Consider the following 124,669-nt stretch of genomic DNA (forward strand, 5'->3'; position numbering starts at 1 on the left):
GTAGCCCAGCAGAAGCCGTATGCAATGAGCAGGTACAAAGGAAGGTGAGGTGAGGTGCTAGTTTCTTGCAGAAGTTTGGAGTCAAAGACTTATGAGCAGTGTATTTCAGGTCACCACAAGTTGTGGCAAGACCTCCACACCCAGCCACCTAATTTCGGGTGTGATGGAGCGCCAGGAAACTTAACAAAGAGTCAGCAGAGTTGAATAGGATGTGCAGAGCAGAATCAGTATCTTCTGCTGTTAGCCTTTTCTCATATGAAGTTATAAACTCTGGGTGAGACGAGGAGCAATATTTGCTTGAAGATGTTTGCTTTTAGTTATGTTCAGCCTATTTCCTTTCCCATGGCAGTCCAGTGGCATTTTGCTTCCTTGAACCTGTTTGTGTGTCAGCAAGTCTTCACAGGGAAAACAAGTGATAGAGTACAGCCAGGTTAACGTGATCGTTCCAGGTGTGCTGCGTCAGGAGGGGTGGTTAGCAAGATGCTGCTCTAGTGGAGACCTCCGCACTTTAATTTAAGGTAGTGTTACTGGCAAAAGACAGGTGAATGTGTGCATTATTTTCTGTATAGTGCCATGGTTAGCAAGTGCAGAATGGAGTAAAAGACCTTGCTGAAAGCAAGGCAGTTACTGCGTTTGCTGGTGGCACTCGGTAGCTGATGGAAGGGATGGAAGTGAGCCACAGGGAGGAAAACTTTGTCCAGAAGCCTCTTCCTGAATCACACAACTCTGGCACAGGTTGGACCAGGTCCATAGTGGTGGCACAACTGTGTCGTAGCCCCCTGGAGGCCAGAGATCCCATAGTATGAAAAATATACCACCCGTTGTTTATTGCTGTGGTCAGTTCCACTGGTGCGGTGTATTTCTGTTGTGTGTCTTAGGACAGTTCGGTCTCTATCAGCTCATACTGGGAAAAGTGCGAATGAAACATAGACTATGCAAAATGTCTGCTTGTGAAGACCTTGAGAAGCATTCATTAAACTGTTAGCGTACAACTCCCAGTGCTGGGGTGACGTTTCTGCCTTTGTGTGACTGTTTACTTTATCACTTCTTTAACCACATCCGTGACCTGACCACCCAAACATTACTATCTCAGCAAGCAGAGGTGATTGTCTCCATTTCTGTGGTTTGCCTCCCGTTCTACTCGGATCAGAAGACCTGGAATCAGGCCTTTACAGGCAATGATATAGTTAGAATTTCCCTAAACACCTGAGTAGCCCACTGTGAGGTGGATACGTGAGCAATTTCTGCTGGAGATAACCTTTCTGTGGCATCAGCACTTCCCTCATTTTTCCTCTTGAGGACTGGGGTCTTGCTCTGCCTTTGCTGGTGCACAGATGGATCCCACAGGGTTGCTCGGGGGGCTGAGAGCCCCAGACAAGCGAGCTCCTGTGAGGTTCATGGAGCTGCTCCAGCACGGGGGCGATGCTGTCCCTGAAGACTCGGGAAGACACGCAGAGTGCTGGGAAGGAAGAGAAGCCCCCAGCTTTGAGCAGGGCTCAGCCCTGTCAGGGTGGATGTGGGGAGCTCCAGGCAAGAAATTCCATGCTACAGGAAGGCGAAGGCTGGTGTCAGTGCACGAGCCAATTGTTGAGCGTTCCTTTATGTTTAATTTGATGGCTGACCTAAGGGGAGTGACTTTACTGGAAAAGGGATTTTAATAAGATAACAATGCAGAAGTGGAATTTACTTAATAGACAATGACTCTTTTATTTTTCTAATATGGAGTAAGCATAATCATAATAGAACTATTAGATTTATAATTGGAGCTCCAATATTTTCATTAGGACACGGGATGGGCGGAGGTATTCCATGACACCTAGACGTTGTGCTTCGCTGGCAAAACAGCTGCTTGCAGGTCTCCACATTTGCTGGTGAATTCGGGAGGAGAGCGGCACTACCCGCAGTAGCTGCATCATAGGATCATGGGGTCATTTAGGTCAGAAAAGGCACTTCAGATCATCAAATCCAACCACCAACCTGACACTAGCCAGTCCACCACTAAACATGTCGCTCAGTGCCACATCCACACATCTTTTAAATCCCTCTGGGGCTGGGGACTCCACCACCTCCCCGGGCAGCCTGTCCCAGTGCCCAACCATCCTTCCGTGAAGCCCCCTGTAGGAACGACTTTGAGATGCTGGAGATGCACTGGTCCCTGATACCTGTGGGATGCCTCTGAAGGTGCTACTGGGTATTTCCAATATCATCGCAGGAAAGCAGTCGTGCTTTGAGAGGTTCTCATTGACTGGAAAGAAAAAGCAAGTGCAATGTCCATCTTCAAAAAGGCAGGAGGGCAGAAGGATGCAGGGAACTACAAGGCAGTGAGCCTCACCTCTGTCCCTGGGAGAATCATGGATTCGGCCCTCCTGGAAGCCACTTCCAGGTACAAGAGTGGGACTGGGAATAATCACTGTGGATTAAACAAGGGCAAATTGTGGCTGAACAGCCTCTGGGATGAGCCCATGAATGAAGGGAAAGCAGTGCTTTGTTATTTACCTTCCCCTTTCTAACACAATATCCTGGATGAAACACCAAGATCGGAGGAAGAGGAGGTGCATGATGGATTCCTGCAGCCAGGGGGGAAAACACGTGAAAACAGAGGAGAAGTATGAGGAGGAAGGAGCAGCACAGGGGAACCGCCACGTACCGACTGTAGCCCCCGTCCCTCCTGTGCTGCCTGGGGGTGGCAGAGGTGTCCAGGCGTGAAGGAATGAATGTGAACCTGGGAAAGGGGAGAGGAACAAAAGAGAAATTTCCCCTATTTCAGCCTGTTTTTCCTAGGACAATAATTGGTAAGCGACCTCCTTGTGTTTATCTCAACCCACGAGGTTTCTTTGTCCCACTCTTCCTATTTCGTCCCCCCGTCCTGCTGAGATGGGCAGCGTGCGAGCAGCAGGGTGATGGCTTGGCCGAGGCTAAGCCTCTGTGAGCAGGGAGGTTGGAAGGCTGATTTCCCAGGTCTGGAGCTGAGGTGGGATGGCAGAGCTCAACCTGACAGCGCCTTGGGGACAGGACGTCTGAGCAAGGCTCAGTTGTCTACCTGCTGACGTCTGGTGTCATCTGGGACAGGATGCCCGAAGCATCAGCGAGGATCTGTCAGGTACGGAACAGCACTTACAGGAAACCTGAATCAGTGACCAGAGGCCACTTCGGGTACCTCAGACATTTCGAGACACGTGTTTGGTACCTGAACCTTACCCCGACCCTCTGCAGCCCAATGGGCAGTTTGTGTTTCAATGCAGACGGCAGCAGGTCCCACAGAAGTGACTGCAGTGACTGTCCTTGGGATCGAAGGCAGAGGGTGTGAAGACAGTGGGAACTGCGCTTTCTCGTCATCTTCTCAGGCACAGAAATAAACAGGATCGTGACCTGCCAAACCCTAAGGCGCTATTGTTGCTTCTGAGCTTTTGCTGGAGACATGAACACAATCAGTGATTTTACCTGTGCGTGTCTTGCAATTATACTAATCATGTTAATTCTCATACATGTGTTTCCTGCATCGTTGAATTCCCGGTACTGATTCAAATTAATTCCTATTTGTCACCATTTTGGCACCTCCCTGTCTAGAAGGGAGGTGCTCGAGTATGCATAGGTTCAAGCTGTGGCCGTTTCCTTCTCTCCGTGCCATCTCTGGACTCCTGAAGGCTCAGATAAACAATGACCCAGCATCAGAAGACCAACCCTGGTCAGCTGGAAGATTTGTCCTCTTCCTGTCTGCATTTACCAGGAATGTCTGCGGGATTAGGATTCAATCCACAATGGGAGCAAATTGGAAATGTAATTACGGGCAGGAGGAAGTTGTTTTATCACCCCGAGACTGTGTCCAACACCCTGTGCCAGGTGCTTTTCCCAGAAGCATGCCTCTCAGTTAAGCCTGGTCAGATATACCGGTTCCTTTGTGAACAAACTGAAAAGGGATTGGTTTTCAGATTGACACATTTAGCCCTCGTTGATTAGCAGTGCTGCATAACAAACTAGGAAGGACGACACCTGCAGAATGAGGCATCTACAGTCACCAGCTGCTTTGGAAAGTTTCCCATGTATTGTTTCATAATAGACACGGCTGGCAGTGTGAGTTTTTGGTAGAAATTGCAGTTGGTTTTGAAGCATCTGCAAATAGAGGTGTTGATGTTTTGCTGCGGACATGTCTATGACATTGGAGACACAAATATTTATTTTTTTTTCCCCTACCCCACTAACCAGATTGCTAATATATTAAAAAGCTGTATACGACCAATTTAGTAGGTATTTCAAACCCAGAGCCCCCGTCTGTCAACTGCTGCTTCCCACAATGGGAACAAACACGGGTGTTCTGACTCCTCATCCTGCCTTCTTCTGAACTACCAGACTGTGCAGCCTTTTCTAAGCTCACTACACCAACATAAAGTCTTTTTTTTCCCCACTCCCACTGAATATACCTTAAAATGTGGCCCTTCACAAGCCTGCATCCTAGCCCAGCTTCTAGGACAATGCCATTTCCAGCTCCTGGGTGACAGTAATCCACCCAAGGTAACTGATCCATAAAGTGTCTGTGTGGACGCCTCAGGAATTGGTACCTACACTGTCATAAAACTAATAAATGTGTAGCCAAACCCTAATTTAGAGGAACCTGGGGTGACCTCAGTTACTGTAATTACCCTAAAATGGTCCCTATGGCAACTCTGCCCCCATATGATAGGACAACACTAAATCATATCAACAGAGTATGCCTAAGGCTAATCCATGGGTAACTATAACTTAATCCTAAACTCAGTCTTTTATGTTGCTGGAAATGAGACTCTTAGAGTTTTCATGGCCTTTATCCACAGGTAAATCCCAGCTCGACTCCTATGGCAACCATAAACATAATCTCAATGCTAACCCTAAATTTCATCCCTGGGACAACCCTGTCCATGACTTCTGGCTGTGACCTCTGTCCATGACCCCAGCCTCACCAGGCTGGTGAGATAGGTACTAGCATCCTCCAAGAATTGTCTTTGGCTTTTGGCCCAATACTTTGCTAATTACTGCAAAAACCTCCCACGCTTACCGGACACACTTGATGAGCCAGTTGGCCATCCTCCTGCCAGCGGGAATAAAAGGCTGGTGTTGGCAGTCCTGGCAGACAGAGGGTTCGAGGCAAAGAGCTAAAGTTGCTTTGGCACTTCTTCGCAGGGACTGCAGTATGACAAAGTCAATTCTCTTCTTTGGCTTTCTTCTTGTCTTCCTTGGCCTGACTCTGCCAGGCACCCAGGGAAGAAAGATTCCCCGATGTGAGCTGGTGAAGATCCTACGCAAGCATAACTTTCAGGGCTTCGTGGGCAAAACTGTAGCTGACTGTGAGTATAATGAGCTCCCCCTGTACCTCCCTGCCCATACCACCCTTGTCCTTCTCAGCTTCTTTGTAATCCTCCAGCTGTACCACGCTGTCCCACCATTCCTTTGACAGGCTGTCTTTCATCATTTCTCTTCCTCATCCCCTTCCTTGCCTCCTGTTGCTTACACTTCCCTGCTTATGCATCTGCCCACCCAGACCTTTCTCCTTCTGAACATTTGTGCATCCGTATCTCAGTCTTACAACGTCCACAATTCAATTACTCTTCCAGGTCTTCATTCATCATTGACTCCTTCATCTCTTTCCTCTTCCTTACCCTGAGCATACTTTGACGTTCCTCCTCTGGGCTCTCTCCTCATCCTGCAGGGGTCTGCCTGGTGAAACATGAGAGCGATTATGACACCCATGCTTTTAATGACAACGGGGGTAAGAGCCGGGACTACGGAATCTTTCAGATCAACAGCAAGTACTGGTGTGATGATGGCAAAACCCCTGGAACTTCAAATACCTGTCGTATCAATTGCTCGAGTAAGTGCTGGGGCAGAGCAAAGAGCCTTCTTCACCCACTTGGTGAAAGCACTCTGCTCTGTCCATGCCATCTGTCCAGGCAACTCTTCTGGGCATTTCTGTCCATGTGTCTGTCCTATCCGGAGTAGCTGAGGGAACTGGAGTTGTTTGGTCTGGAGAAGAGGAGGCTCAGGGCAGACCTCACTGCTCTCTGCAACTGCCTGAAAGGAAGGTGTGGGGAGCTGGGGGTCGGCCTCTTCTCACACATAACCAGGGATAGGACCAGAGGGAATGGCCTCGAGTTGTGCCAGGGGAGGTTCGGGTGGGAAATGAGGAGACATTTCTGCTCAGAAAGAGCGGTCAGGCGTTGGCACGGGTTGCCCAGGGAGGTGGTGGAGTCACCGTCCCTGGGGGTGTTCAAGGAGAGGTTGGACGTGGTGCTTGGGGACATGGTTTAGTGGGTGACATTGGTGGTAGGGGGTGGTTGGACCAGATGATCTTGGAGGGCTTTTCCAACCCTAATGATTCTATGGTTGTACGGTTCTATTCATCCAGCTCCTCAGTATCCCATTTACCCTTCCAGATGAACACCTTTCCCTCTGCCCATCTGTCCGTGCTGTTTCTCTACCCCCCTTCCCTCCATGCTGACCTTTTTTTCCCTTCTCTGCAGAACTTCGAGATGATAACATTGAAGATGATATTCGGTGTGCCAAGATAATTGCTAAACAGGCTCATGGCCTCACACCCTGGTAAGGAGCTTTGCAGAGGGAACTGGGGATGGCTGAGCAGAGGAGACAGAAAGAAATCCTGATATCGTCTGGTGGCGATGGGGGGGAGCCCTAGATATGGGGGTGCATTTGGTAGGATTTTAGCACAGCCCTTTTCCTGGAGCTGGGAGAACAGAGGGGTCTTGGATCCCAGTGCTCACCCTAACTCCCTGAATTTCTCTCCCCTTTCCGTGGTGAGGATACACCTCTGTTTTTCTTCCCTCACGTTCTCCCAGATTGAGTACACCAGACTTTTCATTAATTTATATCTTTCAGGATAACCCTGCTTTCTTCATCTAAAACTATCAAAGCCTAATGAATTCTCTATTTATAACCAGTTCAATCATTATCTAACTCCTCAAATCGCATTCTAACTCCTCAAATTACATTATGTATTTCTTTTCCAGGGTTGCCTGGAACAAATACTGCAAAGGCAAAAAACTGGATTCCTATGTCAAGGGTTGCTAATTGACTCTGCAAGCAGCGGCTGTGTTCTCAGGATGACCAACGGTGAAGAGTGAGGTTGTGTAGAGAGCGACTAGGAAAATGGATGGGTGCAGGGAATTAAACGCAGCGTAAGGTAGATGGGTTGCTGGCTATCGCTAATACAATGAGGCTTTGTGCTAATACAATGCAAGTACAGAATTTAAAGGCTGATGGCTTAGTAGAAATGAAACTTAGTGGAAGTGAGAGCATTACAGGTGGATTTTCAGCGATTTACTTGAGTAGTCCTGTCTCAAGATTTTGTTGTCCTGAATGATGACCATTTACGTGTTCTCTCTGTTTTCCTCTCTTTCTCTCTCCCCCTTCCTTCCTCCCTTCTTGCCACCCTTTCCCCCTCCTTCCCTTATCTTCTTTCATTCTTTTCTTCCTTCTTAACTGAGATGAAGAAAATAAGATCATTAATGAATGCTGCATTAGTTACAAGACCTGCATAATGGCAGTTGCCTTGTATCTAGGGCAGTCCCTGGCTGATGTGGGAAGTACAGAGACAGAGAACTGCACTGAAACAGAACCTTGTCCTTAAATTTGTCCTGAACATCTGCTCCTAGCTGATGTGGGAGATGGGGCACTGAAATGTATGGACATCTGGTCTGGCTGAATATGGCTTTTCTTATTATCTTTTGAGGTGTCAGATCAAATACAGTGTAGGAAAGATGCAGAGAGTTCCTGTCTCGGTGAGGAAATACAGGATGGGAAAGCCAATTAGGGCAGGGAAATGTTTTGCCATTTAGATCACAAGTAATTTTTCCAAATGAATGCTGAATCCAGGAACTGCACAAATGGAAGGGGACAACACTTCAGCCTTCAGCCACGCTTGCTTCTTTGTATGCTTTGTTCTGCTGCTTGGTGAGCAGTGACTGCTTTTATGTTTAGACAATAAAGAGATGCTTTCACTTTTGTCTCCAGAGTTTGTGTTAATGTATAAACCAATTATGAAAGGTACGTTTATTCAGATGGCTAAAAAATGAAAAAGAAAACACACACCAAAACCAAACAAACAAAAAACCAACTTGAAGTAGGCTTGCAGAAGAACTTCTTCCTGGCTACAGGGCAGACCTGTGGCTCTTTCCCCTCCCATGACAAAATTAGGGTTCATGACCTCATTAAGTAATTCAAAGAACTATTGCACATGCTGGAGCCCTTAAAATTTTGAGAAAATTCAAGAGAACTTGAATTGAAGCCTGACCTTGTCCTTGTATTCAGCGCAGGTAGTTTCAGTCTATTTGGGGTTTAGAACAAAGCTTATATGGGCTTTTTACTTGTGGGTTGAACTCTGAAGAAGGGATGTTTTCTGTCTAGCTGATAGTTAAGACTATACCTGAGTGTCCAAGGGACACGCTCAACAAAAAGAGATCAGGGGAAGTGAAGGCTGCAAACCACACGTGTCCCTGCTAGGGGCTGCCAAATCCTACCACAGCTCCACAGCCCCAGGTCCAGCCAGAAGTCGGGCTGTAAATTCAGTCTAGCACACGCCAGTCGAATCTGCCATTACCTCAAACCCTGTGAGTATCACATCGGGCACCAGAAAGGGCTGCTGTGGTTTATCCCTGGTGGCAGCTGAGAACCATGCGCCTGCTCACTCAGTTCCCTGCCCTCACCCTCTGCTACAGAGCCCAGGAAGGTTCTTGTAGGGAATCTTAGCAGAATGAGGACTGGCCACAGGCTGGTGGTTATAACTGGAGCTTTATTATGAAACAAAAAAAATTTGCAATCAGCATAGCTTAGTGCTATCTACAATCTCTAGCAGCTAGCACAGCTTGCAGCCACACAGAACTCCCAGCAGTTAGCATCGCCTTCTTGTTTTCCACAGTTCTTGTTCCCTGGATTTTTCAGACAGCTGAACCCTCTGCAGATCGGGTCGAATTCTTAACAATCAGCACACAAAACAATCCTCAGAATCTAGACTCAGACTCGAGTCGCTCGCTCAGTCCTCGGGGGGAGCAGCCGACGGTGGCGGCAGCTCGATCGCCATCCCTTGCCGCACAGCAGCTCCAGTCCAGGTCCCTCGCAGGGTTTGCTGCTGCTTCATTTTATAAAGCAGAGCCCGTGCGTTGTTACGCCTCCCTGGTCCACGAGTGTCAGCCTTCAGGGACCCCTCTCTAACTGTGTCATGTTAAAGCCACGTCAGGCTGGGCTTGCAGCAAGCCCCCGTGCAAAACCCGGGGTGCAGGAAGGCAGCTCCCAGCTCCCAGCTCCTGCCCGCGGGTGCAGAGACCTGAGAGGTTTCTGAGCATCCTCTCCAGGAACTGCTCGCACCGAGCCCGCCGTGCCCTTTATCACCAAGACAGCTTTTCCAGGGGCAGATGCTTCTTCATCCCCCACAGAGACCTCCTGAGGAGGTGCCGTGGGTGCCCTCGCAGCATCCTTAGGGCGAGGGGCCGCAGGTGCCTGGGGTGCTGTCAGCCTCTCGCTGCTCTCAGCATCAGCACCACTAGATGGGCCCCGAGCCCTTGCTGTGCATGCAGCAAGTGAGCTCCAGAAACATAAACTCATGGCTGTCGCCAGGGAGAAGGGGAAAAACAAGGGCGAAAGGAGGAAAGGGATCGTCGCCAGTGGCACGGAGACGAGTCCGCAGCCCTCAGCAGGAGCAGCGTGACTGCGTTGCACAAAATGCCCCAAAAGGGTGGTGGGGTTACTGCAGGGAGACGACTGTCACGGTCCAAAGGGTTTCCAGGCCTGCTGGTGCATAGAGGTCACAACAGTGGGTTCATGGCATTCTGTAATGCACACGGACGAGGAGGCTTTATTTCCTAAAATATCTATTTATTACAGATTACCCCAAATCATAGAATCATAGCAGGGTGGTGGTTGGACCAGATGATCTTGGAGGTCTTTTCCAACCTTAATGAGTCTGTGATTCTATGAAATCACCACTAACTAATATATATACCACTAACTAATATATATGCAATATATGCACAATATATACAATATATACACAATACACAATATATTGTATACAGTATATATTGTATGCAATATATATACAATATATACACCACTAATATATTATGATTAAAAAAAAGGCAGGCATGTATCTGGATAATAAGCCATCATAAATATTGCCAGGAAGTGAATAGATAATCGTAGATAATGAGGGAATAGCACTAATAGTAGTACTTTTCCCAGTAGGGCTGGCTTACTTGTGGCTGCCCCCATCCAGGGGTCTGACCAGGGACTTCTTTGGGAAAGCCCCCCACCGGCTCTCCACCTCGCCCCCAAATTTGTGATGGGGGCACGCATCCCCCCAGCAGCCTGGCTTCTCAGATTGGGCTCGGGAGGCCGGGGGAGCCGGGGAACGGGGTGACCCGGGACAAAGGCACTTTTCTTTTCGCAGAAGGGTGTCCCGGGGCCAGGCAGCCTGTCGCCACCCCCAGCCCGGGTCCGCGGCATGCGAAGCACTCGCCCGCCTCGCAATGCGCCGGGTGAAGGAGCGACAGCTGCTGGGGGCCTTTTGCTGCCTCAGGAGCTGTGACAGCACCCGGGAGCCAGGCTGGGATCTAAATTTAAATCCGTGCTTTGTGTGTTTGGACATGCGAGCGCAGCCTCCAGCCCCCACTGCCCCACCACTCCGCCCGGCGCGCGGAGGAGACGGGCTCCGCAAGAAGGGGGCTCCCGGGGGGCTCCGGCTGGCCGCGACCCGGGCAAGGGGGCGAGAAAAGGCTTGGGGACGAACACCATGGAGCCCGCTTCTCCCCAGGATGACGTGAAGAAGAGGCAACAGAAGGAGAAGTCCAAGAAGCCGGTGCCACCAGCAGCCCCTCGGCCGCCCCGGGCTCTGTTCTGCTTAACCCTGCAGAACCCGCTGCGGAAGGCATGCATCAGCATCGTGGAGTGGAAGTATCTTTTGGGGTGTGCAGGGGCTCGGGAGTGCACGTGGGTGTGTGTGTGCCTGTGGGCAGGGGTGCAGAGGAGTGGGACCCTCGCCCTGCGGCAGCAAGGGAAGGGCTTGGAGGGAGCGGGACAAACCGAGGAGGTGATTGGGGACCCCTGTAGGAGGTGTCAGGGTGGCTTGCCAGGAACATTTAGGGGGCTTGGTGTGTGAGGAGGGGGCACGGTGCCCGTCTCGGGGTGAGGACAGGGCCAGGCAGAGCCGGACAGGGACAGGGAGCAGCAGCCGAGGATGGAGAAAGGGGAGGGAGGTTTTGGGGGGGAGCAAGGCCACGGCGAGCTGCTTGGGATGGCTCCTTGTGTGCGTCACCGCCTGCCTGGTCCTGCAGCTGCTCCGTGACGTAGGGGGGGAGGAGGGGGCTGGAGAGCGTCCCCCAAATCCTTGCCAGCACTGGTGACACCTCACCCCTTTCTCCCATCCCTCCCTGGCACCGCCGCCGCAGGTGAGGGATTTTGTGAGTGACTGCTCAGGGGGACGGCATCTCTGTGCGCCCCTGCTTTGATTTAGGGATGGGATTTTGTTGGTTGCTCCTTGGTCATGTGTTTACTGGGATGTTTTGGGTTGGAAATGGTAAAATGTGGTGTTTCTGCCACCTGGCCAGCAACTATTCCAGGCCGTTAGATGTGGTCTTGTTCACCTGCATTTTATGGAAGGGAAGAGGGTGATTTTACCTTAGTGGGAGTGGAAACATTTCGCTTTGTGTTCAGCAAAACATCTGGGATCAAGTGAAAGTGGTGGGATTTGGGGACATTTCCAGCAAACCCGGTCCTTCCACCCCAGCTTTTCTCATTTCACCCACTGAATTCACGTGCGTGTTCCCAGCCTTGGCAGGGGTGTCCCAGCCCAGCTAGGCTTTGCTCTAAACCGAGGAGGAGGCTTGGTCGCCTTGTTCCTACGCTGCAAAGGAGCTCTCTGACTGTTGAGTAGAGGAGCAGAGCCAAAATTGGGGAATTCTCCATATCTGCTTCTGCTTGGCTTTTCAAAAACGTCCTTCCCAGAGCTGTGTCTGTCTTAAACGTGCAGTGAGCATGGAATAAACTTGCCCATACATCCCAGCAGCAGGGGAAGAGTTGGAAATAGGGCTTACGTCCTCCAGCGTGCTCAAACACATTCCTCATCCTCGGCCAACACGTGTTGGAGAACACATAGCACAGGGGGACTTTACCCACGTTGCTGCCCTGGCAGAGGGGCCTGGGGGGACGAGGCGGGTGTCCCACCAGGAAGGGTGCAGGTGCTTCTGCCCCATGCAGGACAAACGATCCAGGGCGTTGGGTTTCGTCGGCACGGCTCGTGTGCCCGCCTGTATTTGTACCCCAATGCACCTGACCGCCCGCGTTGCAGGGTCGGGATTTACAGGGTCTGATGGTTCCAGCTCCCATGGGCTGCTGCGGGCTTCACTCAGGGCCAGGCAAGCGGCCAAGCGGAGATGAGCTGTGTCTGTTTGCTGGGGGGATGCCTAGGGGTTGGGTTTGGTGTTGCTGTCCACACTCGTGTCCCTTGGGCTCACCTCTGCTGCGCAGCATCTGCTGCCGGAGCCACCAAGGTGCAGAAGTGGGACAGGGTCATTTCCAGGCTGCTGGGCAGTGGGGTCATGTCACTGCGCTCAGCCTATTGTGGGTGAAAGGCTGGCCTGGGGTTGTCTTTATTTTTTTATTATTATTATTTCTTTTAATGCTGAAATTTGCTCACATCTCAAACCCTGTATTTGTTAGTACAAGGAGACTGGGGTACTCTGCGAGGTGGCACGGCATCACACACTCAGCAGCTGGCCCAGCAAGCTGGTGGCTACTGGGGTGTGCCTGGCTTTGTGGTGCTACTGTGGTATTTCAGGTCATTTCGCAGCCAGGAGGACTTCAAGGCAGAAGTCTTGGTTGGCTGGATTTGGCCCGTTGCGTTTCTACCTCGTTACGGTGCCAGATTCGCACACTTGCATGAGACAAGTTCCAGCTCCAATTACAAGAGCTCACCCCCCAGGAAGGCAGAAATAAGCCCGTGGCTGTTTTCCCAGAGCAGGGGGACGGGCCAGCCACGAAGGAGCAGAGAGGGAGAGGGCAACCAGCAACCCCGCGGAAGAGCGATGGACAGGGCTGCTGGACAAAGGGCACGGGGGGTGTGGTAGGGAACGATCCCCAAATCAACCAAATGGGGATCAAACAGGGTCCTCTCCAGCTCTCGCAGATTAGCAAGGAAGATGAGAGAAATCCCCCAAACACTTTCGAGGAACCCAATAAGTTGGGATGCCAAGGGCGATGTGAGGGGCTTCTACAGGTATATCGGTGACAAAAGGAAGACTGGGGAAAACGTGGGTCCTCTGCTGAATGAAACGGGACGCAGGGTGGTGAAAAGGCTGAGGTACTGAAGGTCTTTGCCTCAGTCTTTACCAGCAAGACCAGCCTTTGGGAATCCAGAGACCAGGGTGAAAGGCTGGAGCAAGGAAGATGTACGCTCGGTGGAAGAGGATCAGGTCAGGAAATACTTCAGCAAACTGGACATTCAGAAGTCCATAAGATCCTCATAAGATCCAGCAGACTTTAGTTTTTATTATGCCATCAGGTTAATAGATAGAAGGGTCCAGATAGGGCAAAATAACCCGTGACGATCAGAGAACATGACTGACAGCACTCAGCCAGCTCAGCATGCCGAAACAGAGAAAACACCCCCCAGGTGCCACTTACCCCGTGATGCTGAATCAGGCAGCCCAATGCCATATAATTACATGCAAAGCTGAGCTAAGTAGTTAATTAACCGTGGTGCGGGGAAGTGTCAGTATGGCTGCAGGGCTGAGTTTCAAGGGCTGTGCTGGGCCCTGTAGCGGTATTGCTCTGCGTGGCTGAGCTGCTGGTGTGCCCACGGGTTGTCCTTTGTAGGGTCTGCCCGAGGGGAGGATAGGGGTGCTGGGAAAGCCCGCTTGGGAGTGATAGCAGGTTGGTATTTATAGGTTGGGGTGAGAGATCTCAAAAACAGCCTGTGGGGGTCATGACCGCTGGCTGTGGTCGTAACTGGATGTTGTCTGATGGGACAGTGGAGAGGAGAAGGAGCTGGAGGGGGTGTGCTGGTTTGTGTAGCAGTTTCTGACCAAAAATGTTCATTGTCCCTTTCCGTGCCATGCTGTACCCAGCTGTCTTCTGCCAGCACGAGGCCACCAAATGAACAAAAAAGTCCTCTCTGCTTCCAGGCGTGTGCACGGCTCCGTGGTGCAGTGGTTAGAGCTCTTCGGAGCTGCATCAAGGCCTGGACGTGACCAGAAAAATGATGGCTGTCTTCTTCTGACCACGTCTGCTGCAGGGTACCGCAGGGCGGTGGGTTTGAACCACGCTGGGAGGAGCTGGGGTCCCTGGGGTGAGAGCCCTGCCGTGGGTGAGGTCCTGGAGACGGATTTTGGGCCCTTCTGGGACTTCAGGGACGTGGCAGCTGAAGCTTGACCTCGAGGCTGCGAGGTCTCCAGGTCCTGCATCTCATCCTAAATCCTCGTTTCTGAATTCCTTCCCTTTCCAAGGACCCCAGGAAGGGGCAGGGGCTGGGGGTGTGCAGGGGGTGAGGTCCGGCTTTTGTCTGGTTCCCTGCCCCAGGGGGAGGTTGGTTCACCCCGGTGTACCCAGACAGGGTGGGGGCTGCGCCTGCTTTTCCATTCCCGTCCCCCCTTCCTTAACTCTTCCTCTCAGGCCTTTCGAGATCATCATCCTTCTGACCATCTTTGCCAACTGTGTCGCCCTGGCCATCTACCTGCCCATGCCCGAGGATGACACCAACGTCGCCAACTCCAGCCTGGTAAGGCAGAGCCCGGCGTGTTCCCCAAGCCTCCTCGCTGCGTGGCCCCGCGCCGCATCCCCTGGGTGCAAAACGGGGTGTCTGTAGTGCCGGGGAGCTGCTGCCGCCCCGGGGGGCGCAATCAGGCCTCGGCACTCCACCGAGAGAGAGACAGAGAGGGGCAAGCAGTGGAGAAACCGCTGCAGAAAGGGTCTTCAGAGGGGCTGAAACCGCCCCCAGGTCGGCACCCAGGGCAGCAGGCGGGTGTGTGAAGTGCACAGGAAGGAAGAATTGGTGCCAAAAAAAGGAAAGAATCCCCTCAGGTTTTTTTTTTTTTTTATCCCGATGCTTCCAAAAGGAAACATCCTGTTCCAGAAAGGCTGAAATGTTTTGTTTTAGCATTTTTGGAACAAAGTTTCCTGACCTTTTATTTCTAAACTGTATATTTAACTCTGGGACCCTTTTTTTTTTAAAGGGGGGAAAAACTTCTGTTAAGCAGAGAGGTCACTCTTTTCCAATCAGTAACTCAATTTTTTCCAGTCACTCCATATTGCCTGGAATAAAATATTTTGGTGTGATCCCAATCAATAGTTTTCATTATTTTTAGCTCGCCACCACCTTCCCCCTCTTCAAATCCCTCTCGTGGTTCAATCCACATTGATTTCCATTGAGAGCCAGAGTCTGGGCACTGAATCAAGGCAACCAAATAGGTTGTTTTTAATTAAATGTTCTCTTCTGCTAATTTCAGGACTCGTCAGTGCTGGGGTGGGGTGTTGTGTGCAGGTATTGCTGACAATTTGTGACTTAAACACCGCTCTGTGTTTTGACTGTTCCTTAGAGGCTCTGCAGGGAAAAATATTAAAGCAGTCATAAGATTTGAGGTTTGGAATACAAAGCAAGGCTTTCATCTGAGCAGGTTTTAATTCCTTGAGCTGCTTTTAGCTCTTTCCCTCTCAACAGGCTTTTAGTGGCACCGAAGATGGTGCTTGCTTCTCATTTCCTTGGAGAAAGGGAAGGGGATGCTGTTGCCAGTGTGTTAGGATTTTGAAAATAAAACCAAGAGAGGTCGGCAGAGGAGGGGAATTAAATGTGTGGTGGACATCTGGGGCTCGTTCAGCCTCCTGGCATGGTCCCTGAGCATCTTCTGACCCCTGGTGTGCTCGGAGCAGGACGCGCTGCTTCGGGTTTGTCCCCTGGCCGTGGGGGCACGAGGGGATGGGGAAAGTGCTGCTATCTCAGCCGAGAGATGAAAGAGGGAAAGCGTTAAAAAAAAAAAAGAAAAAAGAGGAGGGGGCAGGGGCGATGGGGGCTTCCCACTGGGAAGGGGTCTGGGATTTGGCTGAGATCAGCCAAAGGATGAGCCCGAGCCCAGCAGCAGGACAGGAGGCGGCCAGGGGGGCACCCACAGCACCCAACACGTGCTACCTAACTGCGTCTACAAAGCCATTTCAGCTCCTTATATTTATTACATATTAGCTTATTTATACGATATCTGATTTGGATTGTTTTTTCAGCCTGTTGCCATGCCAACCGCCCGCTCTGTCAGGAGCCTGGCAGCCCCGGGGCTCCGTTCTTTCAGCCCTGCTCCACACATTTCTTTGTCTCTTTGTCCCCGTGTGCTGGTGGCATTGGCGAACATCCCCTGCTACGAGCTGGGCCAGGCTCAGCACTCAGGTGCCGGGCTGGGCTCTGCACGGGGCTGCAGGTCCTGCAGCAAAGGCTCCTTGGATGCGTTTCTTCCCCCAACAGAGGGATGCTGCGATGCACTTAGTCTCTCCCTGTCAATTTTAATTGCCTCTCCTCATTGCCCAGTTGTCTCCAGGGAGGATTGCTTTTTTCTGAAGGTTTTAAAATAGGTGAGGAGGGGAAACACGTGAGGGGGAAGAGAGCAGGGCAGTGAGGACGTTGCCCCAGATCTCCTGCAGGACCAAGGCTCTCATCTGGGCTCCCCGTGGGTCAGTGCAGGGAAGGGGGGATCTCCTGGGACACTTCTGCTGCTTTGGTCCCGTGTGGCTGGAAAACCTTGTGAGCAGCCACGCTCGTGGCTGTCTTTCCAGGACCACCCAAGGAAGACTTGCATACGGAATTTGCACTAGGTACAGAATTAGTCTCATTGAAGCTTTCTCAATCAAAACTCATTTAGGGTGATGGAAAATATTTGATAACCCCTAAATGTTCTATGAATCTTTTTTCCTGTATCCTGGGAGAAATACAGATGCTTAATTTCAATGTATTTAAATTTTATTCCTTATAGATTAGATTTCATCTATTACAGAAGGTTTTTGTTTTGTAATGCAGATTTTAGAAAATTTTGTGTAGTTCTATTGAAATCAAACTTTTTCAACACTGAAATGTTTTTTGACTTCAAGTCAATCCAAATTTCAGAGCATCTCATCTGCGGCAGCCCCAGGAATGTCATTGGGGTGCCCCACAGCTGTGAGCCCAAGCCTCTGTTCCCCCTGTTTGCTGGAAGGAGACATTGGGGCTCATTCTGGAGGGTCCTGAGCGCCCTTAGGGTTGGGGGCTGGTGCTGCCCAGCAGGCTGGAGCTGTGTCATGTTGCATCGCGGCGGCGTGGCGCACGCTGTTATTTCTGCTGTGCTGTGTCCCCGTTCAGAGCCCGCAGGTCAGGTTACCCCATGTCCCTGAGCATTGTTGAAGCATGTCTGTGTGCAGCAGCCAGCACGCTATAAAGATCTGCCTCTTTTTATAGTGCTTTTCGAAGGCTGGACTTGCACATTCAACCCCAGCTCTTCAGGGCAAAACACCCCTGGCTTCTCTCCGCTGGTATCCAGCGGCAGCAGTAAGTTTGCCCTGGCTCAGGACATCTCTTTGGGGCCACATGGGTTTACTCTCAGTATGTGTTCTGCACCTACACTTATTTGGGGAATTCAGAGAGAGTTTGCTGAGGGGTGACAGCCCTAGTTAAAGGCTGTCCCACCTCAGCCCACTGATATCTTTATAGTCAGGGGCCTGGTTTTCCTTTGCTCTGCTAACATCAGAGCTTGTCTGCAGTTTACAGCCAGACAAGGCTGGGGGAACTGGACCCACAGCTGCAGGACAGGTGATGTGGGGGATTCCTCCAGCCAGCACTGACGGATCCCAGCATAGCACCTTCATACTGACCGTGCCACGAGCTTTCCTTGCACCGGAGGAGTTAGACCAGCAGGACGGACCAGGATGATCCAGTTTTGCTTGTGTGGCTGGCTCTGCAAAGCACAGCATGGAGCTGGAGCTGTAAGGATGTCTGCAGCCTCCCAGGAGGGAGGCGACGCAGCTAGCTAAGGTAGCAGGGGGCTTTTGGGTTTGAAACTCCCTGTCTGGATATACGTGGTGGGCTCCAAATGGCACTGGAGGTGGCCAAAGGACAGTTCATCTGATGTGGGCTTCTCAAGGGGATCACGAAGGAACAGTAAGTCATCCTCTGAATCTGTGCGAGGGGTTTTTAGAAGGGGAGCTCTGCTGGTTGCAGACTCTGGAGGCTGATCCTGCCTTGCTGGGTGAAGCAGGGCAGGGAATTAACAAGGACAGGCTACGGGGGATCTGCCACTGATAAGCGGGGAAGGCAAGCAGCGTTGCCTGAGTGAAAACTCAAAGATGCAGCCCCGATAACAGCCGTAGTTGCAGTGCTTAGGTCTCTGCTCTCACCGCTGCTTCCCACCGATCTAACAAGGGGCTGGCACTGGCATGGGTGGCAGTCACACAGGGACGCTTGGCATGCCCGCCGCTTTTGGCCGCGGTAATTGAGCAAGCAACAGGTCTGTCTGAGCCTTGGCTTCATACATGGACAGCATTTTCCGTTTGGCAAGCCAGATGGCCCCGTGAGGAAGCAGCGCTGTGGCAGCATGCCCTCGGTGCTGCGGCCTCCCTCTGCCTTTCTGGGTGCGATTCCCCATAGAGACCAAGTGGGGGGGATGCTCCTTGCCCTTCATGGGTTGCAAATTGAGGAGAGGGGCCATGGAAAACTAGAAATATAAATATCCCCATCCATTTGACCGCTTCAGAGGCACTTTAATCCCAGCCTGGAAAGGGCCAGCAGCAGTGGCGGCGGTGATCACGGTGACGGGCAGAACCAGGTGGGCACAGGCAGCTTTTGGCCAGGCTCCATGGAAAACGGAGCTATTCCAGGCCCGGTGGCTGCGGCACGGTGCCGAGCCCCTGCAGCGGGCACCAGGCCCTGTCGGGGGGAGCGGGCATGGTGGCGGAGCCCCCGGGCCAGGCTCCTTCTCGCAGCTCAATTCGCCGTGCAGATGTCTGGAGCAGGCTGGAGGCCTGAAGGAAGAGGCCTGGCTTCCCTGGGAGCCCAGGGCGTGAGGGAAAACACAACGCAGCCAACTCGTACCACGGGGTTTGTGAGGTGTCTCCAACATGTACCCAGCGTGTCTGCTGCTGGGGAGGCTGAGGAGAAGGAGCAGTGGGATGAAGGCCCCAGGGGGAGTGGGAGGGTGAGGCAGGGACGTGCACTGCCCTAGATCGGGCACCTTAGGGTGCTGGTTTGGGGGGTGGCGGCGTTCCTGGTGTAGTTTGTAAGAAGCAGGGGTAGGATCCTGTCAGCACGTTGTTGAAGGGATGCAGAGGGTGGCATGTGGTGGCTCAGCGTGCCACCGAGTCCTGCCTGGGACAACCACGGTGCTGCCTGGGAGATCACAGATGGGTCGGCACCAGGGGCAGAGCCAGGGACACATGGCGGTGAGGCTGAGGGAGGTGACAGACTGCTCTAACGGAGCGTTCTCTCCTGCTTGCAACCCCCAGGAGAAGATCGAATATGCCTTCCTGATCTTCTTTGCCATCGAGGCGATGCTCAAGATAATTGCCTACGGGTTTCTTTTCCATACGGATGCCTACCTCCGAAATGGCTGGAACGTGCTCGACTTCTCCATCGTGTCCCTCGGGTAATGCAAGGAGGGGAAGCTGCTGGCACTCGGCTTGTGCCAGGCCTGGTCCATAGCCCATCAGCTACGTTGAGGGTTGTTTTTTTGTTTTGTTTTTAGTGACTGCAGTGGGTTTTTGGGCAATCCGTAGAGTTAGTTCATGGTCTTCTCCCAAGGGCCCCGTTTTCTTTCCCTGACCTCTCCTGAAAATCTCTGTAACTCCCATTTCTTCTTGTCTGACTCCTTAATGCCTCTCGGACCTCCTTGCTCTGGGCTGTAGGAGTGGCATGGTGTCCTCCCACGCTTGGCACGTGGGGAACGGGTCCCGTGGGCATGGGATGGGAGGGCTGTGGGCTGCAGAGCAGGTTGTGCCCAGCCATAAGTGCATCCAGGAGCTGGGCTTAGCCAAGAGCTGGCAGAGTCCTGTCCCTCGCCTTCCTGCCTGCAGAGCTCTGACTCCATCACAGATCCTTGGTTTCCATCCTCATGCCCTTCTCTTCCTCCCCGTCCTTCCTTTTTTCTCCCCTTCCCTCCCTTTCCTGTGCCTTTTCAGGCTTTTCACCATGACCCTGGAGCAGATCAATGCGAAGCAGGGAGGGTCTTCGGGGGGGAAAGGCGGCTTCGACGTGAAGGCCCTGCGAGCGTTTCGTGTGCTGAGACCGCTGCGCCTGGTGTCGGGAGTGCCGAGTGGGTGCCGGGCTCCCTGCCAGCAGGACGGGCTGTGGGGTGGATGGGGCCCTGGGCCTGGCCGGGTGGAGGTCATAGGGCAGGTTTCATTTGCTTCTGGCAGGGATCTTCTTTTCCCATAAGCCGTGTAAATATAAGAAGGGAGCAACAGAGTGGATGGAGGGGCATGAAGTATCCTCCAGCACTGCTCTGCTGGAGTCTTCCAGGTGCTCGCATGGTGGATAGAGAAAGGAGCAAGAAATTGCTCCAGAGATCTCAGTCCCAACACACCTGAGCTTCTCTTCCCTTCATGGGGCATTTCCAGGCTGGCTGTCGGAGGGTCTGGCAGGAATGCAGGGTGCACCCAAAGCAGTTTGGGGAGTGGCTGAGCTCCTCTCTCTTCTCCCTGGTGCAGGCCTTCAGGTCGTCCTGAACTCCATCATCAAGGCCATGGTGCCCCTGCTCCACATCGCCCTGCTTGTGCTCTTCATGATCATCATCTACGCCATTGTCGGGCAGGAGCTCTTCAAGGGCAAGATGCACAAGACCTGCTACTACTTCGGGACAGGTGGGGCTGTGGCAGGGGGGGACATGGTATAGAAGTCTCTGTGTGGCTCCTGTGGGGACTACAGAGCCTCTGCAGGTAGCAGAAAGTCTGGTCCTGCCAATATCAGGCCTGGGAGAGCATGAGGGCTGAAGGATGTTTGGTACAGGACTGGCAAATGTAGATGGTGGGAGGAGGTGGTGGAAGGAGCCCCCTTCGGAAAGCTTCTGCGGGAGGCTGGGAGGTGCTGGGACCTGCTCGCCTTGGCCCAAAATGCTGCTTAGACCATGGCTTCTTCCCTCAGATGTGATCGCCACGGTGGGGGCGGAGAAGCCAGCCCCCTGCACCACCTCTGGCCACGGGCGACACTGCACCATCAACGGCACCGAGTGCCGAAGCGGCTGGCCGGGACCCAACAACGGCATCACTCACTTTGACAACTTCGGCTTTGCCATGCTGACCGTCTACCAGTGCATCACCATGGAAGGCTGGACCGAGGTCCTCTACTGGGTAGGCTCCAGCAGCCTGGGCTCGGTGTCCAGCTTGGCACCAGTGACCGCTGGTTGTGCCTTGCAGCAGGAAACTCCCTCCGGGACCCTTTCATGGGGTTAGGTCTCTCCCCCACTGGCAGACACCCTGCCCTCACCCAGCTTCATGCTGTGACGCACAGCGCATCGTGCACGGGGCACATATCCCACATCTCCGCCCTGCAGACACTGCCCACCATGCCTTTGCTTTCCAGGGTGCTTCAGCTCCCACCTTTGGGGGTGCAGACCAGGCAATGGGGGGCTGGTGGATGCTTCTCCAGCAAAACCCCGTGTTTTGCAGTTCTTGGGAGGCTGTCTTGCTGAGGCTTAGGCGTGAGGCTGATGTTTAAATCTGCTCCCCAAATGCTCTGGCTTTTCCTCCAGTAACAGCAGATGCAGAGTGGTGCAGGGTAAGGGCTCAGCCAGGTTAATCTGCTGCCATCCCAGGTGCTCCCTTTGGAGGGGACAAAGCTCCCAGAAGCTGCTGGGGGGCTTCCAGGTGGCAGACTTCTGCCTCTCTCTTTGCCAGGTTAACGACGCCATTGGGAACGAATGGCCCTGGATCTATTTTGTCAGCCTTATCTTGCTCGGCTCCTTCTTCGTTCTCAACCTGGTGCTGGGGGTGCTCAGCGGGTAAGTGCCACCCTGTCCCTTCTCTTTACCAGCAGGTCAGCGAGCGCAGTGTGGACATTTAACTGTACAAGGAGAGAAAGCCTTGAAAAGTGTGTTCCTTCTCCTCTCCCAATCCACTCCCTTTCTTTTTGCATGCTTGGAAACACAACCTCGAGTTACCTTTTGTATCAGCATCCGTGGCTGCCTGAGGTTTTAGCTCAACACCTAACACAAAAACACCTTTTTCCTGCAGTACTGGCACCTGTCAGCAGATGCAGCCGTGAAACACATTTGAGGTGTTTGCAGTGTGGTTTGCAGCCAAAGGAGCTGAGCAGAGAGCTCAAACCAGCTGTCCTTACCCTACAGCTGTGTCGAGACACCAATTAGTTATATGCTAATTACTTGGATTTGTTAGCCAAGCGATTTGACAAGAGGCAATGGGCACAAACTGAAAAAGGATGGTAACGTTGGGAGCCCCCCCCAGTGACAGACGGATCTTATCCCCATTGCCATGGAGACAGCATCCTGATTATTTGCTGTGTGATGAGCTCCCCTTCCCCACATGGAGAACGTGGGGCCAGCTTTTTGTCTCCAAATAGGGGAGACTCTGCTTGCTCTAATCATGGGATCACAGAATCATTTAGGGTGGAAAAGACCTTCAGGACCAAGTCCAACCATCAACCTGACCTACTGAGTCACTAACCCACGTCCCTCGGTGCCACATCCACATGTCTCTTAAATACCTCCAGGGACAGGGACTCCACCACCTCCCTGGGCAGCCCGTTCCGATGCTTGAACCACCCTCTGCGTGAAGAAACCATTCCCAATATCCAAGCTAATCCTCCCCTGGTGCCACCTGAGGCAGTTGCCTTGTGTTTTTATCACTCCTTTCCCAGTCCCTTCCCAGCTTCGCTGCCCTTCTCTCCACATCCTCGAGCAATTCAGTGGCCTTGTCGTGAGAGGCCCTAAACTGAGGGCAATATTCGAGGTGAGGCCTCACACCTGGACCCACTGCTGGCTTGTGTTCAGCTCCCCCAGGGCCTTTTCTGCTGGGCAGCCTTCCAGGCACCCTTCCCCACGCCTGCCCCATGCATGGGGTTGGTGTGCCCCAAGCGATATGATCCTGAGCAGGGCCGGGGACCTCTGCAGCATCTCGTGGTGGTTGGCCTGCCCGGCCACAGCCTCCTGCAGCACAGAGGTCCCACGGAGCAGCCGGTGGTGGGGAAGAAACCCTACCTGCCAACACACGATCTCCCGTGATCTTGTGTCGTGGAACGGGGCTGAGAGCGAGGAGTCAGCAGAGCAAGCTCTTGGTGGGAGGGTATTTTGGGCTTTTAGCTTTCTACGAGGATTGGTATGGGACAGGGCTGCGGGACGTGGCCTCCGGCTGCCTCCTGAGCCTTACCCTGCTCCTTGCCTCGTCCCAGTGAATTCACCAAGGAGCGTGAGAAGGCCAAGTCGCGGGGCACGTTTCAGAAGCTGCGGGAGAAGCAGCAGCTGGAGGAGGACCTGAAGGGCTACATGGACTGGATCACCCACGCTGAGGTGATGGACAGTGACCGGGCCAGAGGAGAAGGTACTGGCTCTGCCTGGGCAAGGTCCCTGGTGTGAGGGTTGGGTTCCTGACGCTAAGCACCCTGAAGAAACAATGGGGAGAGCTTTGGAGAAGTCACAGACTCATTTTGCCTGAAAAGCTATAAAACAAAATGTTTTGACTTGCCTAATGCAATAACTCTGAGAGGTGATACATGTGTGGAAAGGGCCTTGTAAAACAGTGGGAAAGACCACACCTGTAGCCCGTGTTCTCCTGTTGTTCAGCATTTGCTCATTTGCTGGCTGACCCCAGTTTTCTCTGTGCTGGGGCTGTCTGGAGCTGTGGGGAGCCATCTCCACGCTGCTCTCTGCTCCAGCTGCCTCCCTGGGCTGCTGCTGCCCTTGCTGCAGGAGCTCCTGGGGCCTCCCAGGGCTTTGCACCTGACATTTAAACCTTCCAGCTCGGGCTCCCTCTGCTGTCTCCCTGGGATGGCATTTCTTGATTTCAGTGCTGGGGGGGAAGCTCTTCCAGGTGTTGTCCTGGGAGAGGTCCCCTCCTATACGCTCTTCCCAAGGGCTCCAAGAAAAGCCTGGGATGTCGTTCCCTCCATAGGTATGATGCCTTTGGATGAAGGAGGGTCGGAGACGGAGAGCTTGTATGAAATTGAGGGCATGAACAAGTGGATTCTCTACTTGTGAGTATTCCTGGGCTGCACCATCTGCTGTCTCTTGCTTGCTGTCGTGGCTGGGCCAGGCTTTCTTTTCAGCCACCGGTTTTGTGGGGAGAGCCAGGGGCTTTTGAGAGCCAGATGCTCTCCTGGAGCAAGCAATAGGGAAGGATGCTTGGTAAAGAAGCTGCTGCAAGGGGAAAAACCTCTTCAGCTTGGGTCTAGGCTCCTGGCATCCTCTCACAGCCCATGCAACACATCTTGTGCTTCAGAAGCTGGGCCCGTGGCAGGAAACCAGAAGCCAACGTAGGCCAAAAAGGAGCCAGGAGGCGTTCATGTGAACAAACAGCAAAGCTTGAGCGACTGGGGACGATGCCTGGGGTCAGGGTTATGCTCCTGGTACCTGCATGCCCCCGGTTTGTAAGTGGGGTGACACCATGCATTGCCCCAGCACCGGTGGTGGGCAGCTCAGCCCTTCTGAGGGAAGGGCCCAGGAGACGGGAGCGGGGTGGCTGTGCCTGGCTGTCTGTTAGCATTGCCCCGGGCTGCTCAGGACCCTGTGTTCAGCCCCACTGACCCGTTGGCCTTCCCTGCAGCCGGCAGTGGAGGCGCTGGAACCGAATGTTTCGTAGGAAGTGCAGGGATGTGGTGAAGTCCAAGTTCTTCTACTGGCTCGTCATCCTGCTGGTGGCACTGAACACCCTCTCCATTGCCTCTGAGCACCATTTCCAGCCCGAGTGGCTGACGGTGGTGCAAGGTGAGCAAACAGCCCCAGGGAGAGGGAGGGCCTGGGAAACTCTGCCGCAATGGAGACGTGCACGAGGAGCTCTTACTGTGTGTGCATGGCCTGTTAGACACCCACAGCCTTGCTCATGCACACAAACACAGCCTGCATGCACGTATTCGTACACCATCCACACTGGGCTGTCGCACAATTGCACATTGCAAATGCACAGTGCGTGCACTTACAGGTGCATGGTGAACACAGGGTGTGCATACTCACAAATGTACGTACATAGTTCACTTACGTGCACACTGCATGCACTCACACGGTACGGCCATGCACGTACACACGCAATCGCACTGTGTTCACACACACAGAATGTAGCACACGTGTACACAGCTCAGCCATGCAGCATGCAGAGCCCAGTACACATGGACACAGCACCCGGACACACTGGGTGGACTCACACTATTATGTGTGCAAGCATATGGTTATACATTGCCCTTCTCCTCATCCTCTTCTCCTGAGTGCTCCCTAGAAAACTGCATTTGCTGCAGCTCAGGGCTCGGTGGTAGGCAGAGAAGGGATGTGGGCAGCACTGCCCTCCTTCCTTCCTGCCGTGCCATGCTGAGAGGAAGAGGCCCGTGCTCTGACGGGCTGGATCTCCCACCCCAGACAATGCCAACAGGGTGCTGCTAGCACTCTTTGTGGCCGAGATGCTGCTGAAGATGTACGCGCTGGGCCTGCGCCAGTACTTCATGTCCCTCTTCAACCGCTTCGACTGCTTTGTGGTGTGTGCGGGCATCTTGGAGACCATCCTGGTGGAGCTCAGCACCCTGTCACCCCTGGGCATCTCCGTGCTGCGCTGCATCCGGCTCCTCCGCATCTTCAAGATCACCAGGTTGGGACGGGAGCTCCGTGGGTGCTGGGGGCTGGCTGCCCCCCAGGCATCGCTGGCCTTGTTCCTGGGGAGGGCTGCAGCACGGGCAGAGCTGGTAGCTCCTGGGGTCATGAACAAGGCCAAGCCTGGCGATATCCGTGTCCCCGGGACGTGGTCTGGTATCTTCTGACACCAATCCCGGGGCCAGGATGGAGAAGTCCCAGTGCCCACCCTGCAAGTGGTGCTGGCTCAGAGCCCCCCTTGCTGGGTTTCTGGGACATCGTGAGGGGCAGACAGGGTGCTCCCTGCTCCTCCCTTGTCCTGCCCCACTCCTTCACCTCCTGCATGCTCCTCTCCCCCCTCTCCCCAGGTACTGGACATCCCTGAGCAACCTGGTGGCCTCTCTGCTCAACTCGGTCCGCTCCATCGCCTCTCTGCTCCTCCTCCTCTTCCTCTTCATCATCGTCTTTGCCCTGCTGGGCATGCAGCTCTTCGGGGGCAAGTACGACTTCGAGGACATGGAGGTGCGGCGCAGCACGTTTGACAACTTCCCCCAGGCCCTCATCAGTGTCTTCCAGGTACGGGGCTGTGGCAAGCAGGGCAGGGGGGCTGGCAGACCCCCACAGCCTGGGTTCTCACCTCGGGGGTCTCCTGGCAAGAGCTGGGGTTAGGAGAGATGTGGGTTCGTGGGAGGTGGTGCAGCTCTGAGGATGGAGTGGGGAGGGGAGATGGGGTCGTGGGTGGCAGTGGGGGTTTAGGGCCAGAGGAGGGAGCTGAGATCTGGCAACGGGGCTGGAGCAGGGAGCAGGATGGAGCTGTGGGATTCTGCCCTGCTCTGCTGCGGGGGCTCTCACATCCCTGTTTCCCCTCATGCTGTCTCTGCTCTTCTCCCAGATCCTGACCGGAGAGGACTGGAATTCAATAATGTACAATGGGATAATGGCCTACGGAGGCCCCTCCTTCCCTGGCATGCTGGTTTGCATCTACTTCATCATCCTCTTCGTTTGTGGGAACTGTATCCTCTGACACCGAAGCCATGTCCGGGCGCCCTGTGCCCAGCCCCACAAACTGCTCTGGCTGTGCGAGGCTGAAGGCTCGGTGTGTGTGTGTGTGTGTGTGTGTGCACGTGTTTGTGTACAGATTGAGCACAGGCAGGGATGGGGGCGGTCATCCCAGAGCTCAGCACTCACGAGGATGGGTGCAAGATTGAATCACAGAATCACAGAATCGTTAAGGTTGGAAAACCATCTCCCTACCACCAATGTCACCCACTAAACCATGTCCCCAAGCACCACGTCCAGCCTTTCCTCGAACACCCCCAGGGACGGTGATTCCACCACCTCCCTGGCCAGGGTTGGCTCAAGGGCTCCTCTCCAGGATGGCTTCTCAGACCACGGGCAGCCCTGACCAAATCCAAATGGGAACCAAGTTCACGTCCTTAGTGCTGTCCCACCAGATATCCTCCTCAATGTCTTCCTGGCCATTGCGGTTGACAACCTGGCCGAGGCTGAGAGCCTCACCTCAGCCCAGAAGGCCAAAGCAGAGGAACGCAAGCGGCGCAAGATGTCCAGGTGAGCGCTGCAGTGCTGGCAGGGGGAGCTCCCAGGCCGGGTGTTTTGGGGTAAGGGGACAGAACGGTGTCGCCTGTGCCCCTGCCCTGAGCTCAGCCCTTGCTCTCCGCTCAGGGGTTACCCAGAGAAGTCAGAAGATGAGAAGCAGATGCTGGCGAAGAAGCTTGAGCAGAAAGCGAAGGGAGAAGGGATTCCCACAACAGCCAAGGTCGGTGCTGGTGGGGCTGGGCCTTGGGGAAGCCCTGGTGAGGGATCAGGCACCTCCTGCCACCGGCAAGGGCTGGCAGAGGCTTGGAGCTAGCTCAGGTCTGGACTCTGCTGGGTCACGAATTGCTCCTTGCCTTAGTGTCTTCTGGAGATAGAGGTTCTCTGGGCCCAGACTGGGCCTGTTGTGTGGTGGAACAGGCCCACCACATCCTGGGCCAGCACCCCACTTGCCTGTTGTTGTACAAGGCCAAATGTAGACACCACTGACCCCACAGGGCTTCCAAGGGTCTTTGGCAGCAATATTGGCACACTCACTTGCGTGTCTTCCTTTCTGTCTCTCCCTTGTTTCAGTTAAAAGTGGATGAATTTGAGTCCAATGTCAACGAGATCAAAGACCCCTACCCATCCGCAGACTTCCCAGGTAAGACTTGTCCCCGCAGAAGCTGGGGAAGGTGTGTGGAGTGAGGGATGCCGTGGCCCCTCACCAGCCTGGGGGTGCTGAGGTCTGTCTGGCCCAGAGGCCAGCTCAGGATCACAACATCAGAAGATCTTCCACACGGTCACGTTGCTACTCCCTCTCTGGGTGACCCTTTCCTTTTCCCTCCCTGTGACCATCCTGCAGGTGACGATGAGGAAGATGAGCCCGAAATCCCCCTGAGTCCTCGGCCACGTCCCCTGGCAGAGCTACAGCTGAAAGAGAAGGCCGTGCCTATGCCTGAAGCCAGCTCCTTCTTCATCTTCAGCCCAACCAACAAGTAAGTGCTGAGCCTTCTCCTTGCCTCTCTCTGGCACCAACCCTTCCCAGTGGGACCCTACTTGTTTTGCCATAACCTTCTTCCAGGCTACCACGGCCCCAGCTAACGCCCTTCTGACCTCTCACAGTGTCTCACACCGTTTTTGTCCCCGGCAGGTTTCGGATGCTGTGCCACAGAATCGTCAATGCCACCTGGTTCACCAACTTCATCCTGCTCTTCATTCTGCTCAGCAGCATCTCCCTGGCGGCCGAGGATCCCATCCGCGCCGAGTCGTTCCGCAACCAGGTGCGTGGGTGACTCGGGTGGGTTGGGGTGGGTGGGGGAGACGTCACAGAGACCCCCAGCTCCCCTGTGAGCAGATACCTGCTTGCCAGGTGTTGAGCCTGGGGGAGTTTTGGTAGTTGTGATTTTTTTCCCTCTAAGGGAATTTTAAGCAGGGAAAGGGAATCTCACCGAGAGCTCCCTGCTGCTCTTCTGGTCTACAGGAGGAAAGTCTTTGTGCCTACCTCTTTGCTCTTGTTCTGAATCCAAGGAAGATGAATCTGGGGGACTGGGTTCTCCTGGGTTAATCCCTGCCTCTGGGAGGGCAGGACGCTTGGGGAGGGGAGGCTGCTTGTGCTTCCCATCCAGGGGAAACAGCCGGGACAAAGTTTTACTGCTCCATGTCTAAGGTTATTCCCGGTAAAGAGATCTACCTGCCAGGGTGAGCGAGATTACCTTGGTTTAGGGCTGTGGCAGCTTACTGGGGACAGGGACATCCCATGCAGACTGGACCAGTGGTGTGTACAACACCTGAAATGCTGCCTGCATGGAGCAGGGGTAGCCCCATGGGGTCTAGGCTTGTGTGGTGCCTGGCAGGGGCTGGGGGGTCTCTCAGGGGACAGCTCCCCAGGGTGCCCATTGCTTTCGGGGACCAGAGTCTTTCAGGTGAATCACAGCAAGCATCACCGGCTTGGAAACTGGGAGCTTGGTCCCAGGCTGGAAGCTGGATCGTGTACTGGGGGAAGTTGAGAAAGTGAAGGGAATTTCATGGGTGGTCTCAGCCCCGGGTTTGCAGCCCCTGTTGAGCTAGACAGGCTCCCCAGTTTGCAGGGTGGATGGCAAACCACAGTGCCAGGGCGTTTGAAAACAGTGGTGCGTTTCCCACGTCACCCAAACCTCACCCAGTCCTGGTGCTTACGTCCCCAGATTCTCGGATACTTTGACATCGGTTTCACCTCTGTCTTCACCGTTGAAATCGTCCTGAAGGTGAGTCCATCTGCTCCCATGGAGCACATGCACATCACCCAGGTCTGGGCTGCGTTCTGGCCGTGGGCACGAGCTCCAGGAGCAGGCAGGGAGCAGCTGCCAGCTCATTTGCCCAAGTTTATGGCACCCCAGGGTGCGTGCCCTGCCCCAGGGGCCAGAAGTCCCCTTGCAGCGAGGTCAGGCAGCTGTGCTGTGACACCAGGACAGATGGGCCATGGCACCAGCATTTCTGTCCTGGCATGTCTTTAACAAAGCCTTTGAGAAAGAGAAAGCAACGAAAATCTGTGAAGTAAAACCATATTCAAGCAGCTGCTGTGAGTTGCTCTTGCTGCAAGTCTTTTTGCCCTTCTCCTCTTTGCTTTGCTGAATGACTGGGAAGGGATTTTTTTCTCCACCAGTGCAGTGCAAAGGATTTCCAGCTGAAGTCAGCTGCCTGCCTGGCTGCAAAGCAAGGGCTTTGAGCAGGATGGGGACCCCGGGCCACGGGGAAAGCTCCCTGTGCCCTGCTCGGCCTCTCTCCTAACTCCTCCTGCTCCCCAGATGACAGCCTACGGCGCTTTCCTGCACAAAGGCTCCTTCTGCAGGAACTCCTTCAACATCCTCGACTTGCTGGTGGTTGCTGTCTCCCTCATCTCCATGGGAATCGAGTAAGCAGCTCCACGCTTCCCAGGGTGGGCACTGCTCTTGTTTAGCCTGGCCGGGCAGCGGGGGTGCTGCAGCAGTTTGGGTTGGGTGGGATGGGAGCTGCCAACCCACGTGTTAGTGCCCCCAAAATGTGTCCCTGGATGTATTTTTAGGGGGGACAGGGCCTGGGTGACTGGGAGGCAAACTCCTCGAGTGACAAAGGAGAAGATCTGGGTGGGAATTCAAATGGGAGTCCCTTTTTCCCATCTGGGAATTGCCCTGTCTCAGCTCTGCGTTCCTCCTCAGGTCCAGCACCATCTCGGTGGTGAAGATCCTCCGGGTGCTGAGGGTGCTGAGACCTCTGCGAGCCATTAACAGGGCCAAGGGGCTGAAGGTAAGAGCAAGGCTGGGGTCCTCGGCCCATGGGAGTCCCCACGGAAAATTATGTGGGATTTCATGCCCTGTGGGGTTTGTAGGGTCAGGAACACAATTCCCACTTACCATCTGGGGAAGGAGCCTGCCCTGTCCCATTGCTCTTGGCAGGTTCCCGCTTTTGCCTGCCTTTTTTTTTCTGTTTTATTTATTTATTTATTTTTTTCCTGAGTGTGGGGCACACGGGGGGACCTTGCCCCAGGCATGCTCACGTGTGCTCTGTCCTCGACCAGCACGTGGTCCAGTGTGTGTTCGTGGCCATCAAGACCATCGGCAACATCGTGGTCGTCACGACGTTGCTGCAGTTCATGTTCGCCTGCATCGGGGTCCAGCTCTTCAAGGTGAGAGACGTCCCGGATGGACAGGAGAGACGTGCTGCCCAGGGCTTTGGGGTCTTGTAGTCACAGGGCTTTGGGGTTGGTGTCTCCCGGTGCCGAGGTCAGCACAGACCATGCTGTCAATGCTCTGCCAAGAATGCCCGTCTGTAGCAGACGTCCCAGCAGAAGTGCCTGTAGTGGGAGGAGGGCAGGAAACACCCAGGACATTGTCAGCTTCAGGCAGCACACGCAAAGGGACCAGCTCCCTTCCCCTGCTCACTGCCTCAGTTTCCCCTCTGGCAGAGGTCAGAGCCAGCACGGAGGCAGGGTGGCAATCAACCAGTCTGTGAAAAATCAGAGGGGCTTTTGAAGTCACCACAAAATCATAGCTCCTCCTGCTCTCTTTCTAATGCAGGGGAAGTTTTACAGCTGCTCAGACCCATCCAAGCTGACGGAGAAGGAGTGCAGGTAAGAGCCCAGCGGGCAGCAGGCAAGGAGGGGAAGGGGGCGTGTGGCTGTTCGCGTGTCTGCAAGGGGATCCTGCAGCCAGAAAGAAGGGGCTGGGAGGTCTCTTGCTGCTGTCCCTCGCCCTAGGATAAACGTAGCCCAAGGCCATGCTCCCCTCCCAGGGACAAGCAGCCCTGGGCCAGCGCGGCAGCAGGAGGGGGCCGTGCCAGGTGAGCGCCGCATCCCTTCTGCTGCAGGGGTGATTTCATCGACTACGTGGACGGGGACCCGACGCAGATCGAGCTGAAGAAGCGTGTCTGGTTCCACAACGACTTCCACTTCAACAACGTCTTCTCAGCCATGATGTCGCTTTTCACCGTCTCCACCTTCGAGGGCTGGCCAGAGTGAGTCCGGTGTGTGGGGGCCTGCCGAGGGCCGGGTCGTGCTGGGAGCAGGTCGCTGCCCGCAGGCTGATTGCCAGCCAGGAGCTGGAAAGCCTTTGCCAGGGAAAGAAGAGCTGCCCAGGCTGGGGAGCAGGGCTAGCCACCCTGGTAGGGGCTGGAGAGTCAGCAGGGCGATCCCCGCAGCCCAGTTCCACCCCTACTGGATTTGGGATTTCTCCAGAGCTCTCCATAGCCTGCAAGAAGACAGATGGTCTTCCCCCCCCCTTAACTAGGGTCTCTGTTGCCTCGCTTTCCCTCCTGTAGGCTGCTATACAGGGCCATTGACACTAATGATGAGAATAAAGGCCCTATCTACAACTACCGGGTGGAGATTGCAATGTTCTTCATCATCTACATCATCCTCATTGCCTTCTTCATGATGAACATCTTTGTGGGCTTTGTCATTGTCACCTTCCAGGAGCAGGGGGAGAGCGAGTACAAGAATTGTGAGCTGGACAAGAACCAGGTACTGGAGCTGCTGGGACGGGGCGAGGTGGATCCAGCCCTTAGTGCTTAGTGGGGGATCAGCACCAGGGCAGCACGGCAATCTTTGGAGGCAAGAGGTGGCTTTGGAAACACGGTCCCGGGTGGGGTGTCTGGGTGCCTTTGCAGAGGGCACAGCAGGTACTTGGTCATTGCTGTCCCTGGCCCATGGCACGTGGGGCTGAGGAAGAAGGGGGGATCCGGCTGGTGCTGGTGGGGCTGTGCACTGTCACTGGTGGTGCTGGCTCCGTGCTCGTGCCCCTGTCCCTGGTGTGTGCATCTCCCCAGCTTCACTCCTCCCCTGCTCTCCCCAGCGCCAGTGTGTGCAGTACGCGCTGAAGGCTCGCCCGCTGCGGCGCTACATCCCCAAGAACCCCTACCAGTACCAGATCTGGTATGTGGTCACCTCCTCCTACTTTGAATACCTCATGTTCTTCCTGATCCTGCTCAACACCATCTGCCTGGGCATGCAGGTAAGGGGGGGAGTGCTGACTGCGGGTGGTTGTGCCCCTCTGAGACCCCTGTGCCCGTGGCACCGAGCAGGCTGGGCTCAGCCCTGCTGCCTCAAAGCTGCTGGTGTGTGCTCCGCAGCCCTGGGGAGAAAGGGGGACAGGTTGGATGTGGGGTGCCCAGAGGAGGGGCTGCAGCAGGGGGGATTTTTCTCTTTTGCTGCAAGTTTTCCCAGCCACAGGTCTGCGGTGGGCTGGTCTCCATGCAGCCCGTGCCACTGGGCTGACACGGCTCCTCCTGCCTTCTCTCAGCATTACAACCAGTCTGCGGAGATGAACCACATCTCAGACATCCTCAACGTGGCCTTCACCGTCCTCTTCACCCTGGAGATGATCCTCAAGCTCATGGCCTTCAAAGCCAAGGTGAGGGCAGGGCGCAGGCTGGAGATCAGAGGAGGGCTGATTAATTCCCTCATCGCGCTCTCCTTCCCCTGGGCTCCAGCATCCAGCATCTCCTCCTTGGCTTGATTCTTGGATGTTCATTCCTCTTCTCTCTGGCCCTCCCCCGGCAGGGCTACTTCGGGGACCCCTGGAATGTCTTTGACTTCCTCATCGTGATCGGCAGCATCATCGACGTCATCCTCAGCGAGATCGATGTAAGTGCTGGGCTGCTCGGGCACGAGGGTGTCCCCACGCCCTGTCGCTGCTGGCGCCTGCCCCAGGGCGAGCTGTGGGTGCTGGAGTGGTGCCCAGCTCTGTGGGGCTTTGGTGGCCTCTCTTCTCCCCTCTGCTGCGTTCGGAGGAGGGACAAGCCACGTGGCGTGGGTGTTTGGAGGTCACAGCCGTGCCCCTGTGAAACTTAGGGCACTGTATAAACACAGGGGACCATCCCCAGCCTAGCAACTTGTCGTGTTGCCCCCTCCCTTCCCGAAAGCCTGTAGGGGCTGGGATGCCATGGAAAACAGGACCATGAGCAGCAAGATGCTGCCCCACTCGCCCTGCCTGTCTGCTGTGTGTGCCCACCTCGACAGGTCCGGGTGTCCATCCTCAGACTGGGGCAGGTGGGCAGAAAAAGGGTTCCCCTGCAGCTCCCTGTACCCACAGGGCGCTGCTGACCACATACACCGGGGAACTGCAGCCAGTGGTTATATGCTGATAAATGCTCTACTGGGAGCATTTTCAGAGCAGTGCTTGTAAACCACTGTGCCACAGCACTGGGAGCTCCCCAGACCACAACCAGCTCTGAAAATGCCCCTGTGCGCCGGGAGGTCATGCGCTGCGTTTGGCAGACCCGACGGTAACTGTAGAAGCAGCTGTAGGGTCGGGTAGGTGAGGTTAACCCTCTCTGGTGACTTTGCACGTCTCCTCTCGGGAGCAGGGCTTTATCTGGCAGAGCTGCTGCCACGGCCACCCCCGGGAGAGTCCTGCAGCCTTTCTCCGTGCAGAGGACGAGAGGCTCAAGGGTCCCTGGATGAGTGAAACCACCCATCTTTCTCCCAAAACATTCCTCCCTGCATGGCCCACACCTCGATACTGCCATCCTCCGAGCCTCTGGGCTTCTCAGCCTTGATGATTCCCAAATTTCCTGCCAGTCCCAGCAGCTTTCAGCTGCCACCAAGCCTTCCAAGACCCCATCCTTGGTCCCCCAGCTCTCTGTGCCTGTGACCTGGTTTCCCGTGGCCTGCAGTCCTTCTGTGGCACCTCCACAGTCACCGACAGAAGGACAGTGCTCATCCCCCGCGCCCGTCTTTGTCCACACCTGAGAGCACGGCTCAGGCTCCCCAGGGCTGCCCCAGCCTTCCTCCACGTGCCTTCTTCTCCATCCAGTCCTCATCCCTCCCAGCACTGCCATCCAGCGATGCGCAGTGGGATCAGGACGGGGCAGGGATCGCAGCCTTCCCTCCCCTTCTGGTAACCCCCCTCTCTGCCCAGGGGTCAGGGCAAGGTGGGTCCGTCCCTCCTGGTCCCCAGGAGCCGGTTGCAGTCTCTGCACCCCCACAGGTCACCGTGCAGGTGCGGGCACACCTTGGGGGCTGCAGCCTTTTCGGGAGGGTGCCCCTGGACAGCCGATTTCCATCTTTCTTCTGCCTGTGCCGCCACCTTCTGCAACCTCCCCCCGTCTCTCGTTTCTCCCTCCCTCCTGCTGACTCTTTTATTCTCTTGGCAGACTGTCCTTGCCTCCAGCGGCGGATTGTACTGCCTCGGCGGGGGCTGTGAGAACATCGTAAATATCAGCTGCACGTGCTTGCAGTGGACCCCTTTCCCCTTTGCTGCCTGGGGCCGTCCCAGCCCGCCCGCGGCCGGCGTTTGCGCGTGTCCTGCATGCATTAAGATGCCCCGAGCCCTGCTGCTCTCCTCTGCTGTGCACATCTCGCCTCCAGGAGCCCAAGGGCCAGGCTCCAGAAATGGGGAGAGGTTGGTGGCAGGGTCCCACGTGCAGCACCGGAGCCTGGTGCATCTCCGTGCCCCCAGGGCATCTTCTCGGGGGTCCCAGGGCCCCAGTGCTGGGAGCTGCAAGGCCAAGGTGGCCTGCCCTGGGCGCTGTCCTGGTCCTGCTGGGTGGGGACGTGGCCACTTCCCTGGCCACTGTGCTTGCTGAGCACTAGGAAGGACAAAGACGAGAAAAGGAGGGGTGGAGAGAGGAGGTGGTGGCTTTCAGTGCAGCCCTGGGGACTCAAAAATGCCAGAATGGGGAAATTGGATCTGCTGGAGGGTCAGGGGTGTCTGAGGGTGGGTTTTATTGCCCTGACACCTCTGGGAGCAGGTGGGTTGGGTGATGGGAACGAGGGGGGTCAGCACGAAAGCTCTGGGAAGCCGAGGGGAAGCAGGAGGGGTAGCAGAGGTGCGACGGGATGGACATGTGCTCGCGGCACTTGGTGAGCGAGGCTGGGGCTGTGCTGTGCCAAAACAACCTCCCCAGCGGGTAACTGAGCCCCCAGCGTCTCCCACAGCCCATGTCCCAGGTGTCGCAGCCTTATGAGCCCAGGGCCTCTGTCTGCTGCCTCCCCTCCGCCTGCCCCTTCTGGGACTCCCTCTCAACCCAGCTGTCCCCAGCCCCCGTCCCCGACTGTTCTCCCCCCGGGTTGGGGTCCCACAGCCACCCCAAGAAGCGGAGGCACCGCTGCAGGATGCTCGCCTCCCCAGAGCCACCCTGCCCTCTGTCCCCGCTTTGTCACATCAAAACCCTGCTGGGACGCTTTCAAATCAACTCTTGTGTGCGATAGCAGCCACCTTGAACCCTTCCTGTGCCTGGTGCCTGGCCCAGAGCTCACCTTACAAATAGACCCCAAGGTGGCAGTGTAACAAATACATAGTGTGTGCAGGGTGAGAGAGCAGGGAATGAGCCTGTCCTGGGGCAGCCCTGGGTAGGGTAGGGTAGGATAGGATAGTTGGAAGGAACCTTCAAAGCTGATCATGTCCAACTGCTTGACTGCTTCAGGACTAACGAAAAATTAAAGCATGTTATTGAGGGCATTACCCAAATGCCTCTTGAACACCTCCAGGCATCAACCACCTCTTGGGGCATGCACTGAACGGCACAGCTCTCCCAGCCTGCGCTACGGCATGCCTTTCCCCCTGCCGTGTCCCATCCCTACCTAACGGGACTCCTGCAGGGTCCGTGACTGCTGCCCCCCTCTGTCCGCAGGACCCCGATGACAACTCCCGTGTCTCCATCACTTTCTTCCGCCTGTTCCGCGTGATGCGGCTGGTGAAGCTGCTGAGCCGGGGAGAAGGCGTCCGGACCCTCCTGTGGACCTTCATCAAGTCCTTCCAGGTTTGTGAGGAACACACCAGCACGTGTCCTGGGCTGGCAGCAAGCTCTGAGCAGCAAGCTGTCCCATCCCCATGGGACGCCGGGGTGCTGCCCCCCCAATAAGTCCAGCCCCAACCCCCTGTCTCTGGGTGTCCTCTGGTGCTGGGCTGCCTCTCACCCGAGCCGTGATCCTTTTGTTGCAGGCTCTGCCCTACGTTGCCCTCCTGATTGTGATGCTTTTCTTCATCTATGCTGTGATCGGGATGCAGGTGAGAGGCGCAGGGGGCGGATTTGGTCTTGAACAGGGACCTGAGCCTGGGAGCAGCTGGGGAGATGGGGCAGGGGGGGACTGGGTCCTCTGCACGGCAGTGCCGGGGGCTTTGAGCACAGTGGGACTGTTTTGCCCTGGTCTCCGAGGATGCACAGAGTTAACGCAGCCCGAGCACCTCCTCCCATCCCCAGGCTGCAGCTAAGGCAACCGAGGCACACACCAAATAGCGCTTTCTGAGTCAACAGCATGACGCAGACACGCTGTCACCAGTGCTTGTGCCTGGTTCGTGAGATCTCCTTGTCTCGGGTGCAGCGCAGCATCGACAGGGGCGCTTTCAGCATAGGCAGGGGTGTCCAAGCTGCTCACGAGCCCCAGAACAACCATGTCCCCCCTGGTGTCACGCTCTCTTTTGGAGATACCCGAAGCCAAATAACCAAGACAAAGAGGAACTCCTGGACTGGGGTCCTCTGGAGGGTGGGGATGCCTGAGAAAAGGTGCTGGGGGCCTGATGGTCTGATTTACAGATGTTTGGGAAGATCGCCATGGTGGACGGGACCCAGATCAACCGAAACAACAACTTCCAAACCTTCCCACAAGCTGTGCTGCTGCTCTTCAGGTCGGTACTGCCTCAGGGAGCAGGCAGCTCCAGAATGGAGCTGGGCTCCGAGCTGACATGGGAGCCTCCCGGCTTGGACTGAGGGACACCAGCGTTTCTGCAGCTGATTGATCTCTTGCCCTACAGAAAAAAGTCTGGGGGCACCGCGGCTTTTCTGTTCTGCATGTTTCCTTCCCAGACTTGATTTTAATTAGTGAATTTTCAGGAAAAGCAAGGGGAAGGGAGAGTTCAGCCCAAGGCTTTCCTTGACCCCAAATGCTTCGCTTTGGAGCTTGCAATAGCAGGCTCCCACGCCCTCCCTGCAGCAGTGCAGCGAGCCCAGGATCCTGCCCGCTCCTTTCCCTGCTCCCTTGTGTACGGGGCTGGTCCCTGCGGGCCCAGCAGCCCTCCAGGAGGGGCCGGGTCCAGCGGGCATCCCCTTCTCCCCAGGTGTGCGACAGGGGAGGCCTGGCAGGAGATCCTGCTGGACTGCAGCTACGGGAAGCTGTGCGACCCCGAGTCCGACTTTGCCGAGGGCGAGGAGTACACCTGCGGCACGGGCTTCGCCTACTTCTATTTCATCAGCTTCTACATGCTCTGCGCCTTCCTGGTACGTGGGGCTGCACATCCCCGTTAGTTCCTCCCCGTATCCCCCACGTGCTGCTGCTCAGCCATGCACCGGTGCTGGCTCCTGAGAGGGAAGAGCTGCGTGTGCCGGCCGCATCCTGCCGTGTAATCCCATGGGGTGGGGGGCCTGCCTCTGCGTGGGGTCACCAACAGCATCCCCTGGCTCCAGGGAACCCCGGCACCTTCTTGTCCCTGACCCAACGTGCGTCTGCCTGCGCTTTGCCCCCTCACCGGAGCCCACGGGCTGCCCTGCCCTGCTGTGCGCGGGGTGGGGGGGTTCACGATCCCATTGTGCATGGGGTGGGGGGTCACGGTCCTGCTGCGTGGGGACCCACAGAGGGCCAGGGCATCCTTCACACCCGCCCCTCTGCCCCCAGATCATTAACCTCTTTGTGGCCGTCATCATGGACAACTTTGACTACCTCACACGCGACTGGTCCATCCTCGGACCCCACCACCTGGATGAGTTCAAGCGGATCTGGGCTGAGTACGACCCCGAGGCCAAGTGAGTGACCGCGTGTGCACGGCAGGGGGTGAGGGACATGGGGGGGACGCTCTGTGGGGGCCGGGGTGGGCTGCCCTCTCTGCTGCAACCTGGGGCCAGCAGGGCCGTGCGAGACTCAGCACTGTTTGGCATTTAGATCCTGGCTTCTTAGAGGTGGATGTGGGCTTGTCAGTATGTCCCAGGGTTGGCACAAGCCATCAGGAGTTTTGGGGACACAAGACTCCCGTTTCCCTGCTCACCCAGCCCTGGTGGTGCTGCCAACTCTTCCCATGCCACCTTTATCTGCCACCTTGCCTTGGGGAACAGTTGTTTTCCCCAAGAGGAGCACAGGGAAGTAAAAAGACTTGCCCACCATGCAGACCACGAAGACAAACCCACCCAGCCCCTCCCCAAACCACTGCCCCCCCCTTGTCTGCCACCACGCTGCTGAAGCAGCTCGTTGTCTCTGCAGGGGCAGGATCAAACACTTGGACGTGGTGACTCTGCTGAGACGTATCCAGCCTCCCCTAGGCTTCGGGAAGTTCTGCCCGCACCGTGTAGCTTGTAAGGTAAGAGCCAAGGAGAGGTGGGTGCGTGGACATGGGGCACCTTCCCCAGGCCATCCCCGCATCCTCCCTGGGGAGGCTGAGGACACAAATTCAGCCAGCTTTCCACTTTCATGCTTTATACTCGTGCTCTGACCTCTGGTTTTTAATGGAGAGGAGTCTTCCAGAGGCGAGGAGAGGTGCTGTAACCTGCATGGAGTTGATGCATTTCAGGGTCCTGAAGACAAGGACCTGCCTGTGCTCACCTCCACGCCCAGGGGATGACACCCATGGGCTGACCTCCTGCAGCCCTCGTTGCAGAGGAGTTTCCAAGCTATGCTGGGTGCTCCACATCTGCACCTGGGGCAAGAGGGCAGCGCTGGGGCTGAGTACTTGGCCACATCTTCTGGGCTGTCGAGGTTTGTCTCCAAGGGCTGATAGCACTGAGGGAGCTGGAGACTCTGCAGTCTTGGGCACACTTTTCCACGCTTGGCTCTCTGCACGAAGCCAGGATCTGTACGAGGCTCCCAGGAAACCATGTGGGCAGGAGCTCAGGTTTATACCTCCATGGGTATAAACCCTCAGGGGTCTTGACCAAGCTTGTTAGGGGGTTGATCCCCAGACCCCTCATGGCAGCCTGGTGCGCTTTGAGGGGGATGGAAGGCAAAGCAGCACGACCCTGAGAGCAGCACCGTGTTTCTCCTGCTGGGGAGAGCAGCCAGCCTGCTCTGCTTCGTGGGGACATGGTTATCGATTTGCTCTGCAGCGTCTGGTGTGCATGAACATGCCCCTGAACAGCGACGGCACCGTCACCTTCAATGCAACCCTCTTTGCGCTGGTGAGGACAGCCCTCAAGATCAAGACAGAAGGTACGGGGTGCCCGGGTCTGCTTCCATGGCACGGTGGGGGGACCCTCTCCTTGTGCTGCAGGCTGCCAGTTATGCACTGTTCCCCCCCTCTGTCTGGTGACCTCAGGGCTTCTTGTTGGTGTGGCAAGACCCTCTGTTGCAGCCCCCAGCTTCATACCATTACCTTGTTGGACCAGAGACCATGGGCACGTGCATGGGGCTGCTCAGGCCAAGCCTGGAGGGCATTATGAGTTTCAGGGCTGTGTGTTGCAACCCTGAAGAGCAAACCACTGGCATCCCAGATGGGTAACTTCACTCTGAAGAGCTCAGGAGCTGTTCTGACCCAGTTCCAATCCCTGCCTCAGTGCACAGCCACCGGGCTCCCTTCCTACACCGTTGAGTGTAGCCTGATCTCCCCCTGCGCTGGTTGTTCCAGTTTTCCATCTCCCCGGGTATGTTTAACCTCAGACTGGAATGGAAGAGGGTGGCTGCCCTTTGAATTCAGCTGTGCCGGGGTGGAGTTGCTTTCGCCCTCTTCCTCGCCAGCAGGGCGGTTTGCAAAGCCCTGCCTTGGTAAGAAACCACACCAGCTGGTTTCCGTGCCCGTGGGTCAGGCAGCATCCCCCAGGCAGCCCAGGCAGGAGCGGGGCTGAGGCCAGCCTCCCCCAGCAGCACGGCGCGGTGCCTCCCCTTCAGCCGGGGTGGGGGACACCAGCCTCCAGCACCGGGCAGGAAGCACTGGGAGGATCACAGGAGATCTGAGAGCACGCATGAGGACAGACTGGGCTTGCAAGACAGCAGGAGTGGTAAAGCCTGGGAGAGCACGGAAGGGAGGGTTGGAGCCTGCTGCTGATCATCACAACAGAGACCACGGCACTCATGTTCCACCCGTTTCCTAGCTCTGACTCACCCTGTAGTTAAGGTCTTTTTGCTAAAATCAAAGCCTTATTCCTACAAAGCTCCTGTTTGATGGGTGGTGTCACACCCTGGAAGAGCCTGGCCGGGTTTCCACACGCTTTGCCGTCCTTCACGTGGCTTTCCCTTGGGAACAAACCACTCCGTCCCGCTCGCTTTTCTCACAGGTAACTTCGAGCAGGCCAACGAGGAGCTCAGAGCTATTATCAAAAAAATCTGGAAGCGAACCAGCATGAAACTCCTGGACCAGGTCATCCCACCTATCGGAGGTATCTCACCCCGTGCTACCTCCCGGGGGGGGCAAACAACCCCTGGGGCTCAGCCGCTATGGCGATTCGGGGCCTCGTGGCAGGCAGTGCCATCAGGCTGCTCTCCTCCCTTCCAGATGATGAGGTGACAGTGGGCAAATTCTATGCCACGTTCCTCATCCAGGAGCATTTCAGGAAGTTCATGAAGCGCCAGGAGGAGTATTACGGGTACCGTCCCAAGAAGAACCCCGTAGAGATCCAGGTTAGTGGTGCTGAGAGACCTGGGTGCCTGGTGCACCCCAAAGCACCCCTCATTGGGAAGAGGAGAGGGGACCAAGCGGAGAGGGGCTGATGGGGGTGGTCCTGAGCAGGACCTCTGCGGTCAGAGAAACCTGCACAGGAGCCTCGGAGGATGCTGTCAGGGTGGGATTGGGGAGGAGGCATCTTTGTGCCCGGTCAGAGCAGCAGGGATGTGCCCGGCCTCTCCTGACCTTCTTACAGGGAGGAAATCACTTTGTGGTGGAAAAAAAACAAGGCCCGAGAGTGCCGGGTGAGGGAATGAGCCAGGCCCCTGCTCAGATACCTGTGGGTGAGGGACAAAGGCCCGTCTCCCCCTTGGGCACCACCGGCCCAACCCATTAACGGGCTGCCCTTAACAAACCCCTTTGTGGGGCAGCGTCAGCCCAAAGCTGTTCCCCCAAGCACAGGGCCAGCTGCAGGGTGACCACGGCCTTTGCCCTGTTGTAAGGCCTGGAGACCTCCTGAGCGTGCCTCATCACCGTTCCTTCTCCAAAGCCCCACGTGAGAGGGGTCGTGGGGCCAGGCCACCTCCAGCCATGCCGCCTTCTCCCCACCAGGCCGGGCTGAGGAGCATTGAAGAAGAAGCAGCTCCGGAAATCCATCGAGCCATCTCTGGGGACCTGATGGCTGAGGAGGAGCTGGAAAGAGCGATGGTGGAGGCTGCCATGGAGGAAGGGATATACAGGGTGAGCACAGCCCATGGGGCACCCCACCATTTGGTGGGGGCTCAGCGTGGCAACCAGCAGGCCTCGGAGATGAGCCTGACCATGGCAGGCAGTTTGGGCCACCACGATTATATCAGTGCTTCTGTCTTCTCCCTGAGCATCGGGACATCCTGGCCGAGTCGCCCTGAGCAGCATGTTCATGGTCTGAATTTTTGGGTAGACCTGTGTGGTGCCAGGAGTTGGACTCGATGATCCTTGTGGGTCCCTTCCGTCTCGGGATATTCTATGATTCTATGTTACTCGCCTCGGTTTCCCCGTCTATTTTTATAGACCCTGCTCATGTGCCTGGCAGGGATGCGATGAACGCAGGTTTGGAGGGCCCCATCCACAACTTCTGCCAGGCTAAGGCAGGACAGCTGGGTGCCACCACCACCACAGCGGGGTCAGATCCACTTCTCGCTCCCTGGTGTTCCCACTGGCCCCCAAACACGTTTCCTCCCATGGGAATGGTCCCAAAGCCTCCCAGAGCTCCGGGCCTCCTCTGACGCCCTCCCCGTTGGTTGCAGAGGACAGGCGGCTTGTTTGGCCAGGTCGACAGCTTCCTGGAGCCGAGCAGCCCCCTGCAGCCCCAGGTGGCCAGCCAGAGACCCCTGCAGTTCGCAGAGGTGGGCAGCGAAGACCTCGATTCCCCTGTCTTCCTCGACGAATTCCCCCAGGAAGGCAACACCAACACCAACAACAGCAACTGGCCGGAGGGGTAAGGGCTGGTGAGCCTCGGGTGGGCATGGCAAAGCTGGGGGAAGAGCTGGGGACTGTGCCCTGCAGCTCCCAGGGAGGCTGTGCTGGTGGCAGGCTGCGCGTTGGTCGTGCCCAGGGGCTCCTCATGGGGCCAGGAAAGATCTGGAGAAGGGGCAGGGTTGCAGCAGCGAGCTCCCTGCGCACTGCGGGGAGGAATCAGGGGCTGGATGCCAATGCAGAAGCAGTCCCATAGATGCAGGAGCTCCGTGCAGAAACTTGGCCCTTGAGGTGTGAGGTAGGGGTATCTACTAGATAGTGATGTCTAGAGGTGTTCCCAGGACACACAAGGTAGCTCTAGGGCTGATGTGCAGCCCCACACATCAGTGTGCATGTCTCCCTGAGCTTGTCCTTGTCATTCCTTCATCTCAGCGCTGTTAGCATCGCTGTTTCTGAGTGCCAAGGCCCAGGTAGAGGCCACCAGTGCCCAACATGGGTACAAGAGAAAAGTGTTACCAGTGTAAGAGAATATACTTCTCCTTCTTGGGGTCTCCCCCCTGCTCATCCATCCCAGCTGTGTCCCCCAGGGTGGACAAGGTGGGGAGGGCTGCATCCGTGGGTGGAGCTGGGTGCAGAGTGGAGGTCCCTGCTCAGCTGCCCCGTCTGCCTGCCCCTGCCAGGCTGCAGTACGAGGACGAGGTGCTGAGGAAGACGGCGCCAGCAGCACCCAGGCCTCCAGCACAGGGTGAGTGTCAGCATCTTTCCTGTCCTGGGGTCCTGAGCCTGCTCGGGGTGCTGGTAGCAGGCAGGAGGAGGAGCTGGGACTTCCAGCAGTCCAAAACCCCTCCACATGGTTCCCCTGGTTTCGATAAGCCTTTCCCACCGGGTCCCCTCTGGGTGGCTGTCGTGGCCTTGCCCTTGTGCCTACCCGATGTCCCCTCCTGTCCTTCTAGGCCGTGACCTCCCCTTCCCTTCGGAGAGGCTGCAGCGGAGGCCGAGCGGGAGGCGAGGAGCCACCTCTGGGCATCGCCCAGCGTCAGGGCAGCACCTTCTGCCCCAGGAGGTAACGGGGACGATGCGGGCCGGAGGCAGCGAAGCAGGGAACGTGGGCTGAAGCTCCTTCCCCTCCTGGGCAAGGCCACCACAGCTCCCTGGCTCCCTGCACGCTCCTGGAGCCGGAGCAGAATAAAATGGGGTCAGGATCGCTCCCCCGGTCCTCTGCTGCCCCGTGGCTGGCCCCAGTGCCCCCTCGCCTGGTAATTTGGCTCCTGCCTCAGTACCCAGGCAGGTGGGTAAGGGCTGGTACCCCGCTGTTTGCCCACACTGCCCTGCTGGTCCCTTTGCTGGTGGCGCCCTGGACGCGGGAGCTCCAGAAAGATGGGATTGCGTGTACAGGCTGGACACGGTCCCTGCAGCCCTCACATTTACGTGGGAGAGGTTTTCCGTGGGCGCTGCCCGAGGCTGAGCTGCGGCTCTCTGCTCCTTTCACCCAGCTGTCCAGAGGGGGTGGCGCTGCGACGGGAGCAGCCCCCAGCTCAGAACACCAGCGGGGTGAAAGCGGCGACCCAAGCACTTCTTCCACCCCGGCCATCACCTTCCTCATCCAGGAGGTAAGGCAGGGGCTGGCGGGGGGAAAGGCAGAGCTGCCGGGGAGGGAAGGGGGCTGGCGGGGGCTGCTCGTGGCACGGTGGGGGACTGGAGCAGGACAAAGGCAACGAGCGTGAGCCCTTCTGCTACGGACTGGGCTGTGACCCCGTCCTCTGCTGCAGGCTCTGATCTCCGGGGGCCTTGAGGCTCTGGCCCGGGACCCATCCTTCGTGGCAGTGACCAGGGACGAGATGGCAGCCAGCAGCCAGCTGGAGATGGATGAAGTGGAGAAGGCAGCTGTGGAGCTGCTGAAGGGAAGAGAAGCACCGCAGGACGCCGGCTCTGTCCCCTGGGACACCTCGGCTGCGTCACCAGCCGGCTCCCCGGGGCTCAGCACAGCCGCCTCCCAAAAATCCAGTCCTGCTGCTCACCCGTGAGCCGCCTGCCACTGTGGCCCCAAGGGCTTAGCCCCTTTCAGGACCCCGTGGGGGCTACCAGAGCAACGACATACGTCTCCCCACCTTTTTGGGGCTGTGGCTCCGGGATGCCGGTGACGGGACCGGATAATGCTGTGCCAGAAGGGTCTGGCAAGAGCTGGACAGGTCATTAAAATGTCCCTGCTGTGTGACTCCGTGGCTTCCCCGTCCCCTCCTTCCTCTGCCAGTCCTGCTGCACAGCTCAGGGCTGCTGCCCCAGCCCAGCCTGGGGAGGGGACTGCAAATTAAGGCCCAATTAAGTAGAACTGCAGCGATTTGCAGCCCCCAGCCCCAGTGCTGAAGGAGATCCGACCCCGCAGGTCCGTGCAGCAGCCCCAGGTCTAACTGAGAGCAGAGCTGGCCCCCGCAGGGGAATTTCCATCCCTCTGGGTATCTCCAAACACCACGCTGAGGCTCGGGCACTGCACGCCCACCCCACGGCTCAGCTTGGGCTCATCCAGCCCCTGGACATCATCCCGGCCCCGCGGGGGACAGGTCAGAGGTGCCACAGCCAGGGGCTGGGATCCCAGTGCCTGCTGCCTGCTGGTGCCAGCTCTGCCCAGTGCTGCCCGCTCACGGTCCTCTGCTGCCTGGGCAGTGCTGGGGCCGTGCAGCAGCTGGTTTTATTTCTCTCCAGGAAGGGGTCTGCCCCGGGGCTCGGGTTTACAGACTTCAAGTGCCCCAGGAGGAATTTGGGTGCCAGGCACTGGGGCAGCCCCGTGTCCCTCGGGCATCTCTTTGCAGAGTTCTTGCTTCAGAGGGCCTCCAGCCCCTCCAAAGTGGGCAATTCAGGGCTCTTCCTTGCCTAATATATATTAAAATGCAGCAAACCGATAGGTCCCAGGAGAGGTATTGAATCAATAGCGCTTGTCTGCTCTCCAGCAGGGCATTTTGTTAACTTAATAAAAGGGAAATGGCTGTTGCTGATCTCCATCTGCAGCCCGAGCTCTGGGGAGCCCTTCTGGCACAGGGGACGTGGTGGAGCAGCCCCCTTCCCCCAGGGGATGCAGGCAGGCAGTGGGATCGGGTAGGGGCAGCCCTGGGAATCCCCTGCTCCTGCCCTAGGGCAAGGCTCACAGCCCCTTACGTGATCCTAAACACCTCTGCACACTCCCAAAGTGTGTTTTGGGAGCGGGTTGCTGATGAACGTGGTGTTTTTGTTGGGGGGGCTGTCAAGGATGCGCCTCAAGGTGGGCAGTGGTGGTTTGTGGGTCCTCTGGGGGGTGCAGGGCTGCGTGTGCCCCCTTCTGAGGGTGGAGGGGTGGGGGCGTGCTCATTGGAGCCCCCATACGTGAAGGGTGACGCGGTGAGGGGGTCCTACTGCAGCAACGGTGCAATGCCTCCGCACCCTCTCCTGGGGTCTGGGGCTGCAGGGGGCTGATCTGCCCCAAAGTGGCGTTTGGGGGGGGGTTCTCCCTCAGGATGGAGCACGGGGTGGGCTCTGTGGGGCAGCGCGTGGAGTCACCAGCCCTCCAGCCCCGGGGGGCTCTGGTGGGGGCACCCAGCTCCCTGCTGCCCTGCTCAGTGGGGTGACACCAAGGCTGGGGTGGCACCTGGCCCCGCATGGCCCCGGCACCCGCTTGGTACGGCCTGGTGCAGCCCTGTATGGCCCAGTGCAGCCCTGTATGGCCCAGTACGCCCGGTGCAGCCCTGTATGACCCAGTGCAGCCCTGTATGGCCCAGTACAACCAGTGCAGCCCTGTATGGCGCAGTGCAGCCCTGCACAGCCTGGTACACCCAGTGCAGTCCTGTATGGCCCAGTACACCTGGTGCAGCCCCACACGGTCCGGTGCAGCCCTATATGGCTTTGTACACCCAGCGCAGCCCTGCACAACCTGGTGCAGCCCTATATGGCCTGGTACACCCGCTGCAGCCCTGTATGACCCGGTGCAGCCCTGCACAGCCCGGTGCACCCAATGCAGACCTATACGGCCCGGTTACACCCATTACACCCACTGCAGCCCTGTATGGCCCAGTTACACCCGGTGCAGCCCCATACGTCCCGGTTACACCCAGTACTCCCAGTACACCCACTGCAGCCCTGTATGGCCCAGTTACACCCGGTGCACCCACTGCAGCCCTGTATGGCCCAGTTACACCCGGTGCAGCCCCATACGTCCCGGTTACACCCAGTACTCCCAGTGCACCCACTGCAGCCCAGTATGGCCCGGTTACAGCCAGTGCAGCCCCATACGGCCGGTTATACTCAGTACTCCCAGTACACCCACTGCAGCCCAGTAGGGCCCGGTTACACCCGGTGCAGCCCCATACGTCCCAGTTACACCCAGTACTCCCAGTGCACCCACTGCAGCCCAGTATGGCCCGGTTACACCCAGTACACGCAGGACCGGGGCCGCCGGCCCGGCAGAGGGCAGCAGGGACGGACGGGGGGGGGGGCGGGGGGGGGGGCGCTGGGGTGGGTGCGCGTGTAAGCGGTGGGGGGGGGGGGGGGGGGGCTGCGCGTGTCCGACCGTGCGCGTGTGCGCGCCTGGCCGGGGGCGTGCCCCCGGAGCCCCGCCCCTCGTGACCACGCCCCAGACACGCCCCTCGAGGCCCCGCCCCCTCCGAACCACGCCCTCCCCGCAGCCCCCGCCCCTCCCGGCCCCGCTCGCTGCGGAGCCCCCCCCCCCCCCCCCCACCGGCGGCACCGACCCCGGCGGCAGCGCCCGGACCGCCCCCGGCACCTGGGGCCGCCCGGCCCCACCGCCCCCTTCCTCCTCCTCCTCCTCCTCCTCCTCCTCCTCCTCCTCCTCCTCCTCCTCCTCCTCCTCCTCTTCTTCCTCCTCCTCCCCCCGCAGCCGCGGATGCTCTCGGGCAGCGGCGGCCGCGGTGCCCGGGCGGGGGGGGCATGGCGGCCCCGGACAGCTGCGTTAAGGTGGCCGTGAGGTGAGCGCCGGCCGGGGGGGGGCGGGGGTCCCGGGACGGGATGGGATGGGGGGGGGGGTACGGGGAAGGTGCATCCCCGGGGGGGGCTCGGTGCAACCCCGGGGGGGGCTCGGTGCAACGCCCAGGGCGGCTCGGTGCACCCCCATGGGGGGCTCGGTGCATCCCCGGGGGGGACTCGGTGCACCCCCAAGGGGAGCTCGGTGCACCCCCAAGGGGAGCTCGGTGCACCCCCAAGGGGGGCTCGGTACCCACCTCGGGCTTCCCAACCCCCCCTCAGTCTATTCCCCCTCTCCAGGGCAGCACGGGGGTCCCCCGAGCGGTGCGGTGCCGTGCCAGCCCCTCCCAGCCCCCCCACTCATCATTTTTGGGGCTGCCCCCCCCCCATCAGCTCCATCACTGCTCCGCTGCCCGGCCCCGCAGTGCGGGGGGACCCCCAGACCCCCCCCCCCCCGCGGCTCCTGGCAGGTTTGGGGTCGGGTTGTTTGACCCCCGGTGCTGTGTGTGGGGGGGGGACACACGGGGGGGTCCCTGCGATGTGCTGGGGGGGGGGGCGATGCAGCATCTCCGTGTCCTTTGTGCTGTCTCCGGGCTGGGAACAATGCCCCTCACGGGTCCTGCACCTCCATAAAGGAGCTGCCAGCGGCACCTAATTCATGCCTGGCTGGGGGGGGGGCTCGGGGGGGGCCCGGGGCTGGGTTGCAGCCGGCGGAGCAGATCCCCAACCTCTCCTGCGGATCCGCAGGGGGACGGATGGAGCTCGGAGCCGAGCGGGGGGCTCTTTGTTAGCGCCGTACCCGGCTGGGTGTATTCCGAGCGCAGCCGCTGGGGTCCTGAGACCCGCGGCGTTTTCTTCGCTTCTCTCTCTCTCCCTGCCAGGAAAGGAGGAAGGAGCCCCCACGTCCACCCCACCACCCCCCCCGGCAGAAGGGGGTTAAGACCCCGCTGGAAGCCCATGGTGAGGCAGGCAGGGCTGGTGCCCCCTTGTCCCAACCGGAGCTGCCACCCGGCGTGGGGCAGGGACCGGGCGCTCGGCTTCCTCCCGCTCGCCCCGTGGCTGCCCCGGGTCAGCCCGCGGCTTCCGCACTGTCACGGGTCAGGCCCCGGGTGCGCTGAGCTCCCCTGCAGGCTGCCGGAGCGGGGCGAGGGAAGGATCAGGCCCTCCCCGTCTGGCTGCTCCTGCCTCGGATCCCACCGCGGGGCTGCGGGAAGGGCGAGGGGGTAACCCAGCGGGTGCCGCGGCCCCATGCCCGTAACGGCTCGAGGTGGATGGGGTGCGGGTGGCAGTCTGCAGGGGGGGTGCGTTAGTGCTCGAAGGAAGATGCAGAGGCAGTGCCCTGGGCAGAGCACAAAAGATGCTGGGCGCAGCGTCAGTGGTGGAGGGGGAAATGGTGGGTGTGTGGCTGCGCGTGCCGCCGCCTGCGTGCGGGTGCACCAAGGCACCTGGTGGTGCTGCCTGCTTGGCGAGCTGTTGGTGGGGGTTTTCTGCCTTGTTCCACCCGCCAGGCTGAGAATTGGGGTCTGGCAGGCTGGGGGAGCAGCGGGGAGGTGACAGCAGCCCTCCTGTGTGGGTGCTCCCGCGGTGCCCGTGCAGGGCAGGTCAGGGGTGGCCGTGCCAGGGCACTGACCCGGGAGCCGAGCGATGCCGGCGGCTGCGGGTGGAGATTTCCTGCTGGCCGCACTCTTCCCGTCCTCCATCCTGCGTTTCTCTTGGGATGGAGCCTTGGAACAAAGGCCCGACTCAGGGCCGGTCCCTTTTCCCCAGGAGATGAGCGGGTGCTGTCAGGGATGGCGGCTGCGGAGCTGGTTTTGGGCAGGGCTGTTCCCAACCGAACCCTTCAGCCCCTGCCTGCGCTGCTGTCGGGTGCGCGGGGAGGGGATCAGGAGCAGGAGGTGATCGAAATACTCATCCTTCCCTCCACGGCGTCGTGGTGGGGCTGGGGCATCCGTGGCGAGGATCGGGGTGGGGAGGGAAGGCGCCCATCCCTCTCCCCCACCCCCAGCTCGGGGAAGGGTGCCGGTGTCCCCCTGGGTGCCACCGGTGGGCAGCGGGTAGCGGGGACGATGCCGTGGGTCTGTGAACGGGCAGGACAAAGGAGGGTGGGAGCGAGGAGGCTGCGAGACAAAGCAGGCAGGTCGCAGCGCTGGGGGGGGGGGAGATGCGTGGCTCCTGGGCACGGGAGGGCCGAGCCTCTCTCCCTGCTGCATTTGTGCCCAAGCACAAGCAAGGGTCCTCTCCCACCCTGCGGGGTTTCTTTGTGTGACACCTTGCGGGGGAGCAGCCGGGCTGCGGGGTCCTCCCGGACCCCCACCCTCTGTGCAAAGCAGGTCCCAGCTCCCCCCCCCCCCGGCTGTCTCGGGACAGGGCAGCTCCGGGAAGGATCGCAGAGGAGGTCGAACGCCTTTGGGGTGCGGCAGGATGGGAACAAAAGCCCCAGTTTTGTCCCTTTGTGATACCGTGCCAGCTATGCCCTTATTTTGGGTCTCTGCGTCCCTGCTGTTGGTGGGAGCGAGGGGGGACGTGGGGGGGCTTGGGAGGAAGGTGCTGGGAGCTGCCGGGCGGTGGGCACGGTCCCACTGATGTCGAGAGGTGCTGCAGCCACCAGGACCCATCTCTGGGGCCTCGCGGAGCCCCCAAGATTGGGAGGACCAAGAAGGGGGGGCCCTGGTTCTTCTGCTTGCCCTGCCCTGGCAGGAGGAGGCAGGGGAGATGCTGCAGTGTGTCACCATCGGCCTTAATGTATAAAATAAATTTTCTCCCTTCCCCTCTGAGAGCCTCGGCGGCCCTGTTGGCACTGGGGCCGCGTGGAGCTGGGTGCCGAGGGGGGGGGTTATTTAGGGCACGGGGGTGGTTTTTTTTGGGCTTCCTGTGCGCCACGAGCGAAATGGCTGATGCCTGCTGCAGCGCCGCCGCCAGCAGCGAGAAACGCAGGCCTGGGGGTGCTCCCGGCCCCGCGGCCAGCGTCTACCTGGGGCAGGGACCCACCCTGCGCTCCTGGGGGGCTGGCTGGCTCCTGCCCCACAGCCAGGGTCTGCCTTCCCCGGTGCCGAGCCCGCCGGGTCGCTTCGTGGGCCCGTCGGAGCTCGCCGGCTCTGGCGGACGGCGCCGGGGAAGGAAGCGAGGGGCTGAGCCGGGTGCCGTGCGCCGCAGCACCGCGTTCAGCTGCCGCCAGCCACCGCGGTGCTGAGCGGGGCGACCTCAAAACCTCGGGTGCTCGCTCAGCAACCCCGGGGAGGCAACAACCCCCCCGTTCCTTCCGCAGGTGACCTTCAGCATGGTTGCTGCACAGCAGCTCGCTGCAGCTCCCCGCAGAGCGTCTGGCCGGGCTCGGGGCCCCCCCTGTGTGTGGCACCGGGGCTCATGGTGGGCTCCGGCAGCCTCGGCGAGCCGGGGGTGCTGCGGGGGGAGCAGGGCTCCGGGGCTGCTTGTGGGTGCTGGCGCCCGGCCCCGCTGCACGCGTGGTTTTGCTGTGTCAGGGAGGGCCGGTGGTGCGCGGGAACCCGGAGGCTGTGTGACTCCTTGGCTGGGGGGGGGAGGTCTGAGAAGCCGGGCTGGCTGCAGAAATGCTCCCCAAGAGCCCTTTCCAGCCACCCAGACGTGGTGTTCATCAGGGGGGAAAGCAGCACCCCCCCCGTGCCGGAGCTGCCTGCGGCACCCCAGCGCGCCCGGCCGGCTGCCGAGACTCAGGAAGCAGAGCTTGTGAAATTGGGGAAGGAAGTTGAGTCGGATTTCAAGTTTATTTAAACTCCGCAACCTCCAGTCCTCCGCTGCTCTCACAAACGCTCCCGCCGAGATGCTCCGTGCCCCTGCGCCGGCAGCCCGGGCGCTGGCTGGGTGCTGCCCTGGGAACTGCTCCCACCCCGTGCCCGGGAGGCAGGGCGGGATGCTCAGCATCACGCAGCCGTCGTGGCGTGCCCGGGGGGGGGGCTCGGCTTGGTGCGACCACGGGGGGCAAAGCATCCTGCCGCCGTGCCTGGGGCTCCGCCGCTCGCTGGGGTGGTTTCCGCTCGCACGAAGCCTGCGGGACCGGGGACGGGTGCCGAGGAGGCGGCGTGGTTGCGCCCCTTTTGAACCAAAAGGGCAGGGGCCGTGGGGGCTGGCTCCTCCCGGGGCTGGTTTTGGGTCCAGGTGGGGAGGTGGCATCGGCCTGAGCTGTGTCACGGTGGTGGCACCCGAGGGCGGTGGCACCGCGATGGGTGGCACAGCCTGGTCCCCAGTGCTCGCTGCCCTCGTGGTGCTGCCGTGGCTCTGAGCCCTTTGGTACGGTCCCGGGGTTTTTTTTGGTTGAAGGTGTCCCTTCAAGGGTCCGTAAGGTCCCTTTCATCCCACGCCGCTCTGGGACGCCATGGGGCTGGCTGGTGTTAGGCTGATTCTGCTCGTGGGGCTTTATGGGGGGGGGGGGGGGGGCAGTTTGGGCAGGGGGCGGGCGAGACAAACCCACCCCGCTGCCTGGGGATGTGCCTGGCTCCCAGGGTGACAGCGGGACAGCCCTCCCCGGTGTCATGGCACTGCCCAGCACCGGGACATCCCTTTTCCCCATCCCTTTTGGGGTGTTTCTCCCATCTGCAGGGACTGGGAGCCTCCTTAGCGAGTGGGATCCAAGCTCCGAGACCTGTGTTGGGGGGGGGCAGCATTTTGGGAAGCTGCTGCAGCCGCAGGGACCCTGAGCCATCTTCCCCCATCCTCTGCCTCCGTGCAGGGCATCCCCGTCCCGCTGCCGTGCGCGTTTCCATCCCCGCCCCGAGCGGGGTTCAGGTGGGGGGGGGGGGGCATGCTTGGGGGCAGCGCCGGGGCCAGGTGTGTGAGCGAGAGGGGGGTTTTTCCGTGCCTGGCCTCAATCAGGCGTGCGCCCGCTGGGTTTTACAGCGGAAATGTTCGAGAGGGGCTGGAAACGGCGGCGGCGCGAGGGGAGCGGGGCTGCGCACGGCGGCTCAGCGCGGGGACGTCGCAGCCCGCAGCTCCCAGGGGCTTTTGGTGCCTGCGCCCTACGGGATTTAAATGCTTGATGCCACGAAGCGCCAGGAACCGGGGGCTCTCGGTGCCTTTCCTGCACCTGGAGCGAAACCGGGGGGGGGACAGGAGGTGAGGCTCTGACTGAGAGCGGTTTGCGGGAGGTGAAGCTCCAAACAAAGCTGTCAGGAACACGGCCCCGGCCCCAGGGAGGGAAGGCGATACCCCCACCGAGCCCGTGCTAATCGAGGGGCCTGCCCCGGCCCCCCCCCGGTGTTGTGCTGTTCCTGCTGCGGGGGCTTGCCCTGGTGGTCCCAGGAGGATTTTTTTCCTGCTGGAGGCTGTCAAAACAGTCCCCAGCTGCTGGGTTAAACAGCCGGCGGGCTCGGGGCGTGCTGGATCGCGTGGAGAGCTGAGCTTGGCCCTGTAACTTGTGTAACCCCCCCCCCGGGGGCGTTCCTGCCTGGCTGCACTTCGTGCCCAGGGCTCGGTGGGTGCCGGGGGGGGTTGCTTGGTGCTCCGTCCCCCTCCCCAAGCTCAGGGTTTGTTTTCATGGTGCCACCAGCACCCTGGGTACAGCCCGGAGACTGGTGCCGACGTGTCCTGGGGCAGCGCTGTGCCAGCCCAGCCCTCCTGGGGGGGGGCGAAAGGTTTCATCGGTGTCCTCCTGCCCCCACCAACGGGGCCTTGCCGCAGTCGGGACCCCACGCCCATGGGGTGATGGGCGGTGTTGTGCCCATCACCCCGTGCTCGGGGCTATTTAGGGTGGGCTCTGGGTCTGCAACCCCTTCCCCTCCTAGCGGAGCCCCTGGGTGACCGAGGCATGTGCCACCTGCATGGGCGCAGCCGGCTTTTTGCTTGTGCTGGAGGGGAATGGGGCAGAGAAAATCCCCCAGGGGCATGAGGGCGGCCGTCCTCCCTCTGAGCAAGGACGCTCCCAGCCCGAGTTAGCAGTAGGGCATCCCCCGGGCTGTGGGGCTGCAGCCTCTGCTCGTCCATATTTCATGCTGGACCTTCCCAGGAGGGATACAGGGGCGTAAGGAGCCTGTTGCCATCCCCAGCGTGGGCCCAGCTTTGCACCTGGTGGTTTCGGTGGCTTCGCAGCGTGCCCGTGCCGTTCCCGTGTGCTTGGAGCGAACGGGGCTGCGCGGTGCCCTGCGCCTTGGTCGCTTCACGTGCGCTCCTTGCGCTGCCCACCCCAGGGTTTTGGGGCCCTGCACCCCTTCGTGTGTGACTGCCCTGGGTCTGCCATCCAGAAACATCCTCGTGGCATCTCCCAGCCCTTCCCCCAGGCAGGTCCAGCGTGGAGCCTTTGGGAACCCCAGCTGCTTTGGGGATGGAGAAGGAGGAGCCCAGAGGCATTGCAAACTCGGTGCTCCCACTGCCCTCCAGGCGATGCGTTGGGAAAAACGCGATCCCCTGCTCCCCCTGAGCCCTGCCGAGCCCTGCCTGCAGCCTTGGGCTGGGGTCTCCTGGGTGCCGGGTCCCCGTGCAGGCTGCGCGTCCCCTGGCCCTTGGTGGGTCTCGGTGTGGAGCAGATGGCGCGGCTCGGGGCCGGTGTGCTCCTGCCAGAGCTAATGAGCAACACACGGCGGCTGCCAAGGCCTGATTTAAAGGTTTCCCTAAGCCTGGGAAAGCCTGGAGCAGGAGGATTAGGAGGCCCGGAGGGCTCTGGGGTTGAAAGCAGCGGGGTTTGCCCCATAGGGACCTGGCAGGGAGCATTGCTGTGCCCTCGGTGCTCAGCCGGCACGGAGGCAGGCTGAGCCCAGCGCTCGCCCGTGTTGTGCTGGCTCCCGCTAGGAAATGCCCTGCTATATCTCTTAATCTAAGTGTTTTCCGACCAGACCTGGCAGTCCCAGGGGAGCCTTATTCAATTTTCTCTGATTGCGGAGCTGCTTCCCTGCCGCGGTAATTAAATGCTCAACTTTGTCTTGATTTGGGTCCGGAGCAACCTGTGTGCCGCCAGCCGGCTCTGGGCACGTGAGAGCCCTCTGGGGCCCCGTGCTGGGCTGGGGGCTCGTCCTCTGGGGACGGGGGCAGGTCCCCGGGGGGAGCCTTGGGCAGCCCGAGGCTTTCTGTGCTGGCCTGGGGATGTGGGAAAACTGGGGGGGGGTTGCTCCGATCTACTTGGGGGGCTGCTGGTGGGCACGGGCAGGCCGGACCTTGTGCCAGCACTGTTAGGTGTGCTGTGCATGGGGGCTCCCTGACCCCTAGGGTGTCTTTGGGGAAGGGCACAGCAGGATATTAGGGACGCTCTGTGCTCTCCTCCTGGCTGCCCTATGCTGCTGGGGGGGGGGGGTCACGGGGCAGCAGCAAAGCATGGAGGGCACCTTTGGGGTTGACGTGAGCAAAGTTTTTGGGGAGGGGGGGGAGCAGAGGGTCTCCCGTGCAAGTCTGGGCTGCGCAGTGGATGCTCCTGTGGGTCTGATGCTGGGGAGGCCGGAGAGAGCCTGGGAGCGGGGATGGGAGCGATGTGGGCGCTGTGGGGAGCGGGGATGGGAGCCGGGGGACCGCAGGCACCGTGGGGAGCGGAGCCAGGCACTGCCCGGGCTCGCCCGGCGCTGTCTGTGCAGGTACATCGGAGGCTGCTCGGCTGGCCCCGGGGCTGCCAGCTCCACCCTGCGCCAGCCCTCGCAGCCAGGGCTGCCTGCCAGATCCGCCTCGGAGAGGTGGGAGCTCCCCGCTGCACCGGGGCAATGCCTGGCAGCCTGCGGTCGTGCGGCTCTAACAGGCAGCGAGAGGCAGGGGCAGACAGAGCGATGGCCCCTGGGTGCCCAGCAGGCGCTGGGGGGGGCTGCCTGCACCCCCAGTCTGAAGCAGCTGCCCTGGGCTGGGAAGTGGTGGCGAGTGGACGTGTGCTTGGCCTTGCTGGGGAGTGCCAAGGGCTGGGACAGCCCTGGTTGGAAGTGGGTGATGCTGCGGGATGGCTCTGGGGGAGGTCGGATCCCTTCCCGTTGCACCGAAGCCCACCCCGCTGGCTGCAAGGCTGGAGGTGCTGGGGGGGGGGGCTCCCCGCAGGGTCAGCTCCTGCCCCGGGGCCGGAGGGAGCCCCGAGGGCTGCCCGTGGGAGCCGGCAGCCTCGTGCTGCCTGCCCAGCGCTTGGCTCCCAGCCTGGCACCGAACAACCCGAGCTTTGTGCGTGCCGCGGGGCGCTCCGCGGCGCTCCCTGCCCCTCGGGGTGCGGGACCCGCTCCCCGCTTCTCCGCTTCCTCCCCAGATGCTCGGTCGCCCTGGCAGCTGAGCCATGGAGACGGGCGCTTTCACAGCCTGCCAGCCCGGCAGGAAAGGGGAGGAGAGAGCTCAGAGAGGCTCCCCTCCGCGCCGCCGCTGAGCCTTTGTGTCCCCTTGTGTCCCCTGCGCGGATGCGGGCTTTCCCTGGCATCGCGCCGCTCGTGCTGCGGGGTGTGCGTGCCGATGCCGGAGCAGGCAGGCTCCTGCCGTGCCGCCTGTCATCCCCTCGGTGAGTGCTGCTGGTTTGGGAAGGAGCTGGTTCGGGAATCTCCCCCCCTTGCCTGTGCCTTCCTCTGTCTGCGCATCCGTCTGCAGCCATCCCTGCGCCTCGTGCCTCGGTTTATCAGCGTGGGCACGAGGGAGATGGGGCTGGTGGCGTCCTGGTGGCCCCAGGGCAGTTTGTGTCCTCCCCACGCTGGTGGCTTTGCACCGAAGCAGCCGGGGACAGCCAAGGGGACAGCCAAAAAGCTGGAGGAGCCTGCACCGGGATCAGCCGGGCTCTGCTCTCTGTGCTTGTCCCAGCCTCTTGGGGCAGGGCATCCTGGCACGTTCGGCTCTGTGCTGGGCACGGTGCTGGGCACGGTGCTGGGCACAAGCTGCCTGGGCTGGTGGGGCTGTGTCCCACTGCTGGGATTGCAGGCGAGGGAGCAGCTCCATCAGCCTGTAGGGTGGGCCCTGCTGGCACCCCCCCAGTTCTGCTGGGCGGAGGGGACGCGGTGAGCATCCTCTTCAATAGGGCAGGGCCAAGGAGAGGCAGAGCGCACCCGGGCGGTGACCTCATGCACCCCACAGTTGCTGCTCTGTGTTGTAGAGGAAAGAAACTGAGGCAGGGCAAGGCAAAAAGCTGCCGGCTCCCCCGGCAGCACCTGGTGGGGCTGAGAGTAGGGCCGAGGGGAGAGCCTGTGCCAGCTCTGCAGGTCCCTAGGGCTTGGGAGGAGAAGGTCTCGTGCCTCTACACCCAGTGCCTGGTGTGGCGATGCCCGCCCGGGAGGGCTGGGCTGGGCTGAGACCCCCCGAGGGGCAGAGAGCTGGGGCTGCCCAACGCCTGGGAGCAGGGACGGTGGCACTGGCCTGGGGAAACCTTCGTGGTGAGTCTTGGTGGCCACATAAATCTCCCGACACCGGGTGACAGCCGCGTCCCCCGTCCGTGTCTGCTGGCGCTCGTTGTGCTCATCCCTGCCCTCTGCTCCGCTCTTGTAATGGGGGGGGGCTGATATTTGCTGTCTGCAGCAGCTCCCCGGGGTGTACCCAAGTGGTACGATTAAAAAAAGAACGAAGGATTTTGCTGAAAGCCCTGCTCTGATTTTTCTTGGAGAGGGAAAAGTTTCCAGAAGTGCCCTGGTTCCAGTTTGTTCCTCTGCCCGTCCCTGGGGGACGCTGTCGCCGTGCAAGCCTGGGGATGGGGAGCGCTTCATCTGGGTGAAAAAAAAGAAAAAAAAAAAAGTAATTAAAACTGGGGTTCGTTTTCCTGGAGGAGGGTGGGCCCCTGGGAAGGCGACGGCAGCGAGTCTCGGGCTGAGCACATCAGAAGCTGCTTTCTATTGTGGCTGCTGAGCTAAATATACCCGCGGACACATCGCGCTGTTCCCACGCGCCTGCTGCGCAGCCTCGCAGCCCACCCGCCTCCCACGCCACGGGGGTTTTGCCCCCACCCAGCTCTCCCTCGCCTGCCCCCAGCCCTCCCGGTGAGCCCCCCGTCCCGCAAAGCCTCCGCTGCGGGCGCTGCGGGCTCGGGAGGAATTAATAGCCTCGTTGATGAAGCACCAAGGGAGAGGAGCTCTGCAGTCATTAGCTCTAATGAGAGCCGCTTGCCAGGGCGCTTGGCTCCGCGTTCCCTTCTTTCTCCGCAAGTCCCCGGGGACCTGGCAGCTTCCCGCAGCCGCCGCTTCCCCCGAAACGCGGAGCTGCTGCACCGCCCTGGCGCCTGTCGTGCAGCAGATCCGCGTCGGTGCGGTGCCTGCGGCGCACCCGAAGGGTTTGGGGCGGTTGGATGCAGCGGGTGGGGACGCGGCGGGTCGGTCGTGCCCGCTGCCGGAGCTGCCCTGGTCCCGTCTGCAGCCCGGGGCAGGCACCGGGCTGGGCGGAGGGTTGGTTCCAGTCGGTGGTTTTGGCGCTGGCACCGTCTCGTCGGGTTTTGCGCTTTGCATTTCATTTTGCACTTTTAATTTTTTCGCTTTTCTAAGTGCAGTTTGATCTCGCTGCCTTTTGAGCGGGTGCGCTCACGTTGCAGCTGGCTGTCCCTCGGCATGCCCGTGCCTTGGCGCTCCAGGCTGCTTCGAGGAATTGATCGGTGTCTACCTGCAGCCCGGGGCTTGCTGCCTGGCTGGGGACATGGCGAATAAACTGGTGTGGGAGTGGGAGACTGGGCTTTATTCAGCTGTTGGAGCAAGGGAAGCTGTTGTGAGCTGTGCGCTCCGTACCGCGAGCGGTGGCACTGCTGTCACCTGCCTGGAGCAGCCACGGCTCCAGCGTGGGGCACGGTGGTGTCCCCAGGAGCAGGCAGCGGGGTGAGCCCCGAGGCTGTCCTCAGCCTCTTCCTCCTCCTGCAGGATCCGTCCCCAGCTGTCCAAAGAGAAGATCGAGGGATGTCACATCTGCACCTCCGTGACGCCCGGCGAGCCCCAGGTGCTGCTGGGGAAGGACAAAGCCTTCACCTACGACTTTGTCTTCGACCTGGACACGTGGCAGGAGCAGATCTACACGACGTGTGTGGGCAAGCTCATCGAAGGCTGCTTCGAGGGCTATAATGCCACCGTGCTGGCGTACGGCCAGGTACCTGCTTTGCCCTCTTCTTGGGCTCCGTCGTGGGCTTTGGGCTCTCCTGAGCCACTGGCGCCTGCAGAGGTTAGGGGAAGGCAAAGGTGTTAAAGGTCCTGGGCGCAGAGGGGACAGAGATGGCCCTGGGCTGGGTGGGAGCTGGGGCAGGGGCTGGCCTGGGGTGGGAGAAGGGGGAGACACAGCTGGGGCATGTGTGGGGGCCTTGGGGCGTTTGGGGAGCCCGGGGTGGTGTGGGCGCAGGGGGCATCGAGGACCCAAGCAGCACCCCCCATTGCGGCCCCTTCGCAGACAGGCGCTGGGAAGACGTACACCATGGGGACGGGCTTCGACATGAACATCTCCGAGGACGAGCAGGGCATCATCCCGCGGGCCATCGGCCACCTCTTCAGCGGCATCGAGGAGCGCAAGCGGGCGGCACAGAGCCAAGGCGTGGCGGCACCCGAGTTCAAAGTCAGCGCCCAGTTCCTGGAGGTGGGTGACAGCAAGGCTGGGGCGGCACCCTGGGGGGGGTCCCTTTGCCTTGTCCTGGGCTCTTGGAGCTGTGACGGCACGCAGGAGGCTCAAAGCACCCAGGTGCTGTTGGTCTCACGATGGCCACAAACTGGGGTGGCGTTTCCTTGGGAGCTCCCCCCAGGGATGGGAGCTCGTGCCTTGGTCCCCAGGAGATTTGGGGTGCTCTGGGCTCTCTCGCTCCTATTTGAGGTGTTTGACTGCTGTCAGCTCTGAGTCCTTGGGGTTGTCCCTGCTTGTCTGGCACTCCCTTGGCCCGCCGTGTCCCCTTCCACCCGGTGGAGTTGACCTCGGGACCCGTGGTGGGATTGGGGCTCTGCTGCTTGTGTGGCCGGGGCGCGCGTCCCCCTTCACCCCATCCCTTCTGGGCACGTGTACACCTAGATCCAAGCTTACCCATGCACCACCTCCTCTACATGTTTGTGCATCCTTTGTGCATCCTCTCCTACACTTGTATGCACGCCAGCTCTCCTGGTCATCCTTCCCTGTGCGCACACGCATGCGTCTACGTGCCTGCACCCCCAGCTCTCCTGCGCAGCCCGTCCTAGCTCTGGGACTGCAGCAGCAGAAGGGCACAGGGCAGCACCTCCAGCCCCCCCCCGTGCCAGGCTCCAGCAGCCTCCTGCTCACCGTTACTCACCCCCCTGCCCGCTTTCACCCCGTTCAGCTCTACAACGAGGAGATCCTGGACCTGTTTGACAGCGCCCGCGACCCGGATGCGCGCCACCGCAAATCCAACATCAAAATCCACGAGGACGCCAGCGGGAGCATCTACACCACCGGCGTCACGTCGCGGCTCATCAGCTCGCAGGACGAGGTGGGTTCGGCCCCCGGGGGGGCTGCAGAAGAGGGGTCGCAGCCAGGGATGCTCTACGTGGGGAGCAAGGCGAGGAGGGACAGAGCAGAGCAGCCCCAGGGTGGTGCAGGGGGAGGTCGGGGCTGCCGAGGGGTGCTGTCCTAAATCTCTAAAAGGGTGCTCCAAGGTTTCGTTTCCTCTCTGCCGTGCGTCGTTGCAGCTGATCCAGTGCCTGAAGCAGGGGGCTCTTTCCCGCACCACTGCCAGCACCCAGATGAACGTGCAGAGCTCCCGCTCCCATGCCATCTTCACCATCCACCTGTGCCAGATGAGGGTCTGCGCCCGCCCGGAGCTGGTGAGACACGGGGGGGCTGGGGAGCCTGTTCCCCCCCCCCCCCCCCGCCTTAGCTCTGCGTGGGGGTTCCTGGAAAGAGGCAGGGGTTTAAAGTCTTGCAAAGAGAGCTGGGTTTTTGTTTTGCTTCTCTCCTGTTATTGCAATTATTAACATTTAACGGGAGATGAGCAGCCCCGTTCCGGGCAGGGTGACCCACAGCAAGTTGCTGTTGGGATCCTCTCCCCCGATCCTCGAGGGGCTGAGTGCTGAGGGTGGGTGCTCAGGGCTTTGCTGGTGGCTGAATGTGGCCGAGAGGGTTTCTGGCTGCTCGGGGGTCGTGGCGGTGACCCCTCTGCATGTGCCTGGCTGCAGGTGAACGGGGAGGTGAGCGGTCTCCTGGACGGAGCCCAGCCCACCACCGAGTACGAGACCCTCACGGCCAAGTTCCATTTCGTTGACCTGGCGGGCTCGGAGAGGCTGAAACGAACGGGTGCTACCGGCGAGAGGGCGAAGGAAGGCATCTCCATCAACTGCGGGCTGGTACGGCCCTGGACGAGCAAAGGGGCAGGGGGAGACGGGGGCTGTGGGGGGCCCTGGGACACCTTTAGGTTCTGCTTGGGGCTGCTCCGAGCTGCTGAGTTGCTGTTCTCTCTGCTGTGGGTTCTGCCACTTGGCCCTGGATTATCCGTGACCCTAAACAGCAGCGGTGAGGGCACGGCTTTACTGCTGAGGGTGTGGGGTGGGGGTCCAGCTGGGCACAAGGGTGCAAGCCCCCAAAAGCTCGAGGTCTGCTCATTTGAGCTTAAAACCCACGCCGAGGTTCAGTGTTGCTCCTTGCTGCACATCGGAGGGAGGCGCGTCCCGGGGAGGGGGGCGAATGCTGAGCCTGGCCAGGGAAGCCTCCGGCTCTGGCACCCCACAGCACGCACCCCAGGCCCCAAATGCCGGCCGTGGGGCGGCTGTGTTCCCAGCAGGGGCTGAATTTGGGGCGGGGGCTTCCCTCTGTGTTGGCAGCTGGCCCTGGGGAACGTCATCAGTGCCCTGGGAGACCAGAGCAAGAAAGTGGTGCACGTGCCCTACCGGGACTCCAAGCTCACCCGCCTGCTGCAGGATTCTCTCGGGGGCAACAGGTATGGGGCTGTCCCTCTGCAAACGGAATGAGGGTCCGTGGGGCTTGGGGGAGGTATTTCGGGACTCAAAGACGTTGTGGGTTGCCTGCTGTGGGGTGGGTGCCTCCTGGCAGGCAGAGCGAGACGCTGCAGGTGGGGACACCTCAGCTGCTTGTGAGCACCAGGTGCAAGGGGGCAGCTCTGGTGGAATGGGCTGGTCCCGGGTGGACCCGGGACACAGCAGGAGGCAGTGCCCAGCACGGGGCAGCCTGGGTTCCCTGCCTGCTGTGGGGGCACTGCTCCCTTTCCCCCTCCCTCAGTGAGCCCGGTGCCTGCTCTGGTTTTGCTCCGTGCTGCCTGATGGGACGGACGCATCCTGCTGGTGCTCTGACCCGAGGGGGAGCTGAACCCGGTTCATTCCTCGTTCACAAAACTCAGAGGGGCTGGGACGGGTGTCTGGAGGCACGTGGCCTCGGCTGCATCCCGTGTGCCAAATGGGGGAAACCTCCCCTGACTGCGACCCTCGCCTCCCCCAGCCAAACCATCATGATCGCCTGCGTCAGCCCCTCCGACCGCGACTTCATGGAGACCCTGAACACCCTCAAGTACGCCAACCGGGCTCGCAACATCAAGAACAAGGTGGTGGTGAACCAGGACAAGACCAGCCAGCAGATCAGCGCCCTGCGGGCCGAGATCGCCCGCCTGCAGATGGAGCTGATGGAGTACAAGGCGGTGAGCGCCCGAGCAAAGGCTGTGGGTTGAGACGGAGCCAGGAGCAGGGAGCCTCCTCGTGCTTGCATCGGGGTGATTTTAGCAAGCAAGACCCTCCTGCCCACTGTGCCCCCTCCCCGAGGATACCCCGGTTGTCTCCAGCCCTTTCCCCCAAGAACTGTGTCCCACCAGCCAGCCGAGCTCTGTTCTGCTGTGTCTTGGTGGCACTGGGGTGTTGGGGAAGTGGCATGGCACTGAGAAACAATAAGGCTGGTGCTTTGGCATTGCTGGTGACGACTGCCAAGCTGATGCCTGCCCGATGCTCCCCCGGGGCAGGAGGTTGGACCGGCAGCTCGAGCCTGGGAGGCTCAGGAGACCGAGGGCTCAGCTCCTGCCCTGCCACGGGCAAGTCTCGTGGGGATGCCGAGGCAGAGCAAAGCCTTGGAGCATCTCTCACCCTCTGCCCGTTGGGTTCAGGCCTTCCTGGTCCTTAGTTTTTTTCCCTTCCCCTGCGCTGGATGTGGGTGGGTGCCCGTGTCCCGGCGCACCCCGCGCTCAGGGGCTGCCCCCTGTCCCCGCAGGGCAAGCGGGTCATCGGGGAGGACGGCTCGGAGGGCTACAGTGACCTTTTCCGCGAGAACGCCATGCTGCAGAAGGAGAACAGCGCCCTGCGCATGCGGGTGAAGGCCATGCAGGAGGCCATCGATGCCATCAACAGCAGGGTCACCCACCTCATGAGCCAGGAGGCCAACCTCATGCTGGCCAAGGCAGGTGAGGCTGGGCGCCTCGGGGCTGGGTTGGGACCGTGCCACGGCTCTTCCCGTGACCCACCCGAGCCTCTGCTCCTCCTCCAGGGGACGGTAACGAAGCTATCGGCGCCCTCATCCAGAATTACATCCGGGAGATCGAAGAGCTGAGGTGAGCCAGGCACCGGGTCTCTCGGCTCACCCAGGTCCCCGGGCTGGTGGGTGCTGTTGTAGGGTCCGAGCCCGCTGCTCTCAGCTCCGTGCCCCCAGCATCGTTGGGATGGCTCCTAGACCCCAATGGGGCAGCAGCTGAGACCAGTGGGGCTGCCTTGGTGCTGCTCTGGCCAGCATCGTCCTTTGTGTGGCTGTCGATGGATGGGGGAGATGCTGGTGGGGGTCCCCAGTGTTCCTCAGGGGCTGCTGGCCCCCAGACCCGGGTCCATCGGTGACCCCGGGGTGCTCCCTGTCTGCAGCATCCCAACCTTCTGGGTTGGCGTCCCAAACCCTGGGGACGGTGGGATGTCCCCCCCCCCTTTGACCGCGTCCTGTCTCTGCCTTCCCCCAGGACCAAACTCCTGGAGAGCGAATCCATGAACGAGTCCTTGCGGCGCAGCCTCTCGCGCGTCTCTGCCCGGCCCCCCTACTCCGTGGGCTCATCCCCGGTGCCCGGCTTGGCTGTCCCCGCTGAGACGGAGGCGTCCGACGTCCTGCGCCGGGCCAAGCAGGACCTGGAGCGCCTGAAAAAGAAGGAGAGGAGGCAGCGGAGGAAAAGGTGAGGGCAGCTGCCGTGTGATGCTGGCGAGGCTGCCATCCCTCCTGGGGCTCCCCTATCCTTCCCAAAGCTACCCAGATAAAACCTGGGCACCTGGGTCCCCCCCCCCCCCCGGCACTGCCGCATCCTCGGTCTCCTTTTCACCCACCGTGGACACCTAGGGGCTGATTTTCCCAAAGGGAGGCAGGGGGGCGCCCCGTGGGACCCGTCCCGGTGTTGCCCCTTGCTGGGACCCAGCAGCCCCCCCTTGCTCTCCCCCAGCCCCGAGAAGGAGGCGTTCAAGAAGCGGCCGAAGCTGCAGGATAACGGGGAGGAGACGGACGAGAACGAGGGAGAAGAGGTGAAGGGGGGCTTTGTGTTTGTGCCGAGGGGGGGTTGGTTATGGAGGGCTGTCGTAGCCCCCCGTGGGAGGGGGACTGAGCCCAGCCTGGCCTCGCAAGGAGGCTGGGGGGGTCGGGGACTTCGTGTAGAGGTAGGTGAAGGAGATTTGGGGGATGCGGTGCTGCAGGGATGGATGGGGCACGGAGCTGCTCCTCACCATGGGGTGGGGGGGTCCAGAAATGATGCTGCAGCCCCCTGGGAAGAGGCTGAGCCCCACAGCAGGGGCTGCGGCTGGTTTCTGCGGGGTGAGCTCAGGTTTGGAGGAGGGGGGAGAGCGCAGAGAGAAGGGCAGGGCCACGCTGCAAGCTGAGGTCAGGCACTCGTCTCTTAGGAGGAGGAGGAGGAACAGGACGAGAGCGGCTGCGAGGAAGAGGATGGGCGTGAGGATGAAGACGAGGACTCGGGCAGTGAAGAGAGCCTGGTGGACTCGGACTCGGATGCGGAGGAGAAGGGTAAAGCGCCGAGCTACGCGTGCAGCCCGGAGCAGGGGGGTGCATGTGCTGGTGTCTGCTGGCACTGAGCTCCGGTTCTGGGAAGGGGGAGTCCACGGGGACCCCCGGCCACCTCCTCTCTTGCTTGGAGATGCCCCAGGGGTGCTACAAGGGGTATCAGAGGCTCGTAGGGTGCTGCCACTCCCCAGCAACGTGCCCTGGTCCATCAGCTCCCCCTGCTCCTTCCTTGCTCTCTGGGGGTGATGCTGTCCCCGTCCCTCCTGGCCTGACTGCTCCCCCCCGGCCTCCAGCCGTGAATTTCCAGGCCGACCTGGCGGATCTGACCTGCGAGATCGAGATCAAGCAGAAGCTGATCGATGAGCTGGAGAACAGCCAGCGGCGCCTGCAGACCCTCAAGCACCAGTACGAGGAGAAGCTGATCCTGCTGCAGAACAAGATCCGGGACACGCAGCTGGAGCGGGACCGGGTCCTGCAGAACCTCAGTGAGAGCCGCCTCCCCCAGGGGCCCTATTCCTTTGCGTTGGGTCCCCGTCCCCCCCCCTTTCTGAGTACCTGGCTCGGGGTCAGTGCATCCATGCAGCTGCTGGCTCCGGCACAGTTTCACTGCCCCGGGACCCCAAGGCCGTGCGCGTCTCGCCACGGGAGCTGGAGAGCTCCTGGTCCCACTGATGCTGGAGAGGAGGGGGAAGCAAAGCCCCTTCTAATCCCATACGCCCCTTCCTGGGTGAGCCGAGGTGCTGCGGGGCACGTGGGGACCCCAAAACCTTGTGGTGTGGCTGGTGCTAGGCTCAGCGGGCTGGCACCAGCCAAGCAGGCTGCGCGTGGCTGAAGGCCCAGACTCACAGCTCCTCCCAGCCCAGCGCTTGTGGTGCAACCCACAGCCCTCATCCTGTGCTCAGCCCCCGATCCGTCACCCCCTCGGGTACCCCATACAGACCCCAGCCCCTGCGGGTTGAGAGAAAGCTCCGGCAAGGCAGGCAGGGCGCAGCGACCCCTTGCAAAACCCTCTCCGCGCTCCCCCAGGCACCATGGAGTGCTACACGGAGGAGAAAGCCAACAAGATCAAGGCCGACTACGAGAAGCGGCTGAAGGAGATGAACCGGGACCTGCAGAAGCTGCAGGCGGCCCAGAAGGAGCACGCTCGCCTGCTCAAGAACCAGTCCCGCTACGAGCGCGAGCTGAGGAAGCTGCAGGCCGAGGTGGCCGAGATGAAGAAGGCGAAGGTACCCGGGCACAGCGGGGCAGGGAGGGCACCCCTCGGGACCAGCCTCGGGGAGGCTTCCGTGGGACCAGCCTGAATCCCTGCCCTGCTCGAGGCAGAAGGGATGGTTTTGGTCCCGGGGGGGGGTCACCCTGGCTGCTGGGAGCGCCGGGTGCCCACGCCGTGCCGGCGTTTTTCCCTCCCCAGGTTGCGCTGATGAAGCAGATGCGGGAGGAGCAGCAGCGGAGGCGGCTGGCGGAGACCAAGAGGAACCGGGAGATCGCGCAGCTCAAGAAGGAGCAGCGGCGCCAGGAGGTGAGGAGCTGGCCCTTCTGTGTGTCCCGGTGCCGGGGGGGTGTTTGCGCTGCTGTGGCACCCCAAGATGCTCGTAAATATCAGCTGGTGATGCTCGGAGGTCCCTGCTGTCCCCATGGCCTCTTTAGGGGCTGCTAGCCCCCAGCAGGGCTCACCTGGAGGAATAACTCCCGGGGGCTTCCTGCATCTCCCGGTGCGATGGTTGGAGATGCTGTGAGCTCCCCACCACGCTCCGGGGGGGGATTGTGCCACCAAAACCAGCCCTGAGGCTGGAAACCTGCTCACTGATAGAATCAGGAGTGACCCTGCTCGTGCCAAAGCAACTGCTCGAGGTGATGGGGGGGGGGGTTGTGGCCGTCGCTGGGGGGTCCGGGCGGCTTTCCTTTCCCCATCAGGAGCCAAGTCTGTCTTTCTCGTGCAGTTCCAGATCCGGGCTCTGGAGTCTCAGAAGCGGCAGCAGGAAATCGTGCTGCGGAGGAAAACCCAGGAGGTGAGGGGGGGGGGGGGGGTGCGTCTCTGGGGGGGTCTGGGCCAAGCTGTGGCTCAGCGACACTGCATCACTTGGACGGTGCTGGCCGGGAGTGGGACCCCCAAAGGGTGGGAGGGGGTTTATAGCTGCGGGTGGCCTGGTGGGAGAGGGTTGCAGACGGTGGAGGAACCGAACTGCCCATCTCCTGGGGCAGCTGAGCTGAGAAAAAGGGCTGTGAGGGCGAAGGGACAAAGCTGCCTGCTGTCTGCAGGGCTGTGCGAATGGCTTCGGGGCTCCAGAGCTCTGCTCTTGGCCCTCTGGGGGAGCCGAGGGAGTTGGCGACAGGCTTGGGTTGGGGACGCCCATCTGACACCCTCGTCCCCTCTTCTGGGCAGGTCTCGGCACTGCGCCGCCTCGCCAAGCCCATGTCGGACCGGGTGGCGGGCAGGACGAGCCAGAAGCCGCCCATGCTGGACTCGGGCGCAGAGGTCTCGGCCAGCACCACCTCCTCCGAGCCCGAGTCCGGCGCCCGCTCTGTCTCCAGCATCGTGCGCCAGTGGAATCGGAAAATCAACAACTTTCTGGGAGACCCCTCGCCCTCCGCCAACGGGGCTCGGCCACCCAGGTCAGGGCAGGGGCTGTGTGGATGGGTGGCGAGGCGTCCCGGGGCTCCTATGTCTGGTTTTAGGCTGGTGGCAGGGGCTGGAGGCTTTTTATTGTGTGTTTGGCTGGAGGCAAACCTCCAACGCGAGGCACGGGCTGTGTTAGTGAGAGCAGGGATGGGTGGTGGCGGAGCTGGGCGATCCAGAAGCGACGCAGCCAGAGCCTGGGCATCCTTCTGGGGGAAGCACAGCTTTCCAGACGCGGTGCAGCCACGTGCCTCTGGTCCCCTCATGCTGCAGGAAGAAGTTCCCCAAGAAGGGGTCGAGCCAGACCTTCAGCAAGGCCGCCCGCCTCAAGTGGCAGTCCCTGGAGCGGCGCATCTTCGACATCGTGATGCAGAGGATGACCATCGTCAACCTGGAGGCCGACATGGAGCGGCTCATCAAGGTGAGGGTGGTGGGTTTAGGGATGGGGGGGTGGCCGTGCCAGCAGTGCCAAACTCCCTCTTTTTTTTCCCCCAGAAACGCGAGGAGCTGGCGCTGCTGCAGGAGGCGCTGCTGGGCAAGAGGGCGAAGCTGCAGGCGGAGAGCCCCAAGGAGCAGAAGGGGCTGCAGGAGCTGAACGAGGAGATCGAGGTGCTGGGGGCCAACATCGACTACATCAACGACAGCATTTCCGACTGCCAGGCTACCATCATGCAGATCGAGGAGACCAAGGTGGGCACGGAGAGAGTGGGAGCGTCCCCGGGAGGCGAGGGGGGAAGACCAGGCTGGGGAAGAAACCCGGGCATCCCAGAGCATCCTGCCCCAGGACATGGGAAAGCCGCAGCCTTCCCACGGGGCTGCCGGTTTCTGGTCTCCATGGGAGCCTGCAAACATTTGTGGGATGCTGGAAAATGCCTGGGAAGCCCAGCTTTTTTTTTCCCCGAGAAACCCCATGGGTTCCCGTGTCCGGTTTTGGCACCGGACACAACGGAGGGATGCGTGGCTCCTCGCACCCTCTAGCGGCTGTAGCCTGGGCTGAGGCTCTGCGCTGTCCCCAGCCTGTCCCTGGCTGTGCCACACGGTCCCTGACTGTGGCACGAGCCAGGACCGGGTGGTGCTGGTGCAGGACCTGTGATGCCCGTGCCATCCGCGGTACCTGTGCCACCCATGGTGCCCACGCTGCCTGACCCTGCCCTGCTGCGATGCTCCCTGGTCCCATCCCGTTCCCCTCTCCTCCCCTTCCAGGAGGAGCTGGACTCCACGGACACCTCGGTGGTGATCAGCTCCTGCTCCCTGGCCGAAGCCCGGCTCCTGCTGGACAACTTCCTGAAGGCATCCATCGACAAGGTGCGGGTGCCGCGCCGCCGCCTTGGGGTCTCATCCCCACCTGGGGGCTCCTCCCAGGCAGCGTGATGCTGAGGTCGGCGTGGCTTTCCGTCCTCCAGGGGCTGCAGGTGGCACAGAAGGAGGCCCAGATCCGGCTGCTGGAGGGGCGCCTGAGGCAGACGGACGTGACCGGCTCCTCGCAGAACCACCTCATCCTGGACGCCCTGCGGGAGAAGGCCGAGTCGCACCCCGAGCTGCAGGCGCTGATCCACAACGTCCAGCAAGGTGGGCCTGAGCCCAGCGTCCCCCTTTAGGGTCAGGGTCCTCCCCATGGGGTGAGGCCAGGCCTCCGGTGCCAGGGAGCACCCGGAGGTGCCACCACTGGCATCAACGTGCCCCGGGTGCCGTTCTGGTGGGACATGATGGGATGTGGCCCCCCTCACACCACTCATGTGCCTTCTCCCTTGTACGCAGAGAACGGCTACACCAGCACGGACGAGGAGGTCTCCGAATTCAGCCTGGCCTCGGATGGGAGGTGAGCACCCAGCCCCGTGGGGTGGGATGTCCAGGGCCTCTCACGGGTAGGTTTTGTTGAAGAAGTCCCCACCTAAGCTTTCCTGTGGCCCTTAGCCCTTGGAGAGCGCAGACATCCCATAGACCCCAAGTGAAGATGGGGTTGTTCTTTGGAGAGAGGGAGCTGGGGAGTGGGGGGGACCTCAGGGGTTTTGGGGGGCTGCAGCAGCCTCTCCAAAAGGGCTTCGGCCCTGAAGATCCATCTCTGCCACCTTCTCCTCGCAGCTTCTCCCAGTCTTTCACCATGAAGGGCTCAGCAAGCCAGGATGACTTCAAGTTCAAGGTGAGTTGGCCTTTCTGTCACCAGCTGTGGGAGGAGGGATGGAGGGAGGCGTTGTTTATAGGGCCGTGGGGCTCGGCTTTGAGGTTTGCTCCGCTGCCTGGCCCTCGGGGAGCCAGCCTTGGGGTACGGCTGGGCTCTGGACGGGGTCAGCTCTCGGCAAGGAGCCGTCCGGCTCTCCTGGTTCTGCGGTCCCCCGGGGTACTGGGGGAAACATCGAGCACAGCTGATGGCTTCCAGGTTGGGTGGGCACCAGGAGGATTCCCTGTGCTAGATCCTTTGTGGGATAAAGTGGAGGGAAGCCCACTGCCCTGTGCAGGCTGTCAGATCTGTATGGAAAACTGGGCAGTCATCCTCCTGCGGCCGGTGGGGCGCGAGCTGCTGGCCCTGCACCTCCCCTGAGCCCCGTGTCGTGCTCTAGGGAGAGCCCAAGCTCTCCGGGCAGATGAAGGCGGTGTCAGCTGAATGCCTGGGACCCACGCTGGACATCTCCACCAAGAACATCACCAAGTCCTTGGCGTCCCTCATGGAGATCAAGGAGGACGGGATCAGCTTCTCCATCCGAGACCCGTATTACAAGGAGAAGGTGTCGCGCACCGTCAGCCTGCCCACGCGAGGAAGCACTTTGTGAGCAGGGGGTGCTGGCTCTTGGGGCGGCGGGGGGCTCACGGAGGTTGGGGCCGGTGGGGGGGAAGCTGTGCCCTGTGGCAGCGCAACGAGGGCGAGCCAAAGCCTGCATCCATCCGGGCTTTCCCGCAGCAAGCAGCGGTGGGTCTCTCCAGAAGGACCCCCTCGTGCTGCCCTGGCTTCCCGTCCTTCATGGAGGCTTCTTGGGTTGCCAGAAGTGTCCGTGCCCACCAGATGACTCTGATAGGGTGGTGGGGACACCAGGGCAGCCCCCTTCCCCTTTTGCTCTGCCGGGGGAGGACAAGGGGCTCAGCACGGAGCCGATGGGGAGGAGAGCAGGCACCTACCGTGCCGTTCTGCTTTCCCTAGCCCCAGACAATCTCGCGTCTCGGACACGTCGCCGCTCACACGGAGGAAATCCTACGACCGTGGGCAACCCGCCAGGTGAGCTCGGGAGCCAGGGACTGGGGCAGGGGGAGGCCAGGTGGCCCGGACAAACCAGGAGAAAAGCTCACCGGGTCCTGGGGTGCCGGTATGAGGAAGAGGAGTTTGGCAGGTGCCGGATGAGTAGTCCCCAAATCACGCGTCCCTCTAATCCTTCCTGCCTCAGGCCTCCAGACGTCGGCTTCACGCCCCCCTCGTCCCCCCCCACCCGCCCGCGCAACGACCGCAACGTCTTCTCTCGGCTCACGAGCAACCAGAGCCAGGGGTCGGCCTTGGACAAGTGAGTGCGGGTGTTACGGGGGGGGGCTGCGCGGCGCGGACCCGTGCCGTGACACCGGAGGCACCTACCGGGTCCCACGGCGGGGCGCGGGAGCGCAGCACCTGGGTGGGCTCCAGCCAGCCTCCTGCCACCGTTTTGTCCTCGGCTGCTCCTCTGCAGGAGGGAGGAGGTGCTGTGCCAGGGCCCTGAGGGATTTTTGTCCCCTCCAGGCTGGCCGCTTGCAGGAGCTCCCAGGCTGAACCTGGAGGCGCAGCGGTGCCGGGCACGGACTGGTGGCCGAGACGGTGGAGCAGGATGGGGGGAGGCGGGCTGGGGGCTCGCAGGAAGCCCACAGGCTGGCACGGACCCACCGGTGCCGCCCACGTCTCGGAGCGCTGCCGGCAGCGCCGTGTCCTGACGGAGATCTGTCCGACCCTCACTGCCCTCCTGCTCCTCTGCCCTCTCCGTGTGTGCTTCTCTTTCTCCTTCTCTCCCCTCCTCCTCCTCTACGTCCTGCGCTGGCTTGGATGCAATAACAATCCTCCACCTCTGACTCCTCTGCTGCCTCTTCTAGTCTGGGTTTTCTCTCCCGTAATCCTGCTAATTTTCTGCCCCTAGGTCTGATGACAGCGATTCCTCTGTCTCGGAGGTGCTGAGGTATAGACAACTTTCTATTTATTACCCCTCCCTCCTCTCCTTCTCTCTTTCTCTCTCTCCTGAGGTCGCTCTCCCCTGTCCCTGCATGCTCTGCCTGCACCTCGCTGCTCTGCCCCGTCTCCCAGCCCGTGCGTGCTGTCCCCGTGCTGTCCCCATGCTGTCCCCTCTCAGCACGGTGCCGTCCCCCGGGTTGGGACCTCCGATCCCGTCCTGCTCCGGCCTCACCTCCGGACGCCGCCTGCGTAGCAGTGGCAGCATGCTCTGTGCCACCTGCGGTGGGCTGTCAGCATGATGCCCCCCGTGTCCCGTCCCGTCCCCCGGCTCTCCAGCAGGACTGCGTGGTGCTGGGGAAGGGGGGCGAGCCCCGTCCTGCACGCTGCCGGCATGGTTTTTCTTGCAAGCGGCTTCCCGGGAAACATCTCCCCGTGCCTGGCCGTGCATCTCCAGCACCGGGCTCTGGGGCAGAGCTCTTCACCCTGGGGGCGAGGGTGCTCCTGGGCTTGTCCCGGTGCCGCCTCCTGCCTGCTGGGGGGGTTTCCCAGCACCAGGACCACCTTTCCCTCACCTTTTAGGAGTAGCAGCTCTCCAGCACCCTGCCCTGAGCACCCATAGGTGCTGGAGGGGTGACACCAGACACTTTGTCACCTTGGGTGCTTTGCAGCGAGGCAGCGAAGCCCCCTGATAACCTCTCGCCCTGGGGAGTTGGGGTTTCCACCCACTTTGTCACCTCGAGGCCGGCACAGACACTAGGGGTCGGGGGAGAGCTGTTTAATTAGAGCGTGGTTGCACCTGCTAATTGAGAAAGGAAGATCGTGCCTGTGTGATTTCCAAACCCCGATTAACGAGCCTGCAGCCATCCTGACTAATGCGAGCCTTCTGTGGCCCCGGGCCTGCCCTTCCCCAGGCTTGTGCCTCAGTTTCCCTGCCCGTAAGAAGAGATCAGCGCAGCTCGGGGCCGTGTTTTGGGATGGCAGAGGGGAGGAGCTGTTGGTCGCTGTGCAGGATAGGGCTGTAGCTGTGTAGGGTTGTCGGACCTCAGCGCCCCGAGCACCCCTGATGTGCTGTGTCCCCAGAGGGACGAGCCAGGTCATGCGTGCCTGTGGGTGTCCCGTGGAGGGGGGTTTGGCAGGGACAGGTCCCCTCGGGCTCGGAGCCAGCAGTGGGTGCGTGCAGGGCTCCCACAGCCACTGCCACGGGGATGCTGGGCACAAAGGTTTTAAAACCTTGAGGTTTTAAAAGGAGCAGAGCCCTGGCAGCCTGTAAGGAAGCGGGGCGCTGGATATTAGCATCCTGAAACGTTTATTTATGGCAGAGCTTCAGGCTGGACAGGGTGCAGTTTGTCCCCTGTCTGCCCTGAGGGACGATGAGCTGGGTCTCCTGGTTCCTCAGCTCGCTGCTGGCCGGGCTCGAGAGGCTCAGCAGCGGAGCGGAGGCTGCCGGCCACCCCCTCTCCCAGCCTGGGGCACCGGGACGGGGACATCAGGCAGTGGGGAGATTTCTAGGGTTTCCATAAAGACATTTCCTTCAATGTGCTGAGTTCGGACAGGGGGCCCATCGCCCTGCCAGGCAGTGGAAGATGCTTGGGGTGAGGCAGCTCGTGCTGCCCCGTGCCCCTGGGACGTGTGGTGCCCTTCTGCACGCACACGCACCCCACCACGCTTCTCCTTTCTTTTCCCATGCAAGGGGCGTCATCAACCCGGTGGGAGGCACCAAGAACGCCCGGACGGCCCCGCTGCAATGCGTCTCCGTGGCGGAAGGACACACCAAGCCCGTGCTCTGCCTGGATGCCACCGATGAGCTGCTTTTCACGGGCTCCAAAGGTGTGTGAGGGGGCGAGGAGGATGCTGGCTTGTGAGCAGCTCGGCACGGGGGAGTGGGTGACGTGCTGGGCACTGCGGGGATGCTTCCTCCTGAGCCACTCTCCTGCCCTCAGCATCGAGCTTGTGCCGCCCAGGTTGGCTCCTTTGCCCTGGGGGGGGGGTCCGTGGGGGCTGTGCTCGGCAAGGGGAGTGGTCCATGCCCCTTGGGAGACCCCCACCTGATGCCCACCCCATGGGCACGTTCGTCCTCCCGCAGACCGGAGCTGCAAGATGTGGAACCTGGTGACGGGGCAGGAAATCGCCTCCCTCAAGGGACACCCGAACAACGTGGTGTCCATCAAGTACTGCAGCCACACGGGGCTGGTGTTCACCGTGTCCACCTCGTACATCAAGGTGTGGGACATCCGCGACTCAGCCCGCTGCATCCGCACCCTCACGTACGTAGTGGGGGGGGGGATCCCAGGGGGGTCCTAAGGTACCGGGGGCATCTCTGGCTTGGCAGAAGCTGGTCCCAGGACCCCCTGGGGTCCCGCAGGCTGGGGTGCAAGGACAGAGGGGACCCTCTTGGAGGTGGGGCTGGTCCCATGGTGGCCAGACAGTCGATGATACCTGTAGGGTCTTTCCCAATGTGGGACCGTCTGTGGCATCCCAAACCCATCAGCCCCGTTGGGTTCCGCGGTGGGGCCCCGATATCTGCCTCTGGTCCCTGACTGTGCTTCATCCTCCACCCCTAGATCTTCTGGCCAGGTGATCTCTGGGGACGCGTGCGCCGGGACCACCACCCGCACTGTCACCAGTGTGCAGGGGGAGCACCAGATCAACCAGATCGCGCTCAACCCCACCGGCACCACGCTCTACGCCGCCACCGGTAACTCCGTCCGCATCTGGGAGCTGAGCAGGTGAGGGCAGGACGGCTCGCTGATGCCGAGGGGATGCTGTCTGCTCAGAGATACCCAAAAGGACCCCCCAGGGAAAGGGAAAGCCTCGTTAGCAGTGGAAGTTGCCTGGAATAAAGGCTTTCGGGACCCAAGGGGTGATGAGCAGCAATGGGGCTACTCGGGGTGTGAGCGCAGGAGAAGGGGGGAAGATGTGGGGGATGAGCAGCAGCCCCCCAGGCTGTGCCGTCGCCCCCTTCCCAGGTGGACACCGGCTTGCTGAGCCCTTGCTGCATGCCCCAAGGCTCCCCTGGCATCACTAGGAATTGGGGTGCCCTGCTCACAAGCCCCCTCCCCAAAGGGACCTTCCCCTGCTTGGGGGTCTGTGCCTGGGAGGGGCTTTTGGGGGAGCTTTTTGGGAGATCTGACCCCAGCCCCTGGTCTCTGTAGGCTGCAGCCCGTCGGGAAGCTGAGCGGCCACATCGGGCCTGTGATGTGTCTCACGGTAAACCAGACGGCGAGCAACCACGACCTGGTGGTGACAGGCTCCAAGGATCACTACGTCAAGGTAGGCCCTGGCTGCGGGCTGAGCCGCTGGCATCTCGGGGGGGCCGGGTCTTGGCAACCTCCTGCTGCCTCCATGCCCAGATTTCTGTTTTCACCTCTGCGTGTGGCTTTCTGTGCACCTCCACGCCTCAGATCTTGCCTTTTGTCCGTGGTAGGGATGCAGCTTTGGGTGTGGGGGTTTGTCTGTCTCATCCCTCAGGCTCCGTGCCCGGTGCTGGCGCGTTACGGCTGACCCGGATCAGCAGCTTGCCCCGCTCTGCTCACTTCTCCTTCCTGGTGCAGACGCTTTGTGCCGGCTGATTTGCAGCTCCAGCACAGCAAAAGCTCACCCCTCCGTTTTATTTTTGGCTGGCTGTTAGCAGGTTGAGGTGGAGCTGGCACCAGGGGGATGGGGAGGGAGGCAGGGTCCTGCCCTTCTGACAGCTGCGAGCTCTTGGCTCGGCTCGTGGAGAGGTGTAAAAGCTCACCATGAGTGAAATCCTAGAATCATTAGGGTTGGAAAAGCCCTCCGAGATCATCTGGTCCAACCACCCCCTACCACCACTGTCACCCACTAAACCATGTCCCCAAGCACCACGTCCGACCTTTCATTGAACACCCCCAGGGACGGGGACTCCCCCACCTCCCTGGGCAACCCGTCCCAATGCCTGACCGCTCTTTCTGAGCAGAAATGTCTCCTCATTTCCAACCTCAGAGGGCGATGGCCAAGTTCTCCAAGGCAGAGTGACCTCCATTTATTTCCGCACCCATCTGGGATCTCTCCCCCGCTGTTTTTTTCCCCCAGGTGTTTGAGATTGCCGAGGGCATGGTGGGCAATATCGGCCCCACTCACAACTTCGAGCCCCCTCACTACGACGGCATCGAGTGCCTGGCCATCCAGGGGGACGTCCTCTTCAGTGGCTCCAGGGACAACGGCATAAAGAAATGGGACCTGGAGCAGCAGGAACTTATCCAGGTCTGGGGGGGAGAGCGTGTGGGGGGACCTCAGGGTGATGTGGGGCAGAGCAGCGGTGCTGCGGGGGTGCTGGGGGACGGTTCAGGGACCTGGTGCTGGTGTCCTGTGCTGAACGCACCTGGAGGGCACCCCTGTTCCTGGCAGTGCCTGTTCCAGGTGGCTCTGTACCCCCATAAACACCTGTGTATGTGGATTGGCACCCAGCATTGCCAATTCCCCTCGGCACGCAGGCTTTGCAGCATCGACTGCTGTGCTGAGTCCCTGGGTGCTGGGTTCCACTCTGAAAACAGGATTGGTGCCCCCTGCCCAGGGGGCAAACCGAGCTCTGGGTCTTGGATCCAGCCCCTTGGCGTCCTAACTCCAGCTGATGGAGGTCAGCCCTGGGGTGGTGATGATCTGAGCCCCTCAAGCTGGGTGCACGAGGCTTTTTCGGGGCTGCAGATGATGCTGATCGTCATCTCTGTCCCCATACGTGCAGCAAATCCCCAACGCGCACAAAGACTGGGTCTGTGCCCTGGCCTTCATCCCCGGCCGCCCCATGGTGCTGAGCGCCTGCCGAGGAGGCGTGATCAAGGTCTGGAACGTGGATAACTTCACCCCGGTCGGGGAGATCAAGGGGCACGACAGCCCCATCAATGCCATCTGCACCAACTCCAAGCACATCTTCACCGCCTCCAGGTGAGCCGCGAGCTTTCTGCGCCCCGCAGCCCCCGGGAGGTGGGAGCCCCCTGGGTCGACCTGTCATCCCTGGGCCTGGGGGGGCTGCAGGGAGGGAGGGAAGGGGGGGGTCTCGCAGCTTTCCAGTCCCTGCACTCCTCATCTCGTCTTGCCCATCGTAGTCTGTCCCCTGCCCGCGTGCCGGCGATGCCCTGTGGGTTATCCCCCACGCAGGGACCCCTCTTCCCTGGGGCTGGGCACCCCCTGCTGCTCTCGGGGAGCAAATTGGCAGCAAGACTCTGATGTCCTCTTTTCGACCATGTCCCTTTTCTCCCTTCCTTTTTCTGTCTCTCTCTTCTCTCTCCTCCTCCCCACCTCCCATCTGTGCCACAGCGACTGCCGGGTAAAGTTATGGAATTACGTGCCTGGGCTCACCCCTTGCCTTCCACGACGCGTCCTTGCCATAAAGGGCCGTGCTACTAGTCTGCCTTGACCCTCCTGCTCTCTCTGACTCTCTCTTGCTCATGCACTCTTCTTCTGTCTTTTCCTTTCTCTCCATCTCTTTCTCCCTCTCTCTTTCTCGCTGTTGCTTGCTTTTGCTCCTCTCTCTCTTTCTCTCTCTCTGGTCTGAGCTGCTTCTTAACGGTATGAAACTCTTTTGCGTTTTTCCCCACTTGATAAATCTTTGCTAGGAGCGACTCGCCCCCTTGGTCCCCATCACGCCCCCGCGTTGTTTTGGTTTTTTGTTTTTCTTTTTTCTTTTTTCTCTCGCCCGGCGCCCACATCTGCTGTGGCAGCCACGGCCTGCCCGCACCCTTGCATGGAGACGGGGCCACCCCGAAGCAAGCCCGTGCCCGGGGGAGACCCTGCTCAGCAGCTCCCTGCGGCATCACTTCGACCTAGTCGGAGCTCATCCGAGGGGTGCAGGGGTGGTCCCGCTGTCAGGGTCCCCGCTCCCCTTTGTCCCCAGTCCCTGCCCGCGGGGTGAGCTGGAGGCTGAGCCCCACTGGGTCTGCCTGCTCCCCAAACCAGCCCGGGCGTCCTCGCGCCGAGGGGAAGGAGCTTGGGGGAAGCCCTGGGGGCTGCATGCTGCCAGGGGCTGGGGGTGGAGGACGTCTCCTCGCAGTGCCGAGCCCCCTGCCCCTCTCACGCCGCCCCTCTCACTCCTTATTTCTCAGCGACCTGACGGTGAAGCTCTGGAGCGGGAGGAGGTTGCCCGCTGGGTCCAACTAGGGACTGCAAAGGACTGGAAGAAGGGACAGGAGGGCGACGGCCGGGTACCTCGCCCTTGCTATCGAGACCCCGTCATCGACAGAAGCTCAGCCCAGGGATGGGATTTGTTGTGCCTGGCCCGACGGGGTGGATGAGGCCCCACCTGGTACTTTGAGCACTGATTTTTTCCCGTGAAGAGGCAGCTCCGTGGAGCACCGGCAGCTCCACCTCCCCTCCTGCTGCGGTTTCTCGATGGTTTTCCAGTGACCAGGAAACTTCGTCTCCCTTCTTGCCCACCCTGTTGTACTGCCTGCCAGGACTCCGAGGGGCTGGAGTCCAAGCTGAGCTCCTTGACGCCTCCTCAAAGGAATTTGGAGACACCAAATTCCCTCCTGCCCCTGTGGCTTCCAGCAGCCTCGGCGTGGATGTGCTCCTTTGGTCCCTCTTGGCTCCAGGGCTGGTTCCTGCAGGAGTCTTTCTCCATTCCCCAGTCTCGAGGCTGTTTGGGGTTTGCTGGCCAGGACCGGAGCACGGCGGGGCTGCTTCTTCGGAGACGGTACTTGTGGGACGGCCTCCGTGCTGCGATGGGGTCTGCAGGAGGATTTCCAGGCAGCTCCATCATCCCCCAGCCTCAGCCTGTCCGACCTGGCTCGCCCTGAGCATCTCTGCTGTGCCACAGCCACGGGCGCACGGTGAACCCGGGCACATCTCCATCCATCGCACGACTTCCCAACCTGCTGCGTTTCCTCGCGGTGACCTCTGAAAATCTGAGCCAAAATCTCGGCAGACCCCCTGCTCCGCTCTGCAGCGGGGTAAGGACGGGCTGCTCAGCCCTGCTGCTGGCACCTCGGGTCTCAGCAGGCATTTCTGGTGCGTCCCTGAAGCATTTTAACCCCTCTCGAGCTCAGGACCCCAAGTAAGACCAGAAGTTCCTGGCTGAAGAAGCCAAGGCTGGGTTATTATCTCTTATTTTGGTACAGCTGGGAGCTGGAGGCTCTCAACACCCTGCTCTCAGCCCCTTTTCCTGGGAAGGGACCAGCTCGGTTTTGCCCCGCGAGCCCTGGGGTGCTGGCCGTGGGGCTCGGTGCCCCACAGAGGCTGGGTGAGGATGGAGTTGACCCTGCTGGGAGCAGGGCAAGGAAGGGGTCAGCTGCTGGGGCTGGCACAAATTCCCCGCTCACTGCACACTTGAAGGACAATCCTGCAGGCGGATGATCTTGCACGGTTTGCTCCATCCAGGAGTGTGATCCTGAGGATTCAGCCTCTGCAGCTGCCCTCCTCCTCCCCTGGTTTAAGGGTCAGCAAGGCTCCGGTCCCACGCTGGAGCTTTGATTTCTCCCTCCCCTGGTCCCTTGGGTTGTCCCCTGCCCCATGTCAGGCTTTGTGGGATGGCCGAGGAGACCCCGGGAGCGGTGCCCTCTCCTCCCGTGTTCTCACTTCACTTTTGTCGCAGAAGAAGCAGCATTTGGACTCGGACTTAAGGATTTCCCTACGTGATCCCACCAGTGCTGAACTGGGATCTCGGAGGCCAGGGGCTCCAGGACCTGCCCCGTAAAGCACAGACCATTTTCCCTCTCCTTTCTGCAACCACAGCGACTCCTGGAGCAGCCCCGGGTCGTTTGCCACCAGCCCTGCTTAAAACCTCTCCAGGTGGAGCGTGGCAATTCCTCCGCATCCCAAAGCACAGGAGCATCTCTACTGACTTGATGGGGATTATTTTTTTTGTGTGTTTTTTTGGTGGAAAAAAAAGCAACAAAACAATCCTGCTGGCCTGCCTTGGTGCAGGGCACGATGCTGTGTCACCCTGCCCAGGACAGTGCCCGGGCAAACCAAGAGGCACAACGGCCCTATGGCCACCCGCGTAGCGCACAGAGGTACGGAGCTGGAGGCGGTGACGCCCTCTAAGCCTGTCTCGGAGAGGGTTTCCCTGCTCCTCGATACCTTTTTTTGGGGGATGTGTGTGTCTGTGTGGCTGCAGCCGGGTGCACCGTGGGCGTCGGTGCCTGCGCCAAGGTCTGCCAGCGCCTGCCCTCAAACCTCGCGCTGCTGGAATCGGTGAAGGGGCGCCCTGTGGGGGCGATTTGGGGTCAGATCTGCCTCGCCTTTCTCTCCAGTTTCCCCCTCCACGTAGGCTGCAAAGTGCCTGCTTGGCTTCCCAGGGCTGAGGGGCCGATCCTGGCTGATGCTGAGCACCCATCTGCAGCCTGCAGGGGGGAGGGAGCTGGGGAGCACGGCCCAGCAGCGAGGGGCCAGGGAGGGGGGGGTCTTTGAAGCAGGAGGTGACTGTGATCCCATATTGTGTGTGTGTGTCTGTGTGTGTTGTAGTCCCTGCGTGGGTTGGTGCTGCCCACGCAGGGGAGTGATTTTTGGGGTGTTGATCTGGTTTAGCTACCTCACGGTGCAAGCTGGGTGCTGTTGTCATTGGGTTTCGTCTGGGGGATGGGGTGGGGTTGGGGGGAGGTTGAAGTTTGAATTTTTCTTCCTTCCGTCCTCGTCGTTATGATTTTGATGCTTGAGTTTGTCCCAAAGACGTGTGGCCTCACCTGCACCTCGCTGCGTTTCTGAGCCCCCTCCCTGGGCAGCTCAGCACCCCAACCCCCCCCCCCCCCAGCTCCCACCTCTGCTGATTTCCTGCTGAGATTTGGCTCCCGCTGCTGGAGGATGCTCACACCAGGGCTCTGCCTTGACCCCGTTACTTATGGGGTTGATGTGCAGCCTGGCAGAGGTCCCTCCTGCCCCTTTGGGGGATGGAGAGCAGCCTCTGCAGGGCTGAGCTCAGCCTGCATCCCTGCCCCTGTGCTTGCAGTTAGTCTCTGGGGGTGCAAAGCTCTCCCTGGGGTGATGGCACGCAGAGCACAACGTGGGCACGGGCTGCTACTCATCCCTGTTTTCCTGAGCCCGCCGTGCTCTGGGGGCAGGTGAGAGCCGCAGGGAAGCGCTGCTTTCAAAGCCTCTGCCCAGGGTGGAGGTGGTCTGCGAGAGGGGGGGAATCCCCTGCGTAATGTTAATTTTATTTCTTCCATCCCCAAAATGTAGTTGAACCTAGATCCTGTCCCAGGCACTGAACGTAAACCGGGGCAGCCCCGGGACCCCCCAGTTATCCCCCCTTGGGGCTGGGGGGCTGCACAGAGCTCTGCCTCACTCCCCGCACCGTGGGGTTTGGGGGGCTCGTGGCTCCCAGCCATACCCCCAGGTTTGGGGGGCAGGTCCCCCAAACCCTAAAGCACAAGGTCCCACCCTGCCGGCAGCCTGGTGAGGGGAGGCTCTTGGCCTCTGGTCCTTCAGCTCCTTCAGTTGCTGCCTCTGCCCGCGGGCACCACGAGGGTTTGGGGCTGCACTTCCCCGATTTTACCACCTTGTCCACGTCCCAGAGGATGGTGCCTGCAGGCTCAGGCTGGGGCCGTGGTTTTGGATACACCGAGTGTGTAGGGTAAGGGCAGGAGTGCAGGTGAGGGGCGGAGGAAGCCGGACAGCCCTTTGCTCCTTTTGCACTGTGCTGGGCGCTCCCCTGGGGCTTTACGGGGGTCTCTGAGCCTTTTCCCCCAGCCCCTCCATCGCGGGGCCAGCTTGGAGCTGCCTTCACGCCACGCACCTCGTTTTGCTTCTCCCTCGGTGCCTTGGTTTGTGCCAAGCGTGCGCTGATCCCTGCCCCCCGGGGGGGTCCTGCCCTCGCTCGGGGAGCTGGGTGCTGCTGCTGGTCCTGGGCTCTGCGCCTCGCTCCTGGATCTCCTCCCTCCAGCACACAGGGGCCGGCTCCAGCTCCGGCCTGGAGCTGAGCTTTGCACAGCAGGGATGGAGGTGGCGCAGGAGTCCCAAAGGGCCATGCCCCCAAACCACTGTGAGCCCACCCGGGGAGCCCAGACCCCATCTCCCTCCCCAGCACCCACAGCTCTTATGGCACAAAGTGGGGGGTTTTGGGGCGCTGCGTCTCAGCCCGGCCAGCTGCAAGGAGCTGAAGCACCAGGGCTTGGGGCTCCTCCCCAGCACCTCCCAGCTTTTAGGGTCCCAGTCCTGGTCCTGCAGAGCCACCGCCTGCCCCCAGGGTGTCCTCCCAGTGCCCCCCTTTCCCTGTCCCACACTGGGATGGGGTCCAGGTACGATCCCACGGAGCACGTGTCACTTGCCTTGTCGCTGCTGCTTTGCTCCATCCTGCAGGCACCATGCCCCCCCCCGAGTCCCCTTCTCCCTTTGTGGGGAGCAGGGAAGGGGTCCCCCCAGCCCCAACCCCCCGTGCTGCTCCAGCTGTAAGCAGGAGGGAGCCCAGCACAGCACTGACACCCCCCTCCCAGGCCTTGTTCCTAGAAAACCCATTGCCCTGCGCCTTCCTCCTGCCCTGGGGGCTCGTCCCCATCTCCCCCCGGGACAGCTCTGCCCTGGGACCTGCGCCAGGAGGGGGACAGCCCTGGCTCCCAGCCCCGCGCCTGCTCCATCGCCCCTTCCCTCTGCACAAGTCACAAGCAGCAGGTGCCTTTTCTTGCTCGGAGCTGTTCTACAGAGGCCAGCTCTAGTGAAGGCTTCTTTTATTTTTCTTTTTTTCTCTCTGCTGGGTTGTGCAGCCCAGCCCTGCGGTCTGGGTTTGTCGGAGGACAAGGCGTGTGTATATATTTTATACCTCGATGTGTTCCTGTAAATAGTGTAAGTTATTTCGGTCTCACGATGTACATGTTTGTTTTTTTTTTTTTTTCCAGTGGATGTGATCGTTCCTTGCCTTTTTGTCTTCACGAATAAAGTGTACTGAAACGACCGGGCGAAGCCTCCCAGGGGACGAGCAGAGCTGGGAGCTGCCTGGGCTGATGGACGCAGGGCACACGGGGTGCAGGGGTGCTGCTGGGGCCCTTCTGGTCCTGCCCAGCTGCGGGAAGGCGACCTGCGTCCTCAGGGGCACCGAGTGCTCAGGGGGACAGCGCGGGTGCCGTGGGGCTCCCTGGGTTCTCCCCCAGGACCTGAAGGTGGAGGAAGCACAGCCCTGGCCGGGCTGGCTCTGCCCCTGGTGAGGAGGAGGAGGAGGGTGGGAGCACCTCGTTGTCCTGCTGCAGGGTCCCCAGGCAGGCAGGACAAGGTGTCACCAAGCGCCATCACACAGGGATGTCCCCATGGCTATGGGCTCTGCTGTAGGGCAGTGCCTTGGGTGCCTCCAGCCTGTGATGGTCCCCGTGGTCCTGCCCCGTCCCATGCTCTGGGGGACCTGGGGGACAGGGGGATGTCCTGGGGACAAAGCTCTGGAGGGACAAGAGGCTTTGCAGGAGGATATAGCATGAAATTCGCCAAAGGAAAAGGCCGTCGGGTGCTGCGCCCCGGGGGGGGGGGGGGGGGGCGATGCTGGACGCAGGCACAGCTCAGCAGGAGGGACCTGGGGGTGCTCAGCACCAGCCAGCCGTGCGCCCTGGCAGGTGTGCACAATGTAAAGGGGATGTTAAGGGGATTATTATTTACTACAAAGCTGGTAAAAGCTGGAAGGTGTGTCCTGGGAGGAGAGGCTTGGTGTGCTGGGGGGGTCTGGGCTGGAGGCGAGGCGGCTCCGAGCACCCTCGGTGCTCTCCTCCCCGGGACCGATGCTGGCACCGAGCTGCACGGGGGGGCGGGTTCAGACGTGACAATAGGGAAAAATTCTTTTCAGTGAGGGTGGTGAGGTGCTGGAGCAGGCTTCCCAGCACGGTGGTTGATGTCCTGTGCCTGGCGGCACTGATAATCTGCTTCAGCTTCTCTTAGCCCCGCAGTGCGCAGGGGGCCTTGGCGAGCTCTGCACATCCCTTCCACCTCACCTACCCCAACCCCAAGCCTCTGAGGACACCGGGCAGCCGCGGCAGGACCCCTGCGTCCCAGCCTGGCTGTCGAGGGCCCCCTCCCCGAGCCCGGTGTCCCCAGGAGCGGGTGGCTCTGGGGACAGCCGGCAGGTGGCAGCCCCGGCTGCGGGACCGCGGGGAGCGGCGGCGCTGCTGGGGCCGGGGTCAGCGGGGTCCTCCCCTGGCCCCGGGGGCTGAGGGGGCTGGGGAGGGGGCTGCAGGCAAAGGGGGGGTATGGGGGTGAATTTGGGGGACCCTTCTGGGGGGTCAGGGGTTGCTCTGGGAGGTGGGAAGGAGAAGTGACTGCAGGGAGGGGATGGAGATGGATTGTGTCCCTGGTGCTGGGATTGTGTCCCCAAAACGGGATCCTGTCCCCAAACTGGGATCATGTCCTCAAATTGGGATTGTGTCCCTAAACTGGGATCCTGTCCCCAAGCTGTGCCCGTGTCCCTTAGGGCATGGGGACAAAGGCAAGGCCCGGGGGTGGCACAGGGCAGGAGGTGACCCCAGCACCAGCCCGCGGTGCCCGTGGAGGTGATGGATGGTGGCACCAAGCTGCACCCCCCCAGCCTGTCAGGCAGCCAACCCCCCTCAGAGCAGGGAGAGGGGGCTGTGAGCTGCACCCCGAAGTCTGCAGGGCAGCACCTCAGCCCCAGCAGCCTCCACTTTCTCTTTCCCAGTGGCACTGGTTAGACTGGTCGGATGGAGCAGCTGGGTCCTGGGAGATGCTGGTGCTGGGCTGTGCCTGCACCCACCAACCCGGGAGCAATCCCTCCTGGCACCCATCCTGCACCCACCCTGCCTGGGGCACCCCGTGGGAGATGGGGTCCCTCCCTGCCATGGGTGGCCCGATACAGAGCTCGTCCCGAGAGCGGTGCCAGCTCTGGGGGGGGGCTGCACTGGGGGGGGGGGGGTGACATTACAGCTACCCTGGAATTGGGGGGCTGAGGCGGTGCTGAGCGCTTTCCACGAGGCCTGAAGCAGCGTGGGGGGCAGGGGGGGACAGCGGGCTGGGGGCACAGGGTGCTGCTCTGGTCCTGGCTGGGTCTCAGGAGGGTGCCCAGAGCTGCTCCAGCCCCGTGGCCTGCATACACCCGTGCTGCCGCTGCCAGGGTGATGGGATCTGCGGGGCCACAGCCGGGAGGGTACCGTGGGTCTGGGTTCTCCCCCCAGCAGGGCTGGTGGCACCAGTGGCACCCCCCCCCCCCCCCCCCGGCCTGGTGTCCCACCCACTTGCTGCACCGGGTGCACCTCTCCAACCAGCGGCATCACCCGGGCTGACTGCAGCACCTGGCTCTGTGGGGAGCCCCGGGGAGGAGGATGCTCAGCCCAGTCCCCCCCAAACCGCCCCCATCTGTGCAGAGCTCCCGGGGGCTCCCGGTGCTCCGTGCCTGCCCCTTCTCCCCCCGGCTCGGGGCACCGCAGACCCGCCGTGACCCCGCTCCAGGGGCTGCTGCCTTTTGAGAGTGGGTGGAAAAAGCTCCCCCAGGGGCAGGTTTCTAACCACAACGCTGGAACCCAGCCTGGCAGCGGGATCCCCGGGCACTGCGGGGTCACAGCACGCAGGGTTTCAGGCTCTGCGTGCGCCCAGCACCGGCGTATCGCCCGGTGGTCCCGGCTTATCAAAGGATGGAGCCGGCAGGGGCTGCTCCCCGGCGTGGGGACGTCCCCGCACGCTGCAGGATGCTGTGCCCGGGAAACAAAAGGGCCTGGCAGCACCCAGCACTCGTGACGGTGCCATGCAGGAATGAAGCTGGGGCAGGTGATCAGCTCGCACGACCCGGTGCCTCCCGGAGCGCAGGCTGGCCCCCGGGGCCACAGCACGGCCCCGCAGCGCGGGGTGACGTGACCGCACGGATGGGGCCGAGGCACAGCATCCACGTCGGATGCACCGGTCGGTCGGCACCAAGCCACACCAGCTGGTTTGGTGCCAAGCACTGGTGTGAAGTGACCAGGACCTAGAGGTGATGCTGGGGTCGGCTGCGGTCACCCAGTGCCGGGGAGATTGCTCCAGCCCCTGGATGTGGCTGGCTCAGCAAAGCGGCAGCGCTGGGTAAATGGGTGCTGGGCTCTTGGCCTGGATGGGTCCAGGTCTCCCTCTGCTAGCACAGAGCTTAAAAACCAGCACGAACAGACCCAGACAGGGTCCCAAATCCTGCCCAAAAGCCAGAGAGGGGCAGTGGAAAACAGTTCCCCAAAGGCATTCCCCCAGCCCTGCTTTACCCCTTGGCGTGCGGCCCTGCGTGCATACGTGTGTGCCCGTGCAGTGGTGCTTGTGAAATGGCCGGGGATGGTCTGGCACAGCTCTGCAGCCTGCCCCAGCCACCCCTGGGCAAAAAAAATGTCCCATCGCAGCAAGGCGAGCAGCGACACTTGGGCACCTGCCCTGCCTCTGCTCTGTCCCTGCACGGACAGATCATCACGGCCTCTGCCACGCGTGGTCCCGGGGACAGTGCCCGCGGCGTGGGTGACCCGGGCAGGACTCTGAATGCAGCTGGGGACCCCTGCAAGAGCCCCCCTGCCACGAGCACCGCGCTGCCCCTTGGAGCAGGGCTCGGTGAAGGGAAATCTGCATCGCCGGGGGGCACCTGGGGCAGCCATCCCGGCCACTTTCCCCCTGAAAGAGCCCCCGGGATGGATGCGCAGCCCCTGGGGCTGCTCCGGCCCTCCTGGGCATGTTTTCTTGGCAGTGGGAGCCGAGCGAACCTGCTGCTGCGAGCAAACAACCACGAGCCGGGCAAACGGCGGCGAAGAAAACACCCCGCGAGGCCGGCGCGGGTGAAACTCTGGGCACCGGCAGGGCAAGGGCTCTGACAATGATTAAACTGGCCAACCCAGATTTCCCGGCAAGGCAGCGCTGGGCTGGGACCCGGTGGTTCATATTATGCAAATCACCTGGATCTGGGAGCATGAACGTTTCAGCCTGGAATTCCCCTCGGGCCTCCAGATCGCGTTACGCCGCCCGTGCTATAAAAGAGGAGACGTGGGCAGGATCTGCCCATCGGCACAGCCTGGCCGGGCCCGCAGCCGTGGTTAGCGGCCGGGCAGGGCTCCCCTCGCCTCCCCCCTGGATTAGCTGCCGCCCCGCGAGTGCCATCGCAGAAGGTACCAAAGCTTTTTCCTTCGGGACCTGCTCCCCGACGGCGACGTCCCCCCAGCTTTGCTCCCTTCCCTCTGCATCTTCGCTCCCGCCGGGGATGTGCTCGGTTGGTCCTCGCTCGCCGCGCGCCCGCTGCCCCAGCGCAGCCACCGGCCCTTTTGGGGGGCCAGAGAGGGGCCCCCCTCCACCCCCTGGGCTTTGCCCAGCGACCAGCAAGATTTGGCTTTTCTACCACGGGCTGCCGAGTCACCGGGATGTGCTTTTTGGAGCTGCTGGCGGCCCTGCCCGTGGGCAGGGGGCAGGGGATGTGCCCACCCGCGGGGCTGGGGGCGCATTTGGTGGCCGAGGGTCCCGCAGGGGCCGTGCCGCGCCGTGCTGCGGGACCGACAGCCCCCTTGCTGCGAGAGGGGCTGGCAGGGCTGGGGAAGGGGCTGCCACCTTGTCCCCTGCCCCGGGGTGGCAGGGATTCAGGCCACCGGGCGGGCGTTTCGGCAAAGGTGACCCGAGAGGCGGCGGCGGACGGAGGCAGGGAGAGCTCAGCCTCACCCAGCCCGGTCCCGGGGCTCCCGCGGGTGCTGCGGGTTGAGGGCCGGGGCTCACTGTGGTCTCTCGGCACAGAGCTTGATGGCAGGATCTTGCGAGATCAGCAACATTTTGTCCAAGTACAACAGCACCATGTACCAGCAGGAAGAGTCGCAGCTGGCCCTGGATGTGCTGGGACACCCTGGGGACGACGGCAGCCTGGGGCTGAGCTTCCCCCCGAGCCTGCCCCCGGTAGACACCACAGGTGGGTGGGGGCGAAGTGGTGGTGGGCTGCAGGGGGGAGCCCCTATGTAGGGGAGAAGTGAGGCAGTGCAGCTGCCTTGGAAGAGCACCCACGGTCCCATGGGGGCAGGTCGATGGTTTGCACCATGCCTCAGTTTCCCCAGGGGGGTGATGGCTGGCAGGCTGCCGGAGGATGCGCCGGGTGGCACAAGGTGCCAGGCCCATAATCCGAACCCCATAACCCCAGCTCCATAATCCAAACCCCATAACCCCAGCCCCATAATCCAAACCCCATAACCCCAGCCCTATAACCTCAGACTCATAATCCCAGCCCTATAACCCCAGCCCCATAACCTCAGGCTCATAATCCCAGCCCTATAACCCCAGCCCCATAACCCCAGCCCCGTAACACAGCCCAGGACCCGCTGTGCCCCACGGGACCAACCCACGTACCCAGCCGCTCGCTGCCCAGCCCTGAGCCCCGCTCTCCGTCCCTTGCAGAAACGCCAGAGTGGTTCAGTGAGCTCCCATACTTCTGGACCAAGGTGCAGGTGCTGGAGTGGATCAGCTACCACGTGGAAAAGAACAAATACGACGCCAGCATCATCGACTTCTCCTGCTGCAACATGGACGGCCACACGCTCTGCCACTGCAGCCGGGACCAGATGCGCCACATCTTCGGGCCCCTGGGGGACGAGCTCTATGACCGCCTGCACGAGATCAGTGAGTGTCCCGAGGTCCCCTTTGTCCCCAGGCCTGGCAGCTCCGAGAGCAAGGCTGAGACCCCCCCCTCCTCCACCAGCCCAGGACCCCCGGAGCTGCTCAGGGTGGCGCAGGGGCACGGAGCGGTGTGCGGGGAGGGCTGGGCTCAGCTCCTGGCAGGCGCCGTTCCCCACCGTGCCGAAATAGGGTCACTAATCACAGTCCCCTCACCCCTGCAGCCTCTGACGAGCTGACCTGGATCATTGACTTGCTGGAAAAAGAGGATGCGAATTCCCAAGAGACCTTCCTGGACACCAGCCACCTGGGTACGAGAGGGGCCTCGGCCACGGCTACCCCCAGGGGCCACATGCGGGCGTGGGCAGGGCTAACCCCTTCTCCCCTTCTCTGCCCCTTCCAGAGCTGGCAAACCCCTGTGCCAAGGATTCCCTGGAGGACCTGAAGCCCACAAACCCTTTCCTCTTCACAGACATCACCTGCTCGCCCGACGCCATGTCCCCAGGCAGCTCCGATGTCTCAGGTCAGTGGTTTCACCCGGCTGAGAGCTCCCACAGGGCTGGGAGCGCAGCGGGAACCACGGGCGGGTTTGGGGCCGGTACCTGGCTGACCCCAGGGGCCTGGTGGGGGGAAAAACAATGGGAAACGCCTCCGGGTGCAAATCGCTCGAGGGCTGAGCCCCGTCCCTTTGCCCCCCCAGGGCCTGCCATGTCCCACAGCCCCAACTCCCAGGACTCCGGTGGAAGCGACCTCGACCTCGACCCCGTGGAAGCGAAGCTCTTCCCTGACGGTGAGCTGCGGGCATCCCCCCTGGGCCGGGAGGGCAGAGCTTGTGCCAGCCATTTAGGGACAAGCCCTGAACACCCATCTGCACTGTGGGATTTTTTTTTTTTTTTTTTTTTTTTGCGTGCCCTGGGCGCTATTCTCCCCATTGAGCTGCAGACGGGTGGGAAGGGGCAGGCGATGGCAGCGGGGTGAGGGCTGCAGCCGGAGGTGCTGGGCGCTGGAAGCGTCGAGCCCAGCTGGCGGCGGGACTGGGGACACTGGGGGTGCAGGGAGGCAGCGGGGTTTGGGGAAGGAGCGGTGTGCTGCCCTAAGAATGGAGGCTCCCCTGTGTCGAGGGGGGGGATGATGTGGGAGGGAAGGGGCAGACTCTGCTCCCCGGGGGATGGTTCCCTGGTGCCTGGGCTTGAAAAGAGGGCACAGCCCCTGACACCCCCAGCCAGCTCTCCCCTGCTCCCGAGGGAGACGTCTCTGTGCCCGGGGAGGGGGGGCTGCACGCCGGCAGGCCCCACAGGTGGGATAACACATCCATCCCCTTGTCGGTGCGCGCAGACGGCTTTGCTGGGAGCAAGAAAGGGGACGGCAAACACGGCAAGAGGAAACGGGGACGGCCCCGAAAGCTCAGCAAGGAGAACAGAGACTGCCTGGAGGGCCGGAAGAGCAAGCACTGTACGTAAAACCTCCGGCCTCCCAGGGGGAATGCCTGCCCCAGCCTGGTCCTTGGGGCGGGGGGGGGGGGGGGAATTTGGGGAAGGACCGTGTCCGCTGGCAGGAGGCTGGGCAGAGCCGCGGGCAGGAGTTTCCGTGCCCTGACGGCTCGATCTCCCCTTGCAGCCCCGAGAGGCACCCACCTGTGGGAGTTCATCCGGGACATCCTGATCCACCCGGAGCTGAACGAGGGGCTGATGAAGTGGGAGGACCGGCGGGAGGGCGTCTTCAAGTTCCTGCGCTCCGAGGCGGTGGCCCAGCTCTGGGGCCAGAAGAAGAAGAACAGCAGCATGACCTACGAGAAGCTGAGCCGGGCCATGCGGTGAGTGCCCCCCCCCGGCCCCGACGGGGGTCCTGCTCCCCCCCAGGACTCAGCCTTGGCCCCCGCACCCAGCGGGGCTGCACCCAGAGCCCTGACCCCAACACTTATTCCCCCCCCCCCCCCCAGGTATTACTACAAACGTGAAATCCTGGAGAGGGTCGACGGGCGCCGGCTGGTGTACAAGTTTGGGAAGAACTCCAGCGGCTGGAAGGAGGAGGAGGTGCTCAACAGGAACAAGGAGCTGTAGGAGCCCCGGACACGGGGGCCCGTGGAGCCCCCCCGGGCCAGTCCCGAGCCTGGCTCCTGGCAGGAAAATTTGGCAGCTGCTGCCCCACGCAGCCTGTGAAACTCCAACACGCTCGCGTGTGCTGGCGACCGCTGGCACCGAGGTGTTTAAAGCTAATATTTTGGCTCCAGTAGGTTATTGTAAACCATTATTTCCCTCGCTGGATTTGTACCTCCGACTCGGAGAGGCGGCGACTTTGGCTGTTTGAAAGCCTGGACAGGAGAAAAGGGGGGAAAAAAAAAAAAAAGTCTGAGGTGGCACCGAGTGGGTGTCCTGCTGTCACCCAGCGCCTCATCGCCGATCGGACGGGAGCCACCCCACCGCTGCTCGTGCCGTGAAGGCGCCGCTGTCCTGGCTGCCCTCCGTGGGGCGAGCGGGGCCCCTCTGCAGCAGCGGCAGCGCCTGCCAGGAGACGACGGGAGCAATGCAGAGAGCTCCTCCTGACCCCGCAGAGCCCACAGAGGGGACGCTTGGGGCACCAGGGCCTGTCCGTGTCACCAGCCCAGCTGCCTGTACCTAGGAACAGGCCGTTTCCCCCAAGGGTGGCTTCTAATTTATGTAAAAAAAAAAAAAATATGGCACGGAGTGAATGTACAGATTTATTTTTTCACGAGGAAGATGTTCCCGCGTGGCAGCGTGCTCCCTGTCCTTGTGCAGGCGGTGATGCTCAGCTGGCCTGAGGCCACGTCCCGGGGGCACAGACTGGCTCTGTGCCCCGCAGCAGGAGGGGGATGCCAGCCCACCGGGGGTGACTGGATTCCTCCTTTTGAGCTCGGGAGCATAAAAGGAATAAATTGTTTGTCTGGGTTTTTGTAGCTCCGTCTCCTTGTCCTTGCTTTTCCTCGAGGCATAGCGGGGGCCGGATGCATGTTGCCTGCAATGTCCCCTTGCTGATCCCCTTCTGCCGCCATCCCTCTTGCTTGCCGTGGCCTGGACTCACTGGCCCACTGATCCTGACTCGCTGGCCACCATGGCACGGGGTGGCAGGATCCTCCTGGGCTCTGTCTGTCCCCATGCTGACAGCGAGAGCTGGAGGCCGTGTCCCCAAGCCAGCGGGGCAGGGGCACCTTACACCAGCTCCTCGGCCTCGTTCCCTTCTGAGGACCCCCCCAGAAATTCAGCCCTGGCGTTCGCCTTTGCAGGACGGCTTTTATGGAGTGCCAGCACCGAGGCAGAGCTCAGTCAGCTGCAGGGGGGTGGGAGGCAAAATCCTGGCCCCACAGGCCCCCGTGCACCGGTCACTGGTAAAAGGTCCCTCAGCATCCTCCATAATTAGGTCCCCAGCCAGGCTGGCGGTTGAGGCAGGCAGAAGGCACGGCAATTTTATCTTATTTTATTCTTTTAAGGCTTGCTCGTCTTCCAGTCTGGCTATCTGGGGGGCTTTGCAAGGGGACCAAATCTTCAGGAGCGGGCTTGGCAGCGGGGAGCCCACACGTGTGCAGTGCCGACACCAAACTTCCCCTGCAGCCCCGGCCATGGGGAGGCAGGGAGGGGGCCCAGGGGCTCTGGGGGAGTCCCCAACCCCCGGGCTGTGTCTGTGGGGCAGCCAGAAGGGAGCACGGTGGGCTGGAAGCCGGGCATCTCGGGATGTTTCCACTACGAGCTTGGCAAAGAGCTGTCCATGCCTCGTTCCCCGTGGGCGTGCTTCGTGGCAAAGCTTTCTGAAGCCCGCTGGGCACCACAGGGCTCGTTGCCACCTTGCTGGTGTACAGGACCCTCCTGAACGAGGGCATGCAGAGGATGGGGGTGCCCAGCTCCTGTTCACCCTCCGGGTTTTACCTGGGAACCCTACGCCAAGCTTGGAGCTTGACCAGGTTTGGGATGCCCAGGCAGAAGCAGCGCCGCAACCTGCGGAAAGGTTACGGGGTAGGGAGGCTGTAGGGATGGGGCCAGCCCAGCAGCGGGGGTGAGGGTAGGTTTTGGGATGCTTTAGGTGGTAAGGCTGCCCTGCAAAGCCTCAGAGAAGCCTTTTTGGCAGGGGGACAAAGCTTTTGTTCCCTGCCTGCCCTCCTTCCTGCCAGAGGTGCGGCTCAGTTAAAAATCGCCTGACACTTGCAAGAGCGCGGCCCTTTTCTCTTCCAACCCCCTGATGGCCATAGCCCTGGCACCCCAATTCTCTGCCTGCAGCCCTCCAAGGACCCCCCAGTGTCCTCCTGGAGATGTGGCAGGGGCCCAGAGCTCCAGCAGGAGGCTGTGCTGAGGGCAGGAGGGGCCCTTGGGCCAGGTCCAACCTCTTCTGAGGGTTGGTCAGCCACTGCTTACAGGGGGATTTGCCTTGCTGAGACACCTGGCTCCTGCTGATGTGCCGTGCCATGCCATGTTGTGCTGTGCCATGCCATGCCATGCCATGTTGTGCCATGCCGTGCCATTTTGTGCCGTGCCATGCCATGCTGTGCTGTGCCACGCCATGCTGTTCCATGCTACACCTTGCTATACCATGCTGTGCTGTGCCATGTAGTGCCATGCCGTGCCATGCTGTGCCATGCCGTGCCATGCCATACCGTGCCACGTGCACCCTTGTGGTCCAGCAAGGCACCTCACACAGGGGAACCTGAACTCACAAAAAAATCCTGAGGATGACACCACCCTAGGCCAGCCCTCCATCCCTTCCCTGCACCTGCGCTGCTCCCGGCTGAGATGTGGCCATCAGGCCTCCCCGGCGGTGCGCGGAGAGGTCCCGGCCCCTGGGTGTGAGCTGCGAGCCAGCCCCGGGTCTGGGCTGCAGCCAGAGCCCTGTCACGCTCCTTGCGTAACCTCCCCTGTGAACAGGTTTTCCCGGCTGGAGTCTGCTGGCTCCGGCGAGCGGAGGGTGCTGCAGCCCATCCCTGACCTCCCAGGGCTGCTGCAAGCAGCGGGGACCGTGCCGAGATGCTCGGGGTGCCCACGCAAGCACCGCGCTCGGGAAGGGACCGGGCTGGTGCCCGCAGAGGGGCCAGGTCAGGCAGGAGTTGTCCTTGCCGCTGGCTGCCATCCCTCGCTCAGGGTTTGGGGCTGTGGGCGAGGTGTTTGCTCTCCGTCAATAGATAACCCCAGCAGGCTGGCAGGGAGCGCGCAGCACTTTGTCACGCAGCCTGCTGCCCTGCCAAGCGCGCCGTGTTTGCACAAGCAGTTTCATTTCTTCCCCGCTGCGGTTTGGGTTACCTAACGAGCCCGGGACAATGTTTAACCAGCTCTGGCAGCAGCAGGAACCCCATTGCCTCGCCGTGCCCCCGGCGTCCCCACTGCTGCCACCGCTGGCCAGGAGGCTCAGGGTGGAGGCCGGGGGTCTGTGTCCTCCCCCCCGGCTGCACCTTCCCCGTGCCAGAGCAGGGAACGAGGACGTGGAGGCAGGGGAGTGCGGGTAGGGGCTGGGGACCAGGTCCTGCAGCCTCCCGTGAGGCTGGTGTGAGCAGAAGAGGCGGGGGGGGCCGGGAGCAGGGTGTGCAAAGCCGCACACACGCGCGTGCACACACACTCACGGTGACCTCCCCGGTGACCTCCACACCTGCGCTGAGCCAACCCCGCGGAGCCTCCCGGCGCCCTGGCACCAAAAAGAGATGATTTATTTGTTTTCTTAATCTCCCTGGAGGTGCCCAGATCCCGTGGCTGTGGCGAGCCCTGGCAGAAAATGGAGAAGAAGCTTTGCCACCTCACCGACACTGACGGCTGCCCGGGGACCCTGCCCACCAGGTGGTCCCGAGCTGAACATGGTTCTGGCACCCATTTTCCACGGAAATACCTTAATCACCCTTCATGTTTGTGCATTAAAATGGGTTTTCTGTGCCCTGAGAGCTCCCCAGAGGGGCGCAGGGGCCAGTGCTGACCCCAAATCCCAGCTGGGGAAAAGGAGGGCGGTTAGCCCTGGCCAGCTCTTGCCTGGCCCCGTGTCCCCAAAGCAGGCCGCTGTGGCTGAAAGGTGGCAAGCGCAGGGGCAGAGGAATGGGGAGAGGGCAGAGGTTTCGTCCCACATCCCGTGCACCGGCCCATGAAGCGGCCCCGAGCGCAGCAGCACGACCTGATTTTCCAGCCCAGCCGGACCGTGGCCATCTGCAGAACGGATCAGGGCCGGGGGGAACGTGGTGGGGACAGGGACAGCCTGTGGGAGGCTGGGACAGACCCCTGGGGACCTTAACCCTGCCTCCCGCTGCCCCTCCACCACGCTCCCCGCAGCCTTCGCTTGCTTTCATCCTCTCTCACCTTCCTGGCCCTTGCTCAGCACATGGGGAGGAGAGGATTGAAACCATGCTGGGAGCAACGGGGGGGCTGTGGGGTCCCGTCTGCCTTCCCACTGCAACGTGCCAGGGAGCCCCCAGTAGTGCAGGGACGGAGACTGGCCCAGGTCCATGGCCCAGGGTGGCACCTGGCCCAAAAGGCTGGCCCCAAATGTCTTCTTTCTGCAGGGAAAGCATTTATTTGGTGGGACGTTTCATTGGTGGGATGTTTCTTTGGTGTGTTTCTCCCTGGGGTCCTGGTCCGGGGGAACTCAGCCCTTCAGACCCTGGGAACAAAGCCTGCAGAAAGAAAAAAGGTGCGTAAATCACTGGGCTTGGTCCTGCTGGAAACACGCAGGGGAAAAAACCTTGGAAACCCGTGAGAGACATTTATTGCAGCTGGACCTGTCCAGCTGTGATAAGAAACACTCTTCCTGCTGGATTTCACCCAGCGCTGCCCTCCCCAGTCCCCGACCAGCCCTGGGCTTGCTTCATGCAACCCAGGCAAAAACCTCCCAGCTTCCAGGATGGGTCGTACCTGGAGGAGCTGTGCACCATTTGGCACGGGCAGAACCAGGCTCCGGAGCACCCAGACTTCCCCGAGAAAATTGCCAGAGGGCAAAAGCATGTCGCAGTTTGGGCTGCCCAGCTGCCTGGGGGGCTTTTCTGGCAGTGGGCTGGGTGAAAAGCTCAGCTGGCATAAACGTGCGTGGAGAAGTATGGGGGGAGCGAAGGGGTGCGGGGCTGTGTTGCGGTCCTGGGAGGGGTCTCATGGGTGCAGCTCTAGGGGCTGTGCTGGGGGCAGGAGGGGGAACACGCTGTAAGGACATCGAATAGTTATATATATATATATATTTTTTTTTTAATAGAAAAAAAAACACGCTTATGGTGACACGGAGGGAAAAGATATTTATTGCCCAGGGGATGTGGGTTCTGTAGGGGCTGGGGGGACGTGCTGCGGGGGGCTGTGCCATGGCAGGAGCGAACCCAGCCCGGTATCGGGGTTGAACTGGCAGCTTGGGGCTGGGCAGGTCCCCGGGGCTGCGTCCCTCTGCCCGGGGCTGCCGCCGTCACCGGGGTGCCCGCACAACGCTCCCCCCTGCCTCGCAGCCCGACGCTTCCTTCTGCTAACCGCCTCCAGCAGCGGCTGCCCCGGGGGTGTCTGGCTCACCCAGGAGAGCTGCCCGCTGATGGTAACTGGTCTGTTAAAACCCTGGGCTGTTTGGTTGTTAAACAAGAGGGCGGCTGTTCCCGCTGTCGGAACGGGGAAGCCGCAGCGGTGGCTGCCTGGAACCAGAGGCAGCCGGCTCGTCTCCGTCAGCCCGTGCCCACCTTCCCCCTTTTTTTTTTGCTGTGCCCCGCGCTGCTGCCAAGCTGCTCCATCCCACCCGTCCCTTGCCCCCAGCCCAAGCTCCTGGGGGTCTGTCCTGTGCTCTGTCCTGTGCCCTGCTCGCTGCTCCACGGCTCAGCCGTGCAGCATACGAGTGGCTCCGGCTGGCCACAGGGCCTGGGCCATGCTCCTCGGGCACAGACGTGGGACGTGCTTCCACCCAGGACTGGCAAAACTGCACCCATGCATCCTCCCCAGCTCCCTTCCCTGCTCAGACACGTCTCCTCCTGCAGAAAATGCCGTGTCCCAGAGTCCCCAGGCGGGGACGGATGCTCAGCCCTTAGCTTGGCGGCCCCATTGGTGGCCCTTTTTGGGTCGATGTCCCCTATTTTCCTGCCTTCCCCTCCCTCCACCACTGCCACCAAAAACCTCAGTTCTGTTCCATTGTGTAGCAAAACAAGATTTTCACCGCATTCTTGTTTCCCGGCCAGCTCTACCCTTTGTTATCCACCAAGCACCGAGCGGAGCCTGGCGCAGCACCAGCCCGCATGCGGGGTCACCGGGCAGCCCAGGGACCCGCGGCCCCGGCCGGGCTCTGGCACCAGGCTGGCACACACAAAAACCTTGTCCCAGGGCTGCTGCAGCTCGATTCCCATCTCACGTGCATTTCACTTCGACACAATGAGCGCCTGCTGAGGTTTCCTGCTTTCTCCCACACCTCCAGCTCTTCTCCCCCTTTCCTGCTGAGCCGACTGCGCCCAAGCAACCCCAAAAGGCTCAAGTCCTCCAGGGGCTCGGACGGGGACACTTGCAGCCTCTTCAGCTGTGGGATTTGGGGGATGGAGCTGCGGTAACTCGTGGGCTGCAGCTCCCAGCCCCTATTTTCCTTCCTCCACCTTGCACAGATTAATTTCATGGAGAGGTCCCCACTAACCCTGATCTCCTCCACTCGTTGCTCATCTCCCTACCCTGGCCTCATGCTCACCCTCTAAGCTTTCAGCTGAGAACCCAGGTAGCACATTAAGGTTTTTGAGCCCACCAAACCATTTTGGCTGTGTCCTGGTCCCTTGTTCAGCAAGGCGCTGGTCATTGAGCCCCTCTTCTCCCAACCTGGCCTTGCCTTTCTGCTGTCCCCGCTCCCTGCGCCCCGACCACGTGCAGTCAGAGGGGAAGGAGGAGGGGAACGAGATATTGGAGAGGGAGACAAGATGGGAGTGGGGGGCAGAAGATGACTGGGGGGGCAGAAGCTGGCTGCCCCAGTGCAATGCCATATTCTTGGGTGCCTACGGAAGCCAAGCAGGGGATGATTTGCTGAGCGTTTTGTCTTGGCCACCATGTCTGGAAGAAGAGCGCAATATCTCTCTGGGAGACCCCAAAACTGATCTGGGGAGCTCTGGACTCCAGCACCAGCTCCTCACCACCAGCCAGATGTGGCTTGGGGGCAGCTGGTGGCCAGCGATGGTGCAAGGGTCCCCAGGATGAACGTGGAAACTGTCAGCTGCAGCGGGCCAGGGCAGTCAGGACAGGTGATGGAAGGGGATGTCACCCACCACCCCCCCATGGCTGCTTCTGGGAGGGCTCAGGGGGCTGCAGAAGGATGGCAGACGTACAATGAAGTGCCCAGTGGGGTGTCCTATTTGCCTGCTGGCCCCCAAGTCAGTGGCTGGGCCACCAACATGAGAAATTCCCAGCTCCGGTGTGTCCGTGCCTTGGGGTCGGGGCTGGCGGTGCCCTGCCGAGTGCGGCACACCTCAAGCTCCTGGCGTGCGCCGGCAGCAGCCGAGCCCCAAGGCAAAGGTCTGCTGGGGTGGGGGTGGCAGAGCTCCCTCGGCCTCCAAAGGCTGGGGTGACACAGGGTGATGGCTGAGACGAGCTGTGGGTTCAGTCCCGGTCATCCCAACACCAAACCTCTACGGCGCCCCTTCACTTTGAGCTTGCTTGTGGGGGCAAATCCCCTTGCAGAGGCTTTCCCCCTCCGGGGAATTTGGGTCCCCGAGGTGGCAGGGCACACAACGGGGCAGGGTGACCCCTCCTGCCAGCATGTTCGGGTGGCCGTGGTGCTTTCTTGTGCCCAGTCCCAGCAGGGATGTACCCAGCTGGCCCCGGTGCCGTCACGGTGGGGTCACGGTGGTGGCAACCCCGGTGGGATCTGCGGGCTCCCCAGGCAGCGGGCGCTCCTCTGGTTTCTGCTTTCAGGACTGTAGGCGAGCAAGTCCAGACCTGAGCCTGTTTTCGGGCAAAGGGTGGGTCCTACAAGAGGATCTCATCGCTCCAGGGCTTTCTGAAACCAGACGGGTTTCAGAGCACACATTGAGGGAACCACCTCAGCCCCGGCCACCAGGCACGACACAGCTTCAGGGCCAGCAGGCTGGAGGTGGCACTGGCCCAAGCCTTGGGGTCGTGCTGCTGAGCTTGCAGGGGAGATGAGGATTTGGGGGCTAGGACCTGCAGGATGAGACCCTGGAGCTGCGCTGCCCCAGGTGGGCTCTGCACTCACCTGTGCCATGCCCCTCCAGGGCACCCTGCACCCACACCGAGGACAAAATCTGTGCTGGAGGCTCCGAGCGCTGGTCCACGAGCAGCCTGGCACAGCAAAAAGGTGCAGCACGGCCAGAGCCTGGCAGATCTTCACCAGCTTCCAGTGGGTGTTCCAGTTCCCTTCCCTATAAATCCCCAGTGTACCCAGTGGGCACCAGACCTCGCCCCGCCTGGCACCAGGCTCCTGCTGGGTCCTTCCCCAGGTGCTGCCCTCGTCAAAGGGAGCAGGGTCAGAGCGGGCATGGGGTCCACTGGGATGGACAGAAGGTGTCTGGTCCTGAGTCAGACTCTGCTGGTGGCCGGGATGGTCAGGATAGGGTCTGCAGGGGCGGACAGGCACTGACCTTGCAGCCCTTCACCCTCCCCACCCCAACAGGGTGCTGGGTGCTGAGTGAAGGGGGGGGGTTCCCATGGGCCACCCCAGGCCCTGGGGATGTGGCTCAGTTTGGGACACAGCAGGAGAAGAGACGGGCTCATGGAGAGGGGCTGTCTGTGTGCTCCCCTCTCCTTGAGCACCCTCCAAGCTCTCAGGGGGCTCCCGGGTGCCAGGACCCCTTCCCAAGCTGTCCCCGGGGCTCCCCGCAGCGGCCTCAGCCCCGAGGGAGCGGAGAGCCCAAGGGTCGCTCCAAGCCCAGCCGTTGCCTGCCGGCGCTGGGACCCATCCCTCTCGCATCCTCCCTTCCCAGAAGTGACGGTGGCAGGCGGCCAGCCCCACCTGCCCGACAGGTAGAGCAGGGGTGGGGGCAGGCTGCTGGCACCCGACGGGCTCTGCCCTGCCCCATCCCGCCCTGCCAGGCGCTGCCCCAGCACCGGGACACGAGGAGTAGGGCCCCCCCAACAGCACTGCCACCCCAAAAGGCACGGGGGGGAAGCCTGGGGGCTGCGGGGTGCGGATCCCTTGCACCTGTGGGTGTTACCCACGGCGTGTTGCACGGCTATAGGTGCATATGTATGGGTAGAGGTGCACGCAGGGACGTGCACGGGGTGTTGTGCTGCTGAACATTTCCAAACACAGATGCTCGGCAGGTGCACACGCAGCACGGAGCAGGTACACGAGCAAGATGCAAGCGTGCACAGATACACTTGCATAGTTGCATGCTGCATTATGCGTGCATGGTGGTGTGCAGAGGGAGCCTTGTTTGGGGGGGCAGGGGGCACCCCAGCAGCCTGAAGGCTGCTGAAGCCACACGGTGGCATGGGGGTCCCATGGGACATGGGGGTCTTGTGGGACACGGGGGTCCTGGAGCGTTGTGATGGAGCTTGTGTGGATGAGAGCAGCAGGCAGCTCTATGTCGTGGTGCAGGGGCTGGCCGGGGTTCAGGGCAAATGGCTGCAGCGGGGAGGCGAGGAGAGATGGGGGTGCAGCAAAGGGTGAAGTGGTCTGAAATCTGAACTTCTGAAATCTGAAATCGGGCTGGATGCGGTCTGGGCAGCCTGCTCCAGCGGGAGGTGTTGTGCCCGTGGCAGGGGTTGGAATTAGATGGACCTCAGGGTCCCTTCCAACCCAACCTCAGGTGGTCCTCGAGGCCCTTTCCCACCCAACCATCCTGTGATTCTGCAATTTTACGGCACCCAGGATGAAGCATGGTGCAAGGAGCAGGGAGGTCAGGCGCTCGCCCTGGACCTACAGCAGCTCTTTGGGAATCCTGGCGTAGATCCTACAGCAGCCTCCACCCTGACTGTCCTCAAACACCGAGAGCAAACCCCACTTTATCCCGAGGAAAGAGGCACCAAAAGCACGATGGGGACGGGGAAAGGCGGAGGGGCCGGTGGCCGCAGCTCCCCTGCCCCCAGGGCTGTCCCTGCTGTCCCCGGGCTGGCGCTGAGCTCAGCGTGCTGCGGTTCCCTGCTCGCTGCGTGCCAGCTGCTTCGTCACGAGGCAGGAGGAGTGGGAACAGGTTATGCTAGGTCTGCCTGGCCCAGGGCGAGCGCAGGTGAGCGCGGGGAGCTGGGGGTGCAGGGCAGGCAGGCAGCGTGTGGATCCCCACGGCTCTACCCCAGGGAGAGCCCCCCCCCTCCCCCCGGCTCTGCTCGGGACCCCCACCCCCAGCCTGGGCAGCGTGGCACGGCCGTGGGGTGAGGATGGGGGGAGCAGGATGCGGCCCCCACCCGTGAGGTGTGGCCGAACTGAGCAGTCTGCGGGGCGTAATTATCGTCCCGGGCCGGAAAAAGCAGGTTGGGGTCAGGACAGGTCACATTCGGGTCAGATCTGGAGAGCTGGCCTTGGTTCGGAACAACACAAGGCCCCACGAAAACAGCCCTGGGCATCCGCTTCCCCCCACTGGGGTCCACGGGTGGGGTGTCCAGCCCCAGGCAGGGCAGCTCGAAGCAGCTCCCTGTGGGTTTCTGCAAGCCTGAGCCTCTTCTCTGAAATAAAATTCATATATATAAGGGAAAAAGAGGGAGGGAGAACCCCGGTTACCACACTGCCCCCCACAAATGTCCCTCCCTGCTCTGCCCCTTGGGCTGGTGCCTCGGGTGTTGGAGGGGGTCTTGGACCTGCCCCAGGGGGTTCCCCTTGGGGGAGTCTGGGCTGGAAAGGTCAAAGCCTTCGGTAACCAGAGCCTTAGCCCTCCGAAGTGCCCAGGGAGTGGGACTCACGGAGAGGTGAGGATGCTCCGGGCGCCTGCCAGTGCTGTGGTGCCCCACGGCTGCCCCACGGCTGCCCCACGGCTGCAGTGCCGGCCCTGCCATGAGCAAAGGGCCGAGGGCCGGGGCAAGCATTGCCTTAACACGGCGCCTGGCCCTTGCTCCAGCCTGGGAAACACACAGCTCCTCCCTGCCCCAGTGCTTGGCAACTTTCTCTTTTCCAGCTGAAATATGGCCACAGACACTCCCGTACACCTCTCCTGCAACCTTTGTCCGTAGCCAAAAGAGCTCTCCCCCCTCTCCTGTGAACCGGCATGGGTCCATCAGACTGGGCCAAACCCAGCCCCAAGACCTCTGTACCCCAGGGGGATGCCCGGACCCCCTTGGGACAGGGTCCCCATGCAGACAGCTCCTGGGGCAGCAGCCCAGAGCGAAGCAAGGAGGGTTTGGGACTGCTGCAAACCTTCCCCACCAGCACCCCTTCGCTCCCCTCCTGCAGGCACAGCCCCCTGGGGACCACCTGCAGCCCCTTGGGGACCACCTGCAGCCCCCGGGGACCCCCTTGGGGACCACGGGCGGTGCAATCAACCCGGTGTTTGTGCTGTGGGAGGTGTGTGTGTGTGTGTGTGTGTGTGTGTGTGCACGCATGGGCAGGGTCCCAGCGCGGAGCCGAGCGAGGACGTGACGCCAGCCCGGGGTGCGGCACCGCCCAGACATGGGTTTGGCAAGCACACGGAGCTGGGTCACGGACTGCACAGCTGCACCCGTGGGCCCTGCCAGCACCGCGCTGCCCGTGGCCAGGTCACCCCAGCACCGGCAGGGTGGAGATGGGGGAGCCAGGAGCCCCCCTGCAGCTCCCAGCGTGCTGCATCTCCCCAGGGTGCTGAGGCGGGCAGGATTTAGCTCTGCTCAGCCCCGAGCTGCAAGCCTGAAAGCCCTGGGTCCCCAGCATCACTCCTTGGTGTGGCGACAAAAGGCAAAAGCTGGGCAAGGCAAAGTGCTTGGTGCCCCTGCGGGTGTTGGGGGGGCATTTGGGTAATGCCCTCGGTAACGTGCTTTAATTTCGTGATGTGCCCAGGCAGCTGGGACCTGATCTTTGTGGGTCCCTTCCAAGTGAACTGAACTGTCCTGTCCTGTCCTGTCCTATCCTATCCCATCCTATCCTATCTTACCCTGTCCTACCCAATCTGTCCCATATTTACGGGCACAGCTCCCTCCCCGCAGCCCCACGCTGTTATTCTGCCTTCTCATCCCGTCCACCCTGCAGCAGGGGACAGCAGGGCAAGTCCCAGGCTGGGCGAGATGCGCACCCCGTGGGGCTGAGCCAGCGCAGGATCGGCCCCTGCCCCTCTCTGGCACTCCAGGGAGGTCTCTTGGCTGCAGAGGGCATTTAGGGAGCAGATCCAGCTCTGTGCTTGTGCACACCACGGAGCAGCCGAGCCCTGGCCGTGGTTCCTGTTTGCCGTGGGGCAGGGGCCCACTGGAGCTGGGGCAGCCCCTGCCAGCAGCACCAAGCTAGGGGCAATGGGTCTGCAGGCTCTGGGGAGCTCGTTTCCCTTTTAAACACATACTGCTCCTGAGAATAACTCGCCCCCAAGCCATTTGCTCACAGAAATAAAGAGCAGCAATGACGGTGGCAGTGGAGACTCCCACCCCCCCCCAAAAAAAACCAAAATAATCTCCTTTCCCCGCTGAGCTCCAGCTCAAGCAGCGAAGCGTGCCGCGGCGTTTGCAGCTCCATCCCCAGCCCTTTGCTACCTGTGTGCCGCTGACTCACGGCGTGACCTGCGGCCGGCCACTTCGTCACCTCCCTGTGTCATCGGGCTTCCCGAGGAGAGGGCTCGGCCGTGGAATTTCCCCACCTCTCCGTCCCCAGGACCTGCCCCACCGCGGGCACCCGCAAACCCGGGGGCTCTGCCCCGGCTGGCCCCCGGCCGACCTCGTGCCCTGCCAAACCCCGGCAGGAGGAGGCTGGCTGCAGGCATTGCAGGCGAGTGCCAGGCTCCTGCTCTTTGTTTATTTACGGAGGTGAACGCTGGCAGCTTGTTTGGAAACAAGGCGAGCACCTCGGGGCCCCGCACGCCCTTGACCTGCTGCGGCCGAGGCCGGGTGCGTGGCTCCTGGCCGGGGCTGGGCACGTGCCCCGGGGGGGGGGAAGGGCTCTGAGCGCCCCCGTCTCACCCAGCCCCCCAGCGGGGGTCCCGACCCGGCCTCCTGCAGGCCGAGCAGCAAGGCTGAGGTTGCAGCAAGGAGAAGGAAAAGGGAGCAAAAGCCCCGAGCCTGGGGTGCCTGCGGTGCTGGACCAGGATGGTCCCCATGCAGCGCTGCCCCATGGCCAGGGCCCACTGCAGACACCACAGAATCGTTTAGGTTGGAAAAAGAGCCTTAAAATCAAGCCCAGCCGTCAACCTGACCTACCAAGTTCACGACTACATGTGTTCCTAGGCACCACGTCCATCCTAAATACCTCCAGGGGCGGCGACTCCACAGATCCCCCGGGCAGCCCCTTGCAGTGCTTACCCACCCTCCCACGAGGAAATTCTTCCTAACGAAGCTCATGTCCAGGGCCAGAATCTGCCCCAGCCCTGACCCGGAGCAGCCCGTGGGGTGCTGTGCCCGGGGTGGGCAGCTCCTGCCTGCCTTTTGGGCACCCCGATAGCAGAGATGCAGCAAAATGTCCAGGGGACAGCGTGATGCCACGTGTCCCCAGCATCCCCCCTCGCCTGGGACTGGGGTGAGTGGGCAGGAAGGCAAATGGGAGCCAAAATAAGTGAGGCCAGGGTTAGGAAAAGGAAGGTTATCGGCCAGCTTTGGGTTATCCTAGAGGCACAGGAGCTTCGTGTCCACCTAAAGCCTGAGCTTGGCTGTCAGACTTTGCTCCCCCTGCCTGGGCAGCAGCAGAGCTCCTCACCACACTTGGCCGTCCCCATGCTCCCCACCCTGCTCTCAGCTTCCTCCTGCTCGCCTGCAAAGCCTGGCTGCAAACAGCAGCACCCGTGTGTTTTGAGGGGGCAGAAAGCGGAAAGTTTGCTCGAGGGAGCCGGGCCCTTGCGTGGTCCCTGGAGCCGTGGAAGGAAGCTGCTGAGAGGTTTGGGTTCCCCAGCAAGGCTGGGACGAGTCCTGAAGCTGCAGGTGGGATTTAAGCTCGTCTCCAGGAGGAGATGGTCACCAGCAGGGCTTCACGATGGGGTTGGGGAGAGCTGTAGGAGAACCCCAACCTTCTGAAGCTGCTTCTTGGAGTGCAGCTCGTGCTGGTCACCGCGTGCCAGCCCTGGCCACCTCCACACACCCACTGCTAGCCTCAGCTGGCCGGGAGGTGGCCACAGGAGCTTGGTGACCACCTGGGACACCCCGGCTGTGCTCGTGACCAAGCGTGCGTTGACGGGCACCCCTCCGGCGTGGGGCTGGCGAGCCCACGTCACCGCGTGGATCGTTCCAAGCGCAGACCGAGGCTTCTGCTGATGGTGCACTGGCCGCCTGCCAGCTTGGCTCAAACCAGCTCCCGGGTGACATCAAGGAGCACACCAACCGTCCCGGTCCTGCTGGGAGAAGACACTCTGCCAGCGCCAGCCAGTATAACTTTACTGCCTCCGCTTCGCCCCGCACCGAGAGCAGGGTGCTCCCGCTGTGCCGTCACTGTCACACGGATCCCGGTGGACCCGGAGAGCTCAGATCAAACCAAGCCAGGCATTTGATCGAGGCAGTTTCTGAGCAGGGACATGCATGGGAGCAGCCTGATGAGCCCGTCCCCAGGCTGGGGGTGCCTGTGGGTGCTCCCCAACTGCTAGCCCTGCCCGGCAGCGTGTCCGCGGCCACTCAGGGGTGACAAGGATCTCTGACAGCGAAAAGCCCCGTTCAGAGACCTGGGACAAGGATCAGGGGCGGCACAATTTCAGTACACGTGGCTAGATTGCTATAGACCCTGCTGCACCTATGGCATCCCCCCCTGCTGTGGCTTGGATAAATTCTGTGCCATCGTCATCACCACGAAATAGGGGCACCAGCACCCACGGGGCAAGGCAGACCCACTGCCCCGTGAGCCAGGCGGGTGAATCTCTCCCCGTCCCTGCAGGCTGCCTGGCTCCGGCAGCCCCGGCTCTCCCCACCCTGCAGCCTCCTGGCTCAAACTGGATCCACATTTTTATTGCAGAACGGGGGAACACGGGGAGGTGGCCGTGGGGACACGGTGAGCTTGGGCCCTCCCTGCCAGCTGCCCGTCTGTCCCCACGCGCTGTTTGCTCAGCGCCGCGTGCCATGGGAAGGCAAACACGGCCGTGCAGGAGGGAGCAGAAACCAGGGCAAACAGAGGCTGGTGCAGCCCTGATGAGCAGAGTTTTGGGGTTCCCAGGGTCACAGCAGCCTCGGGATGAGGGAGCACAGCTCAGAGCACAGCCTGCACGGACCCCGAGTGAACCCCTGTCCCAGGAGGGTTGCTGCCGGTCCCTCGACATGGGAAACCTCGCTGCTGCAGCCCCAGCAGCACCCAGAGTGCTCAGTCCCAAGCAGCGCCCAGAGGTGAAGATTTTAAATATCCCCTGCTGGCCTGACCCTGCAGGTGGGCTCGGGGGGACCCTGCCTGGCAGGGCTGAGCACCCCGGGGTGCCTCAAGGTGCCCGTGTGAGCTGACAAGGACCGTGCTGGGACCCTGCGCATCGCTGCTCTGCGACTCGCAGCCACGCCAGGGCTGACCCCAGTCCTGGCTGACCCCAGTCCCGGCTGACCCCTGGCTGTGGAAGCCTCTAAGCCAGCAGAAATCACCTCCTCTCACTGTAACCAGCACCACAGCTTGCCGGGGAGCTGTGCTGGTTCCCCGTACGACCTCCCAGGGCTGGGCACCCCCCAGTTTTCCTCCTGACACCTTCCGAGCCCACCATGCTGGGGACACACCGCACCCATCCCCTCCGCTCGCACTCTGGGAGCCGTTCGCACCTCTCGAGAGGAACCCCCAGACATCTCCTCATCCCCCCCGACCCAGGAGGCTCGGGAACCCCTGCCATGCCAGCGCTGATCCGGACGGGAGGGCTGTGGCCCCGGGAGCGTGGCCTGGTTGCATCAGAGCCCCGGCATCTCCAGGGCCACCGCTGCCAAGCGGGAGCAGACAGAGCAGTGCAGCCTTCGCGGGCTGATAGCCGCGCAGAGGTGTGTCTGCAGATAATGACAGCCGGGTCTGAAGTCCGGGAGATAAGAGGCTGGGAAAAGCAGCCGAAGGGAGACGTTGCCAGGAGAGATGTCAGGGTTTTGCGGGAGAAGCAGGCTCCCGGTGCTGGGACAGGGGAGGTCCCCAAGGGTCGGAGCCGGCGGAGGGGCAGGGGGATGTCCCCGCAGGATGGGGGGGCTGTGGGGCTGCTGGAGGTGGCTGCAGGACAGGGCACGGCCAGGCTGACGTGGGCAGCAGGGGTGAACGCTGCTCCAGCAAAAGCTCCCAAGCTCTGCACAAGAGCCTTTTGTCCGTGCCCCATGTCCCTGCCACTGCTCCCTGAGCCAACGCCGGAGCCCCGTGGCCCCGGTGGCTCTCAGAAGCAAAATGAGCACAATTAGGAGGTGCCTTTTATTACAGGTGTCTCCGAGGGCCTGGCAGAGCCAGGGTCCGGGGGGCCCTTTGATCTCGGCCCTTGGAAGCCCACAGCCGTGCTGACAGAGCCGCTCTGTGTTCCCAGCTCGCCGGGATGATCATTTCCATGCGGGACAATGAGCTCTTTGTGCCGCCCTGCGTGCCGGGCCCTCCCTGCGCCCTGCCTGTGCCCAGCGGGGCCGGCGTGCCTCGAGGCCCCGTCCCTGCACCGCGATGGGGTGCAGGAGCCTGGGGATGGCAGCGGGAGCAGCCCCAAGTCCCCGGCTCCCTGGGGACAAGCCTTGCCATCACAGCATCCCCACCACGTGCCCCACGGGAAACTGGGGGGGTTTTAGCGCCAGGAGGCCAAATTTCCCCCCGTGGAGCCCCTTGGAGAGGACGTCATACCCCCAGGATGCGCTGTGAGATTTTCCTGCTCCCCTGGGGACAAACCCTGCGTGCCCCCAGCCCCTGAGGCTGATTCAGTGCTCAGTGCCTGGGGTGCCAAGCGGGCGCAGGGCAGGTTTCTGCACACCCATGGTTTCTGTGCATTCCCAAGGGGCGAGGTGCTGCAGCACTGCCCCTAAAACATCCCCTCCTGACCCAAAACCCCGCAGTAAATCTGTGTCAGGGGAAGAGCAGGGGGGAGGCACACCCAGAGGGGAACTCACCCATCCCCAGCATCCCCCCCCACCTCACCCAAAGCCCCTGTGCTCGGCTCTGAGGTCTGTCTCTGTGCCCCTTCCAGCCCCACAGCCTGCCCCACAGAGGTGACAAGGACACCTTCGTCTCGTCTTTGGCGTTGCCTCCACCGCTCCGTGGGTCCCAGCGTGGCATGGGGCTGCCGGAGGCTGCGATTTGCACCTGCCTTTGTCCAACACCACACTGCTCTGCAGCAGCAATCAGGGGGACCAGTCGTGCAAGCTGCCGCGGCTGCGACAGCTTTTCCTGGGGTCTGAGGCAAGATTTTGAGTAGATGACCTCTGAGATCTGCTCCCTGGGGAATGTGGTGACCCCACGAGTGCTCTAGGGCACCTATCTGAGGCACATCAGGGGCCAGCCTGATCCCCTGGGGGGTTGCTTGGGCCACGACTGTCATTCCCATACGGAGCCGAGTATCTCCTGGCTGTAAACCAGCCGGAGGCATGAGACGAGCCCTGGGGAAGGCAGCAGCACCAGCCGCTCCTGTCTTACACCGAATTCCTCTCTCCTGTGCCCACGGACGCCGTGCTGAAGCCCGAGCCCAGGTCCTACGGCCGGCAGCTGCTCTGCGGTGGCGACGCCTGCCCCGGCCGACCGGCCGATGGATAACGCCAACAGAGCCAGCAGTGTCCCGGCGGGCGGTTTCTGGGCGTTTTTTTGCCCTCTCCTCGCACTGGCTGTCACCTTCTGGTTTTGCAAAGCAAATCCCGCTGCGGGGTGGCCACGCAGGGGTGGTGGTGGTGTGGGCCATTTGCTCATTTGCCAGGTAAATTCCCCGGGGAGCAGAGCATTCAGAGCAGGGCGCCCTCCCTGCCTGGCCTCACCGAGCTGACAGTGGGGTTTGGGGGTGCCCGGCTCCACGCCACCCCCTGGCAGCCCAGCATCTGCTGCTCGCTCCCTTCTCCAGCAGATCCACCTCCAGGTAACCCAGCCAGAGCAAGGAGCGTCCCTCCCCTGCCGAGCTGGTGCCAGCGCTGGCACATACCTCGCATACCTGGCTGCAGGCATCACCAGCCCTGCTAACCCTTTCCTACTCTCCTACAGCAACGCCCGCCTGGCCCTGGCCTCCCCCGGGTGCCGCCAGCCTCCTGACCCAGCCCTGCCCCCCCCCCCAGGATCCAGGCACCGCTGGCACAGCCGGCACCGACACGGGCACGGAGCCGAAGGAGCAGAGGTGGTGCCAAAATTTGTGCTTCGCCGCCTCTGCTGCGTGCGAGCCGCTCTGCTCCACCAGCAGCCCAAAGGGCAGCTCGCAGGGTTTGAGCCCAGCTGCCCACAGGCTCTTTACACCCCCCCCTTTCCCTTCCCTTGCACCTCCTTCCCACAGCCCCCAGGCAAGGATGCTCCAGCAAAGCAGAAGTAACGGTGTGTAAAGGTATAAAGGCTCCAGGCTCTGTTGCAGGAGGTGAGGGCTTGGCAGCAGCTTTTTTGACCCCCCTGGGTGATCCAAGAACTGTCCTGCACCCCTGGCTGTGCCTGCAGGGCTGTTGGGAAGGGAGCTGGGGGACAAATCCGTGGCTGTTTGTGCTGGGTAATTGGTTTGGCACAGACTTCGCAGCCCACTCCCGGCAACACACATCCCTGGAGAAGGAGGGTCGCTTTGCCTCTGAAATCCAGCTGAGGCCGTGTGTCAGAGCAGACCCGAAGGGCTGCCTGTGCGCTCCTGGTGCTGTGGGTGCGTTTGGCACGCAGGTGGATGTGTGCCTCTGCGTGCGTGCCTTGATGGGTGGCAGTCTGCATGCGACTGGGTGCCCGAGCTGCAGGTGTCTGCATCCCTCCTGGTGCAAGAAGGAGGGGATGAGCTTTCGTCTGCCCAGTCCTGCTCCTTCTCCACCGGTTCTGCTTGCAAGGAGCCCGTGAGTTCTCCTCTCTCTTGTTTCACCCTCCCTAAGAGCTCCTCCTGCGCCCTCCCTCACCCTGCTGCCTGCCAGGAGGGCTCCGTGCTGCAGGGGGTGAGACCTGGCTGGAGTAAATCCCCCGAGCCAACCCGCCTGTCCTGGCCGTGTCCAGACACACAGAGCCCACATCCAAACTCCCAAGCCCCCTCCATCCAAATGCCAAACTTCATGGGGAGGTGGCTGGGGTACCCTGAGCCGTGCAAGCTGCCCAGCCTCTCGACTGCTCCGTCAGTTCCTCAGAGACCTGTGCGGCCCATGGTGGAGCAGGAGGGATGCAGAATGGGGCAAAGCCCTCAGCAGGACGTTTTGTGCCCGAGGAGTTTGTGCCTGCGCAGTCCCAAGGCTTGAGCAAGGCTTTAGAGACATGGGCATCCTGAGCAGTGCCGCCAGGACCAGCACGGCTGCTGGGGGTTGCACTCGTAGCATGAGCAGAGCCATTTGAAAGCCACTTTGAAACCCCAGCAAATGGTCCAGAGGAGAAAAGGGGCAAGCCAACCCTGAGGCATGCCGTGAGGACATGCAGGTGCCTTTGGAGGACACCAGAGGTGAATTTTGGGTCCAGGCAGTGCTTGGTGCACGCCATACTGCCAGCCCCTTGCTGGGCAGGAGGGTGGGATGGAGCCTATGCTAACTGGGGCCACGAGGAGATTTGGGGCTGTTTCCTGAAGGGATGGGTCCCAGGACAGAGCAGGGACTGCCAGCCAAGGCTCACACTGGTGCTGGGTCCCGCCTGCTGGCCCTGTAACCCCAGAGGCTCTGCCAGGCGCTGGCTGCCCTAAGCTGCGCCAGCCCGGGCACGGCGCAGTGCCACCGGCACCCCGGGGCTGGCGGTTACTTTTCGGGTGACTAATGGCAAGTGCCCAGGTGACAAGGCTGGCACCGGTCCCCGAGGGCAGGCTGGGTTGGCTCGAGATGGAGATGTGAGTGGCAGAGCCCTGCTCCACGCCTGGCACTGAGCCCTGGGGGCACAGCGCAGGGACGAGCAGGGGCAGCCCGGCAGGGCGCTCAGCGCACGGGGAGCAGAGCGCAGTCTGGCACCTCCGCTGGGTTTCCATCTCCCCAGGTGTTGTTGCCGTTCCTGTATTGCCAGCTCCCGAGCGAGAGGAGTTGAAGGAAACCGCAGCTCGGTGCTGAGACCAGATTTAGATCTTGCGGCTGCCGCAGGAAGCCCGCTCCGGGGCATCTTCCAGAATCTTGCACCCAGCCTGGAGCAGGCTCCCAAGCTGCCGGGTGCCCCTCTCAGACCCAGGCAGCATGCCTCACGCTTACCGAGGCTGCCTGCACTCCTGGGGCAGCCCCATGCTGGGGAAAGCGGTGGGGTGAGCGTGCCTGGGGTGGTGCACAGCAGGGTGCACAGAGCATGGCCACACTGCAGCGCGCCCGGCATCCCCCAGCAAGCAAAACTGGTAACACAGAAGGGGGCACGGCTCTGGGGCATCCCCCAGCAAGCAAACCAGTAAGGGGGAAGGGGGCACGGCTCTGGGGCTTATGTGGCCGAGCCAAGACCACCTGGTAGCCCTGGGTGCTATGCCCAGGGCAGCTCTGGGATCCCCTGAGGAGCCACGAGCCTCCCCACCTGGCCGGGAAACCGAGATCTGAGCCTGGGTGCCGCGTCCAAAGGCTGCTCACACCCTGCCCCGCGAGCCTTGGGCTGCTGGCGAGTTGCACAATGGGCAGGGCCCAGCCCTGGCACCTGCTCCGCGGCTGCCAGCCCTGGGGCGACCCAGCCCCATACCCACAGCCCCCGTGTCCCCTCCTGCCCAGGGGTGCTGTGGTGCGCAGCCACGGGCAGGGCCGTGGAGCAGCCCAGGCGGTGACAGCTCCGGGGACCTCACCTGCGGCCAGCCCAGTGCCCTGTCCCCTTGGTCCTGGTGTCACCGTGCCCCGGGTGGGTGGCAGCACCATCCTGGCATGCTGCGCTTTTTGGAGGTGGTGAAAGGCACAGAGAGGGGCTGGGAGTGTCCCAGTGAGACTGGCCCCCCAGTGACGGAGGAGAGGGGTCCGCGGGGCTCTGCCGAGCGGTGCTGCCGGCTGGGAGGTGCTGAGCCAAACTCTGCAAGCGGAGCAGGCGGCGTGCCTGCATTTTCCTCTCCGTGCCTCGTTTCATGAGCTGTTTGCTCTGTGCTTTGGTACGAGGCATTTCCATCACCCAGCAGCTGGGCTGGCCCCCCTGCACACCTTAGGGTGCCTGGGGGAGAAGATTGGTGACCTTCCCGGGGTCTCCAGCTCTGAGACCCCTCTGGGAAGCTGCGCCCCCGAGACAAGTGCAGTGCATGATGTGCTCAGCCCCACGGAGGATATCCCCAACGCATCCTCCCTCTTGCAGGCTTTTCGATAAACTGAATTATCCACCTCCTCCCTGGAGGGGGAAACTGAGGCAGGGCACGGTGAGGACTCGCTCCCCTCTGCAGGCAGCACCAGGACCCTGCATGGTGCTGTGCTGCCCGCGGGTGCCCGCGGGGCAACTGCGCGCAGGAAAAGGCAGCCTGGCCGTGCAGGGACAAAGAAAACGGAGCCGCCTGGGGCACGCGGCGGGTGACTCAGCCTCCACGGGTGGGGCGAAAGGTCCGGGCTTCACCAAAGCCAGCCTTTCGCAACTTGTTTACCAGGACGCAGGCAGCCTGTGACTTCCAGGAGGGGCAGCCCGGCCTCAGTCCCAAACCTGCTCGCCGGGCTCAGCCAGGCACAGGAGGGGCTGGGTCCCCACCCCGGCCTCGCTGGCTCGAGGCACGGAGCCTCGCCAGCAGCCTCCCGACGGGGCTGTGGGGGCTCTGCCTCTGCCCCTGCACGTGGGGAAGTGATGCACACCGTGCTGAGGTCGGGAAACAAGCTCCCAAAGCAGCCAAAAAATACCCGAGAGCTTCAAAAAGCAGCCCACAGGGAAGTGGTGGTGCATCGGAGTATGCGTCACCCCCGGGGAGACGGGCAGAAATTTCCCTGCTTTCCCTACCCCGTTGGCTAACCAGTGTCCCAACCTCATGGCTACCCCCTGCCAGCCCCCCAGTACGTGTCCCAGGTGGGCAGGCACGGAGAGGGACGAACACGTCCCGGCTCACGGAAGGGTTTGGAGCAAAGCTCCCCGTTTGGAAACTCCGCGGAGCAAAGCCAAGGACAACAGGTCCAAGTAATGTTTTACTCCGTTTCAACATTTTGTGGAGCTTGGGACGGGAAATGCTGGTCAGAGGCAGAAAGTACCAATATTTTGTTCTGCAGTGAGCTGGGATGGGCGGCGTCTGGTGGGGGCCACGTCCTGGCAGTCCGCAGCTGGTGAATTCGGCTGCGCTGTTGCAGCACCACCGGGGATGAACGCCCAACAGCAAGGGTTCGCCACCAGTACTCGTGCAGCCCCCTGAGCCTGGGAATGCCAGCCCCTGGGCTGCAGCTCCTGGCACACGGGGTCCCCAAGGGAAAAAGGGCTTTGGGGCCATCCTGGAGATCCCAGGCACTTTTGGCAGGGCTATGTCTATCCCTGCTGCACTGGACGTGGGGCACTGCAGAGCGATGCCGCTTGCAGGTCACACCTGACCAGCGAGGCCCCTCTGTCACGCTGCCAAAATAACGATTTTCCAGCACTTGGCCTCAAATCGCAGCTCCCAGTTAACCCAGCTGGGCGCTGGGAATGGCTCCCTAGAGAAAACCCCGTGTGCGCCCCTGTCCCGCCGGTCTCTTGCTGGCAGCTTTCCATCGCGTGACTTGTGCCAGCCCCAGCGCCAGCGGCTGGGAAGGGACCTGTGCCACTGCTCTGTCCCCGGGGCATTTATTGGCATTTATTGCCCACCCTGCACGGTCACCAGCCGAGGTCCAGGCTGGCAGCAGCTCACGCCGCGGGCACAAACCGGCGTTCCCAGCCTGGCACAGCAGCAGTGAGGGCAGATAGGCAGCTGGGCAACGCTTGCTGCTGCTGGAGACGGCGCAAAGCGTCCGTGCCAAGGCTGGGCACTGCTGCCGACACCTGCTGCAGCTGCCCGGGGAGGGCTCAGCACCTCCGCTGCCCCGCGGGCACCTGCTCCTCCCCGCCGGTGCCCGAGCTTTCACCCCAGCTCCTCCGCTGCCCCAGCGCCGCAGCAGGAACGTCGGGGAGGGCAGGGCCCGCAGATGAAAGAGAAACGTCTGCACCCACCCCATGCCAGGAATATCTGCCCGCAGGGTGTGTGCTCCGTGGGCACGGCTGCTCCTACATCAGCTGCTTCGCAGAGACGGGGCCCCAACACGGATAGGGGGCCCCATCCAGCCCGGCCCCTAGCCCCTTCCCCTCCTGGTGCTGTGCCCGTGGCTGCCCTGCTTTGGCACGGGAGGACCCACAGCCTCCCCGGTGCAGCAGGACCAAGCAGCTTTTGGCTCCCGTGGGTTACAAAACTCGTGCCCAAACCGATGGGGTCAGAGGGTGTCCGGGGAGGAGCCGCGCAGCACATCCCAGGGCTGTAAAGCAGTGACGCAGCTCCTCTGCTGCTCCTGTTTTCCCACTCGTGTGACTTTCCCCCCCCGCCACGGCCTCTCCCTGGGGCCGGCGGGCAGGAGCGGGTGACGACACGATGGGTGGCTGCCACCTGCCCCGGGCTGCCACCGCCCCGCGGTGGCACGGGGACGCGTGGGGAGCGGGGCACGAGGAGGGGTGGGGAGGGATGCGCTCCCCCCTGGGCCAGAAAATGGTCATGGCGGGGCAAACTGGGGCTGGGGTCTCACCCTGAGACCCCCAGACTTGAGTCTCTTCTCTCTCCATCCTTGTTTAATGATGCCCCCCGTTTGGTACCTCCTCTCCTCCCGAAACTGCCCGGCCAGCAGCAGCTTGGGGGGCTCTGGCAGACGGCACCCCCCCCGAGGTACCCCTGGCCCTCCAGCCGGCTCCGGGTCTGAAATTAAGTTTTATTTCAATTATCGTATCCATAACGGCGAGGGACAGAGCAGGCACAACAAAAATAACCAGTTTCTACGGCAACCAGGAATCGGGTGGAATCGTCTCCTTGGAGAGAGCGCCGTCCCCATCGGTCCCCAGCCCGGTGACACCGCAGATCTGTGACACAGGGGATGCACGGGGGGGTGTGTGTGTGTGTGTGCTTTGGCCACAAAAAGGATGTGAAAGGACCCAGGTGGTGTGGAGCAGAGGCTGCCATGAGCAGGATCCCTCCCCTCCGAGCCCTGCCAGCCTCCGAGCACCTTCCCTCCCCCGGCTCGGTGCCGTCCCGGGAGGAATTTCAGCAGTTTCGCAGCTGGAGGAGCAGGACAGGGACCTGCCCTCTCTCGGCCCGTGAGTCACCGCCCGTCCTGCACCACCCGCAGCGTTTTGCCACGGATGAGTGGCAAAAAAAACCACAACAAACAAAACAAAACAAAACAAAACAAAACGAAGCCCTGGTCCCGTGATCTCGCCAGCACTGCTCACCCGGCCGCACCGGGGCAGGGATGGGGGTCCCGCGTGGGGAGCTCGCTGGGGGGTCCAGCAGCCCGTGATCTCTGGGGGAAGGCAAGGCGTGCTCCTCGTTCCTCCGTGGGAAAAACCACCCGGGGGGCTGCGCCGGGTGGTCCCGCACCCATCCCCGGAGCAGGCGGAGGGAGGCCAGGTGCCCCGGGGCAGCTCACGGAACCACACGAAGCCGCCATGCCCACTGCTGAGCCTCAGCCCTGGAGGCTCCGTCGTGGGACGTGGGCTTGGGCTGCCCTGCTGGGAGCAGGGCTGGTGGGACACATCGACCCCAAGAGGGGCCTCCAGCCTCAAACCTTCACCAGGTTCAGCCTCCAGAAGCCTCCGGGGTCTTTTCCACTGATCTCAGCCCCAGGAAGAGGTCACCACAGAGGGTGCGGAGGCTCCACTGGGACATCGGCTCGGGCTGCCCTGCTCAGAGCAGGGCTGGTGGGACACGGTGGAACCCCTGGAGGAGCCTCCAGCCTCAACCCTTCACCAACCTCAGGCTCCAGGCGCCTCTGGGGTCTCTTCCACCGACCTCAGCCCCAGGAAGAGGTCACCACAGAGGTTGAGGAGGCTCCGCTGGGACCCGAGCTCCGGCTGGCAGTGCTCAGAGCAGGGCTGGTGGGACACATCGACCCCAAGAGGAGCCTCCAGCCTCAACCCTTGACTGGCCTCAGCCTCCAGGAGCCTCCGGGGTCTCTTCCACCGACCTCAGCCCCAGGAAGAGGTCACCACAGAGGGTGCGGAGGCTCCGTTGGGACGTGGGCTCGGGCTGCCCCGCTCAGAGCAGGGCTGGTGGGACACGGGGGGGACCCCAAGAGGAGGCTCCAGCCCTCAGCCCTTGACCAGCCTCAGCCTCCAGGAGCCTCCGCGGTCTCCTCGCCGGCCTCGGCCTCCCCGAGGGAGGCACCCTGAGGTCACGTGACCCCGGTAATTTCCATTTTGGCTGCTCTGACGTCATTTTTAATTATTTTTTTTTCTGTCCCAGCAGTGATTTTGCTCGCTGGGCCAACCCTTCGGTAACCTGGAGGCTCCCAGCCAGGTCCAATCAGAACGCAGCTCGGGGGGTGAGGGGCGGGCTCTGATTGGCTGCTTGGGGCTCTCCTGAGTGCTGATGGTGAGAGCTGGGTTCTGATTGGCTGCCCTGGTCCCTCCTGAGCGCTCATTGGTGGAGCTTGGATCCTGCTGCTGGGGGCAGCTGGGGGCAGCACCCATGGGTGGCGAATGAGGCGGGGAGCCTTGGGGGCAGGGGGGGGTCCCGTGGGGCAGAGAGGGAGCCTGCCCCTGCCTTGTCTCATGGGCATGGACTGGGACCGGGGTGAGACCAGGCACGGGGGTGGGACACCCATGGGTGCTGGTGGGACCCCTGTGGGGTGATGGGGGGACACCCATGGGTGCTGGTGGGACCCTGTAGGGTGATGGGGGGACACCCATGGGGTGCTGGGGGGACACCTGTGGGGTGATGGATGGACACCCATGGATGCTAGTGGGACACCCATGGGTGCTAATGGGACCCCCATGGGAGCTGGTGGGACCTCTGTGGGAGCTGGTGAGACACCTGTGGGTGCCGGTGGGACACCTGTAGGGTGATGGAGGGATCCCCGTGGGAGCTGGTGGGATCCCTGTGGGAGCTACCAGACGTGTGCTGACCTAGCTGCCGGTCCTCTGGCACCATAGGGGCTTCCTGGGGCTCTCGGTGCTCTGGTTAAGAACCCCCGGGGGGCTCAGCTGCTGCCCTCCGCCTCCAGAGAGGCCCCCCAAAGCCGAAATCACTCCGGCTCATCCCTGTAGCCCGGCGCTGATCCCCCCCATGAGGCTCCCCTGGGACCCCACAGGGTCTGGTGCGCTCCCCTCGCCTCTGGGTGAGAAGGTTTCTCTGGGTGAAGGTCCTGCTTTTTTTTTTTTTTTTTTTTTTTTTTTTTCTCCTTTCATGCAAACTAAAGTGTTCTGAGTTTCTTTTTTTTCCCATTCGAGGCACCTGTCCTGACCTCGCTGTGCAGAGCCCAGCCCGGGAAGCTCCCCAGCTCCCCTGCAGCACCGGGGCTCACCGCCGGCGCCTTTCGCCTTCCCTCCCGGTGAACCCCACCGCTCGTTGGCTCCAGCCCTTTTGGCAGGCAACCACCTTCTGTGTACTTAAAAAATGTTTGAATGTTAGTTCGAATGTAAGTTTTCATGCCTTTAGCAAGTCGTTCCTCAAAAAAAAAAAAAAAAATGTTTTGGCTCGCCTTCCTGTGGTTTCGCGTTTCACTTGCCCCCATTTCTGCTCCGTGCTGCTCGCCGTGTTTGGACACGGTTATAACTTAATCAAAGATATCGCTTTACTTCCAGCAGGCTCCTGCGCTTGCTTTTAAAAAACATTTGCTATAATACTGCTAGAATCTCTTTGGACAAACAGTGTACATTTACTGAGTGCCTCCAGTACCACCTCTGCGTAATTCCGTGCTATCAGCAGACATTTTGCTCTTTTGGTGGCCTCTTTAATTGCTTAATTTCCTTGTTTTCTCAGTTTCTTGATTTTAATTGAGTCCGTCTTGCACGTAAATATTTCTGCGGATTTTACAGCGCTGTTTTTTTCTGTCCTAGGACATCGTCGTGGCCATCAGAGCCACATTTTGGGCTGGGCTCAGTGCCTTGCTTGTAGAGCCCTGTAACAGACGGGCTAAAATGGGGATGGATGAAGCGTGCGTGTGGGAACGGCCGGGTGTGAAAGCACCATGAGAAACCCTAAAGAGGAAATCATGAGAGTGGCCTACGCTGATAACCAGGGCCACGATCACCATCGGGCATCCCTCTTGTAGGGGGGCGTGAGCAAGGCTCGGAGGCCAAAGCAGCCGCCGTGGAAATGGCTTAATTCTTAAAGGGCGTCAAAACCTGTCCTCGCCTTTATTGCCAGCAATAAAGAGGTGCCCCCGCCCGCTGGCGTGGCCTTGGAGGGTCCCCGGGGGGGTCCCACACCTGGCTGGCAGGAGCTACCTGCACGCCCTCGCTGCAGGGACCTGGGGTCGGTAGGGAAAGGGGTGCCCAAGGGGTGCGTGCACACAGAGGGGCGGAGGTGCCCGTGACCGCGATGCCATGCAGGGGAAGAGGTCCACAAAAGACCCTGGTCCTCCCCCCCCCCCCGGCAGCGTGGTGACAGGTTGGTGTCCTTCCCCTGCCACCCCATCCGCCTGCATTCCTGCGGGCTGACTCAGGGGCGTGCAGACACCACCTACCCTGCCCAGCAGTGCGGGAGGGCGCCGCTCCTCCTCCGGGCGCAGCAGGGGCAGGATTCGGCCATCCGAGGCCATGAAATCGTTTGGGACGGTGGGTACTGTCCTGGCTTCAAGCTGGGACCATCGCGCAGGGCTCCTTGCTCCACCAGGAGGAGGAGGAGGGTCCCCCTCTGGGTCTGGGCACTGCTCTTCGCTCTCGTAGCTCCCCCGGGGCTCCTCTCCCAGGGGGATGCTGGGCACGGACCCCCCTGCGGGACCCCATCTAGCATCCTTGAACAGACAGGAATAAAAGTGAGAAAATCGTGACAGAGAAAAGTAATTTCAGCAAACTGCTATTTTTTAAAAAGCACATAAAAGTAGGTGTCCAGAGGTGTGTTTGGGTTGGGGGCCGGAGTAGTGCCTGTATGCCAGTGGGCAGCGAAAGGCATCGTAGACCAAAAACCGTGCTGGAGCTCGGAAATAGCAGCCCTGTCCCCAAGTGCCAGGGACCATTTGGGACTGAAACCGAAGCAGGAATTGCCTCCAGGGAGCTCCCGACCCCTGTGGCACCGATCGGCCGGGGCTGGTGGGAGCGGAGCAGAACCGCAGTGCTGCGGGAGAAGCCACGACTGCCCTCCGAGCGTGTGGCAGAGCCCGAGCCAGGCCTCGGTGGCAGGGGATTTCTGTTTTAAACAAAGCTGACTCAGTCTCTCACCCTTCCCTCCCGACCTCCCTCCCTCGCAGGGTGTTTGCCCAAGGGGCACGGCCAGCTCTGAGCTGCGGCACGTGGGGTGCAGGATGCCCGCAGGATGCCCGCAGCCCCGCTGCGTCCCGCGGGATCCTCCGGGCAGGTCGGGGACAGGACTTGCACAGGCATCAGTGGTTATTTGGGCAGGATCTTTTATCTCCAAACCTTGCTCACCTCGCCCTCCACAAGACTCAGGCAGCGCAGCCGCTTTTCGCCTGTGCTTCCTCATTTTGGGTACCTTTTTGGCTGCTGTAGGGTCGGGATGGAGAGAGACACGGGGCGTGTGTCGGCACCATCGCCCTGCCCTGAGCGCTCGGAGCTCCTGAGTTAGTGGGGTCAGTGCATTTCTCAGTGCTTAGCAGCCTGCCGGGGTCACTGGTCCCACTGGTTACCAACAAAGGCCACTCACATAACCCCTGCCCTGGTGCTTCTCCTGGCGCTTTCACGTTGGGATCTTCCATCCACGTTTCAGACCAGTTTTAACATTTTATTTACAGTCTCTGTGCCCCGATCCTGCCAAGATCCTGCTCTGCGCTCAGCAGTTCTGGGTGCAACATGCTATCTGCAGGTTGGTCCACTGAAATCCATCCAGGCAGTTTTGCTCTTTGATAAGGAACATTTGTGGTGCCACAGAAAGCCGCTCTGCACAACAGGAGGCACGTTTAATGGTGCTAGGGCTGGTCCAAGATTCTGTCCAACGCAAAAAAATCTCCAAGTAAGGTTTGGCAGTTTGGGTTGCAGAAGATGGGAGCTGCCTTGACCAAGGAGGGGTTTTAAGAACTTTTTCAGGGCAGTTCCAGGTTAAGATGTACTTCGAACGATCTCCATCCTTGCTTCATTTGGAAAACGTCCTATTAAAATCTGGAGCTGGTTTCCTCACCATTTTATTTCTAAACCCAGCGCCTTTTGGTGCAACCTGCAGCTGCGCCGTGCCACCGAGTGGCTCAGGTGGTGGAAGGGACGTCCTCCCCGGCGCTTTTCCCACAGTGTCCGTCCCCGCTGCGTCCTGGCACCGCCGGCAGCACCACCGCCGGTCTGGCACCCTGCCCTCCGCCCGCCCCGAGCCTGGCACGGCGCTGGCTCACACACCTTCCTCCCCGCAGCACCTTATCTGCCAGGCGGCCCCAGATGTTCCCACATTTTGTGATTTGTTGGTTGCTTTTTTTTTTTTTAGCCACAGCCCGGAGCTTGCAGTAGCCTGGGCACATGGGGTAGGGGTGGCTCTGCGCCTTCCTCCCCTCTCTGGGGCTCACGCAGCATCCTGCAGACAACGCGGTGCCGTGCCACGGGTGGTGCTGGTGGGACGTCACCAGTCGGACCCCGCTGTCTCTCTGTCCCACGTCCCCTCTGCCTTTGCTCTGTGCTGGCAGCCCCAGGTTTGCTCCCACGCAGTGAATTCAGGGAAAGTGCTTGCGCTTCTGCGTGACCCCGCAAAGAGGGAGAGACCCTCCAGGCTGGGCAGGACTTTGTGCCCCATGAGCTGACTGCTCATGGCTCTGCTCTGGTCCCAGCACCTGCAGCTGGTGCTTGGGGACACGGTTCAGTGGGTGACATCGGTGGTAGGGGATGGCTGGACCAGATGATCTGGGAGGGATTTTCCACCCCTGATGATTCTGTGACTCTATGAGCCAGCGGAGCAGCTCCCGGCGAGCAGGACACGGCAGGCAGCAGCCCGTGCCCGTGGCCACGAGCACCTTGCTGCCAGGGGACAGGGCCAGAGGGGCGAGGAGTCAGCCACCATCCCCAGAAGTGTTCCTTGGAGCTAGACAGCTTCTCCCTGGGGGCAATGGCCCAAATCCTGGCGGAGCCGGGACGCCTATCAGCCGAGCTGTTAAGCCTTTTGGCAGCTGCCTCGGCGAGGTGTGAGTAACCAAAAGATATCCCCCGCCTACAGTCACGAGTGCTGGGCAGGAGCACGGGCAGGCTATCAGCCCCACGCTGCAATTACTGCTGCATCACCCGTGGGCCAGCTGGGCTCGCGTCACGCTGCCACACCTGGCAGATACCGGCAGGATGGGGCCGTCACCCGGTGACTCAGGGCCACCGGCGCCGGAGGCGCTGACCTGGATCTCAGGGAGAGCATCTTGCGAGCTGCTGCCTCGCTGCAGCCTGGAGAAACCCCAGCTCGTCGTGGGCTGCTGGCTGGCGGCACTGTGGGTCGGTGTCTCGGTGCTGAGCAGCTCGCCGCGCGGGGCTGAGTCACGAGAGAGCAAGGGAGAGCTGCGCAGGGCGCCTGGGGTTTTCTCCGTCTGGGAGGGAGGCTTTGCCTTCCCCCTACCTGTATCATCCAGCATCCTCTGAGCTGCTGCTCAGCACCACATCCCTGTGGAACAGGGCCTTTCAGGCAAAGGCTCGGGGGTTTTCCATCCTGAACCGGGTCTGTAGGCGCCTTCAGAGCACTCAGTGCCGATCCCGTGCGTCTCCGGCACCTCGGAGGGGTCCTGAGCACCCCATCACCTGCGTGTGGCCACACAGCACCGGCACAGCCCCAGCACAGCGCTGCCCACAGGCACCAATCCTGCAGGGCAGGGCACGGACAGGTGATGGCTGTGCCCCCCACCATGAGCTCCTCCCCACTTCTTTGGTGCCAGAGATGAGAACGGGACCGGCTCCGAGGGACACCCGTGGCACCTGAGGTCTAGCAGTCCCCCTGCTGGCTCCAGCAAAGGCTCCTCTGGGTCCGTTGGGGCTGGGAGGGGGGTTTCTGGCTTATTCCCACCCTGATTCAGGTATGGGGTGCCCTGGGGATGCAGCCGTGCCCCTGCGGCTGGGACATCTCAGGTGGAGGACAGGTTCCTGAGGCCACTGTGCCGAGCTGGTGGCCTGGGAGGTGGTGGCATGGAGAGCCCCAAGGCACCAGGGGGGCTTGGAGAAGGGGAGGGCTTCTTGGGCAGAGGGTCTCCAGCCCCGGCCCTCATTTGCATGCTCACAGAGCAGGGAATTTCCCCATTTTTTTCCGTCAGCAAGCAGCCGAACTTTCTGCAGGGTGACCTTCGTCCCCACCCAGGGTGGGGCGACCGCGGCAGCTGCCAAATGTCACCGCGGTGCTCCGCTCCCCGCCGGCGCTCTGAGGGCAAATCCCCCTACCTGGGGCTCAGCAGGGCTGTGGGCAGCCCAGGGCACGGTCAGGACCCTCCCCAGCACCCTCACAACACTGGCTTGGTGCACAGCGAGCAGGCAGACCCCCCCTCAGCCCTGCATGTCCCCAGGGTCCCCAGGTTGGCAGCGCCCCGCAGGCCGGGGCGCACGGCGGTGCTGGCTCTGCAGGGACTGGTGGCAGCCACCAGCGAGGACGGACAGTTCTGGGGATGCTCAGCACCTCACAGCATCAGGCCCCCGGTGCCGTGGTGAGGAGCCACTTGGTTTGAAGGGAAACGGGGGGCAACCAGGAGAGGCAGCTCAGGAGACCGAGCCTGGATTTGGGGGGGGGGGGGGGGCTCTGAATGGCAGCGTGGAGATCTGTGTCCCCCCTGCGAGCTGCTCGCTGCCAGGTCCCCCTGGGTGCACCACGGCCCCTCACACAGCTCCAGGTCCGTCTGTGCCCAGCGCTGGGCACGGCCCCATCCTGCAGGGACAGTGCCACCAGGCCCCCTGCCAGCCCCCTGGCACTCAGGCACCAAGCCACGGTGTTCCCGGTAAGCACAAACCCCAGGATCATAAAATTATTAGGGTGGAAAAGTTCAGGATCACCAAGTCCCACCACCAACCTGACCTACCGAGTCCCATCACTAACCCACGTCCCTCGGTGCCACGTCCACATCTCTTAAATACCTCCAGGGACGGGGACTCCCCCACCTCCCTGGGCAGCCCGTTCCGATGCCCGACCCCGCTCTGCGTGAAGAAATTCTGCCCCATATCCAAGCTAGACCTCCCCTGGCACCACTTCAGACTGTTTCCCCATATCCTATCACTTTTGCTCCCTGACCTTGGCCGGTTCGAGCAGCACACGGGAGGCAGCCAGCGCCGTGCTCGCACAGCACCGCAGGGCTGCTCAGCACCCATCCTCCTGCGGGCAGGTGATTTTCCATCAGGGCTTCCCAGCGCTGGGGCAGGCACCGGGGTTGCAATCGCAGGGCACCCACGCCGCCTCTCCCTCTGCCGACACCGGTGGGGATGGCAGCGGTGGCCTTGCACCGTCCCCTTGCCCCTTTGGGAGCCCCACGGCCCTGGCTGCGCCCTGCGCCCCGGGGGGTTTTAGCCCCCACGCTTGGGGAGGAGCCAGGACTTCACCGGTGATGTCCCTGAGGATTTAGGAGGGGATGCTGTGAGAGTTCCCCAAATCCCAGCTCTGTACAGCTCGGAAGCCCCCAGCTGCAGCGTGGCACAGCCTGAGCAGGGGACGCAGCAGCTCGGGAGCCCGAGGTTTTACCCAGAGCAGGGAAAAATGAGGGGTCACCAGAAGAGTCAGAGGCACCGAGCTGAAGCAAATGGAGAAACCACCTTCCCCCCCAAAAAAAACGAAGGTTGAGGGTTTGAAGATGGCCTATTTTCTGCAAGGACCTCGGTTTTGCTCCCAGTCGCAGCTGTGCACTTGTGAGCCCTCCTGCCTGCGGAGGGGATTGGAGGGCAGAGAGCCAAGCGGGCATGGACAAAGGGGCCGAGCTCGGCACCTCCCCGAGCAGCCTCTCACTGCTTCCAGGACACGGCTCGTTTTATTGCCCTGGCAAATATTGTCTTTTCCCTAAGCTGAACTCGCCTTGGGCTGTCAGTTCCTCCCCCTGGACACAAAGCGACCGCCCCGCTGCCAACAGAAAGGCCGATAAAATGCCTCCTGGTGCAGGCAGCACGGCCCCTGCCCCGCAGAGAACCCGGCCACCCCCAGGCAGCCCCGGCAGCTCCTGCTCAAAGAAATCCCCCTCGCCCTCCTGGTTTCCCCGCTGCGGAGCCAGGCTGAGCCTTCACATCACGCTTTAATGCGGCTCCTGGTGGGAACGCTGCCCGCGGGGAGGAGGAGGAGAGCCGGCGGCCCCGTGGGTTTGCTCTGCACGAGCTCATGGGGAGGAGACGGTGGAGCCATGGGCAGCTTGTGGAAGCCTTCCACGGTTCCTGAGCAGCTGGAGAAGCTGCTCCAACATCGCTGCTTCACCCCAAAAAAATCACCCAGCTTCTGGGCCGAGCCACCAGCGTGCAGGGTGGGCGCTGCCAGGACCCCGATGGGAACGCCAAGCATCCTGCAGCGAGGTGGGCTCAGTACACATGGGGTTAATCCAGACACACGGAGCAGGGTCTCAGCTGCCAGCAGTGAGACCAGGGGGAATGGGGGCTGTAGTGGTGCTGGTGCCCACCGCAGGGCGTCCCCACCCATGCCCACCTCCAGCAGCCCCGTGTCCGCAGCCCCACGTCCACGCTCAGCAGCTGTGCCTGCACCAGCCCCATCTGTGTTTGCCGTGTCCCTTCCCTGCCCTCTCCTCACTTTCCTAAGAAGCAAGCACATCACCGTGAGGGCGCAGGGCAGACGTGCCCAACCCCCTGTTGCTGCTTTGCTCCCGTGGAGGCTGGAGGTGCAAACAACAGGGAGCCCTTTTCCTCCTCTCAGGAAGCGTTTGGGTCTCGCCTGCCCCCCGGCCACCCCAGCAAGAGGGGACGTGTGAGGTGCCACCAGGCGGGTGGGTGACAGCAGGTGGGTCGCTGCTCAGGTCTGCTGTGCTCCTGACGAGAGCAGAGCACGAGGTGGATGGTTTCGGGATGTCCCAGAGGCTTTGGGGAGGCTGCTCGGCGGTGACATGGCTCGGCACGGTGGTGTGGCCCCTGGTGGCCGAGCAGCAGGCACATGGCCGCATGAAGGAGACCCCCAGGGCTCCGTCTGATGCACGCCACAAGGAGCTTGTCCCTCCTGCTCATCTCTCTGCAAACAGCTCAGCATCGCTGGTGCTGTCACCTCCGGGAGGACATGCTCCTGGCTGCGTGCACAGACAGCCACATCCCGACGTATGGGCCCCCAGCCGGCTCCCCGTCAGCACACCTGTGGGCACTTCGGGCACATCGCTGCCAGCATTTCTATTCCAGCCTCCTCCATCTCAGCCGCACGTGGACGCAGTGGTTGGGAGGTGAAGCTGAGAGGCTTCGTGACTGCCCTTGGCCGTGACAAAGAGCTCTTGTTAGAAAGCAGCAGCTTCAGAAAGCCCCAGTGGTCCCCGGATGGGGAGGACGTTTGGTATGGCTCTGAAACTCTTCTGGCTTTGCCCCTTTTCTATCAGATAATTCTGGACTTGTTACCATGGGGTGCTGTCCCCATGGGCCCAGGGTGGGGGCACGCAATTCTTAGGCTGGATGAAGTATCTGGAAGGGGGGCATTTGGGAAGAAACCTCCCCTGGGTCACACTTGGGAGCTCTGACTGATGCAGCACCTCCCCGGAGACGTCTGCAGGACGCAGGCGCACACCCATCTCCCGAGAAACAGCCTCAGCCTGTCTGTGAATCTGGGCTGGAGGAGATAAACATGTGGTTCCCAGTGTCTGGGGCTGCTGTCTGGCCCCCAAACTGGGGGCAGCCAGGACCCTCTGCTGGGGGAGCTCCTGGACGAGGGGCGAGGGGAGAGGAGCTCGGGGCGGCGGCTCGGGCAGCGCGCCGGGGTCACCACCATGGCACCCAGGTGTCACCTTGCCCCAGTGAACTCTGCTGTTGTCTTCAGGCAGTTCCCTGACACACCTGGCTGTTGTGCAACAGCAATGAAATGAAACTAAAAATAGCTCCCTCTCCTTCCAGAAAAAACACTGGGCTGAGGGTGCCAGCTGCCAGCACCCTGCCAGCAGCCGAGGAACGCACCGAGGGCTCCCTCCTCCGAGCTAGTGCGGGCACTGGGGAA

General features: G+C 61.3%; 4 protein-coding genes and 1 long non-coding RNA gene across 9 annotated transcripts; 4 read left to right on the top strand and 1 right to left on the bottom strand.

Annotated features, from left to right (window-relative positions):
- Nucleotides 1–1,641: 1,641 nt before the first annotated feature.
- LOC106046115 (uncharacterized) lies at nt 1,642–2,842 on the bottom strand. The gene is made up of 3 exons (XR_007165852.2): nt 2,648–2,842; nt 2,163–2,245; nt 1,642–1,907 (listed from the first exon to the last, which is right to left on the bottom strand). It is a non-coding gene; the product is annotated as an uncharacterized lncRNA (long non-coding RNA).
- A 2,217-nt stretch (nt 2,843–5,059) lies between these two features.
- On the top strand, nt 5,060–8,058 carry LOC106046114 (lysozyme C-like). The gene is made up of 4 exons (XM_013196952.3): nt 5,060–5,318; nt 5,681–5,842; nt 6,492–6,570; nt 6,996–8,058. The coding sequence occupies exons 1-4, from the start codon at nt 5,165–5,167 to the stop codon at nt 7,054–7,056; spliced, it is 456 nt and encodes a 151-aa protein (XP_013052406.2). The 5' UTR covers nt 5,060–5,164; the 3' UTR covers nt 7,057–8,058.
- A 2,571-nt stretch (nt 8,059–10,629) lies between these two features.
- CACNA1S (calcium voltage-gated channel subunit alpha1 S) lies at nt 10,630–44,933 on the top strand. Of its 2 annotated transcripts, none has more exons than XM_013196974.3 (44): nt 10,630–10,932; nt 14,647–14,752; nt 19,483–19,622; nt 20,155–20,288; nt 20,683–20,835; nt 21,116–21,321; nt 21,868–21,971; nt 23,378–23,526; nt 24,097–24,178; nt 24,748–24,908; nt 25,551–25,776; nt 26,126–26,333; nt 26,650–26,770; nt 27,212–27,326; nt 27,441–27,534; nt 27,885–27,954; nt 28,156–28,288; nt 28,444–28,573; nt 29,477–29,536; nt 30,077–30,183; nt 30,467–30,554; nt 30,826–30,933; nt 31,325–31,377; nt 31,614–31,760; nt 32,064–32,265; nt 32,597–32,755; nt 33,044–33,154; nt 33,304–33,387; nt 34,899–34,955; nt 36,378–36,506; nt 36,689–36,754; nt 37,281–37,372; nt 37,802–37,961; nt 38,356–38,483; nt 38,935–39,031; nt 39,774–39,876; nt 40,938–41,039; nt 41,156–41,280; nt 41,876–42,004; nt 42,550–42,740; nt 43,399–43,463; nt 43,672–43,781; nt 44,212–44,328; nt 44,488–44,933. In XM_013196974.3, the coding sequence occupies exons 1-44, from the start codon at nt 10,772–10,774 to the stop codon at nt 44,740–44,742; spliced, it is 5,538 nt and encodes a 1,845-aa protein (XP_013052428.3). In that variant the 5' UTR covers nt 10,630–10,771; the 3' UTR covers nt 44,743–44,933. The 2 variants fall into 2 exon arrangements, with proteins under 2 accessions (XP_013052428.3, XP_066839085.1); XM_066982984.1 differs by having other exon boundaries at nt 10,634–10,932; nt 43,672–43,780; nt 44,166–44,328.
- A 2,580-nt stretch (nt 44,934–47,513) lies between these two features.
- Nucleotides 47,514–82,003, top strand: KIF21B (kinesin family member 21B). 4 transcript variants are annotated; one of them, XR_010826549.1, is made up of 36 exons: nt 47,514–47,667; nt 58,396–58,618; nt 58,913–59,095; nt 59,802–59,951; nt 60,151–60,285; nt 60,637–60,804; nt 61,279–61,394; nt 61,910–62,105; nt 62,666–62,855; nt 62,939–63,002; nt 63,396–63,602; nt 63,864–63,942; nt 64,315–64,435; nt 64,726–64,917; nt 65,459–65,658; nt 65,844–65,951; nt 66,373–66,441; nt 66,816–67,045; nt 67,323–67,470; nt 67,545–67,739; nt 68,253–68,354; nt 68,453–68,618; nt 68,808–68,868; nt 69,132–69,189; nt 69,608–69,813; nt 70,183–70,257; nt 70,424–70,537; nt 71,135–71,173; nt 72,857–72,993; nt 73,250–73,430; nt 73,728–73,892; nt 74,319–74,436; nt 75,220–75,390; nt 75,869–76,068; nt 76,441–76,692; nt 77,226–82,003. XR_010826549.1 is itself a non-coding variant. In XM_066982921.1 (35 exons), the coding sequence occupies exons 1-35, from the start codon at nt 47,630–47,632 to the stop codon at nt 77,278–77,280; spliced, it is 4,860 nt and encodes a 1,619-aa protein (XP_066839022.1). In that variant the 5' UTR covers nt 47,514–47,629; the 3' UTR covers nt 77,281–82,003. The 4 variants fall into 4 exon arrangements, 2 of the variants coding, with proteins under 2 accessions (XP_066839022.1, XP_066839023.1); XR_010826550.1 differs by lacking the exon at nt 71,135–71,173; XM_066982921.1 differs by lacking the exon at nt 76,441–76,692.
- Nucleotides 82,004–85,994: 3,991 nt separating this feature from the next.
- Nucleotides 85,995–90,538, top strand: ELF3 (E74 like ETS transcription factor 3). Its single transcript, XM_066982923.1, has 9 exons — nt 85,995–86,147; nt 86,761–86,929; nt 87,409–87,630; nt 87,849–87,935; nt 88,028–88,147; nt 88,325–88,414; nt 88,960–89,076; nt 89,242–89,437; nt 89,564–90,538. Exons 2-9 carry the CDS (start codon nt 86,767–86,769, stop codon nt 89,682–89,684), a joined length of 1,116 nt encoding a protein of 371 aa, XP_066839024.1. The 5' UTR covers nt 85,995–86,147; nt 86,761–86,766; the 3' UTR covers nt 89,685–90,538.
- Nucleotides 90,539–124,669: the final 34,131 nt, after the last annotated feature.

Source organism: Anser cygnoides, chromosome 25 (genome assembly GCF_040182565.1).
Source record: "Anser cygnoides isolate HZ-2024a breed goose chromosome 25, Taihu_goose_T2T_genome, whole genome shotgun sequence".
Classification (NCBI taxonomy): domain Eukaryota; kingdom Metazoa; phylum Chordata; class Aves; order Anseriformes; family Anatidae; genus Anser; species Anser cygnoides.

Excerpts from the sequence above, each read along its gene's own strand:
- LOC106046114 (XM_013196952.3), top strand. The coding sequence starts at position 5,165 with ATGACAAAGTCAATTCTCTTCTTTGGCTTTCTTCTTGTCTTCCTTGGC. Across the intron at positions 5,319-5,680 it reads GGGCAAAACTGTAGCTGACT|GGGTCTGCCTGGTGAAACAT; the intron begins GTGAGTATAATG and ends CTCATCCTGCAG. Across the intron at positions 6,571-6,995 it reads GCTCATGGCCTCACACCCTG|GGTTGCCTGGAACAAATACT; the intron begins GTAAGGAGCTTT and ends TTTCTTTTCCAG.
- CACNA1S (XM_066982984.1), top strand. The coding sequence starts at position 10,772 with ATGGAGCCCGCTTCTCCCCAGGATGACGTGAAGAAGAGGCAACAGAAG. Across the intron at positions 20,289-20,682 it reads CCTGGTGTCGGGAGTGCCGA|GCCTTCAGGTCGTCCTGAAC; the intron begins GTGGGTGCCGGG and ends TCCCTGGTGCAG. Across the intron at positions 37,962-38,355 it reads ACATGCTCTGCGCCTTCCTG|ATCATTAACCTCTTTGTGGC; the intron begins GTACGTGGGGCT and ends CTCTGCCCCCAG.
- KIF21B (XM_066982921.1), top strand. The coding sequence starts at position 47,630 with ATGGCGGCCCCGGACAGCTGCGTTAAGGTGGCCGTGAG. Across the intron at positions 66,442-66,815 it reads TGCGGAGGAAAACCCAGGAG|GTCTCGGCACTGCGCCGCCT; the intron begins GTGAGGGGGGGG and ends TCTTCTGGGCAG. Across the intron at positions 74,437-75,219 it reads CCAAGGATCACTACGTCAAG|GTGTTTGAGATTGCCGAGGG; the intron begins GTAGGCCCTGGC and ends TTTTTCCCCCAG.
- ELF3 (XM_066982923.1), top strand. The coding sequence starts at position 86,767 with ATGGCAGGATCTTGCGAGATCAGCAACATTTTGTCCAAGTACAACAGC. Across the intron at positions 88,415-88,959 it reads AGCGAAGCTCTTCCCTGACG|ACGGCTTTGCTGGGAGCAAG; the intron begins GTGAGCTGCGGG and ends CGGTGCGCGCAG. Across the intron at positions 89,438-89,563 it reads AAGCTGAGCCGGGCCATGCG|GTATTACTACAAACGTGAAA; the intron begins GTGAGTGCCCCC and ends CCCCCCCCCCAG.